This window comes from Apium graveolens, chromosome 3, assembly GCF_009905375.1.
Source record: "Apium graveolens cultivar Ventura chromosome 3, ASM990537v1, whole genome shotgun sequence".
NCBI classification, from domain to species: Eukaryota; Viridiplantae; Streptophyta; class Magnoliopsida; order Apiales; family Apiaceae; genus Apium; species Apium graveolens.
The window spans coordinates 90333237-90477415 of NC_133649.1; the positions used below are offsets into that span (position 1 = coordinate 90333237).

Here is a 144179-nt window from a genome sequence, read left to right on the forward strand (position 1 = left end):
GATGGACAACACATTGACTGGTCCAAATAAATCCATGTGCAACAGTTGTAAAGGTTCTTCAATTGTTGAATCAAGCTTCATCTGAATGATGCTTTAATCTGATTTCCTTTCTGACAGGCATCACACAATCCATCCTTGGTAAACTCCACTTGAGAAATACCTCTAACTAATTCTTTCTTCACTAGCTCATTCATGGTCTTGAAGTTTAGATGGGACAGCTTCTTGTGCCATAGCCAACTTTCATCTTGACTTGCTTTACTGAGAAGACAAGTTACTGATTCTGCATTTGATGAGTTAAAATCAGCTAGGTACTCATTTCCTCTTCTCAGTCCAGTGAGAACCACTTTGTTGCTCTTTTTGTTTATCACAACACATGTTTTTGAATTGAAAGTAACTGAGTTGCCCTTATCACAAAGCTGGCTAATACTCAACAAATTGTGCTTGAGTCCATTCACGAAGGCAACCTCTTCAATGATGAAATTATCCTTTGAAATCAAGCCATATCCCACAATATAACCCTTGTTGTCATCTCCAAAAGTAATACTTGGACCAGCTATTTCCTTGAACTCAGTGAGCAGGGTAGAATCTCCAATCATGTGCCTTGAGCACCCACTGTCTAGATACCAAAGATTCTTTCTGTTTCCCTGCACACATCAAAACCAAATCAAGTTAATTTTGGTACCCAAGTTTCCTTGGCTCCTGCCTTATTAGCTTTCTTCTTTGGTTTTTTAGGTTTGATCTCATTTGACTTGGGAATTTCTGATTCATCCTTAGTCATCTGAGTTGGACCTTTGAAACCAGTCATTAAAACAGAATTGTCATGCACATTTTGATTAATAGGAAAAGGCATGCTATTTGCAAACATGTTATTCCAGTAAGGCATGCTAAATGGCATTTGAGGCATACTGAATGTAGCATAATAAGGATTAGGTGTAAATGGCATATTAGAAAATTGTGCATTCATATTCTGAGCAGACATAGCATGCATAGGCATGGCAGGCATGGCAATCATGTTGGGAAAAGAAGAGGGTGCAGACATGGAAAGCAAATTTGCAATTAACATACCAATGATTAACACTGCCACACTTAACACAGATTTTTATGGGTGCATATTTGTCAGTTGTGTAGTTGTTATGTTTGTTAATTCCTACTTTCCCATTTCTATTATTTTTCTTTTTAGCTTTTGTTTTAACCTCAATCTTTTCTAATCTATCATTCAATTGCTTGATGGACAGATGACCAACATTAACTTTCTTTTCCTTCCTGATTTGACTTGATTCTCCTGAAATAATGTTCTTAGAAACTGAGCCATATTTCTCATTTAACTTGGCTAGCTTAGCTTTGCTCACAGGTTTACTCACAACCAACGGATGTGGCTCTTTGTCACTCGACGGATAATCCTTTTGATTATCCGACGGATAATTTCATCATCCGTCGAGTCCACATATGTCAACAATCCTTCAACCAAATTGGATTCCAGCTTCTCCTTACTCTTCTTCCAGGTTGCATCATAAAAGGACTCAATACCTTGAACTTTAGTGATTTGAACATGGACATCTCTGGATGATTTCCATGCCTTAATCACTTCATGTTCTCGTTTAAGCTACTTCTTTAAAATTTCTTCTTTCTTCAAGGACTCAGTTAATTCATCCTTAGAAATCTTACACTTAATTCTCAATTTTTCAAATTTAATAAACTGAGACTTTAGCACATTATTCTTCTCACTTTAAAACAAATTGTTTTCTTTAATTTTAGCATTTTTCTTAGTGAGAGACTTAAGTGTAACACGTAAGTGATATAATTCTGTGGACATGTCATTGATTGCATCATTACACTCAGCTTTAGATAAATGTGCTAGGTTAGTGGTGATTACCTGATTACTTAAAGAACTTGTTTCAGTTTCATCAGACTTGGCCATCAGGGCTAGGTTGACATAGCTTGTTTCTTCATCTTCATCCAATCCATCAACTGCCCAGTCATTTTCTTGTGTAATGAAAGCCCTTTCCTTTTGCTTGAGCAACTCAAAATATTTATGTTTATAATCAACAGGCTCAAACTTCTTCTTTCTAGAATCTGACTTTCTACACTCATTGGCAAAATGCCCTGCGAAGCCACATTTGAAACATTTGGATTTATCCACCATGTTTCTACTTGGCTTGGCTGCTCCAAAATTCTTTTTAAACTTGAGCTTGGCAAATATTCTGGATTGGAATGCTAAATGCTCATCAATATCATCCATATCATCTTGACTCAACTGATCTTCATTTTCAGCTATCAACCCTTTACCCTTGCTTTTATAGACCTTTAATGTAGACTCAACAGCTTCTACCTTCATCTCTTTCTCTTTCTCTAACTCAGCAACTAGTGCTATGGACCCTCCTTTCTTCTTTCCTTTCTACATCCTCTCATCTTGCTCAATTTCAAGCTGATAAGTTTTTAGGATGCCATACAGTCTCTCCAAGGTGAACTCCTTGTAATCCTGAGAATTTCTCAATGAAACTTTCATTGGCTTCCACTCTTTTGGAAGAGATCTAAGGAACTTGAGGTTAAAGTCTTTTGTTTGATAGACTCTTCCATGCAACTTCAGAGCATTTAGTAGCTTTTGAAATCTACTAAAAATATCAGTGAGAGACTCACTTTTTTCACAGTGGAAATGCTCATATTGCTGAATCAGTAGCTGCATTTTGTTCTCCCTTACTTGCTCAGTACCATCACAAATAATCTGGATTGTGTCCCAAACCTCTTTGGTTGTTTTACAGTTAAAGATTTTATCAAACATATCATCATCAACTCCATTAAACAAAATGTTCATGGCCTTCTTATCTTTCTAGACTTGCTCAATATCAGGATCTGGCCATTCATGCCTAGGTTTGGGAACAGATGGTTCATTGCCAGTTGCAGCTCTCATTGGTACATGAGGACCTCTCTCTATGCAATCCACATAGGCCTCATCTTGGGAAAGAAGATGTAGGTGCATTTTCACCTTCCAGTGGTGATAATTATCTTTGTCCAGAAATGGAATTTTGACTCCAAAATCCTTCTTGTTCATCTTGCTGTTTGTTGTGATTTTTACACTCTTTGTACTTCAAGAGCTTGCTCTGATAACAATTGTTATTCCCTAACAATACAACAAGAATTACAGAAGGGGGGTTGAATGTAATTTTGGCTACTTTTTCAAGATTTTAAAAAACTGTTCTACCTGAATATATATAAGTGTTTAATTTGCAGAGTGCGGAATGAAAGAGTTATATAAATTAAAACACAAAGTAATAAAAATACAAGCTTTTAAAACTTTCTGGTGGATTTGAATGTATCCACTAGATATATATATATACATATATATATATATATGTATATCAGTTTGAGAACTCTGTGTAGCTTAGAATGGCTCACAGCTACTTTACAAGTAGAACAAACAAACTACAGAGAAATTCTTGACAAGTACAGCTTTTTCTATCTCTCTTTAAAATGTGTTTGCTTAGTTGAATATTCTACTAGCTACACTTGGTTTATATATCACCAAGTTTACATGACAATAGGACAAGATAATAAAATAAAACATATCTAGTCTAACTCCATGTTGCTTCACTACTCTATTCCAGCATCTTTGAATATCTTCACAATTGCATGGAAATGGTAATGCTTCTTTGTTCTCAAATTCCCGCTTAACAGGCTACCACATTCCTTTTCCAAACACCCAACGCATGTGACTGTGTTGTCACTGTCAATAGATATTTGAATTTGATCATCCGTCGGGTACATGTTTGTCATCCTTCGGGTAGCTTTGTTGATCATGCGTCGGGTAGCTTTGTTGATCATCCGTCGGGTAGCTATTTGTCACTTGACTCCATTTCACTTATACAGAATTACAAGATATCTCATATTTACAATTAATCTACCTATTCTGCATATCCACTAGTAGTCAACATGACTCATATACTCCTACAGAATCTACACAAAGTTGTTTGCAGAAATGTGCTACAATTCTTATTATTACATAAGCTACTCACTCGATGGATGTTAATCTGTCATCCGTCGGGACTGTAAGGTTTATCCGTCAGGACTATATTGGATCATCCGTCGAGTGCTACAAAATTTACTAAGTTAAATCTACTAAGGTGATTTATTTAACTTATCATCAAGTTCACAACATATTCCTAACAGATTGTTATGAACATTAATGATGGTGGTCTGGACAGATGTCTTCAGGTGCCTCTTTCAAATATTAAAACCTTAAGAGCATCTGAATTGGATGTAATGATTGACAAAATAAATCCAGTTATTCAAGAAGACACCCAACTTCTCCATGAGCTAAAAATGCACAGATAACAGCTTTTACAGAAGCCTATCTATATCCACAAAAAGGGGTAGTCTACATCTATCCAACAACCAAACAAAGCAAACACTTCCTTGTTCCTAAACTCTGTGTCAGATCAAATATGAGGCTGATCATGACTTTGTAGTCTGATCTAAAGTACAAAAAAATCAAGAAGCATGAGAATGTTGAGATGATAAAGATCTTAGACAAATATCTTGTAAATGCTAATACCATGTTGCCAAACACTCAATACAATCTAAGAAATGACAAGGATGATGATGAGCAGAAGGATGATAAACAGAAACCTTCTGGCTCAAATCCAAGTCAATCTTCAAAAGCAACTGGTAGCAAGGACAAGAAGCAGGATGAGAAGAAGGAAGGTGACAAGAAATGAGGAGAAGAAAGAAGCAATAAAAGACATGATAGCTCAGAACCACAACAAACCCTAAAAATCCAAACAACTCAAGCTCAACCTTCAAAGCCAACAAACTCCAACATCAAATCACCTCAAACCTCTAAGCCTAAATTCCTATACAAATAAACTGCTAACACCCTTCTAAAAGTACCAATCACCTCTAGCCAAACATCTCTCAAGAAAATCATAAACCTACCTTCTGCAAAGCCATCACTCAAAGTCAACTACAAGTCTGTTGGGAGGAAACCTAAGAAATCCAAGCATACTGAAAAAGTGCAAATTGCTGAAAGGGCCATCTGGAACTGTTTCAAGCAACGTGATTTTCTACCTTTAAATTTGTGCATCTCAGATGAAGATTATTTTCAACAACTAGTTGAGGAAATAGTTAGAGTCTGGGTTGTAACTCTAAGAGAAGTAAGAATATACTTTGAAGATGGGTCCTTCACTTTTCTTGGCAGCAAATTAATGGACACTCTCTCCCCCAAAGAAATTAAAAGAGTGATAAACTTACTAAAAGACAAGGACACTGCTACAAGAGCATGGAGATCTTTTTTAACTGAATGGTTGATTGCAAGGGAGGAAAGAAAAGAAAGGAATAAAGCTGAATATGAGGAGAAGAAGAGGAAGTATGATGAGGAGATTGAATTGTATATTAAAAAATCAGAAGAACTCAAGGCAAAAGGGATGAGCAGAATTTCCAATGATGGAAGATTTCTAAATGTAAAAGTTGGCTCATTCTCAAAGTTTAGAATTGAGATGTTAGATGGTTATCCAAAGCAAGATAGACTCAAACTGATAGAAGCTTTAATAGGGACACCAATCATATAGGAACTTGAAATTCTTGTATATTTAAAGGACCTCATTAGAGAAGAATCAAAAGTCCCAGTTTTTGTCTTATGTATATAACTCTTTAAACTCAAGAAATCACCTAATGTATAAATGATGTACTTGAGTCAATTTTTATATTAGTCGTATTTTCCGTTGTAGCTTGGGGTTAGTCTTGTTAACAGGCATGAATTTGTGTTAAGCAATCTTCTCACAAATTGGGGGAGATTGTTGTGCAAGACATGCATGTACAATAACAAGACTAAGTCAAATTGACAACCTTAAGTAAGTTGTATGATAATCTATGTTTGCATTATGTATTGTAACATTTAAGTCTGTAACTCTCATGATATCAATAGAGAACTCTGAGTTATCAACAAGTCAAATTGGTCACTAGAGAACTCAGAGATATTGATAAGACAAAGCAAAGACATGAAGATGAGAGATCTCGACAAGCTAAATTCTCTTATAGAGAAATTAGAGACCTCTACAAGTCAAAGTAACTATAGAGTAATGAGAGATCTCGATAAGCCAATATACTTATCGAGATAACAAGTTCTCTATATACCAAACTGGAGATCTCGAGGTAAAACTCAAAGTACAAAGTGCAGACCAGTTCAATATCCAAGATTATCAATCAACAAACAATCCAATTAGTTGGATTGACAAGTCTACAAAAAGCAGGTTGAAGAGTACAAGATGAAAGTTCAAGATTAACTGGCAAAGCAAAGTCACAGGCATGCATGATTAGCAAAGACACACTAAGCCGGAAATAGAAATATTTGAATATCCAAAAATAGGGTTTAGTACATGCTATTGCATGTTGTGTAATATCCGGTGTTTATTGTTCTATAAAGTAAACACTGGTTGCTTTGTTTTTGTTGTAACAAATAGATCTGAAATTTCTTGTAACTCTCATGAGAGAAGCTGAGTTCTTAACATAACAAGAACTCGGAAATTTGTAGCAAAACACATACTTGATTTTAATATAAAATTAAGTGAAGTTTTGAAAGATTGTGTGTTCCTGTGCATGTATTATTATCTTACTTAAATCATACTATCTTTACAAGTTACAATTCTACATCTGTTTTGTTCACCAAGCTTAAGAAAAACAAAAAGCCACTAAAATTATCTAAAACACATTCACCCCCCCTGTGTTGTATTCATTACCTAACACTCCTTTAAAGGTATGTATACCAGTTCTTTCTAGAATAGCATTATAGGTTGAACTAGCTTTCAAAACCACGAAGTTTAGCATATAGGTGTGTTAGGGCGGAAACACGCGCTAAAATTACATGACAGTATACGCGTTCGCAAGTAGTATAAAATATAAATCAGATTCGTACCCACGGAGACTTTTTTTGGTTAACTTAAGATTATGCACCTATGCAACAATGGTATGGCTATCGCTCAATGCTTAGACAATAACAAGTTGAGATGTTTTTAACTAAGGTTAATTAACATGCAATTAACTACGAATAAAAGTGATTGAATTAACTATATGAGACAAAAATGGGATTCTAACTTCAGTAAATACTTCATTCAAAGTCATTGTTCTTAACCTTAGCATACAATGATGATGACAACTAATCAGATAACACGAAACTAGTAAACGCTAACTTTCGTTGTACGAATACCCTACTACCAGACATCCACAAAAGAGATAGAAGCTGAATAGACACCAATTATGTTGAGACCCTATATGTCTATAGAATTTGACAACATAAAGGTTTAATGCACAAGTTATCTATTATAATTACATAGGGCAAGTAAGATGGTTAAAATTACCTACGAATTATGCATAATAAATACATGAACCTATGCTAGCATGGCAAGTTCTAAATCCCTATATTCAATGTCACTTCAATAGAGATTAACAAACTATATTATAAGTTCACGACGCTCATAAGACGAATATGCACAACCAATACTAGGATATCATATAATCACCACATACTTAGGTATCAAAACAATTAACTATAGAAATCCATAAGTAAATCCGTTAGAACCCCATGACAACGATTAGTTCATAACCGAACTCATCATCACCATGGGCTACAATGAAAGCATGGTAAATAAACTAAGTCTTTATAAACTGAATAATAATATCAAAGTACGTTAACTAGAGTATTAGGTTCAACCAACAAAGAAAACAACCATCCAAGATTATAACTTAAGCAAAGAATCACAAGTAAACTAGATCTTCTTCTCCTTCGTTATATTGTGCTATTAGGTCTTCCTCATGTTCTCTCCTTGCTCTTGTATATGAAAAATGTCTTTTTAAGAGTCTTTAAATACCAACCCAATTAGAGCATAAGTCCAGAAAATCAGTCTTCTATTAGAATCAGGATTCTGAAAAAGGACCTAGCGCGGTTGCCCTAAAATTCTGCCAAACCAGCGCGGCCGCTCCCAAGTGTAGCGCGCCCGCCCTGGCCTTCTGGAAAAACTGGAATTTTCTGCTTTTGTGATCTTCTCGTGCTGGTTTTTTTCGCGCAATCGACCAAGGCTCCATCGTAACACTCTTTTAACATAGGAACAATGCAATATATATTCATTCCTTCGAAATATACCCTGAAATGCAAAATACTACAAAAAACACATCAAAAACACAAATAACCTCAGTACAAAACACCAAATCAAGTCTTTATGAAGTGTTCTAAGTAGATATAAATGTCACTTATCACACCTCCAAACTTGAATCAATGCTTGTCCTCAAGCATAAACAGACTCAAAAACAAGAAATAAAAAGGCATGAATGCAACTATCATGAATGCAATTATCTCATCAGAATAACTAAACCAATCAATAAGCAACATCTCAAAGAATGCAATTATTCGCACAAAGTTCAATCAAACCCCAAAAATTAACTCACAGGCCAGAAACGTGTGTGTGTGCAATTGCTTAACAGATATACTCTCGAAACTAGATCAATAATCATAACTCACCTCTCATCAAGACAATCACAAGGTTATAAACAGAATAAACGATAAACACAAAATGACTGACAACACTTCATTTTTTATCAGAGTTATACAAGGATTCATGCTTTTATTGATAACACATAACAAAACACAAATATGCTTATTTGATTGTACAATAAGTGAGGTCCACAAAAGACTTATGCAATAATAACCATGTAGTGAGCGTTAGGTTAGCGAATCCTAGACTACAAAAGCCTTAGGTCACTAGGCACCCTAGAACTTAATAACTCGAGTATTAAAGAGCCCACTCATAATCAATTATGCATAACACACTTTTTTCTTTTTATTATCTTTTTTTCTCTTTTTTATATATTTTTTTCATAATTTCTGAACGAGTGTGTTTCGCTCCATCTCGCTCAAATCTAGATTACTCATATAAATATGAGCCGGCTACTAGCCATTTGACGCCTAGCCACAACTAGCATCGATATCCAATATTTTTCTCCAATTTTAAAAATCCATGTCATTACTTCACTAAGAGAATAGCATAAATTCTATACATATACAAGTGATTAAACCTCGACAAACAAATAAGTCATGATCATGATCTAGCACTCAAGCAACCTATAAGACTTAGTAAAATTTTCTTGTTTCTAGCATGCAAATTAATTCGTTAGGACCTAACATTCTTCTATACGACATCACTACACTCGAATCAATATCACAAATTAATCAGAAAAGTAACCTAATGGATCATGATATAATGTCAATGCAACTATATGCAACATACTAACATGATAACATATACGCAAAACAAAAACAAAAATAAATAACTATATGACAAATATGCAAACTATATAAACTAAACTATCATGAAAATGCATCTATATGGACTCACACACAAATATTCCTTAACTATCACCCCCAAACTTAAAAATTTCAGTGTTCTCAGTGAAGGTAATAACAAGGAATCAAGGCATACCTACTCGGAAGCAGAATGATCATCACCCTCCGCGGGTGGAGTGTAAGGAGGCGGGTACACAGAATCCTCTCCAAAAACTGGCCACTATATGTCAAACCCCGTGGCTCGAAAAGTTGTAGCCAATGCTTGAGTAAAATCATGCGCAAATCTGCTCTGGATGTTATACATCGCATCCATCCGTCTCGTCAAACGCCTATACTGCGTCGAGCCTAAACCAGCACTATCCTTTGCCTCCTGCTGCTGTGAAGAACTAGCCTCACTCATCTGATATCGCCATGCTGCTCTGCGTGCCTCAGTCGAACCACCAGCATACGTCTGATCGACTGGCTGGTCACCCGGCAAATGATCATAGGTGTACCCAAGTCCTTTCTCGTCAGCTTTCCCACCATACCACTCCTGCATGCTCAAGATCATCAAACTGTCGATGGGGGCGCTCGATAACTGAAGTTGCTCATGTACAGGCCAATAAACACCCACCGCAACACAAAGCTTAGTCACAATCGAGGCATAAGGAATAGACCCCGTAGTGCTTTCATGCAAAAATCACAAAATACCTTGATGAATTATAGAACCGAGATCCACATAATCTCTCTGCAAAATCCACTATAACAACTTCGCACGATCCACAGTCACATCATGCATATGAGAAGAAGGCATGATATTCGCACAAATAAAAGCATTCCAAGCACGAGCAAACCTGTTCATGCATGAAGCGGGGAAATTGAGATACTCGTTCGATCCCCTCTTGAACTTCCAATGTGTTTGCGGGTTACACAACATAGCCACAATCATATCCAAATCAAAGTCCTCCCCCGTCTTATTAACCCACTCCTCCTGAGTAGGTTGTCTCTCCGGTTGGTTGAGAACCCTGCGAATAGCCTCCGTGCTGTAGTCCACATTCAACCCACGCACCACTAAATACCCATTCTTATCATCTTTTGCGTTCGCATAGAACTCGCGAATGATACTCATAGGCACAGCCGCAGGTGTTTCACAAAATGAAACCCATTTCATCTCCAAGATCATCTCGAGACCTTACCTGAAGGTAAGAAACCCCTCTCCTTTGCTCTCTGCTTAGTCAACAACCTTGCGTACTCCGCTTCAGCCTCCGGAATAACAAATCGAGGCCTCGTACCCCCAACGCTCGAAGAATCGGTAGTGGCGGGGTAAGTGCTGATGCTCACTTAAGTGCAGGCTCTCTTTGGTGCCATTGGAGTTTATAAAGTGAGATAAGAGAGGTGTGTAGAGAGATTTAGGGTTTGAGAGAATAAGAGTAAGGTGGAGAAGGATGTATATAATTGTATATATATATAGAATTAGAATTAGAAGTGGGATATCATTGTGGGTTTAGTGGGGGTAATGGGATGTTTTGAGGCTATAAATTCGGGTACAAGAAAGGAGGGTAACTTCTGTTGAACTCTTTTTTTGTTTTTGATTTTCTGTTTTTTCTATTTTTTCCGAGTCCAGGGCCTCAGCGCGGCCGCCCCTGCTGGGAGCACGGGCGCGCCGTATATCTGTCGATCCAGTGCGGCCGCCCCGATTCCCAGCGCGGGCACACCGTGCTCATGTTGTTTCAGCGCGGCCGCCCCACTTCTCAACGTGAGAGAGTCGTGCTCCTGGAAAAGTCCCCTATTTTTTATGATTTTTTTATATTTTCTTCTGGTTTTTCTTCCTTCAATCTTCTACTAATGTACAACAAATATGGGTTACCTCCCAAGAAGCGCTTGGTTTACGTCGTTAGCTTGACGTAGAATTCCGAGATCAGGTTGATAATAAAACGGCACTAACCACCTCACGGTTTACCGTATCTCCATAGTAATGCTTCAAACGTTGTCCAATTACCTTGAATGCTTGGCCTGGATCATTCTCAAAAATTTCCACCGCTCCATGTGGAAACACAATTTTAACAACAAACGGGGCTGACCATCTTGACTTCAATTTTCCATGAAAAAGTCGGAGACGAGAGTTGAACAAAAGAACTTGTTACCCCGACATAAATGATATGATCACTAGACCCCTATTGTGCCACCTCTTGACTTTCTCCTTGTACATTTTGTTGTTCTCATATGCTTGAAGTCGGAACTCGTCGAGTTCATTCAATTGAAGCATCCATTTCTTATCAGTTGTAGTCAGATCAAGGTTAAGTTTTTTCAAAGCCTAATATGCCTTGTGCTCTAGCTCCATAGGCAAATGACATCCTTTATCATAAACTAATTAAAACGGTGACATGCCTAGCAGAGTTTTGAATGTTATTCGATAAGCCCAAACAGTTTCATCTAGCTTTAAAGATCAATCCTTTCTCGATGGATATACAACTTTCTCTAAAATTCGCTTGATCTCTCTGTTAGATACCTCAGCTTGACCATTAGTCTGAGGATGGTAGGCTGTAGCAATGTGATGATTCACATTATATCTCTGCATCATAGCGGTGAACTTGCGATTGCATAAATGCGATTCCTCATCACCGATTATGACTCTTGGAGTTCCAAATCTCATGAATATCTACTTGTGAAGAAAATTAAGCACTACCATCACATCATTCATTGGAAAAGCCTTGACTTCGACCTATTTTGACACATAATCGACCGCCAACAAGATATACTAATTATTGCAAGATGAGACAAATGGCCCCATGAAGTCAATTCCCCAAACATCGAAGACCTCAACCTCGAAAAGCACATTAAGAGGCATCTCATCCTTCTTTGATATATTACCAACATGTTGGCAGCGATCACACTTCAAAATAAACTGATGTGCATCCTTAAAAAATTTAGGCCAGAAGAATCCTGCTTGAAGGATACGAGCTGTTGTCTTTTCTCCACCATAGTGGCCTCCATAAACAATCGAATGGCAGTCTTGCAAGATACCCTCCGTCTCGGTGTACGGAAAACATCTCCTAATGATTTGGTCAGCTTGTTGCCGAAACAAAAATGGCTCATCTCACATGTACCAATTCACCTCATGAAGAAACTTCTTCCTTTGAGCATGAGTTAAGTCTGGGGCATAATGTTGCTCACAAGATAGTTCACAATGTCTGCGAACCATGGTTCTTCTTCTTGCACCCCAAATAATTGCTCATTGGAAAAAGACTCGTTTATCAATGTCTTATCATGTGAAGTTGTACTTGGATATTCTAACCGAGAGAGATGATCAGCAACTTGATTCTCAGTACCTTTTTATCCTTGATCTCCATCTTAAACTCTTGTAGTAAAAGAACCCATCTAATCAATCTAGGTTTCGAGTCCTTCTTCGATACGAGATAGCGAATCGCAGCGTGATCGGTGAAAACTGTCACCTTCGTGCCAAGCAAATAAGATCTAAACTTCTCAAAACCGTAGACAATGGCTAAAAGTTCCTTCTCAGTAGTAGTGTAGTTCAGTTGAGCATCATTGAGGGTCATACTAGAATAGTAGACCACATGAAATATATTGTTCTTCCTTTGCCCAAGAACTGCTCCAACTGTATAGTCATCGCATCGCACATCATTTCAAAAGGCTCATTCCAATCAGGTACAGTTATGACAGGTGTCGTGATCAAGCTCTTCTTTAAGCTCTCAAAAGCAGCTAGACACTCATCATCAAACTTGAAAGGGACATCTTTCTCTAATAGATTGCACAATGGTTTAGAGGTTTTAGAGAAATCCTGGATGAACCGCCGATAAGAACCCGCATGACCAAGAAAACTGCGGATCCCCTTAACATAAATTGGTGGAGGAAGGTTTTCAATGACCCCCACATTGGATTTGTCCACCTCAAGACCTTTACTAGAGACCTTGTGCCCAAGAATGATGCCCTGTTGCACAATAAAGTGACATTTCTCCCAGTTGAAAACCAGATTGGTCTCAACACACCTTTTAAGAACTGCATCAAGATTTTATAAGCACTCGTCGAAAGAATCCCCAAACACAGAAAAATCATCCATGAACACCTCCACATTCTGACCAATCATGTCAGAGAAGATGGCCATCATGCATCTCTGAAATGTGGCAGGTGCACCACATAACCCAAAAGAAACTCTTCTGAAGGAAAAAGTACCAAACAGACAAGTGAAGGTAGTCTTCTCCTGATCTTCTGGAGCGATGCAAATCTGATTATAGCCCGAATAGCCATCCAGAAGATAGTAGTATTCATGCCCAGCCAACCTATCAAGCATCTGATCAATAAAAGGAAGAGAGAAGTGATCTTTCCTCATGGATTTGTTTAGCTTCATGTAATCCATGCAAACTCTCCACCCCGTGACTGTTCGAGTAGGAATGAGCTCATTCTTTTCATTAGCAACCACGGTGATGCCTCCTTTCTTCGGCACACACTGAACTGGGCTCACCCAAGAATTATCAGAAATAAGATAGATGATGCCTGCATCTAGCCACTTAAGAATTTCCTTCTTCATGACCTCCTTCATGATAGGATTCGACCTCCTCTATTGCTCAACAGTTGTCTTACTTCCTTCCTCTAACGGAATTTTATACATACAATAAGAAGGGTTGATTCCCTTAATATCTGTTATAGTCCATCCAATTGCCGACTGGAACTCTTTAAGAATTCTCAAGAGCTTTTCCTCATCACTACCTGAAAGGTCAGATGCAATAATAATAGGCAATGTAGATGCATCACCCAAAAACACATACCTCAAGTGTTCAGGCAAAGGTTTAAGCTCGAGTTTAGGAGCTTCCTCAATAGATGGCTTGAGACGCCCCTCGGCATTTTTGAGTTCTGAAATTCCAATAGATTCAGAAGGCATATCCAGCCTTCACTTCTAAGGAGAAGCATTCAGATACTGCAACTGCTCATCACCTTCTTCATCTTCACTATCTGAATTCCCCATCAAGGCTTTCTCTAAGGCATCAGACCTTAGCATATGATCAAGTTCTGAAGTAACCACAGAATCAACCAATTCCACCTTTAAGCACTCCTCTTTATCGGTAGGCAATTTCATGCCATTGAAAACATTAAAGGTCACATCCTGATCTAGTACTCGCATAGTGAGCTCACCCTTCTACACATCAATCAAGGTTCGTCCAGTAGCCAAGAAGGATCTTTCCAAGATTATGGGAATCTTCTTATCCTTCTCGAAATCAAGAATTACAAAGTCAGCAGGAAAGATGAGTTTGTCCACCTTGACCAAGACATCCTCCACAATTCCTCGTGGATATTTAATAGAACGATCGGCCAACTGCAAGTTATATATGTAGGTTTTAGATCAGGTAAACCCAAATTCTTGAAGATAGACAAAGGCATCAGATTGATGCTAGCTCCCAAATCACATAAACACTTGTCGAACGACAAGTTTCCGATGGTACAAGGAATAGTGAAGCTTCCAGGATATTTAAGCTTGGGAGGCAATTTCTGTTACAGCACAACACTACATTCCTCCATAAGAGCAACAGTCTCTAAGTCATCGATCTTCACTTTCCTTGAGAGAATACCTTTCATGAACTTCGCAAAGCTTGGCATTTGTTCAAGAGCTTCAGTGAAAGGTATATTGATATGAAGATTCTTGAACACCTCCAGAAACTTAGCAAATTGTTTATCCAACTTTTGCTTTTGCAGCCTCTTAGGAAAAGAAGGTGGAGTATAGACCTGTTTCTCCCCTATATTACCATCAGGAGGAGTGTGTTCCACAGTTTTCTTCCTTGCTTCCACTTATGCATCCTTCTGTACATCTTCTTCAGACAAAACTTCAGATTCTGGAACTTGAGATTTTTCGGGGCTCGCAACCTTCCCATACCTCAATGTAATTGCCTTGACCTGCTCTTTTGCTTCCCTCTTTCCTGGAACTTCTGTGTCACTAGGAAGTGTACCAGGTTGTCGATTCAACAAGTCATTGGCAATCTGCTCAATTTGATTCTCCAGAGTTTTGATAGAAACCGTTTGGCTCTTGCACATGAGCCTCAACTCCTCCAATTCATATTTTTCAGTAGATTGACTTGTACTTCCATGTGATAGTTGTTGAAGTTAGAGTTGTTATCTTGGTGCATATTATGGTTGTTGAAAACCAGGAGGGTTAAATTGCTTTGATGCATACTACTGATAAGGCTGTTGCACCATATTCTGATTATTGCTCCAGCTAAAGTTAGGATGATTACGGTTATTAGGATGATAAGTGGCTGGAACTGGTTGTTGTGACCTCTGAAAGTTGCTTACAAACTGATCTGATTCACTAGAAATAGCACACTGCTCAGTTTCATGTGCATCTGCACAAAGCTCACAAACACTTGTGATATGATTAACTCCATAATTAACCAAAGAATCCACCTTCATCGTTTAAGCCTTAAGTTGAGCAGCTATAGCAGTAGATGCATCCACCTCTAGAGTTCCTGCTACCTCGCCTTGTGGTAGTCTTTGAGATGGGTTCTGGTATTCATTAGCAGCCATCAGTTCAATTAACTCATAAGCTTCATCATAGCTCTTAGCCCATAAGGCTCCACCTGATGCTGTATCGAGCATGGGTCTAGACTGTGCTCCCAAACCATTATAAAAGCACTTGATAATCATCCATTTAGGCATCCCGTGATGAGGACACTTCCTAAATATCTCCTTATGATGCTCCCAAGCTTCACATAAAGTCTCTCGCGATTGCTGCGCAAATTGAGTAAGAGTGTTCCTGATTGCGTCTGTCTTTGCCATATGGAAGAATTTAGTAAGAAACTTCTGAGTAAGATCTTCCCAAGTCATAATAGAGCCTGGTGGTAGAGAATGCAACCAACACTTAGCTTTATCCCTCAGAGAGAATGGGAAAAGCCTCATCTTAATAGCATCTTCGGAAACATTGTTGAATTTAAAAGTGTCACAGATCTCGATGAAATCTCTAATGTGCATGTTGGGATCTTCCGTTGGAGAACCCCCAAACTGGACTGAGTTCTGCACCGTCCGAATCGTGCTAGCCTTGATTTCAAAAATATTAGCCGCGATGTCTGGTCTGACAATGTTAGACTGAATGTCAGTGATCTTCGGTTTAGAGTAATCCATCAAAGCTTTCAGATCTGCTATTGGTTCTCCTATTGCAACAATCGCTTCTTCTTCAACTTTCTCAACTTTCGAAAAAACTTCTTCAACTACTTCAACTTCTTCCTCCGCTTTATCCAGTATTCTCTTGCGAGATCGAGAATGCGTTAGCATAAACGCTCTCTAGAGTACCTGAAACACAAATAAGAAAATAAGTAAGTAAAATATCCGAGTTAGGGAACTTTAACGACCACTGATGTCAAGCACATAAATTAGATTATGCACTTATGCAACAATGGTATTGCACGTAAAAAACTTGTTAGGGCGGAAATAAGTGTTAAAATTACACGCAAGTATACGCATTCGCAAGTAGTATAAGATATAAATTAGATTCCACGGAGACTCTTTTTGGTTAACTTAAGATTATGCACCTATGCAACAATGGTATTGCTATCGCTCAATGCTAAGACAATAACAAGTTGAGATGTTTTTAACTAAGATTAACTAACATGCAATTAACTATGAATAAAAGTGATTGAATTAACTATATGAGACAAACATGGGATTCTATCTTCATTAAATACTTCATTCAAAGTTATTGTTCTTAACCTTAGCATGCAATGGTGATGACAACTAATCAGATAACACAAAACTAGTAAACGGAAACTTTTGTTTTATGAATACCCTACTACCAAACATCTACAAAAGAGATAGAAGCTTAATAGACACCAATTATGTTGAGACCCTATATGTCTATAGAATTTAACAACATAAAGGTTTAATGCACAAGTTATCTATTGTGATTATATAGGGCAAGTAAGATGGTTAAAATTACCTACGAATCATGCATAATAAATACATAAACCTATGCTAGCATGGCAAGTTCTAAATCCCTATATTCATTGTCGCTTTAATAGAGATTAACAAACTATCTTATAACTTCACGACGCTCATAAGACGAATACGCACAACCAATACAAGGATATCATACAATCACCATATATTTAGGTATCAAAATAATTAACTATAGAAATTCATAAGTAAATCCGTTGGAACCCCATGACAACGATTAGTTCATAACCGAACTCATCGTCATCATGGGTTCCAATGAAAGCATGATAAATTAACTAAGTCTTTATAAACTGACTAATAATAGCAAAGTACGTTAACAAGAGTATTAGGTTCAAATAACAAAGAAAACAAGCATCCAAGATTAAAACTTAAGCAAAGAATCACAAGTAAAAACTAGACCTTCTTCTCCTTCGTCATATTATGCTATTAGGTCTTCTTCCTGTTCTCTCTTTGCTCTCGTATATGAAAAACATCTTTTTAAGAGTCTTTAAATACCAGCCCAATTAGAGCAGAAGTCCAGGAAATCAGTTTTCTATTAGAATCAGGATTCTGAAAAATTGACCTAGCGCGGCTGCCCTGAAATCTGCCAAACCAGCGTGGCCGCTCCCAAGTGTAACGCGGCCGCCCTGCCTTTCTGGAAAAAATGGAATTTTCTGCTTTTGTGATCTTCTCGTGCTGGTTTCCTTCGTGCAATCGACCGAGGCTCCATCCTAACACTCTTTTAACATAATAACAATGCAATATATATTCCTTCCTTCGAAATATACCCTAAAATGTAAAACACTACAAATAAACACATCAAATAACTTGAGTACAAAATACCAATTTGAGCCTTCACGAAGCATTCTAAGTGAATATAAATGTCACTTATCAAGGTGGCCTGCTGAGGTTCTGTCCCCTTGGTAATCGGGAGTATAATGGTACCTTTTTAACATTCGACTTCGTTAAAGCCATGAATCAGCATATCAGTTGGTGTCAGTTGTGCACCCGTGTATCCCATCTGTAGAAACGTTTTGTTGGATAGAATATCTACCAACTATCCATTGTCAATTAATAATTTAATAACTGGGAAGTTGCCTATCACATGTGTTATGACCAACGGATCATGGTGAGGGGTATTTATTTCTTCTAGATCCATGTCTTTGAAGGACAAAAAGATTTATTTTTTAGCTCACTGGGTCACCTCCCCTACAATGTGCATTACTTCTCTTTCATAGGCTTTCCTTGAGTTATTTGATTTTTTGGAAGCGGTTGGCCCTTCGAAAATCATATTTATGACAGAGCCTCTAGGCTGAGGAGCCTTTCCTTGATAGTCTTTATCCCTTCTCTTATCATTATATTCTCTTCTTCCACGGTTTATGTCTCCATCTTTAGTGAACTTGTTGAGCCTTCCACGTCGAGTTAGGAACTCAATTTTCATCCTTCAATTCTAGGAAAAAATTTGTATCATTCTCTGTATCCTTATTAAAGTGATAAAATAAACTTTTGTCTATTTTATCAGGGTCAGTTCAAAGTGGCTTCAGCCATCTCACATCCCTATCTTTCTCAATCTCCAACAATATAAGGCTTCGTGGTGTGTTCAATCGATAATATTCAATAAATTATTGTCCCACCTTCTTGGGAGGCACATCTGTTTTTTTAGACACATGTGGGTGTTTGTCTTTGTTGTCATACTCCTGATTTCCTGTATATTTTTTGCTATTCTCCTCACTTTCCAACTGAGTCACATACTTCTTCATGGACTTATCGGCTTTTATGTACTTCTCTACCCTATCCTGCAACTAAAGCATCCTTTTAGGGGCACGCTTAGCCAATGACATTTTGAAGAGATCATTCATCATTCCTTGTTGCAGAGTTGTCATGGCCACTTTATCATCCAAATTTGGGACCTTCAAGACTTCTTTTGTAAATCGGTTCAAGTATTTCCTCAGGGATTTTTTGTATCCTTACTCTAGATTCATAAGGGATGCTGAGATTTTCTCATGCACCCTCCCGCTGATGAACTGTTAAATAAAATCCTGGCTGAGATTCCTAAAGCGACTGATAGAGTTTGGGGTAGATATATGTACCATCTTTACGCCATGCCTAATAGAGTTTAAGAAAATGCCCTTCACTTAATAGCATCATTTATAGGTTCAAACTTTAATGCATTAGAGAAAGTTATTACATGGTTCACCGGGTCTCCCTTTGCATCATATACTTTAATAGTTGGCATCTTGAATTTCCTTGTGATGTGAGTGTTCATGATATCAGCTATAAAGGTAAAGTGGGATCATCAGGATCTTCAAGGGGTAGCAACTCGTTGGGATCAGCCCTAAATGCTTCTAGAGTCCTCCTTCGAGGTTTGTCCTCCAGATCAATAACTTGAGGGGTAGCTCTCGTCCTTCCATAAATGTTAGCCCTCAGGGTCTGCCTGCCCTTCTTATCCTCCTGATCATTTTTGAGATTTTCCATCTCCGTTTCATGAGCCAAGATCTTTTCTTTTAAAGTCTATGCTTCAAAACTCTCTAATTCTTGCAAGTGTGGACATCTGCTTCCAACGAGCTTCTTATCTCGGTGCCTTCTTCGATGGTGCACATCTTCATCACTAGATTCTTTACTAAACTCGTCGTGGGGACCGGAAATTCACGTCCATCGGGAATAGGTTTCAATCCCCATATATAATTAGGATTATCCCAAGGTTGTGGCCTACATGGTGGGTGCAGCTTAGTTCCCCAACATTGGGGTATATTAGCATCCCGTAAATTGGGTTTCCCGTCCCTGTAAACACTAAGGTTAACATCTCAAATCCTGGTTGGGAGCTAATCGGGGCAGTCAGTGTTTGAGATTGGTGGCTTAGGAGTTGAGATTGTGGATTTGTTCCAGAAGGGGGGTCCTGGATAGAGGAATTTGTTCCTTTAGTTTGAGTCAGTGGATTAGATGTTATTACTGGGATATGTGTTCCATGGGTGGCATAAGTGGAATATGGCGTAATTTCGATGATGGACGAGATAATATGGGTAGTTCCAGCAGGAATCCCTTCAGATCTGCTTTGTGTGCTTACCATGGTTGATGTCTTCTTCCCACAGACGGCGCTAGATATTGCGGAATAAAACTAGAGCGTGTTTATCACGTGTAATAAATAGTTTATTTAATTTTATGATGGAGATATTCTAGCTTTAATGGTTGCACTCGTGATTCATGATTTAGGTCTGCCTTCACGAGATTCCTATGTATATCTAATGCGTAGAGAATCAAGCCAAAACATAGTTCTAGGAAGAAGGGATCAGACCCTTTATATAGGCGTTGGGAGCCTGTGTTTTAGGGTTGGGAAACTTGGTGGGCAAGTCTCTAGATTTGATTAGGCTTTAAAGTCCTAGAAAGTTGAGATTTACTTCCTTAGAGGATTGTATTGCTTGTGGACTACTCTTTCAAGAGATTGAGTTTGATTCAACTTTTCTTTCCTAGCTATAATTTTGGATGAATTATGACCTGCAAATTTAATATTAAATTCATGGTTTGCGGGCCTTATGTCAGCATTGCCTTGCTAGAAGATTGGCCCAAGCCCTTTAACGCAGCTGGGTCTTGATCGGACTATAACTTTGGCCCTTTAGAGCCTAACTAATGCAATATTATTTACCGAGATTTATTAATTGAGACTCATTAAATGAACCACTCTTGATCCATTAAATTTCATATTTAATGTATCTTTCGGGTTATTTTTATCCACATAAGCATGTGTAAATCGACTGAACTCAAGTATCAGATAATGGAGTGCTCCATCACAGTGGTGGGTAAAAAATTAAGATAAATGTGGATTTATTTATAGAAGAAAATTATGTTGGTCTACGAGGGATTATAGAGATGGTGATGGAAGATTTGTCCGAGTAAGATGTAAGAGACTGAATGGGTTATTGCAACCAAGAGAAGTTGAAATTTAAGTTAAAAAAGGGATTTATTTGGGCACAGAGGTTGGGCTTTAAAAACTTTATATTTAAAATGGATGCCAATGTGCTAGATGATGCATGTAATAGGGTTCAAGGGAGATCATATTTTCACACTATTATAGAATATTGTGTTCGAATATTTTAAACACTTTGATCAAGTGTTAATGTCATATATTTGCGAATAGAGTAGCTCATTTATTAGACAGAGTTTCTCATTATGCGTCAGATTCACATGAGTGGGTTCATTATGCTCCTGACTTCATGTATGATGTTATGATTTTTGATAATATTTAAGTAATGGAAGTAACATGATTTCAAAAAAAAAAATCACATTCGGACACACTGTCAGGATTATACATGGACAAACCCCAAATGATACACTGAAACTAAATAGTATATATTATTACGGATGGTAATCGGGTCAGTCAAAATGAGTTTAGAAAAAATTAAACCTGAACCCAATTTTCTTTGCCAAACCCGAACCCGATTTTCCTTGCCAAACACGAATCCAAACTCAGGAAAACCCGAATCACTGCCAAACTAGAACTCGTCGAGTTGTGTTCGGGTTCAGGTTAATGGATGTCTAAAAAATTGCAACTTGATTCCCATAAACTTCAGTGAAGGATTACTAGAATCTGATTCAAGCAAAGGGATCATGGATCTAAATATACTGAAATTGTTGGGTTTGAATTAGAGGATTCAGATAAAGCAATGGATCACACTTCTAAGGATGAAATTGTTAGTGAAACAAGCCAACAATATTGGCCTATAATACACTCGTTTCGAACCCTATTGTTGAAAATATGTTTAACGATAATTAGTTTAATGTTAGACTGTATTGTGATAGTTTGTACAAAGTACAATTATTTGTAGTACTAATATTAGTAATGTAGTATGGTATACATATAATACTACTTCAATTCATAGCTACTTCAAATTACAGGACAATACATGTTTATGTAAAATATTATTTATATATTTACACATGTTTCGGGTCCGGTGGGCTTCAAGTTTAGGTTGGGACAGAATGGGTTTGAATTTTCGGGTCAGGTTCGAAATGATATGACTTAAATCTAAAATGACCTGAAAATAATTCGGGTTTAAGAATCAAACCCAAAATATTCAGATTCAATAAAACTAGATCGAATCGGTACAGATATGGTATCCATCGGTTCAATACAAATTGCCATTTATATATGTTATTTTACCATTTCAAAGACTAGCCATTTCAATCACCACAAATTACTAGGTTATGATTTAGCACTAAATTGATAAATTTATTGCTAACTATTAGGGCTGTTTATAGACTGTTAAACATGTTAAAACCGACTCGGTCCAACCCCGAATTGGGCTGACAAACTGAATCATTCAAAATTGTGGATTAATTGGGTTAGTTTTTATTTGGGCCGATAATAACAGATTGGGTAAGATTTTACCTATTTAAAACCTTAAAAACAACTCAACCCGATTCTATTATTATCTCCTGCCCATTTTGGTATATCGCACCAGTATTCCTTGGTGAGTAGCATTAGCTACATAGACGAGATAGCATAAATTAATTATGATACCATTAACATGTAGTAGAATTCCTATGTCTCGGAGGATTCTTGCGATGAGAGTTGAAATCTTAAAGATCTAGAAATTTTGTTATTAGTTTTTTACTTTTTTAAAAATTACATAATCTAGAAACATCATTAAGTAAATTATATGTACAAAAGAGTGCCTATAAACAGTTCTTACATATTTTGTTGAGACAAAAAAGAATGGGAAAAGATTTCCAGTATAATATAGCAAATTCAATGAAATATTGTTTTGAAAACTATTGCACGTTTATTGATCTGAATATTTACGTGAATATTTACGTGAATAAGTTGAAAAGAATTGTATTATAGACCTAGTGGTAGGTTTCCGTTAAATAGCTTAGCAGACAAGAATCTTTAGAAATCAGAACAACTACATATGATATGGCTGTGGCATGATTTTGTTTTTTAACCACCTGATAAATTCAATCCTAACTCTCCAATCCGTAAGGTTGAGTTTGTTATTTTTTTAAATTAACGGGTTTATATTTTTATAACTTGTACTAAATGAAATGGATAGTTAAAACTGTCAAATCTACCCAACTCACCTCATGTGTAGTCCTACTAACCACAAATAATACCTTTAAAGTGGTATAAAAGAATCTGTTGAACTAAGTATATCTGATTGACAGTCACATTTAACTTTTTTTTAGAATAAATTATAGCATTGTGAGGTATTTTACCTGCATTTTTTATTAGCCGAACTTTCAAATTTATATTATTATAATGATCAACCATTAATTTTAAATTTTAAAAAAAATGACTAAGAATCACTTTTTAAAGAAAAACAACTTTTATATTTTACAAAGTGGCAAATAACCCTTTTTTATCGAAAAGTTAAAGCAGTATATGATTGTAGAAGTTTACTACTACTAATTCAATATTAACCCTTGAAATTAATGACTAACAATGAGAGTTTTTTACTTTTAAAAATTTTAGGCTAAAGGCCCATTTGTTAACCATGGAAGGAAGCTGGTTGAACTCGATGACTCATTGTTTCATCATTAAGATTATTTGTCAATACTCTTTTTAATCTAGATGATACAAAAAGTAGCTGAACGAGTCCAAAATATTTAGGTTGTGTCGTTTAGAAACTTATTGGTAGCCTATGTCATTAACACACTATTTCTTTAAAAAGTAATTACTCCTTGTAACCTATTCATATTCTATATAATATTATATTTTATTATAATTTAAAAATTTATAAAGGTCTTCCGTCAACAAAAATACTACTAATAATAATAATTCACAAGTAAATAATATCAATTTTGCATAAAATTATTATTAGTATCTGCAAAGGGAAACTTCACTTAACTGAATTAAATTCTATTTTTGGACAATGAAGTAAATTAGAATCATAAAAAAATTAGAAAAAAAACAAAATCGTAAAAGAATAATTATTAGAAATTGATAAAAAAATAAGGCTTTGAAGTCGGGAACTTGGATTTTTATATTGAATTTATAGATACATGCATATAGATTAAATACATTTTTTTTCTAATAATTGAATTAGTATATACTTCTAAGTACGTATTATTATGTGAGTAAGAGAATTTTTAATGTGAATGTAGGGGTTATTTTTGTAATTATAGAATATGATGAACTTTACCGTTAAAAATATACCGTGTACTCATATAACTTCCCTAAATATACTTTTCTTGTAATAAATATTAAATAACTTGAAATTTTACCATTCAGAAAATTTTACATTTTGTTTACCAAATGACATCGTTCATTAGTATTAAAATTTTTAGATTTTTTACTCATACAGAATTTGACTGGCTCAAAAAATATTGTTTAGATTTAACAAATGAGCCCTAAACTTGAAAGTTCGTTCTCAGTGATTTTCAAAGTGTTAATCCTCTCAATTTGTCTACATATTTTTATGAGATTATGATAAAGACATGTAAAAATAAATTAAAATATAGATTTTGCCACCGTTATGGATTGAAAACTAGGGTGTATTAATTGTTGTATTAATTACTAAGGTTCGGGAGCTCAAGGCCTTTAATGGCTGCTCTCGTGTTTCATAACTTAACTCTGCCTTTACGAGATGCATATGTATCTCTGTAAATTAGAGAATCAAGCCAAAAAACGTAGTTTTGATTTGAGGGGGTGAGACCCCTTATATAGGTGTAGAACACCTCGAATTAGATTAGCTGTAGGAGACTTGGTGGACAAGTCTCAGAATTATAATGGACTTTGGGGTCCTAAGAAGTAGGAAATTGATTCCTTATTCAATGAGGTCTCTTGGGTCTAATCCACAATGTTTCATACCCTTATTAGGACTTTTTTTAGTAGCTGATTTTTACCACATTTATCAACTATGAAAATAGTAAATATTGTGGGTCATTCGGGCCTTCTTTGTTCCATCAGGCCTGATCTGGTCCATCATGTCTGATCAATGTGTTATCCTTCTTGGTTTGAATGTCATACATCTTCTTAATGGGTCTTGTACGTAGCCTGGACCTTATATCAAAGTCAAGGCTTATTTATCCCTATGAAGCTGATTTACCATTTATTAATTAATTACGAAATTAATTAATATTCAGGATTTTGGACCCTTACAGGCTTTAGTGGTAGCCCAATTCTCGTAATCAAAGCGATATTAATTACGCAATCAGGATTTATCTTATTCTCTCTAGTCACCAAATTTATATTATTTTAAAATTAGAAAATCATGTAATTGGGTGTTTAATTTGCTATTTACAAATTAATTATTGAACTCTAAGTCAAATTCAATTTTATGTCACAGGAAAACCCACATTTACCCGAGGAGTCCGTTGGTGTCAATATTCTATTTCTTTGATGGGCATTAGAATATAAAATAAAATTTTCCGATTCATCTTTTAATATTTTAGATGAACTGGAACTTAATATCAGAATTCTCCTCGAGTGAAAAATTATCACATCTATATTTTATAATATTTTAACGATTTATTATGAATACGAAAACAAGTAATTACCCTAATAATGGACACACTTTATTCACCATTCGACCCGAATATATACTTTTTAGCCAGGAAAAGTATTGGGATATTGTTGGTTATAGGCCCAATAAGGCCCATTGAACGAAAGCCCATTAAGCAGTTGTGCTACTGGGCCGAAGGACCTCCAGGCCCGCGCCGCCGAGGCCCATGGAAGCAGCCCAGGTCGAGGCCTGCTACTCGCGGACCGTTGGACAATACAAGGGACATAAAGCCCCCTTTTCACTCCCTCATTAATGGTTGGTAACGGAAGAACATTCATGGCATGATTGGGTATAAAAACCCTTGTGAAGTAAGATAAAACATACACACTCTCAACATTTTCTGCTCTTGTATTACTACCCTAATTTTACAGCCAGATTCTGATTCTCACACCGGAGGTGAATCGGGGGTCCAAACCCTCGCATTCTCTTCACTTTTAGGTACGGCCGAAGCCTTCTTCAATCCAGTCGAAGCCTGTTCATACCACCGAAAGGATCTGGGCGTAACATTTGGCGCCGTCTGTGGGAAGTACGAGAGTTACAAGTTGAGAACGAGACTATGACAGAAACAATTCATGAACATTCACCGCCGCCTGGGTTCACCGACAAAGGACAACCGTCCACCCTAATCGACGAGGACGGGGTTATTACGCTAACCCCTGAAGAACAGGCCTTACTCCTAAAGATCCGGGCAGAAAAGGCCGCGGAGAAAGGTAAGGCCAAAGTTGATCAAGTTGACAAGGAAGTAGAAGCGCGAGCCAAGAAAAGAGAAGCTGATGCGCTCCGGTTGAAGGCCCTGCAACTGTAGAGGGAGGAAATTGAACTGCAAGAACGAGCCTTGAGGGAAGCAATGCGGGCCGAAGAGACCGGTGGAGCACATAAGGATAGAAGGGAACGTAGGGCGTATGACGAAGAAGATGAGTCTGACTCTGATTCGCATCCCCGAAGGAAGAGGGCAAAGCAACCCTACTCGTCCGATTCAGAGGAGTAGCCCGATGGATCCCGCCTCAGGCTCAATCGCTTAGAGAAGGCCCTGTTCGGTGATAGGAGGCCCGATCGAGAACCTGTTGTAACATAAGAGATTGAACTGTACCGACCCCCTCCGGGCGAAGAGAGACAATTCCCCAAGATGAGCGAGTTCAACGGGAAAGGGGACACCGAGGACCATTGTGAAAAGTATGAACTCCTGATGGTTGGTGATATAATGTTGTGCAAGATGTTTAAGACTTATCTCAAAGGGTCTGCCTCGATGTGGTACAAATCCCTGAAGCCTCGGTCAATCGGGTCTTACGAGCAATTGAAGAGGAAATTTTTAAAGTACTACTCGCACCTGTGCCGAAAGGCGAAGGATACCGAAGCCTTGGTCCACTGTCGGCAGAGGGCGAATGAGGAGCTGGGGGATTATCTCGCCAGATTCAAGGAAGAAGCGGGAATGGTCACCAATCTGGACAAAATCAAAGTTATGGGCTTCCTAACGGCGGGGCTAGACCCCTATAAAGGTAAAAAGCTTCGTTCATCTCTTTACGATTTCCCCACAAAATCCCTAAATGATATATATGTGAGAGGCGAGAATATTCGCCGCAAGATGGAAAGTATTGGGGGATATAAAGACACAAGAAGGGACGACCGATCAAAGCGAGCCGACAGATATGAGGGCTCAAGATCAGGGTCTGACCGGAGGGATAGCATAAAGGAAGGAAGGAAGGAAACAGATCGTGGAGCTGAACGACGTCGAGATAGAGATTCGGCCGTGTTCACTCCTTTGAATGCGCCGATCTCCAAGATTTTCCATGAGATAAAAGGCAAGCCGGGATTTGTTCGCCCCGCCAAGATGAAGGTCCCGAACTACAAGAAGAACCCCGATAAGTACTGTGACTATCACAGGGACAAGAGGCATAACATAGATGAATGCTACCACCTCAAGAAGCTCATTGAGCGCATGATCAAAGACGGCGAGCTTAATCAGTTCGCCCGAGATCTGAGAGATAGATTGGGGCCGAAGGAAAACCCAGAGGAGGAAGTAGAGGCCGATGAGCCAGAACGAAGGGACAGGATAAGGCGCGAAGTAAAAATAATATCTGGGGGGAGCATCCTGGATAAGGATAGCAAGACTGCAAAGAAGAGGTACGCCTGACAGGTGTACAATCTGTATCAGTTCGGGCAAGCAAAGCCCCACATGCCCATGACCTTCAGCACTGAAGACTATGAGGATGTCATTCGCTCGCACGAGGACCCTCTGATCATCAATCCTATCATCGGGAAAAACAAAATATGGAAGGTGATGGTGGATACCGGCAGCTCAGCCAATATACTATTCCACAAAACCTACTGTAAGATGAACTTGGCGGGAGAGCAACTAGAGCCCTGCAACGAAGCCCCCCTCTATGCAATCGGAGGCCATCCAATTCAGTTTGAGGGAACGATTACTCTTCCGGTCCTCCTGGGCAAGTTGCCATATACCGCCGAGAAGCTGGTGAAGTTCTACGTGGTTCGGATTGAAAGCCCGTACAATGCAATATTTGGCAGGCCCTTCTTATCTACTTTCGAAGCAGTGGAGTCCATACCTCACCTCAAACTCAAGTTCCCAACTGAAAAAGGGGTAGGAGATATGAGGGGTGATCAGAAAACTGCCCGAATCATAATGCTCGAAGACCTTGAGAAAGATCAAGAATATGAAGGGTCGGATGGAACCGGAAAGAGGAAGCGGGCAGAATCCGAACCCAGCGGGAGTCGGGAAATATTGAACATTGAGTTGGAAAAATTTGGGGCTGATCTCTCGAGTCCTATCGCCGAACCTGCGGTGGAGACTGAAGAAGTAGAGTTGTACGCAGGCTATTCGGGAAATATGGTACGAATAGGCAAAGACATGGGGCCAGACCTGAAGGCGAAGGTAATAGCTGTCATTCGGCAATACCATGATGTGTTCGCCTGGGGGCCCGAAGATATGCCCGGATTGGATCCCAAGACGGCAACGCACTGCTTGAATGTGCAGCCTGAGGCCAAGCCGGTAAAGCAAAAGAAGAGGACATTTGCAGTCGAACGACAGAAGGTAATAGAGGCCGAAGTGGAAAAACTTTTAGAGGCCAGATTTATCGAGGAGATCGAGTATCCTGACTGGCTAGCCAATGTGGTGGTCGTGAAGAAGTCAAACGGGAAATGGAGGATGTGCGTGGATTACACTAAACTCAACAAAGCATGTCCGAAGGATCACTACCCATTGCCTAACATCGACCAACTAATAGACGCAACCGCAGGATATGAGGTACTTAGTTTTTTGGATGCCTTTTCTGGTTACCATCAAATTGCTATGAATGATAGGGATGTGCCCAAGACAGCGTTCATAACTCCGAAGAGGACTTATGCTTATATTAAAATGCCCTTCGGACTGAAGAACGCTGGAGCCACATTCCAGCGAATGGTGAATAAAGTCTTCAAGGAGCATAATGGAAGGAACATGGAAGCATACGTGGATGATATGATAGTGAAGTCACTGTTCCAAGATCATGCCGAGGACTTAAAGGAATACTTCGAAACTCTCCGAAAGAACAACATGAGGATCAATCCGAACAAATGTACCTTCGGAGTCTCTAGTGGAAAGTTTCTCCGGTACATGGTCAGCGCCCGGGGGATAGAGGCAAACCCGGAGAAGATCAAAGCGGTTATCAATATGGAACCTCCCATATGCATTAGAGATATATAGAAATTGACGGGCCGACTCGCCGCCCTTCGGCGTTTCATTTCCCGGTCAGCCGAGAAAGCACTTCCTTTTTTCGTCGTGCTCAAAGGGTCAAAGAATTTTGAGTGGGGGCCCGAATGCCAAAAGGCGTTCGAAGAAGTAAAGGAATATTTAACAAAGGCACCACTCTTGATGAGGCCCGATCCGAAGGAAACTCTTCAGCTTTATCTAGCTGTGTCTGACAGAACTCTGGGGGCCGTCCTTGTGAAGAATTATGAAGGCAATCAACATCCCGTGTTTTACGTGTCCCATGTTCTCAAGGACGCAGAGACAAGGTACCCCAACGCCGAGAAATTCGTATATGGGTTGGTTATGGCCTCCCGAAAATTGCGACATTATTTTCAAGGTCGGACGGTCCAAGTTGTCACCGATCAACCTCTGAAGAAGATTTTGACCAGGCCCGAAGCCTCCGGGAGAGTCGTAACGTGGTCCATTGAACTCGGGGAATTTGATCTCGAATATGTCCCCCGAACGGCAATTAAGGCCCAGGCTTTGGTCGACTTCGTGGTTGAATGCGCATTCTCGGGTCCGAAGGATCTCTCGCCTGAAGAACAACTAATCCGGATCCCGGGGAAGTGGAAGCTCTTTGTAGACGGGTCGGTCACCGGAAAAAAGTGTAGGGCAGGCTTGATCCTCTCCAGCCCCGAAGGATTTGAAATATGCCAGGCCATAAGGTTCAACTTCCCCTTGACAAACAATGAGGCCGAGTACGAAGCCCTCCTCGCAGGAATGAAGCTTGCCCGAAGCCTCGAGGCGAAGCACCTAAGGGCCTTCAGCGACTCCATGTTGGTTGTGAAACATTTCACAGGGGAGTATGAACAAAGGGATCCCCGAATGAGAGCCTATGCTACTAAGGTACGAGAAGCTTCTTTATCATTTGAAACCTTTGAATTAAGTCAAATTGGCAGAGAAAACAATTCTAGGGCAGACGCACTTTCCAGGCTAGCTTCGGCTGAGACACAGAACTTAACCGGTTCTATTTACCTCACCGAAGCCAAAATGCCTTCGATCAAAAAGAAAGAATGCCTAGAGATTCACCAGGGAAGCGACTGGATGACCCCCCTCAGGAACTTTCTGGAGAAGGGCATTCTGCCACCCAACCGAAAAGATGCCTTGAAGGTTAAATACAGAGTATCAAGCTACACTATCATCAATGGGCGAATATATCGCCGATCAGTAAGTCAACCCCTTCTACACTATTTGAACAGCGAAGAACAGCAACAGGCTTTGGAGGCAGTACACGAAGGAATTTGCGGCGAGCATCTGGCTTGTCGTTCCCTCGCCTTTAAAATTCTCCAGCAGGGATTCTTCTGGCCCACTTTGAAAGCAGACGTCATCGACTATGTAAAGAAATGCGTACAATGCCAGTTGTTCTCCACTGTCCCGAAGCAACCTCCTAAAGAGATGACCTCTATACTAAGCCCAATTTCGTTCGCCGTATGGGCCGTGGATATAGTTGGCATACTTCCTACCAGCTCGAGGCAAGCGAAATACTGCATAATCGCCATTGACTACATGACTGAATGGGTCGAAGCCCGTCCTCTGTCAACCATAACAGAAGAAGCTGCTAAAAAGTTCTTCCTGGAACAGGTCATTCTCCGGTTTAGCATTCCGAAAACCTGCATCTCAGATAATGAAACTCAATTCATTGGAAACAAATTCCGCAAGTTCCTGCACCACTTCGGAATCCAACAAAAATTTAGCTCAGTGGCCCACCCACAAGGAAATGGGGTGATTGAAGCGGCGAACAAGGTGATATTCCGTGGAATTAAGAAGAGGTTGGGCGAGGCTAAAGGAAGATGGGCGGAGGAACTCCCTTGGATCTTATGGGCTTACCGAACCACCCCCCGGACATCAACCGGAGAAACTCCTTTTAGAATAGCTTATGGCACCGAGGCCTTAGTTCCTGTCGAAGTGGGCTTGGAATCATACCGAACCGAGACCTACAATGTGGAAACTAATAGCTTCGGGTTGAAGGCGAACGTAGACTTTCTGGAGGAAGAAAGAGAAGCCGCCCATCAAAGGAACATGAGGTATTTACTGCAAGCGGCACAACACTATGACTCCAATGTGAAGAAAAGGGCCTTCGGAGTAGGAGACCTAGTATTAAGGGAGTTGGTCGCATTTATGCCGACCAAGCAAGGAAAGCTCCAGTCGAACTAGGAAGGGCCTTACAAAGTGACCGAAGTCGTTCGCCCTGGAACCTATAAGCTCGAAACGTTGTCAGGCGAACAAATTAAAAACACTTGGCATGCCAGTCGCCTTCGGAAATTTTATCAGTAAGAAATTTCTTAAAAAGCTTGTATTTCAATTATATGTGAAGAATGTAAGCAGTCTGATTAAATAAAGATGCATTTCCTGTCAAAATTTCTTTATTTATACATGCTGCGGCCGACCGAGTATTATCTGAGGGCGATCCCGAAGAAGATAAACCCTTCGGCTGCCGCCATTGTCTAATTTGTTAACTGAAAAGACACAAGGGGCAATCACCCAAAAATCGAACATCATTACACTATATTGGCAACTTGGAATTGGTAAACACGAATTAAGGGCCTTAAGGGGCAATCCTAGAATAACGCCCTATCATTCGTCTTAACTTAATTATTTATTATTAATGAGGCCCAAGGAATCCCTGTCCCGGGGCGATCAAAGGAAGGACATGGTTCTTCGGCCTAGATAATGAAACAATTAATCCAACCAGGTTTAGGGGCGATCCCGAAGATGACCGCCGATCTAGGGGCGATCATAAAAAGATCAGCGCCCATGTTCCCTCGCCTGAATTAAGAAGGGATTAACAGCCCGAACCAACCTTCGACCTTCAACCTTTGGGGCCGTAAGGGGTAGTGAGGCAGCAAAAAATTAAAATCATTATTAAAATCGTTAAGGCAAATGAATAAGCCGAAGATACGATTCATTTTATTCAATTCGATAAGATCGTTGAGGCGAATGAAGCCAGAGAGGCGATTCATTTTATTATTAAAATCGTTAAGGCAAATGAATAAGCCGAAGATACGCTGCATTTTGTTCAATTTGATAAGATCGTTGAGACGAATGAAGCCAGAGATGCGATTCATTTTATTATTAAAATTATTGAGGCAGAATAAGCTGAAGATACGATTCATTTTATTCAATTTGATAAGAACGTTGAGGTGAATGAAGCCAGAGATGCGATTCATTTTATTATTAAAATTGTTGAGGCAGAATAAGCCGAAGATACGATTTATTTTATTCAATTTGATAAGATCGTTGAGGCGAATGAAGCCAGAGATGCGATTCATTTTATTATTAAAATTATTGAGGCAGAATAAGCCGAAGATATGATTCATTTTTAAGGCGAACAATTAAATACAGTCGGACAATGCTGATGAAAAACAGATGCATTAAAATATAAAACCCCGAAGGCTAGTTAAATTACAAAGAGTACCAACTACAAAGAGTACCAACTACTACCAATTACAAAGAGTACCGATTATAAAAAATAGAAATACAGGAAGACGAACGAAGAATGCCGCTGCAAGAGTTGGGTAAGACCATGGAAACATCAATGGCAAACTTCACAACAAGATCATCTTCAGTCATGTCAAGCACCTCAGTGCTGAAGGTTTAGGCTTGAGGGTCTTCATCCGAGAGCTCTTCGTCTTCGCCGGAGGAGACAGGAGGGACTTCGACTGCTGGACGACCGATAGGATCTTCCAAGCTGTCGTCCAGCAACTGCTTATAGTCTCAGTTCAGGCCATGGGCCTTCTCCAGGACATAATCAGCGCCGAACTGGAAACGGCGCTCCTCAGTCCGGTCCAGCTGCTTATGCTTCTTCCGAAGCTCCTTTCGGGACCTCTTCAGCTGGACATTCCGATGGGAGATCCTCCGGTTCGCCCTCTCCAGCTCGGTCTCCAGCCGGGATCTATCCTTCTTCAGCTCAGCGGCTTCGACCTCGTTCTGGGCTTTCACCCTCACGAGCTCCTCCTCGGCCGCCGCAACCCTCCTCTCCAACTCCTTCACCTCGGCCATGCGAGTCTCCATATCCTTAACCTTGTCCTCCACGGCTGCGGCCCAAGGGGAAGCCTACAAAAAGACGACAAAAACATTACTAAAGGATGCCGAAAAGAAAAAAGTGGAAGAAAAATAAAAGATTAAAAACATACCAAAGACAGGAAGGACAGAAGCTCCGTGCAGGCTTCGATAGCAGAAGCCGAGGCAAAAGTCGGGAGATCGACCGGGAGCTGAAGATCATGGCAGAGGTCCGAAGCCACCTCCTTCATGGACTACCGAGCAGGGTACACCGTATGGTCAGACGTAAGCACGCCCCACCCCGGGAGATAAGAACGCACTATCCCCTCCTTGCTCCGGGTCCTCTTGGAAGGGTTCCCCTCTCCCATGTACTCCAGATCGTCCCCCTCCTCGGCCTCAGAAGCCACTCGAGATTGACGGGGCGACGAAGGCTTCTCGGTCGGGGCCCTTTCACCCGTGCCCTCAGATGGATCGGGCGTAGCCCCCTTGTCGGCAGCCTTCTTCGCCGCCTCTTCGGCCGCCCTTTTCTCGGCCGCCCTGGCCTTCTTTCTCTCGATCAGGGCCTCCCTTGAAGACACTGAAATAAGAAGGGAAAACAAGTCAGTCCAAGCATATATATAGTCGAATGCATAAAAAGAAATAGAAATACAGGCGTGGGGACAACACTAAAAGACCAAGGAAGAAGTTTTGTTACCCCCACCCCACAAGCTGAAGAGCCAATCCTTGTCCCGAAACTCTCTGGGACCCAGCTTCTTCACATTGACGTCCACCAACGCCGTGTAACTATCCTTCTCCTCCAAGGTCAAGCTCGGCATGAGAAGCAGAGCGGGGTTTACATCCCGCCAAACCGACATGGCCGCCAACCCCGGGCCACTCACATAGCACCAATGTTTGTGAGTGGACTTATTGTTCGAATTGGTCGCCGTCCAATCGGGTCGCCCTGCCCGACGGGCGATGGTGTAAAAACCCGCACTCTTCAAATTCCTCCTAAAATCGTAAATGGTACCAGAATAGGCGAGTGCTGGGTGCGATCCCGGTGTGAAGACACCTGTTCTGGAAACAGTTGATGTGGATGAACCCGTTCGGATCCATCTGCCCGAGGGCGATACCCATCTGGAAGAAGAGGTGCTTGATCAGCTTCAACGGCGGCACCCTCAAGCCGCATTTGAAGGCCGCCTCTGAAATCCCTACGGCGCAGCCTCCATATCCATCCGGCACCCCGGGAGTGTCGAAGATCCTCTCGCCTTCCCTCGGCGCATACAGCCAACAAAGTCCTCGGGGAACCGAATAATCATCGTACATCTGAACGACGTGCCCTTTCGTCAGTTCAGATCTATTATTGGTTGCGGGATAGTCGGCAGCCGAACCATATAGGGCCCGTCCCGTCCGCTCGGGGCGAATGGAAGACGTTCCCACCAAGCTGTTGGATAAGGGGTCCCATGAATCCGGGGGGCGTTCTGCTCGGTCCATGTCCCTGTATCAGGAACAGAGAGACATTAGTCCATGTACTCGGATTAGCAGATAAAAGAAAAAATAAACACCCGAGTACACGTCCCAGGACCGAACGAACCAGAACCCCGGAGGCTGTTTCCGAAGGCTGCTTCCGAGCCAAGCCCACCTGAAGGATGTTCTTGCCTACAGAGCCTTACGCAAACATCGCTCCAGACCACCTGTTTAAGCCCTGGGTCGGCTCCCGAAGGGTGTTCTAAAACCAAGAAATCCCGAAGAACGTTCTTGGTCATAAAACACCTCGCATGCCATCTTTACTTTCTGCTCTTGTATTACTACCCTAATTTTACAGCCAGATTCTGATTCTCACACCGGAGGTGAATCGGGGGTCCAAACCCTCGCATTCTCTTCACTTTCAGGTACGGCCGAAGCCTTCTTCAATCCAGCCGAAGCCTGTTCATACCACCGAAAGGATCTGGGCGTAACAGATATATATAGAAGATCCGGTTAAAATCTCACTTTAACCTCTTAAAAATTTTAGAAGTGTTAAATTACTAGGATGAATTTCCCCGTTGGCTGAATTCCTCGTAGGCTGAATTCCTGAACGAAAATTTTAAAAGTGAAAATTATTTACAGTTTGATGCTCTTTTTTTTACCATAATTTCAGTTGATGCTACCCTAGAGAGGTTTTTTTCCCTAAATTTAGCTAGAGAAGTTAATTAGCAATAGAGAAGTTAATTAGCAATATTATGCAGCCGTGCAGTTATGAACTCATGAAATTCGGTCTCAGTAGATTAAGTTATTATATAGATTTCCAAACACGTACAATTGAAATCATATTCACAGCTACACAACCTTGGTGTTTAGGTGTACAAGCTTGCCGAATTATTCCAAATTAACACACAATAAAATTATTTTAATTTTGTGCTTCTTGGTTGCTTTAAAACTTGTTTCTATACCAGTAGACTCCCTTGGTCTCGCCTTCATCTTTCTCCACGTAAATGCACTCTTTCATTTCTCTATACATTGCTTTGAGGATCGGAGTTCCATCATATTGGTAGTACTCTCCAAGTATTGGCTTCATTGCTTCAGTGGCTTCGAGTCCGTGATAATGTGGGATCATGGAGAAAATGTGGTGACAGACATGAGCATTGCAGACATTGTGGAACACCTTGTTCAAGATCCCGTAATCTCTGTCAACTGTGCAAAGAGCTCCTCTCAACCAGTCCCACTCGGTGGAGTCATAGTATGGCAATGAAGGGTGAGTGTGGTTCAATATGGTGATCAACACAAACCATCCGTTAACAACTAGAAGTGGACCTCCGTAAACACAGAACACCCATGCAAATCCTTTGGCCAACACGAGTTTGTATAGTCCGTAAATGACAGCAAGAATAGCAATGTCAGAGACAATGATTTCCTTGCGCTCGCGTTCTGAGTAAAGTGGGCTGTGGGGATCGTAGTGGGAAGTCCACCTTTCGTATTTGTGTCCGGACACATTGAACATCAAGTACAATGGAAAGCCTATGAGAAGTGTGGTAAGCCACACAAGGACTCTGCCAGGTGGGTTGTTAAGCAACTTGTAATAGTTACGAATATTGGACTTGAATCGTGGGACATAAACCTCGTCATTTTCAAGAGATTGGGTATTTGCATGGTGACGACGGTGGCTAATTTTCCAGGAGAAATAAGGAACCAAAAGAGAAGAGTGAACAACAAGGCCAACAAGGTCATTGATCCAGTTGTAATTGCTGAAGGCATCGTGGTCGCACTCGTGACCAACAACCCAAGCACCGGTGAGGACACAACCTTGAACAGCAATGTAAGCGGCCCAAGCCAAGTAATTGAAAGGAGTTGGAAGATATTGGTCTATATAGTTGGTAGCAACATAGTAAAGAGCATAGGCCATGAGGAGATCCTGAATAAGGTAGCGGAAAGACGTAACAAGAGACTTGTGAAAGCAATGAGCAGGAATTGCTTTCTTCAAGTCCCCAATTGTGAATGGAGGTTTCTCATGGGGAGCACGTTTAAGCGCTTCTGCTGCTGTCTTCTTCCCACTCGGGGGATCCGACATTCGTCCACCTGCACCCATATTTTTCGAAAACAAAATGCGAGAGTATAGAGAGTAGCTGTGTATCAAGTGCAAGGAAGGATGATAACAAAGTGAAAGGGGTAGAGAGTATAAATAGCTAGTACAACGCCCGCCACAAAGATAAAATAGGAGTATTACACGTAAAAAGAAGTACATGTGTTACGGTGGATGATAAATTTGAAAAGACGAAACCCTGTCGGTCAGGCAAGGCGGGCGCTAGGATTCCACAAGTTGGAATTATAGTAGTGATGTTTTGTTTGGGAGCACAAGTCAGAAATGGCGTACGACTGTTTCACCAAATAAATCTCAAATTATGAATAATATGGTCGAAGGCGATAGATATGAAGTGGTACAACATGATCTTATGATTGGCAGCTTATTTAATGCAGGATACTGGATTGATTAAGATTTTGTAAAACAAATCATACTTGTCTGATCGTCAATTACTGTGCTGGCATCTGTAATACGATTTTGCCAAATCCAATGCTTGATTTTTTAGAATAATAAAACAAGAAATAATCTGGAGTAGCTCATGAACGAAGACCCATATTGACTTGTGGTAATTTTATTCATCATGTCTCAACTCCGGCAATGTATATGGGAAATGATGCATTGAGTTTTCATTTCAAATATCAAATTTTTAATATCAGCATACATTAAACAATGAATTTGAAATGTTTTTATTGGTGAAATTGATATAAATGTAGGGATCCATCAATATTTATGATTGAAAAATTAATCAAATTTTAACAAATATTTTCTTATGATGTGTCATGCCCATGGACACATGGCAGAAAATTCGTTTTAAATATTATTATTCTGAATGTGGGAAAATATTAGAATACGCAAAATGATTCATTTTGAAATGGTCCCAGTACATTTCCTAATTAGTTATGATATATAATTAAAAAAAATGACACTTAAAAATATCAATTAAAATAGCACACTCATGAACATATTTCCACATTAAAAATATTAACTAAAGTAATATATATTATCACGTGAATTATGTCACATCATTTTAAAAAAATGATATTCAATTTGGGACTTGTATCACTATTAACAAAAAAAATCAAATTATTTTGATCATCCAAATATATATCTTTTGACCAAATTTAAAATTTCAAATAAAATTTGGTTATGACCGGTAACCAAATAAGATAATATTTTGTTGCCAGTTTTGAATTAGTTTCAAAGAAAGATATCTCCGGATGAAATTTATTTTCATGAATTAAACTTAGCTCATCCAGTCTAATACATTTGGCGACGAACTCCGAACTGGACGCGGAAAGTAATTAATGAACAAAGTCTATTCTGTTTTTCTGACAAAACAGGATGTTTACGTCCATTACCAGCAACACATATAAAATTAAATTAGTGCAGTAATAGTATGAACCAAATTTATATAATGTAATACAATACACGTAATGGCATGTAAGTGTCGCATTCATAGTGCGTTAGAGTGTATGAAATAATATGTGACAAAACGGACTGTATAGCTTAATCAGGTAGCTATATTATATGAAATGAGTAACATCTGTCTGTGATCTTATTCCGTCGTTGAACTGCTTCTGATAGTCTGATACGTACAACAGATTAAAACAAAACCGTCGTTTTATTAGGCAAAGGTTGGATGATTATATAGTGTTATATAAACAAGTACACAAAAGAAATGTGTGTCGTCGATGTGGGAGCTACCAATTTTGTAGCCATTGTAACCAAGTTTTTATCTTTGGACGCTTAATAAGATACTTGAATTTTAGGTTGGTATGTCTTTCAAATTTCAAGTTCTCAATTTTTTTTTTTAAAAAAAAGTTTGACTGTATCATCCGTCCGCGAATAGCACAGAAAATTGGTGCCAATGAAGGGAATCATCAGATGGAGGAGATTATCAATCTATCCATACTTCAATTTTTTATTTTAAGGTATTTCTATTTTCAAAAAAAATTTCATGAACAGATGATTAGTAAATAATCGCCGGAGGTGAACTAGGGCCGTAAGCTAATACATGCATCCTGCATATCTTAAATTTATTTTCTAGGAAAAACACAACTAGCTAGTTTTTTGGAGGCATATTAATATATTTCGTTAAATTTTAATGGTAAAAAGTTGAAAATACGCTTGTCCCCTCCACGTTCCTCAGCAGAACCGGTCCTGTATGCATTATTGACCAAAGTTACCTGTTGAGTAGCCGGATAGGAAACGTCCAGCTGCTGTGTCGTCTTTTTTCTTTGATACATCAGCTTTACCAGTCTCACTATGTTTTCTTTACTTTGCTTTATCACAGCATAGAGTTTAAACTGTTGAGGACATCTTATTTAATTATATCATGCCCAGAACATCCAGATCCTCATGTTTCACGTCTTTCACATTGTAAGCAAGGGCGGTCTCTAACATTAAGTAGCTCAGGATGAGTTTATGCACAATTTCAAAACTGGGTTTATAAAGTATTCCAATTCAGATGCGCCAAAACTTTGCTTTAAATTAGACAAAACATTTTGATTAACTTGCAATGGTTTTAATAAACTATACATACATAAAGAACCATAGTCTCCTTAAAATCAAACAAAGTGATATTTCTAATTTGATATACAGCTGGTACATCATCTTCATGGCTAACACAAAGATAAAGAAACCCAAGGGTAATCTAACTTTCCATGTTCCTTTCTAACAAGAAGTTGCATAAAATTGTGAAAATTGGTCCTTAATGTAATTTGAGTCAGATAAACTAATCATCATACTTGGTCTTGTTACTGAACCAATAAACACCTTTATTTTTCTCATCTTCATCAGGTACCACATATAGACATGCTCTGATCTCCCTCCACATGGCCTTGTACCATGGTGTTGGATCATACTGATAATAGTCACCCAATATCGGTTTGATGGCCTCTGTTGCCTCCAGTGAATGATAATGAGGTATAGTGGAAAGCAAATGGTGCACTACATGACTATCTGTTACATGATGAAACACATGGTTTAGGATTCCATAATCCCTGTCGACAGTCGAAAGAGCTCCTCTGAACCAGTCCCATTCGGATGAATCGTAGCGAGGCAACGAAGGGTGAGTGTGTTGAAAGCATGTGACAATTACAAGGAAAGCGTTGTGAACTAGTAAAGGAATCCCATATGCAAGAAGTGTGTGGGAAAGACCTTTGGCGACAGTTAAAAGATACAGAGCATAAAGCATTGCAAGAATACCAGCATTTGAGATCAAGATTTCGATACGCTCACGGGCTGAGTACATGGGACTGTATGGGTAGAAGTGGTTGGCAAATTTGTTGTAACCTCTTCCAGCCATGTTGAACAAAAGATATGAAGGCCAACCTAATGTGACTTTAAAGAGTAGCACTCCAACACGACCCGATGTGCCATAAATTCCCCAGTACCATGAATTAGGATCAGGTTTTAGTTGTGGCACATAGGCCTCCTCACGGTCAAGGTTGGAGGTGTTAGCGTGGTGGCGACGATGGGTGATCTTGAAGGAGTAGTAGGGACAAAGGATGAGGGAATGAGTAAAAAGACCAATAGCGTCGTCAACCCATTGATAGTCGCTAAAGCCATGGTGACCACATTCGTGACCAATGACCCAAAGTCCATACATGACACAACCTTGACAAAAACCATATATAGGCCAGGCAAGATAAGCTAGTTTATAAGGAAGTAGATGAAAGTAATTGGAGGCCACAAAGTACATAAGATAATTGGCGATGAAATCCACAATAAGGTAAGCCAATGAGTGGAGAAGTGATCGTTCAAAACAGTGTGGCGGTATAGCCTTCTTCAAGTCCCTTAATGTAAAATTAGGCTTCTCGTGAGGAGCTCGTGGGAGAACGTTTGATCCCCTCGCCCTCTTCACGCGATGACCGGAATCCTCAGTAGCTGCCATGTTTCCACCCGCACCCATTTTTCAATGATCTGCAAACCAAAGCAATCAAAAACATTAAGACCACGTCTTATAATAATATATGTTACAATAATACATTAGTCATTACAATAATACTCTGATTGCATGTCAAGTTACGGGTTCTCGAGAAATTTATATAATATATTAACGATGCAAAGATGAACTTACCGAAGAAGGGATGAGATAGATAAGTAGCTCTGGAGTTGCAGGATTGATAGTATGGTGGATGTGTGTTGCCTAGTTGAGGTCACCAGGTAGCAGTTGCGTGAAATGAGTTGTGCTCACAGAAGTGAAGTGGTATTTAAGGGAAATGGCAGCCAGCCAAAAATGATTTGATTAAGTGGAAAATCTTTAGGCCCTCAGTTTAATATCAAACAAGCATTGTTGTAGTCTTCATTGGCGGCTAAGTCCATCCAAGACTGCTACCCAGATTGGACCTTAGTAATCTACGTAAACCAAGTACTTGGCCAAATGGGTACTATATGCATTACTTCATTTTTATTATACAAACACGAAATTTACAGTGCATGTCAACTAAAAACTAATTCAGCGACTCATAATTTATCCTTTTTTATGATGTGATACTAATATTACATGAATATATTGCTCACTGGTCTTTTCTGATACTTCATCTGTATCTTGTTATATTTTCTTTTTTATCGGTTAAATAAACATTTTTTTATTAAAAATTAAAAATTACTTTTATATTATTTTAAAAAATAAAAATAATATATAAATTAGATTAGATGTATTTTTTAATTATATGGATTTTTTTTTTGTTTAGTTATAAAATATTAATAACTTCAATCAAATTTTAGTCAATTTAACCGTACAAATATCAAATTTGACAACTTAAAAGATACCGAGGGAAGAGTAATATAAATATATGGAAGAGTGAATCTGATAGAATATATATTTTTGTATATTTTAGATGATTAATGTTCCCATATTAATTTTATTTTGCATTTAATTGGACCTTTATTAATTATTTTGTAATATTTTATTGTAGAAAGCAGGAAATTCTAAATTGTAAAGGATCATAGCTAAATTAGAAGAAAATTCGGATTTGTTGGACTGTTTGTGTGAGACTCATTGTTTGGGCCGTATCTTGAGTACTGTATATCGGATTTGGGCGAATCAACAGCCACGCCAAGATAATGAGACTCTCTTTCATTAGAGAATGGTCTACACTGCAAAATCCACTCGGATCAGTCCAGTAACAGCAAGGAAAAGTCAACTACGAATTTTGACTTTAGAACCCATTCAATTGTGGAAACTCTTGTTTATTCCTAGAAACAATAAAAAAAATACTTTTTATATTAGGTTTATATTATCATAGATGGAGATATACATATAATCATTGTAGTAGCCACTAAAAAGGGAAGAAGACTTTAAGGAGAAGATTGTGTGATTGGGAATTTCAATATAGGGATTTCTCTTCTAAATCTTTACTTTGTATTGTTTTCTCAACTCATGTATGATTTTTATGTACTTATTCATGACTATAATAGGCTAAACCTTCTTTGTTGTAGGGCTTTTTTGAACCCCTAAACCTTATGACAATTTTATGAGTATTAAATTTATATTCTTGAGATGTGTTTGATTATGCTTATATGCTCGTCAAAACTTTTAGAAATGCTTGATTTAACATTGGTATGTGGTCATCCAAATTTGTAATGTGATTGTTGTCTCTAAAAAGTCAATTAATCTTTCTATGTGGTCATGGGATTAATTGTATAAGTGTGTAATTCATATTAACTTTTCTATGTGGCCATGGGGTTATATGAATAGCAAAATTTATTTCTATGTGGTCATGGCAAATTTTCTGTAAGTATTTAGCATATCGATGATAGAGTTCGACACTTGTATGTCATGGGTTTAGTGGTGGCTTTACATGCTTTCCAACATCTCTCTCCACTTGCTTACACACCAAATTTTAATTAAGTTAAATTTATTTTAGTTAAAAACAACTAATCAAACCAAATCATATTCTTAATTTTTACTCAAGATAAAAGTAAATATCAAACACTTGATCCTTTGCGTTAACGATACCCTTACTTATTCTACATTACATTCGACACAAAAGGGTTTAAGTTGAGTCACATCAGAATTGAACCACATTCTCCCATATTCATGTTTTAGCTTGTTTAAAATTTATCAAATTCAAAATCAAAATTTTACGCAGTCAAAAACTCTTTAAAAAAATTCTTTTTCATTAACATATTAACAAACAGTTCACTAGCATACACCGTACTTTACTTAGTATCATAAACATGTCTCACGAACATATATCATAATTAAACTAGTATTAGTAAAAAAAATTATATATAAATTATAAAAGAAAAAACTATGTTCACGAATATACACGAGCTATATTAACAAACTATTTTTAGAGCCTATTAACAAACTTGTTAACCAGCTATATCTTATTAAACTTGTTCACGAATTTTCAAATAAGAATATGTTAGGTTCAAGTAACTTGTGATGTACGTTAAAATTTTTCAACTTGCTTATAAATAAAACTTAACATTGACAATAATCAAATTTGTTTTCAATTTTAAAAATATTTGTATTCGGTATGTTAAGCAAATTGAAAATATAACGGCTAATAATTTAGCTGATTTATCTATTTTTCAATATAATTACACGTCGATTGGGGATTTATCCTGGTAGTTTCCTTTCAAATTAATAAAAAAAAGTTTTAAAGTTGTTACAAGAAAAATAAAAAGTATTCATCACTTTCAAATGGTGCACAATTTTTGGTTCAAAATTTAGAAACATAAAAAAATAAAAAAGTAACCAATTTTTACTAATCTAATATTATATTATTCGTGATCATATCGGCAAACTATGATAGGATGTAAAAATCTCATCTAGGGTTCAATCCTGCTCTAGGTTGAGTCAGACTCAATACAGGAGTCGGGTTTCATCCTAATCCAGGAACAAGCCAATATGGTGAGCCGGACTCAATGCGGGAGCCAAGTTCCATCTCAATCCAAGAACAAGCCAGTAGGGTGAGTTAGGCCCAATGGTGGATCTGAAATCCAACTTAGTTTAAGAACAAGCCAATATAGTGAGTCGGACTCAATGCGGGAGCTGGGTTCCAGCTCAATTCAGGAACAAGCCGGGATCCAACACAATCCAGGAACAAGTTAATAGGGTGAGTCAGGCTCATAAGGGAGCGGTTCAGGCCCAATCCAAGAACGAGTCAGCATCCCAGCTATAGTTAAACAGGTTCACGACATGTTTGATATAATAGATGATATCAGTATATAGCTATCAGAGTTTGTCATCAGCAATTGATATTAAGGTTTGACAAAAGGTGATGTCATCATTATTTATCGTCAGTATTTGCTATTAAGTACTTATCATCAGCATTTGCTCATATCAGTATTAGTCAAGCTGGAAATCAAGAGATATTGAAGAAGATATATTTGCAGAAATATGTCGGTTTAGGACTTTACTTATTGTAATAATCAATAGTTGGATATGTATTAGGATTCCTTCTTCATGTAAATTATATCAACTAAATTGATCATGTAACTGTGCAGTATATAAGCACGGATTAGGTTAACACTTAATGTGTCGTGCATTATTCAATCATACACATAACCTAGCAGTTTTTAAGGATATATTTTTTTATAGTTGGGAACCCACAACCGGCTACCCTTCATGTGCGCACTGGGTAAACCCCACGGGCTCACGCAATAGCCTGCAAACCACCTGAATCAAGGTAAACCGCATTTAAGCGACGGGCTCTGGCTCAGGAGGCATAATCATAAATTTTCCTCATGTGAGATTCGAACCTGTGATCAAAAGGATAATTGTCCCCTCTTCAACTAACTGAGTCAACCATTGCGGGTCTTTCAAGGATATTTATTCATCCTTTGAGAGAGATTGTAATCAGTTTTTATTCATTAATATGAAAATTGTTCTTCATTGTTGAGTTCTTATTTCGAGTTTGATTGTTATAACTGTATTCATCCCCCTCTACAGTTAATTAAAGGCCTAACAATTGGTATCAGAACTTGATGTTGATACACAAACAGTTTAAGATCCAGAAAATAATCAATAATGGCAGACAAAGAAATTCAACAAAAACCACCACCACAACCAGCCACTAGAATCGGCAATTTCGTACACGACACGATAACACGACATGAAAACGACACGAAAATAATTGGTTTGGGTTGACATTTTTGGTACACGAACACGAAAATAAGCGAATGAATTTAGTTTCAATTTTGGTTTTACCCTTAGGTACACGACATGAAATGAAAGTATACGAAATAAATTTATGTATAAATAAACTTATCAAAATTATATGAATACATATATCTTACAATAATATTTTACATATAATTTTTACGGAATTATATATTTAAATTTAAATTTTAAAAGACTTGACTACACTTGAGTTTTTATGACTTATTGACTTAAGATTTGAATAATAAAAAATCAATATTTAAATAATAAAATTATTATTAATTTTAATTTACACGAAACACGCCACGAAACGTACACGAAATGAAGGTATACGAACACGAGAGGGCTTATCATCATAGATGGGATTCCCTGGATTGGGTTGTAGCCCGGCTCATGTTAGCTGGGATGTCCCTAGATTGGGCTGGAGCCCGGCTCTTTCTGCGATCCTGGCTCACCATTCCGGGATGTTCTTGGAATGAGCTGGAACCCGGCTCCGTTATGAACATGACTCACCCTATTGGCTTGTTCATGTTGTAAATCTCACTAACTAATATAGCAACATAGAGGCAAGTGTATAAAAAATTTAGCAAGTCCAGGCCAAGACCACAGTCAACAAAACAAAACATGCATGTAAACAAAATCAGTAACTGAATTAACGAAGAGAAACCCGAAGATGTACCCGAAACCATAGCTTTCAACAGTGACTGAAAAATAATGGTAGTGCACAGATACAGAACGCCAAGAAAAGAAGATCACAACTGAGTCATCAGGCCTTACTCGAAGCCCTGGATGCTCTTGAAGAGAATATTGCCCCTACCTGCTGCGTTTGTGATGCGTGCAATATCTCCACCAGGATAAAACAGCTCGGAGTTTATGTTAACAGCAGCAACAAAACCTCCACCTTGACTAGCACCCCAGTCGCCGGAAAACTAACTAACAGCACTTCGAACTTGTGTTTTTGGGAGAGAAATGCAGAGAGGAAGAAGAGAAAAGAATGTTGTGTGGTGTAAAAAATACATTCACTTTAGCCTCTATTTATAGGAGAGGAAAATTGAAACTGTTCCACACACTTAATGTATGAATTAAACTGCTCCATTAATAAATAAAATCAAAACTGATCAGATTTTGAATTTAAATTATTTGTAACAGCTTTTTCACTTAACACTCACATTATTATCAAATTTAAATTTTAATTCAATATATCAATTACATATCAGATTATATCATAATCACCCTTCGACCCGACCCGGTCCGGTGCGTGGCGTGGTGGGGCGCGCGTGTGTGCGCGCGCGTGAAGCACACAACAAACAATGGACCATCACACACCTTAGTAGTTGTATACTACTCATGTGTGTGATACCATATAAAGCACACAACCCCTTTATTTATTTCAATGTGGGACAAAACATTCTAAAAAATTCCAAACTTTTCCAAACTACTTTCAACTCTCATTTTATATGAATTTCATTAAGAAAATTATTAAAACCATACATGAAAATTTAAGTTCAAATATCATTAAACAATTTTCAATCATTAAATTTTAGGATTAATATCAAGAATATAATTAAATTAAGCTCTAAAATCCTAATTTTCTAACAGTTCATGGATTGGGTTGGATCCCGCTCCACTACCCATGCATTAATAACAAATATAGCCATCAAAATGATTTAATGAATTTTAGTGCTAATGTTCGTCGGCACACGCTAGCTAGACAAGCGCTACAAATAATCAGGCCTCAAGGTTGGGTACTTGGCTTGACAGGGTTTTCATTGTAATGGGCTTTGTTTTACTTGATTTTCTTTTTTAAGTTCTTTATACATGTATGTAGACTGTGGCTGGGGACATGCAGATTGAATAAATGGATGATGAGCCAGGCCTGTGTAGAGGTATTTTACAGCCCAATTTACTTTTCTTTTAGAAAAACTTTGTACCCTTTTGGACTGGGCTATGATGTGCATTTAGTGTGTTTTGGGTCTCTATTGGGCTGCCCAATGAACTTTTGTTGTAATTCACCTCAGACCAGTATTCTGCCTTCTGGAGCTCAATCTCTGATTAGCAAGATTTTAAACTAAAAGTTTGTTCTCTTAAAAATTCTAAAAACATTATATACTGTATATGCATGTATCATGTATGATGTATATAAATTTTTAAAGTTCAAACTTTTACGAAGTTTTGTTCGTTTGTGTGTTCAAAAATTTCGAAATTTGAAATATCAATTTCAAAACACATCTAGACATATAATAATGATATAACTTCGATCTACATCCGGTGAAATATACTTTCTTACCATATTTGTATGTGACAATAATAATTGATTATTAATGAATGTCGATCAAAATTTAAGTGATTCAAGATTATAAATTATTTATTTAAAAATGAAGATAGTAATGCAGCAAAAGTGATAAACTTGGCGGCGTTATCTTAACAATCCCAAGATAGTACAGTCCAGCATACAAAAGGAAAACGGTAAGTTAGAAAGATGACACGTAGTGCAACACGCGTCAACACCACAACAACTTTGCCACACGTATTTCTTTTTCATTTGATACGTGTCACAAAGCAACAGCTCTTGATATCTCTATATAATCCCTGCCTTCTAACAACTTCATTTCTCACATCTCAAATAATACCAGAATACACGAAATCATCACTGCTTACAGAAACGAAGGTCTAAAAAGTCAAAAGGAGAAGGATGCAGAGTGCAAAGAACGCAGCAGCATCGGCCAAGGAGACAGCAGCCAACGTGGCTGCCTCTGCCAAATCTGGAATGGAAAAGACCAAGGCCACTGTCCAAGAAAAGGTTTTATATTTTTAACTTTTTTGATTTGGAGAATAGTCATTTATTGAGTTTTAATCGAATGCGCACTTTGCTTTTTGTACAGGGTGAGAGAATGACAGCACATGATCCAATTGAGAAGGACATGGCTACACAGAAGAAGGAAGAGAGGATACACCAAGCTGAGTGGAACAAGCAGGAAGCTAAGGAGCTTAATGCTGCAAACAAACAAGCCACTGCTGCCACTGGAACTGGAACTGGTACGCATTCGTATTCGACTACAGGCGTAACAGGACAGCCCACTGGAACTCATCAGATGTCTGCTTTGCCCGGACACGGAACAGGGCATCCTACTGGTCAGGTGGTTGAGGGTGTGGTTGGTTCTCATCCTATTGGAACCAACACCACTGCTGGCCACAATACTCGTGTTGGTGGCGGTGCCACTGATTATGGTACCGGAGGCGCTTACCGTTAATCTCATCATCTCAGTCAACGAGAAGAGTTACTTGTTTGTTGTTGGGTCCTTTTTTTACTTTGATGTCCAGGAGTTTGTCAGCATTGTGTTTGTTTGTGTCAATTTTTTTTTAGTGTTGTATGTTTGCTGGGAGATGCTTTACTTGCACCTTTTTATGATTTGCAAGTTAAAGCGGTGTTGTTGTACCTCAGATGTATTTGAATAAAATGTGTGTTATTTCGTGGACAATACTGCCCTAATACTACTTCGTCTATTTCTTTACCTTTATGATTTCGGCCTATTGAGAATCTCGGAAAAAGATCAAGCTCCTTCTGTTGATACTGTTGTTTAAAGTTGTTCTCAAGTGTTTCTTCCACTTCATGTGAAAGTAGAATAGTTTTAACTGGGACATTAATAGCGTACACAATTCCAGATCATTATATTCAAATTTGTCATTTCGCTTGTTCAGACGTATATTTAGGTAGTTATTAAACAAGGTGAAGGTAAAATATATAGTCAGTCTGTGTTGCCAATGCTTGGACAAGTAAAGACCATATTTTAACTTTGTATTTTGATATTATTTTAGCTTTATTTTTTTTTCAACCCAACTCTATTGTATTAAATGTTACAACAAATTTGATGTCATATCAAACTTTTGGAATTTTTGGGCAATATTATCTTTGAAATTTTTAGATTTTTTGTTAATAACAATATTATCTTTGTTTTCGATACCTAAAATAAAATTATTTTTTTTAACTAATTTTATTATTTTTATAATGTATTTTATATCTCTAGACAGTGTTAAAACACCCCGACTCGGACCTAGGGGGTAATTTATGCGTTTTTCAAAAAATCGGGTTAAAATCGGGATTAGATGGGTTACGCAGTCAAAAATCGGTTCTAAACGGTCTAGACGGAAAATAATTAAAAAATATTATTTTTTTATATTTTTATAATTTTAATTTATTAATTTCATAATTTCAAACAATATCATGTCAATTTCTAATATAAATAATTGGTAAGAAATAATACCTCCGTCCCTCACATGCTTTACACGCATTTTAAGGCAACTATAAAATATATTTCTGTAATTTATTTTTAAAATTTTCTTTTTTAGTATTAAAATTTGAACAACATATTTTTGTTTAAAAGAAAAAAAATTAAGAAAAGAATATGCAACTACATTTGATAACAGCATTAAAGTGTGTGCTGAGCCTCATCCCCTAATGTAAAAAATCGAGGGGGCGGGGGAGTAATAAGTAATCTAATATATTTATTTTCTCATTTAAAATATAAAAATAATATTTAAAAGTGTAAACTAGAATATAATTAATATTGTGAACTCAATAATTAGTCATAACGCATGTCAAATGTGTAGATATTGTTTAATAATATTCTATTTTTTTTCAAACAAATATTTGACATATTAATCATTATATAATTATATAATTATATAATTATAAAAATTAAAAATAATATTTATATTTTTCCGATTAATGTTCTCATTAATCTCCGACTTGCCGATTAATCTCTCGAAGGTACCCTCACCGTCCTGGCGCGCCTAGCGATTTCTAGAACACCGAATAAAATACCCTATATAGTACAAGAATAATGTAAGATTCAGTGGATTTGGGTTGAAGATAAATATGAAAATAGTGTAACTTCTATATCATTTTGGTATAAATTTTACGCCAAAATAGTATACGGTATTGGAAGTATTGTTAAAATATTGGCCGAATTTCCAAATTCACAAAACAACTGAAATTCCCTTCCTGTCTGTCTTTAAAAAACATGTTTGTCGTCAAATTTGTACTAACTACTCTTAATTTACTAGGGATAATTTGGATAATTCACTAATATTTACCCGATAAATTATTTATTAATTAACTAGGTGAAAAAACCGCGCTTCGCGCGGTTGTTAATAATATGTTGCAATACATTTTTGGCAAATTAAAAAAAAATTTGTATGTATTAATTTATAGGTAGTGTCGTATCAAAATAAAATACATATACACATTTTATATGATTAACATTATTAAAGAACACTTAACCAAAAACTTATAGTACAAGAGGGGAAGGAAAACATAATTACATTAATGCTATAAGGCTACATCGGTTTTATAGTCAGAAACATAGTACCCTTTTTTATAATTAAAAATATGTAAATCTGTATCAATTTGGTACGGGAAAATAAATGAATAGAAGCAATTTTAGTTGACTCGCTTGCTATAATTGGAAATTGAAAGCTTGAAAAATATTTTTTCTTTAAAAATAGATAAAATGTCAAATAAAGACTTTTACACTATTGAGGCAATTACATATCAACATCCTTCATCTAAGTATATAAATAATGGTTGATCTTCCATCTTCAAATCCACTGCGGCTGTCGACGTTTATTGTTATATATAGAATTCCTGATATGAGCGTGACAATCCTACCCCTAGCTTGGTCCTGAAACTGTACGCATGCAAAAAAATAAAACAGACTCGATTATAAACACCGGGAATAAAGATTGACAAAGAAATAAACTAATTTATTGGTTGTCCGCAACTTACTTTTAAATATAAATACTTCTATATAAGTGTAACTAATTCACGGTCTAAAGATTAAAATAAAGCTACTTTGATATGATATTATAAGGTATAGATATGAAATTATGCAAACCTGATTATATGTGAGAAACATGCCAGGCAAAATGTGTCATCTTCTTGTTTTGCTTATATATTGGTGAGTGAAAGTATTCTGGAAAGAGTTAGGAGCTGCAGAAAACAAACCAACAACCCTTTTAAATTTCTGAATATCATTATTAGTGTGCCTGTTCATCAATTGTGAGGTTCTCCATGAAGCAATACCAGGATTTCAGGTATTGGAAGGCAGGGAAGATTCCAAATCAAAATGTCTTCTACAATGTAAAGTCATATACCACCAAAATCAGCAAAACATGTTAGGGTTAAACCCAATAGGTAGTATGGTCTTGGTGATAGAAAACATAATTGAATTGGGTAATAATTGTATGGGTAGACAATTATTATCATAATTGAGTTGGGTAATAATTATATGTGTTGACAATTATTATTATAATGGGAATGGGTAATAATTGTATGGGTAGATATTTATTATTATAATCAGATTAGGTATGTCTTGTTGGCTAAGTTTGTGATGGCTATATATACATAGTCATGTTATTGTTTTGATGTATGTTTGAGTATTGTTTTACTTAGGTATCGCTTGAGTGAATACCGTTTGGTGAGATTGATTGTATTATTGATAATTGTTTTGATTAATAATACAAGTTGGGACGTGGATTTTTCCGCGTCATATATTGAGTGTGTGTTTTGCATTGTTTGTTTGGTTCTATACTTGTGTGTGTTCCCCCTAACAATTGGTATCAGAGCCAAGGTTCATGATGGAGAAGGTTGGGGGATTTGAAATTGAATTGTTTAATGGAAGAAATAATTTTACCTTGTGGCAAAGTACGGTAAAAGATCTGTTAATTCAACGAGGGTTATATGCGACTCTCGGAGGGAAGAAGCCTACTGAAGTTGATGATACAAAGTGGGGAGACATGAAGTTACGTGCGGCATCAACGATCCGGTTGGCCCTTGCACCGGAAATCAAGTATGATGTTCTTGAAGAGGACAATCCCAAGAATTTGTGGGAGAAGTTAACGAAGACTTATCACTCAAAGTCTTTGGCCAACAAGCTGTTTCTCAAGAAAGATTTGTTTGGGCTCAAGATGGAAGAAGACGGAGATTTAAGAGATCATCTGAATCGTTTTAATGGCTTAATCAACCAGTTAAATAATTTGGATGAAAAATTAAAGGATGAGGACAAAGCTGTTCTACTACTAGTGTCTCTACCGAAGAAGTATAATACTGTGATGACTTCTTTATTGGTTGGGAAAACGAAGTTAGATTTGGATGAGACTATTGTTGTTCTTCTGGAGGCCGAAAGATTGATGAAACAAGAATCGAGCGACACATCTGATGGAAGTGCATTTATGGTACGTTCGCGTGATACGGAAAAGAAGTATGCTAAGAAACATAACCCTAATATCAGGTGTTTTTATTGTGAGGAATTGGGTCATATACAATTTATGTGTCCAAAGGCAAGAGAAGACTTGAGAGAGTTGAAGAAAAATCGAGGGGGTAGTGTTTCGCTTGTAGAAGCTGATGAAGATGTTCTTTTGGTTCAAGAAGAGAAGGGATCAAAAGAAGAATGGGTGCTTGACTCGGGATATTCTTATCATATATGTGGTAGGAGGGAGTGGTTCTCGTCCTATAAAAAGTGTGAGGAAAAGATTATAACTTTACCGAACGGTAAAACGGTAAAGGTTGCTGGCATTGGTGAGGTAACAATGAAACGTCACAACGGTCGTGTTCAGAAGTTAACTCAAGTAAGATACATACTGGAGTTAAATCGAAATCTGATTTCGTTGGGTAAATTAGTTGATTTGGGATATACTGTTATGATGAAGAACAGTATGTTGAAAGTCACTAAAGGAGATTTAGAGATACTCAAAGGTCGAAAAGATAAGAGAAATCTTTTTGTACTAGAAGGAGGGGTTATTGTTCGAGGGGAGGTATTGGGCGATCGACGTCGATGGACTTGATGGTGACCGTTAATTCGGTTGTGCATGAAATCATATTGGGTTGAAGGGGAGGATTGTTGGGGTTAAACCCAATAGGTAGTATGGTCTTGGTGATAGAAAACATAATTGAATTGGGTAATAATTGTATGGGTAGACAATTATTATCATAATTGAGTTGGGTAATAATTGTATGTGTTGTCAATTATCATTATAATGGGAATGGGTAATAATTGTATAGGTAGACAATTATTATTGTAATCAGATTATGTATGTCTTGTTGGCTAAGTTTGTGAAGGCTATATATACATAGTCATGTTATTGTTTTGATGTATGCTTGAGTATTGTTTGACTTAAGTATCGCTTGAGTGAATACCGTTTGGTGAGATTGATTGTATTATTGATAATTATTTTGATTAATAATACAAGTTGGGACGTGGGTTTTTCCGCGTCATATATTGAGTAGTGTGTTTTGCATTGTTTGTTTGGTTCTATTCTTGTGTGTGTTCCCCCTAACAAAACACACTGTAAAGCCCTCACTCACTCATATAACCAAGAACCTAATTAATGCAAACTGTCGACGAATCAGTTCTCAATGCAGCACTTGCATGCATTTTTAAACTCGAACCTGCAAATTTTCTTTTTAAGAAATACTAATAATCTGAAAGGCCAATCACATTTGCATGCAATTTATAATAATCTTTAGATAGTTGGGGAGAAATGTGAAGGGTCTCTGTCATAATTAGAAAGGCGGTACAATATTGCCAATTTTAAACCATAATATCATATTCAACTCGATAGACAATTCGGTACAGGCACCTCCAAAATCATGAAGCAGACACAATGGAAGAAAGACATATTCTCTGAGTTGTTATAATAGGCATTCAAGTTTTGCCACTATCATGATATTAAAAGCAAAGTAAGGAACATCTAAAATTATACGTGATACCGTATATTTAACAGAAAATATACCAGAAATGAGGAAAAAAAAAGGAGATGACTTGTAAAATGGTGGATTATCTTTTTAGTTTCATACTATCAGCAGCGTGGTTTCTTGATTTCCGTCAATTGCACTTACTTATGTATTTAAAGATTATGTATTTCTTCAACTATACCCATCCTATATGAGTGGTGGAAATAATGACCATTGAAGTGTACATAGCGTCATCTTGCTACATATCTCTACAAATTCTTAATTGTAATAGTGAAAGTCCGGATCTTAAATATTTTGTACTGGTTATAGAAAATTTTAAGTATATCATTATGAAATTTTACAAAAAACATAAAATAGAGTAAGAGTTGTAGAAACAGCCACATTACCACCCCTGGATCTTAGCTTCAGATTTGCTTTATGCGATAAACTCTAGTTTAACATAGTGGCCTATCCAAGTATAAATTAATGATGCATTTGGCTATAAGTTTAAATGGGAAGGCGTACATGCCCTTGCTGAACTTTAACAATTACCTCTACTACTTGTCTCAGTCACCCTCTACAGCAGTGCAGGTTAGTTCAACGGCCATTAGGCATCAATCACGAGGCTGCACCCTGTTTCAGAGTCTGATTAATCAATTTGAAAGCTCTATATACACAAAGACAACAAAGAATCAGCCATGCAACACCGAGTTCGTCATGTCAACAACTAATATTGGAAAAGTTAGATGGATAGTCTATATTAAATTACTATATCTATTGAAGAGGATCGCAATGCAAATTTAAAGAGCCATGATCACCCAAAAAAAATTAAAGCAAACCTTGGCAAACTCTATAATGAATCATACGTAGCCACTGACCAAGAACGCACACCACCTTAATTTAGTTACTACCCAGACACAGTTGGTGCACAAACATATCGAAAAAAAGAAGTAATCCTACAACACAAATATAAGTTACAAAACCTTAATTTCGCATTTGAAAAATAAGGATATGCGCGTTCTGGAAATAATTTACAATTTCTGAGAAGTCCTAAAAGATATACAAGGATTTGAAGATAAAAAACCTACAAATCAAATCTGAAAATTAAAACTAATACAGCTAGGCAATTATGATAACTGCACACAACTCTCGGTTGTAGTTTTTAAAAAAAACACTTTCTTTTTAATTTTATAAAAACACTTACTTTGGAGCACCTCAATGAGGTTGAAATCACAGAATAGGTAATCGACACTCCAAGCTACTAAAAATTCGTATAAAAATTCTCTATTGTGCATGTATATTAGGGTGTGTTGGCATTATACATATTTTATATACCTTTGGCGCTTGATTAATTTTACCACTCATGGTACGCTTGGATGTGCTTGCGGGTGATGGTACCCTTGGTAGCTTGGTCCTTAGTTCTGGAAGTAAATATATTCAGTATGATATGATAGATTTAAAATTTATAGATGGATATTCAAGTCCCAAAACGCACCTTAAAATACCTGATTGAGCCTGGGAAGCTCTTGGAGCTGCTCGCTTGGCCGGCGTGTGGTGCATTGGCAAAGAAGATTCAACCCTGAATTCTAAAACAGTTTCAACATCGATGAATATGCATGTTCTATGCATAAGAAGACCAAGTTAATTTGCAGGTAGGAGATGCATAGTTTCTTAAGCTTCAATTTTTTATTAGTTTCTAATAATGTCTGAACAAATTGTTGACTGTAAAGTTTAGAACACATACCTGAAACTGCCATAGTCAGCACCTTTGTGAGTGCAAACAATGTGCTCTAAGTTTTGCAGAACAGCCCATTCTTAAAAAGTAATTAAGGATTAACATGGAACGGTCTTTCCCGTGGTATCAGTTGTATCCCACCATCTCAGTACTCAGCACCAAAAAAATTAACCCGGACATAGTAGCATTTCTATTACCATCCCAACCTCGGTATCATAGTTGTACCACATATATAAGATAAAATAATGGTATCGAGTAAAAATAAACCTTAGTGAACAAAAATTTTTCTGCCAGCATGAATTCTCTCTGCCTTAAATTCAACTGAAAATTGATACATACTATAACACGATATATTGAACATGAATCAGAAATTGAGTAAAAACAAACCTGATTGGGCAAAAAATATGCGGCTGGTGAATTCTCCCTCTTCACCCGGCATAGCTTTTGTAGCTACACGAGCATACATAATTAGATATATTGACATGAGGGAAAGTTTAAACTGATTGAGTTAGGAGATGGAAAGTCAAAAGTTGGTGGCTGATTGGATCAGAGAGATGAAAAGGCCTAATATAGATAAGATTTTTAATTAAAAATTTGGCCAAAGTACAAGAAACCTTGAAAATGAGAGAAATTAGGTTAGAGGAAGGTGAGACCGGCCACGTCATCCACACGGGATTTTATTTTATATAGATATATAGATTATCTGAAAATTCAAACCAATTCATATATATTAATTAATTATTTAAAAAATAGGTTGGAACAAGCTGCAGGATTTGGTTTTCCAGATTCCGGTCGGGTACCAAGTCCGGTCAATTTTCCGGCAGCCTCATACGAGATCAAAACAACTCGGTTCACTTGGTTTATCAATTTCTTTTCATTCCAATTTATGTCATGAGTACTCGATTAATATCAAACAACAACACACAATCATGGTATTTCTCCAATTGAAATCGAAAAAAATCAAATCAAATTGAGCAAGAATCTAATGGCCACAACCAAAACTTGAACAAACCTACAACAAAGATACGAGGGAGCTATAACACTCATCAATAGACAAATCACCCACTTCTACAATTTGTTCAATCAGCTTATAAGCCTCCTTAATCAAATAATCATATTAGGTGAACAACAAGATGACTTCATTCTATCCAAAATACACACACAACATAAACACGACCCCAATCTCTCCCATCTTCCTCTTCGATCAATAACCACCATCTTCCCTCCATCGAAACTCCCCAAATCTCCGGTTAACATAAACACACAAACCCCCAAATTTCTGATTATATGTACCTGTGCTTTATACTTTCTACTCTCCTGATTCATCTTCCTCTTTCTCTAATCTCTCATCCTCAACCCTCTTAATCTCTCATCTTACAATCAAATATAAACACACAATTATAAGCACATCACACTTTACTCTCACCTCTTTAATTAAAAATCAAACCTAGCAAAAACCCAACAGTTTCTCATCAAAACCCACCAAAAATTTAATCTTTTTTATCAAAATATCCACACCAAATGGCAAAAATCAGAACTCTTGCCGGAACATCTCATGTGCAACCGAACAGACGGCCGAAAATGACGGTGTAATCAACCAATGAATAAGAAGTTAAGGGAGATTCAACATCTCATCTTCAAGGTCGTCACTCAAAGACATCACAAATAAAAGAGAAAAAAAGATACATTTTTTTTCTTTTTTTTTTGTCGGTGAGATATGAAATCTTGAATATGGATTGTACCGACATACAAAAGAGGAAAAAGGAGTTTTTTCACACAATAAAGTTTATCATCTAACCGAAGGTCATGCATGATGGCCTCGGAAACTTAGACAATAACGCCTTAAGTACTGAAGAGAAAACACCCAAAAAATAAAATAAAATAAAATACGATTACTTATCTGAAATCTTTGCTCCAGTAGACTGTTCGTTGAGCAACCTTTTGATTTTCGTAACTCGTTCATCTACCTTCCTACTGAAATACCCACCTGAAGTATATGCTCGAACAAACTACTTATACATTAAGTCAAATCCTCGACTTTCGAATCTAGTCCAGCAAACATCCTATCCAAAGATCACACCTGAATAAAATAATAAAATAATTTAATCACTAAATTATTTTCGGTCAGAGATATAGATTCAATTAATACCGAAATTCAATTTAATAATATAATTATATGATGGATAGAAATATTAACATTTATGTAAAATCTAAACAAAGGGAAATTTCTTCAGTTAGACACAAAAAGTCAAAATAATTGACACTCAATATCCTCTAATAGGGCCAAATATTTTGCCACTAAAATATCACCCAAAACAAAAGGAGACAAAGACAAATATTAAAATAATAAAAGAGAATATTATATAAGATTATAAAATAAATATACGTATAATACATTAAAATCTAACCAAATAAAACTTTAGTCAGACACAAACAAACCCAATAAATTGGCACACAATTTCCTCTAAAAGGTCAAGACAACCCAAATAAATTAACACATTATTTCCTCTAAAAGACCACAACAACCCAAATAAATTGGCACATTATTTACTCTAAAAGGCCAAAATAAAAGGTAAACATGAAAAGCCTTCAATCAAGGCACTAATCGAGGACACTCATTAAAATTATCTATCAAATTAAATAATTGATTGATTAACTATCAAATCAATTTAATTAATAATTAATTAACAATTGACTATCTTGCCCCGTCTTCCTCCACCTCCTTCCTTTTCTCCACCCAACTACTCACCAGCTTTCATGGTAGCAACTAGGGGTGTAATAAGTCGAGCCGAGCCGAATATTGTCAGGCTCGGCTCGAGCTCGATCAATATAGTTCGGGCTCGAGCTCGAGCTCGAGCTCGACCGAGCCTTTAAGTTCAAGTTCGAAGCTCGACTCGTAAAATATTCGGTAGGCTCGAGCTCGGCTCGAATTAATTCACTAAATATTAACAAAAATTTGAAATATGATCGGTTCGATTCGAGTTCGGCTCGATAAAAATAAATAATATATATAAAATATTAAATAGATACAAAAATACAAAATGTTGGGCGCTTTTGTTAAAGATACATTTTCTTATTCTAAAAGGAAATAGAGAAATTAGTAAAGGTATATTCTATTTAATTCCATGTTAATTTACTTAAATATCCCTCCAATTTAAACTTTTAAATTAAGTTAAAATAGCAAAGTTAACGAACTTAACAGCAAACACATTTTCGAAACGCGAAAAGAAATTTCAGCCATCATTCCATAAATTTGAAAATACTAACCACGCTCTTGTAATTTACTCTATTAAAAGGATGTACATTCGGCTTCTAAGCTGTGTTACACAAATAGTTATGGACCAGGTTCTTATAGTTTGCAACAACCTGCTAACTACCCATGCATAATAATCTTCAAAAAAAACTCTTTACTGTGAATGCAATTTTCAGTTTACAGCTCCAACGAGATTATTACCTGTGCTCTTTCTAGTCGAACACAAAACATGTAAGCATCAACTCTAAGGCAAGATCCAACAATCATTTTACAATTAATTTTGCATTATATTTCAATAATATCATCATCTTGCTGGTTTAGAGTCCCATTTCCCACTACAGGACCATTTGCCCTTTCTCCCCTTGTCTCAGCTTCAGATCCAGGTACATGGTTGTTCACACCGTACAGGGAACTCCTCCATCTTTGCTCTACATCCACAAATTGACCATGTGGTGATCTCTGCTCTGCACCTATTTGAAAGCCATAGACAAATAAAAATTAAATTCCAGAGCATGGAACTCTATGTAAAGCATTAAACATTCACTGACTTGTTGCATTAAATTTCACAAGTAGAACTAGAGCTTGTTAGCACAGACGTCAATTAAAATAAAGAATACTGTAGAGGTATAAAGAAACTTTGTCAACTTGTACCACTTCCACCATTGGCTGCATCTCCAAGTTTTGAAATTACATCCATTAGTGCTTGCTCATGCTCCTGCATTATTAATGACAATTACATCTTCAATTTCTGAATACTGGGTACAGCATGAAATTGCTTCAAATGTTTTTTATCAAAATAAATAAATTATTTGCTTTAGATATTCAATCACAACCTTCAGCATTTTCTTTGCCTTCTCAATTTCAAGCAGACTGGGATGAGTTGTAGTAAACATCTTTTGGACCTGCGCTTACACTGGAAGTATTAGATACCTCAAGAAAATTGATAGGCTACCAGTGTTCTTAATTTCACTAATCATTCAGAAGTTACCTCCTTTATTAGAGTGTCCGTATGAAGTATTTCAATTTCATCCGAAGCCTTCTTCACAACACCATTTTCTGAAAGTGGAAATTCTTTCTCGTTTTGATCCCTCATGGCCCCCTTTCCTCTTCCTATATTGGGATAAATTCCGTGAATGTCATTGTTATCTCCAGGTCCTTGTATACCAACACCACTTTGATGTGATAATCCTGCATCCTCATCCACCCATCTAATGTCTTCAGGAGGAATCTACCAACATTATGCATAAAGAAAGAGTCACAGTTAATACTTCAACGCTGGGAAGTACCGTCAACGACATAACTCTAACAATGAAAGATAACAATAATAATATCAAGAAATTAAAAGATCAAACTAGAAGAATCGCTTCCCGTCAATGACATATGCTAACAATAATAATGATTAGCAAATTATGAATAAGAAAGATCCAACTAGGAGAATCTGGAGTAAGTGTTAATAGATACAATATTCCATCTTTCTGTTAATAGATAAATGCAAAGGAAATATTCAACCAACACTCAAGGTACATTATTCATGAGAGGTGGCAAAGAAGACTCAAGGACAATAAAGCCTGTACCCACTACCTGGTATACTATAAGAGAGGACCTACATATGGATAAAGGGAAGACAAAGATTTCTTAATAAACTGGGCAAAAAATGAGAGATAAAAAACATGATAAACATGCATACAAGTTATGCATGACTATTTTCATTTTGTCGATCATCAGATAGTGATGTTCAGCCAAAAACAAGTGGTTATGTATCAAAGGGCATATCAACCTGAATGCAAGCTACCCCAAAACAAATGGTGATAACAAGCTGCAATGCAGGATAAAATAGAAGAGGAAGTGAAAGGATACTAGAATGATGACAAAGCTAAAGAACAATAGCACTAACTTTCAGTCAACATACTTATATTGAGCAAACACAGCTAGGAAAGCTCTGCATTAGTTTAGAGTGTAAAGGGACTTGTCCATGAAGATGATCCTACATGCTCAAAGCCATAGGGGATGTAATACACGCAAGAAAATAGACACATACACTAATAAAAGAAGAGTGCAACTTACCTCTTTGAGATCAACCCATTCCCAAGCCTCTTTTCGGGTATTTCTATCATAGACCAGAGCATGCCGACCCTGGAATAGTAGGCCAGAATGGTGAGAAGGAAAACAAGATGCAAGATAAACACCTAAAACAGATCATAAATTGATGGGTACTAGGGAGCAAAGAATAAAGGTGTCATTCTATTTTATTTTTTAACCCCCCCCCCCCACCCCCGTTTCTTCCATTACATTCCCTTCCCTCCCAAAAAAACATACGGGAAACAGAGAACTTATATATAAATTGTGGCTGCCCTCCCAAAAAACATACGGGAAACAGAGAAACCATATAAATTATGGCTGCAATTTTGCCTACACATTTATTGATCCCAAAAGACAAGGAGATACGAATCTCCGTTTTCAAATCACAAACTTACCTCTTCGGGGCGGTAATCTGTAATGACGGCCTCATAAAAGTTGTTGTCTTCAGGCCATCTGGTCATCACTTTCCTTCCAATTAGTGGATCACGTCTCACTACCTCAGCATTAGTATTCATTGAAAAGAGGGATGGAGTTGCATTCCCATTGGAAACACCCCTTGGAGTTGGACCTGTAGATGCGTAACGTGCCGAGAGAGCAGGCACTTGTGGTCCCTGATAAGTAACAAAAACAAACAGATGTCATTTTATAGTAATCCAATTTCAGTCCTCTCACCAATATAAGACACAAGTAACATACAGGTCTAGACTTTTGTCCTCCAGCATCAAAGGAAGGTGCCCATTTTGAAGATGCAGGTAACGGCTGTGCTGGTAGATTGTGTGAACCCTGCACTGGTCTGCTAAATGCAAGGGATCCCGACTGAGATGTCTTTTGCTTCTTCCAAGATGCTGAAACTGTTGGACTGGGTAGCAAATCATGCATAGGTTGGGACACATTAAACATGCCTGTTTGGGACTCATCAGCCTTTCTCCACTCTCGTATTGTACAAATGATATCGTCAGTATTAACTGTTGAGAGTAGCTCCCTGTGCTCATCATCCGAAACCCTTAATTCTTTCCTAAGTTCTGTTATTAAACCTTCTTTTTCCTGAGTAAACATACAATGAAACATTTTTATAAGCATGCGAAATAAAAAACATGCAAAGGAAAAAGGTTTTACCCATGAAATGGCATCAGACTGCGCTTTGAAGGCCCGAAGTACTGAACAGTATGCTTCTTGCTCAAGCTGGTGGATTTGGGATTCCATGTCAAATTGCATCCTAGGATATGAGGCTGGAGTTGGTACAAACCTTCTCGTTCCACTATAATGACCCCCTACGGAAACTCTATCAAAATGTGATGGTTGGATTTCATCATCAGTACCTGCAGCATCATAAGTACTTTGTGATGTAATTATGTAACATTCGATTGATATTTTCCAATTGCTAGGATGTATTTTCCAATTGGTAGGATGTAAGTGTTTTTTTTTTTGTAAATTACTAGGACGTAGGTTACACAAAAAAAAAGATAGCAGATTATTATATTTTTATAAACGGCAAAAGTATAGTTTTAGGCTATTCTGTACCAGTCACATTCTTCCTACTTATTACCTAGAATATCAACATATGCATTAAGATTCTAGATCGTTTTTTTAATCGGATGTGATCTAAATCTATGGAGAGGAAGATGTCAACATTTGACTCACTTCAACCTATAAATTTCTTGTTTTTCAAGTAGCTTAACATAGCTTATTTGGTTTTAATATTTTCCTATATCACTTAATTCCTACTTCATTTAAATTTTCGAGTATCAATATGTAATATTAATTGGTCACAATTACTTATAGATTAGCCTTAAAGCAATACCATAATAACGACTGTGCTAATATTTCATTGTAGTATTTGTTGTTAAAAATGTTTAATACAAAAACAAAAACAGAAATTTAGAAAGGCATCAACATCTGAGTTCATTCAAGAAGCATATTACAATTATATAAAAAAAAAGTGTACAAAGGTAACTGACTTCTTCAGACTAAAAACAAAAACAAGGAAACCATTAAATCAATTAATTTGATAACTTTTTTACTTTCTGCTTATCCCCCAATTGTTTGATGTAGGACAAGGTAAAGGAACCTATCTCTACAAAATCAATGAAGCTTATTTATCAAATTTTTATAAATTATGACTCATAATATTGTAATATGTTTAATAAAGGAGATTCTGTTCACACCGATTTCCTCTTACCTCAAAAAGGAAATCCAATTTTTTTCAATTTTAAGAAAAAATGTTTGTACTACAAAAAAGAAACTTATCCTAATTAGTACCTACAACCTAATACTTATCTACTGTCTACATCCTAGAATTTTCATAGTTAGCTAATACAAGTATAAAATTTATAAGTAGACTCATATCCAAATAGTGACATTCAAACCAATTCAACATTTTCTAGCCCCGCATCATTCTCTCTGATGAATACTTGACCTCGAATTTTCAGGTGTAAGAAAATATCTAAATGGCTTGAAATAGGTTTTCACAAATAACAAAGGACAGGCAAGATAGTGCGCTCTCGGATACTTAATGGAATGAATTTGCAAAGCCATTGTTAGAGAATAATCATATGGTTAACTTCAGTAAAAGGTTTTAGAAAAAGAAAGTCAATATTAAATGTTGAAAATCTCCACAAGTATTTACATTTTACACAGGTAATATTTTTTAGAGTTGACATTCAATTTCTCTTTAAGAAAATATTAAGGTTTTTTTTGGTCAAATTGATACATAAACCATCAAATAGCTTCGCTTGATTCATCTTCAATTTCTCACACTCATCATATAATTTCACATTCCATCCTCAATATTTTATATTATATATATATGTGTGTGTGCGCGCGCGATCTCATGTGTGTATTAGTGGCACCTCAATTGTCCAAGACCATGAGACCACTGTGAAAAATATTGTTTAACATTAATTCATGTAAAATTATTTGAACCTTAAAGTAATATGGGTGATGTGGAGCACGAAACCAATAATTTAATTGTTAAATTATTTTATGTGCATCGCTAACAAAAAGTTAGTTGTAATTCTTTTATTAGTAAAAGTATATTAATATTAGATAATTGTTCCCTTTATTATATATATTAGAAGCTAATTATTAGGTAGTGATTTTCAATTAATATATGTTTCCTTTGTTTTAGCATCATACTTGTTCACCAAGCACTAAAATATCTGCACAATTGTAATCATGGTTGTTGATAAGAGTTGACTAATTTTATTGATTGAAGTTTTAAAATATATCTGCGGATATATAGTGTTTCGTGCTTATTCTCTGTGGGGATAGGCCATGCCCACCCTTGGTGAGTCAATATATGCTTATGTCTGTGAACTAATGCCACTAAAATACACGCCACCCTTGCTCAACCTGAAGCAAGTGCAACAATATTAATTTTTCTTGTTTCCCACATTTAATCTTAATGCAACGTTGTATTGTTCATTTGTTCTCCTCTTTAATCCTTAAAAGGTGTCTTAGAAATTTCACCATATCGGCATTTTCTAGTTCCGCCACTCTATGTGATTCATTCCACGAATTAAGTTTATCCTAAAACATATTGTTTATGGGGTTGCAATTCAAAGCCTTTAAGTTATCATAAACTGAACTTGTAGACTTAGATGCTTCGCTGTACCAATGTACTACCATGGTTTCTTCCGTACCTTTCTTACAAGAAATCCCTAATTTCTTAGGATTAATCATATCCCTCGATATATAATATATATACAACACTAATTGATTCCATCATTAGTGTTCATCAACATTTCATCCTTGGTTCTCATCTCAATTGAAGAGGAGTAGAATATATCCACAATTTTATAATTTCACAAAAGAATCCTAACTCAAATTACACACTCCCGGATGAAAATAACACTAACAAATCGACAGCAAAACAAAAAAAACAGCGAAAATAGCAGTAACATAATATAAATTCATAACCCGAAAACCGAAGAGAGGGAAATGTAAAGAAGTCAACAATAGACGAAAAAGTAAACAGCCGTATGAGTGTAAATGACATAGTGAACTAACCGCTGCTGTTGTGGAGGTCATATTCCATAGACAAATGGCAGGGCCACCTGTAATTTGTATAATTCAGAGGAGATATGGGAGGGTTGTTATAGTAAACCCTAGCCTAGAATTGATGAGAGCTGTGTCTATAACTCAAGAGGGCTTTTTATAATTCAAGCAGATAAGAATGGGGGAGATTCCTCGTACTGTAATTTGATTTGTGTGATCTCTTTCTAAACCAGGCTTTCCAAGGTGGTCTTTTTTCTGATACGCCTGTAGTTGTCTGTATAAATTTCCGAACGTTGTGTATGTATTTTAGGTATGTAGCAAATTCGTTAATTTAGTAATGAAATTTCATGTACTGATATATCTTTTTCTAAGATTTTATGATGTATAAAATATAATAAATATTTCTTCACAGATACTTTACAGAATAAGATTTTAATGAATGGTCCGAAAATATTGGTCCAAAATGTCAATTTTTAGCGTCAAATATAATTATATTCATTATTGTCACATCATCAAATAATTAATAATATAATATAAAAAAATTCATTTTAAATTAAAATGAATGAGTTGGATAAAATATAAGTAAATATGAATTTTTTTTCTTATAAAATAGAACTAGCATGAAACATAAAAACTATTTTAACACCAAAATTATTTTTTAACACTAAATTATAATATTAATTATAATTATTTTATATCTGGTATTTGAACTTGCTCGTATAGCTATTGAATAGTGCAAGTGAGTTATTTAGGCTACTAATTCGGGATTGCTAATCGGTAATCTAATTTAGTCTGATTTCCCATTTCTATAACCCCGTCTAATCATACATAAAATATTACTTTTTGATACTATAATATTTATATTACGCTTTTTTCTAAGTTAGTAAAATGGGCATCTTTGATATCAATTATTAGAGAATTTTCCAAAAAGATGATGCTAAAATGAGGTGAAAGAGTGAGAATGAAAATAATAAATTTGATCATATAGCAAAGTTGACATAAGATATTTGTATCATTGATCCAAAACTTAAAATTTGCGGCAAATTATTTCAAAATCCCATTCAGTAATGATTCAAATTTGATGTATGTATTCAAATTTTGATTAACACTATTTACTAATCCAAATTTGATTTAATATATAAGGCTTTATTATACTTTTAACCCCAATGTTTCATGAAATATATACATAAATCTTTAAAATTTAAAAGCGTACCTTTTGAATATTAAAATATAACATATGTACGTGTTAGCCCTATTTCCGGTAAAATTAATAAAAATTTAAATATCGGCGGATGAATGACAGAGATTATCTTAGATAAAATGTTAAAGTATATAAAATTTAAAAAGTTTGTATTAATGTGTATAAACTTTAAAAGTTCTGTGTTAAGGTGTATAAATATTAAAATTTCAAGGATAAAAACAAACAAATTTATCAACTCTCATTTTGATTATTGAACTCTATATGTTTGAATATGCACTCTTTTATCACCTTACCCAGATATATAAGATAGCCTCATTAAACTACTTCATATTCAACTTTGATATTAATCATGTTTTGATCCTTCTTCCAACTTAACGCGTTCTTAATACTTATGGCCGGTCATTTCTGATGACACAATTGCATTGACATTTTAGATTATTTAGCAGATTTTGATTTTGTGCGCTATTGACATTTTAGGTTGTTTATCAAATTTGTCATAATATTCTGTAACAAAATAAACAACTTTGCTAAAATAATTAATTTTAAATTATTGTTTGAAGATAATGTTTGAATTTTGTTGCCTTTGTCTAGGTTCATTGTTGAGGAAAATATTAACTTTTGACATAATAATTTAGGCCAGTAAATTTAATGAATTAATAGCGGATTATGTTTGAGTAAATTTTTTAATAATTAAGGTGTAACAACTTGAATATTTTTGTGTTTTTTTCCGTAGATAACCCGCAACTGCAAATCACGTGAATCAAAGTAAATACTTTTGGGTTCACGTAATAGCCTGCAAATCACGTGAATCCAATGTAAACCGCAAATAAGCGACAGACTCTGACTCATGACTCACGAGACATAATCATAAATTCTCTATCCGTGAGATTCGAATATGTGTACGAAAATTAAAATTTCAATGACAAACATAAATTAATTATGTTGAGTAACAGTATTAAACTTAAGAAAATTACTAGTTTACATCTGATATAAAAATTCGGACTATTTTAAATGGAAATAGTGTTAGTGATGTAAATGGGTTAGATCAGGAGGTTTGTTTTAAAATTTTAAGGATTCACGTGTATATTTCATAAAATTTCGAGGGTTAAATAAGTATAATAAAGCTAAAATATAATAATTCTTTTTTGTATATTTTAATTTATTCGATTTAAAATTGATTTATAACTATTTAATTACTTAATAAAAATAACATGTAACTGACATTTAATAAAAAATAGTTTTTCGTTAATTAAATATGCAATTTTAATGTTTTTTACCAATGTTAGAAAATTTTAGTTTTTAATTAAATGAATTAGTTAAATATAATATATATAGTTAACCGTAAATAAAAATTAAATTTAAGATTAGATAGTTTAATATAATTTTGCAAAAAAAAGATAGTTCAATACAATATTTAAATATTATAATATATGAATAGTAGTAATTTGAATCAAAAGATGGGAACATTGCTCAAATTTGTTAAAATTTTTAAATTTAAATCATAGTTTAGATGGGTTGTTGGTCTAAATTTAAATTTTAGATTAAAATTGCTTCTTCGAGATGCTTTTATAGATCAAGCTGTTTAAGGTGATAGCTTTTGCTGAGAGAAATTAGAAATGTTTGGAACTACATTTGAACCTAGCATGGTGGAATGTTGTCTCTTTTTTTTTTTAAATTAAATCAACTTTTTCATTATGTTCCTCCCATACGATAGAAGCAATGAAAGGGGAATATCCCTTTCAGTAAAACTATAACATGAGAAAAATATATATACTCCTCATCATAATTATTTCGCGTTCTACTATTGGATTGACAGTCGAGCGTTTTTAATTTTAAACTACACAATAACATCCGGTGATTACAAGCTGTTACCAATTGAGTTTAGAGTGAGTTAAAATGTCCATATTACAACAATTATTTCAGGGAGGAACTTCCTATAACTTCAATTTTGGTAGAGTTTGGTCGAGTGAGTTAAAACGTATATAATAATTGCTAAGAGTAATTTCAACAAGAATCTAATTTTTTCTTCAAAAATAATATAAATAAATAAAAACTGTTATGTGTAAATTGTTATGGATTGTAGAGAAATTATAAAATCATGTTTTATGATTTATATATCTGTGTGCCTTCCCTCTTTAGGGTTATCAGATATAGAAAAACGATCCCTAATCAATTTGGTATCAGAGCTAGAAAATAGGCCGAGACGATGAACAGTAAATCACTGTAGCAAATAGTAGAAAAGTTCAAAATTTCGGAATGAATAGTAATCAATAAATAGTAACCGATGAATAGTGAAAATTAAATAGTAATATGAATAGTAAAAAACGAAATATCAATATTAAAAATTAAATGAGGCCTCCAGCAAAAAGACTAAGAGATAATAATAAATGTTATGAGTCTAAAATAATAGCAAATCTATTAATTTATTTTATAGTAGAAAATAAAGAAACAAAACAAATGTGTAAGAAAAATCTATATAGACAGTTAATATATTTATATAACTAAAATAAATAAATATTCGATTTATGGAAGATTATAAGTTAGAAAATATTAAAATGATAGCAGATAAAAACTTTACTTTCAATAAAGATATAAATCAACATATTGAAAGTTGTAAAATAAGTATGCAAATAATAAATGAAAAATTAGATATTATAGCTAGGTTAAGAACAATGTTGAAAGAGAGAGACGAAAAAATTAGAAGACTGGAAGAAGAAAATCTTTTAATAAAACGAGAAAAATTTATTAAAGAAATAAATTTAGAAATTCAAATAAAAGACTTAAAAGAAGTATTAGCTGAACAATATAAATTAATAAATGATTTAAGGCAAAAAATTAAAAAATGAATTGGATAGATCCAAATGCAATAACTAGAAATAATAAAAAATTAAAGAATTAATAAAAAATCAAGAAAAACTAGAAATAGCATTAGATAAATTGCAAGAAAGAAAAAATGAAATTAAATGGACAAGAGAAAATAGGGATGAAATAATAAGATGTTATCAACAACTTGGAAATATGATAATAACATTTAGAAATAATAAACTAAAAATATAAGGACTTAAAAGAATAATTTTATCAAGTAATATAACTGGATAATAATACAGTTTGAAAAAATCAAGTGAAAAACAAGATGTATATTATCAAATGGATGAATACGAAGAAAGAACATCACAAACTCTAAGTTTTAAACCGGATATATATAATCAAATCCAAAGTGAAACAGAAGAACTAACAATAAAAAAGATATTCAAAATATCATATTTTGAAAGAAATAAAGAAATTAGATATATAGCTCAAAAATATGAAAATGTAATAGACATAGATACCATAAATGGAAAAGCAAAAATAAATTTAATAACAGATGGTTTGATAAAAAGAGAACTATCTAAATTAAAACAAAAATAAGCAAATAAACTAAAAAATATTTATTTTGGAGCAATAGAATTTACAATAAAAGCATATTTTCATAAAAATATTGATACTCCTATACAGATATGTACTAGACGATAGAATAATAGGAAATATACATGATTCATTAATAGCAGTAGTAAAAAGAAACTTAATATATCAGACATTAAAATTTATAATACAACCTGATTTTAGCATATCATTAAGAGATGAAAATAAAGAAAGATCTTTAACATTATATTATAAATTAGATAGAATAAAAATACATAAGGGAAGTAAAGTAATTAGTATAGAAACTAAAATAGTATATGCTATGACTGGAAACCATCATGTAAAGAAACAAACGGAATTAGGAATAATAGTACCAAAATTATATAATGATATATTAGAAAAAATTGAACATAAAGAAGAATCTCAAATAACAATTCCAGAAGAATTTACAATAGACTTTAGCAATAGACAAATAATTCCAACACAAAGAATTAAACCAATATTGGAAGGATCTAGATTAAGTTTTAGAAGAGAACAAAACCCTATAAAATTAGTTAGATCAATGAGTATGACCAGTAGAAAATTAAATTTAATAAAATTACCGTGTTATGAATCAGATAAATTAAGAATAAAAACAATAATATTTAATGGAATATTTGCCAAAGAAGTCATAACAGAAATAAATACTGGAGCAACAAAAAGTCAAATACATATAACTGAAGTTGACTCAAACAAATGTGAGGAAATAGAACCTCAAATAATAACTGAACCAAATAGTTCGAGAGAAACAATAATAACAAAAGGTATAAAATTAAGATTAAAAATTTTAGACTTAGAATATAATATAAGTCTAGGAGTGATAAAAAATGACGTTAGTTATCAACTATTATTAGGAATGGATTTCTTAAATGAAATAAAATATAATATAACGAATGAAGGAATAGAAATAAATGATCAGAATAAATTAAGATTTATAGACAGAATATGAACCCTGAAAAGGAGGTAAACGAGAAGAAAGATGAAATAGAAACTATTAATAAGATAATAAAAGAAACATTAATTATGTCTCAAGAAAAGGAACTACAATACTTAATAGAAAAAGAAAAACTAGAGGAATAATTAAAAGAATTAGAGAAAATAAAAGGTAAGAAAAGAAAAACATGGATAGTTGAAGGAGAATGGAGAAAACGAGTTTATAAATATGAATAGTACTGAAAACCAAATAAAAGATATTTGGAACGAAATATTTATAAAAGAAAGTTTAAACGCTATATTAAAAAAGATGGAAGAAAATCAAGAAATCAATAGAAAAATAATTAAGGAAGAAATAACAGCGTTATGGAATATGTCAGAAATCCCAATCTTTAAACAAATATTAGATAAGTTAACCATTATACAAAATAGTTTAGAACAAAATAAAGAAAAGAAAATAATTAAAGACGAAACAGAAGAACCAGAAATAGTACCTATAACAGTAATAGGAAGAACTAAAGAACCTATATTAATGGATATAAGCAAATCGAAACCGAAAATGACTATAGGGGTTAAAAGAGCAATAAATGGTTTAGCAGAACTTCATAAATCAGGAAAATTCTAGAAAAATGTCTATAACAGAACATAGTGCTATAACATTTCTTAAAAAACATGGAAAAGAGTTAATGGAAAAAGAAAGACAAAAATATCAACCTATAAAACAAGAAATAAGAAAACATGAATTAGAAGAATTAAGAAAAGAAAATGCTAAATTAAAAACTAAATCCAATATAGAATGGTTAAATAAATATAAATTTTATAAAAAAAAATATAAACCCAAAAGAAAGAATTAAAAGAAACAAAGTTAAAAGTAATAAATGTATTAAAAGAAATAGATAATTTAAAAAATGAGATTAATCAATTAAAAATAGAATTAAAAGGAAAGGAAATTATTAAGTCTGACGATAGTAATCCAGAAACGAACAAAGAACAAGATGAGAGCAGTAATACAAGTGAATCAGATAGTAATCTAGGAGAAGAATGATTAAATTACTTAGAGGAATCAGATAATGAGGAAAAGGAAATGATAATAAAAGAAAATAAAGAAATATTAGAAGCCCTTGGAAAAACCGTAAATGCAATCATAACAAATGAAGAAAAAAGCGATGAAAGTGATGTAGAAGAAAGAGAAACTTCGCATAAACAAACAAATTATGAAACCGAATCAGATAATATAATGGATGAAGAAGCATACCCAGAAGAACAAATAGAAGATCATATAATAAATAATATTAAAATGCCAGGAAATATACCTATAGGACAACAAAATGAAGTACAAGATTTCATAGGATCAATAAACCAAAGAATAAATATAAATGGATATTTTCTAGATTTAGATAATGTCTACGACGATCAAGAAATAAGTAGAAAAATAAAAGATTGAAATTTAGGGATGTATATAGCTTTAATGAATTCAAAAAATATAGAAGATCTGGATTATGTTTTTGAACTAATATCAAAAACAATTGTAGGAAAAACAACATTTTGGTTAGAAAATATTATTTATGAATTAAAAGGACAAGTAAGAACGTATGCTAGAAGCTGGAAAGATACGTTAAACGCATTTGATATATTATTAAAAAGAGAATTTCTAGGAGAAAGATGGTTTGTAGCTCAAGAAAATATAACAGTAGAAAGAAAATTAGAGATAACAATGTATCTAAATAATATGAAATGCTGTAGGATTAGTAAATTACCAGAATATACTATAAGTTTTACTAAATTCTTTTATGAAGCTAAGTTTTTACCTAATGAAAGCTTAGTATATCAACAACTGTATTATGATCATTTACCTTCACCTTATAATACCGAAATAACTAAAGAATATAATAATCTAGAACCTAAGAAAAATACATTAGGAGAAAGAATTAGATTATTAAGAGCATATTTAACTCGAAAATGTGAGGAATATATAATTCAACAGAGAATTAAAAAGGATAAAAAACAAGGATTAAGAGAAATCTGTAATTTCACAGAGAAAAAATTAATATTTGGATGTGATAATCAAAATTATAAAACTAGAAAGAAATATAGGAAATATAGAAAAACAGATTATAATGAATATTATAAAAAACAAAATAAAACCTATAGACCTTATAAACCATTTAATCGAAGATTTAAAAGAAGAAAATTTAAAAAATATAGAAATACTCCTGAAAATAGAAAGAGATTTAGATATAAGAGAAAGTTTAGAAAAAGAAATAAAACAAAAATAGCAGATTGTAAATGTTGGAACTGTAATGAAAAAGGACATTATGCAAATAAGTGTCCTAAATTACAACAAAAAGGAGTAAAATACATAGATACTACCAAATTAATAATGAAATTAGAATATATAAGAGAAGATAATAATAACTGGTATGATGAAGAAGTATTTTATATAAGTGAGACAGAACCAGAGGAAATAAATTATATAAATGAAAATGATAGTGATGATGAAAGTTTAATTACTGAATAAAATAGAATGGTAGCAATATATATTGAAGCACAGGTAGAATATAAACCTACTAAATATATAAAATAAAAGATATTTATAGATAGTGGAGCAGATATCTGTTTAACTAAAGAAGAAGTATTTACTCAACACAAATGGAAACGTACTAAAAATAGAATAATTGTAACAAGATTCAATAACCATAAAAAAGAAATAGATATAATTGCAGAAATTGTAAGATTTATATTAGGAAAAACAAGGTTTAGGTTACCTATAATATACCAGGAAAATAATATGAAACAACAGATGTTACTAGGAAATAACTTTTTAAATTCTTTTAAAACTCAAATAATAAAACAAGACATGCTAAGTTTGTTAACACCTTGCGAAAAATGGATAGTATTAAAAAGAATAGTACCTGTAAAGTCAATAGAAATAAGTAATATTAAAGCAGAAAGAAAAACTAATTTAGAACTATTAAAACAGAAATATTTAAAAGCCTTAGAAATAAATTTTGGAGAACATCCAATGAAGTTATGGGAAAAAGAAAAAATATACGCTGAAATAAAACTAATAAATTCTAATGATATAATTAGAAATAGACCGATAAGATATAGTCCAACAGATCAAAAGGAGTTAGGAGTTCAAATAAAAGAATTATTAAACTTAGGACTAATAAAAGAAAGTAAAAGTCCGAATAGTAGCCCAGCATTTTTAGTAAGAAATCATAATGAAGTAAAAAGAGGAAAAGCTAGAATGGTAATAGATTATCGAGAACTAAATAAAAAGACTATATTTGATGGATATTTCCTACCATATAAAAGAAATTTAATAAACCAAACAAGTAATAAAAAATGGTTTAGTAAATTTGATTGTAAAAGCGGATATTGGCAAATAAAATTAACTAAAGAATCTAGATGTTTAACAGCATTTTGTGTACCATAAGAACATTATGAATGGATAGTACTACCATTTGGATTAAGAACAGCCCCACAAATATTCCAAAGAAGAATGGATAACATATTTAGAGAAATGAATGATTTTATTCTAGTATATATTGATGATATATTAATATTTAGTGATAATTAACAGATCATTCGAAACATCTAGATATATTTATTCAGACTATTAGAAAACATGGAATACTATTATCGGAAAAGAAATCAGAAATATTTAAACATAAAATAAAGTATTTAGGATATATTATAGATTCTGAAGGAATTCAACTACAAGAACATATTTCAACAAAAATAAGGAATTTTAAAGAAACTTTAGAAAATAAAAAAGAAGTACAACAATTCTTAGGAATAGTAAATTACGCTTCAGATTATATAAAAGACTTACCAAAATTAAGGAAACCACTACAAGACTTAATAAAGAAAAATAAAACTTTTGAATGGAAAGAAGATCATACAAATGCAATAAGAATACTAAAAACAAAGGTAGAAAATTTACCTAAACTACTATTACCCAAAGATAGTGATCAATTAGAATTATTTACAGATGCTAGTGATATAGGATGGGGAGCAGTATTAGTAGCTTTTGAAAAAGATGATATTGATAAAGAAAACCCTTTAATATGTGGATATGCAGCTGGAACTTGGAAACCCAATGAAAAGAATTATCATATTAATGAAAAGGAATTATTAGCGGTAAAATTAGGAATTAAAAGATTTCATTATGATTTACTACCTGTAAAATTTGTTGTAAGAACAGATACTAGTCAAGTAAGATCATTTATATTCAATAAAATTGACCCTTTACCAGAATTAAATAAAAGAAGAAATTGGCAAGCATTTTTTAGTTGTTATGATTTTATTATTAAAAATATATCAGGTACTAAAAATATTCTTGTAGATTTTCTTAGTAGAGAACATGGACAGGGATAACAAGAATATTCAACCGATAGAAATGATACTAGAAGAAATCAAGAGGAAGAATGAACAAATTGCAATCTTGACCCAAGAAGTTAATAACCTCATAAAAAATCTTGAAGGAGCTATAAAACTTATCAAAAATATTACACCCCAAACTTTTGTATCAAGACTAGCTACAACTCCTACAATATCAACCCTTACCCAAACAGAAATATCCAAACCAGAACAACCAAAACTTCAAGTTTCTATATCAGACATAATTAAATATCCAAAAGAATATATAGAAGCCTTTGAAAATATAACAAAATTTTACGACTACAAGTCCAATAATACCATCCTCAGAACTGGAAAGTTTAGTAAATATCCAAGGTATATCTGCAAAGAAGACTCTGATCCTAAAGTGGTAGAAAGCTTATTAATGTTGGGATTTATTGATAAAATCATGGTTGATGAAACATTAAGAAGCATATCAAAACTTCCACCACTAATAGTTGAAAGCGTTAGTGCAATGATGCATCATATGGACCAGGAAAAATATATGGAGTACAGGTATTTGATGCTTGTACCGACTTTGTAGGAAAACCAATAATAATATGCCAGATATTCAAGTATGGTAGAAATACTACTATAGAAGGCGATAATACTAGTCTCAAGTCTCCTATGCCATGCACAATAGAAGGATTTCAAGAATGGATGTCAAATAAAAGAGCAATTGGATTATCAGTTCTAAAATCCAAACTTGAAGATCTTATAAAAGGAAAGAAGGCATGTGTATTAGGAACAAGTATGAAGGGAAATGTAGAAGAAATACTAACATTATATTATAATAATGATGTGTTGAAAACAGATACAAGTGACTTAGCAAGTATGCATAATAGGATAACTGGTGGAAATTACAATCATGCCCCGCAAACCAAGGAGTTTTTCAAGGCAATTATTACAGGACAAAGAAAGAAGTCTGTAGTAGTTTTAAAACCCTTAGTAAAGGAAGAATCATGTTCTAATCCTTTCGAGTAAGATTGTAATAATTCCTGTTATTTCAAAATGTAATACTAAAGTAATTTTATGGCCCAAACAAAGTTTGGTGACCATAACATATTAGAAAATGATTCTACGGCCCAATGAAAATTGGTGACTGTAATATATATTTTTATGGCCCAATGAAAATTGGTGACTGTAATATATGTTTCTACGACCCAATAAAATGAAAATTGGTGACTGTAATATATGTTTCTACGACCCAATAAAAATTGGTGATTGTAATATATTAGCAAATAGAAACAGACAAAATTATGGAATCCTAGATAAAAGAAAAAAGACATAAGGTGTCAAAAAGAGTGGAAGAAATAAAGTCGACGGAAGAAAAACTTGCAAAAGAAGACAGAAGAAAAAGAAGACGGAAGAAAAATTGCAAAAGAAGACAGAAGAAAAAGTTGAAAAAGTTGAAAAAGAAGACATAAAGAAAAAAGAAGACAGAAGAAAAAGAAGACGGAAGAAAAATTGCAAAAGAAGACAGAAGAAAAAGTTGAAAAAGAAGACATAAAGAAAAAAGAAGACAGAAGAAAAAGAAGACGGAAGAAAAGATTGCAAAAGAAGACAAAAGACGGAAGAAAAACTTGCAAAAGTTGAAAGAAAAAGAATATTATGTCGGAAAAGTATATCATTTAATAGAAATCTCTCCTTCTATAAAAGAGGAGAATTGTAACAAAAGAATCATCAGTATTTTTATGAGTTTAAAAAATCCATCACTTGCTTAAGTTGTTTTCTCTCTGAGTTTTCATATACAAAATTCTTTTCTATATACATTAATGGCAAGTTAAAAACCTTACCTCTGCAATATATAACAAGATAACATACAGTTTATATATATATATTTAAGCTGAAATTCATATAGATCAAGTACCTAATAAACATCAACTATTATAATAATTATAAAGATGAAGAAACAAGGAACGGTAGATAGTCCGTTGAGACGCCAGGAGTTGCAGAGCCCAAGATGACGGGGAAGTCGAAATAGGGCATATCATTCACCAGGGACTCCGGTGAGCTGTTCTTGATTCATCAACTTTATAATTATTATAATAGTAGATATTTATTAGGTACTTATAAAGAAAAGGAGAACTGGATCACGCATATGAGAACCATTTTTTATATTATTAAATAAAAAGAGGAGAGAAAATATACTTCTCATGTTTGAGGAAAGATTTGAAGATATTAAGTTTTTAGAGACTATTTTAGTTTTGAATTTTTCAAAATATGATTAAAGATAGTTTATAAAGAGGGTGTTGGAGTTGTTCAAAATTATGAGTTACAAAATTTGTTTGTAAGATGTAGAATTGTAGTAATATTTTAATTGGAAGTTAGATAACTTATAAACCATTTTCGATAATACATGGGGACACGGAGAGAATACTCCAAAATAAGAGGGAGCTAATTCAGTATTCACCGAAACTAACCAGAGTACATGTGCGCAGACCAAAATCATTGACAATCTCAATTTTAAAATCATCAGTACAGTGACAACATGTTTAGTTTTATCGAGCCTTAACTCAGCATCCAATATTAGTTTTCAACATGTCACACGGAATTACCGAAGTTGGAACGTTACATTATTGCACAAGTCAATTTACCGATAAGAATTTTAAACACAAATTAAATATTTATCATATACTCTTCAGGTAGAAGTTAACGGGAACATTTTTATATGCAGTTGGGGCCAGAGGAGGAATCAAGATAGTTAACCAAGTCTCAAGAATCTTAGAACTTGCACTGTGAAGACCAAAGTGTAGTCGGAAAAGGGGATTAATTTAGTTCATCCCAGTTAGAATATTAATTTCTTGTTGACATCCAAAATTTACCATCGATTTATTTTAATCCCGGCTCTTTCAGCGCCCCTTTTCTTTGTCAAACTCAGTTGTATAGTGGCAGTAGTAGCAAGTTTCCTCTTTTCTTTACATTGTCAAGGAGAGGGAGGGGGCAGTCGGGCAGACATGGATTAAAGCAAAACAAGAAAGCAAGAGCTGCATTGAATATTTATCTGAGATATAACGAATAATTACAATCCAGTTCTTGTAAGACTAGTATAAAACTAGAGAGATGAAATGTAAAACAGGTCTAAATCTAGAGAGAAAGAGAAAAGCATTAGAGTGTATTGATTGTGTTTTACAGATTACAAGTTGTTACTCAAAAATGAAAAAGAACTATGCTTATATACATTTCTACTCTAATTGACAGTTAGTGAAAAGTTTGTTATAACTAATCGTTGACTTCTAGCTAAGTTGACTACTCATCTTGAATAAGTTACATATACAGAATATATCAAGTAATGTGTCCAATATGTCTAACACCCCCCTCAAGTTGGAGGTTGGAGAAGACAAACCCAACTTGCCAAGAAGAGTACGATGCTGTATGCCAGTTAAAGGTTTAGTTAACACATCTGCCAATTGAAACTTTGTAGGGACGTAAGATAGAGAAATGAGTCCAGAAAGAAGCTTTTCCCGAACAAAGTGACAGTCTAAGTCATTGTGCTTAGTACGCTCATGATAAACAGGGTTCTTGGCGATGTAAATGGCTGCTTGACTATCAGATTTAACTGGAACAGGTCTGACATCAGGAACTTCAAGTTCGTGTAAGAGACGAGTTAACCAAGAAAGTTCCGCAGTAAGTCGTCTTAAGGAACGATATTCAGCCTCAGCAGAGGATAAAGAAACAGTATGTTGTTTCTTTGATTTCCAGGAGATCAGATTACCACCAAGCAGAATGACATAGCCTCTAACAGATTTTCTAGTATTTGGACATGAAGCCCAATCTGCATCACAGTAAGCCTCGAGAGTAAAGGAAGAGGTCTTGTTAAAAAACAATCCTTGAGTAGGATTAGCACTGATATATCGCAGAACGTGAAGAACCGCATCCCAGTGAGGTTGTTTAGGGGCTGACATAAATTGACTCAAGTGCTGGACACAAAAGGAAAGATCAGGTCTTGTATTAGTGAGAAAATTTAATTTACCTACAAGTTGCCTGTATAGTGAGGGATCATCAAAGGCATCCCCTTGATCAGGTTGAAGTTTGATATTAAGATCCAAGGGAGTGACCACAGGAAATGTTGTAGAACAATGAAATTCAGCAAGCAAGTCTATAGTGTATTTCTTCTGAGAAACCACCATCCCATCAGGAATTTCAGTAAATTCTAAACCCAGAAAATAGTGTAGTTTGCCTAAATCTTTGATTTTGAACACAGAGTCCAAATAAGCTTTAATGTCCGAGATCTCAGAAGAATCATTACCAACCACCAAAATATCGTCTACATACACAGCAAGATAGACAACCATAGAGCCATTTTTCTTATAAAATAGAGAACTATCATTTTGAGAAGAAGTGTAGCCTCTGGAAAGTAGAGTAGTACAGAGTTTAGTATGCCATTCCCTAGAGGCCTATTTGAGGCCATAAAGGGATTTTATCAGTTTACATACTAGATTGGGATCAGAAAGATGTAAGCCAAGAGGAGGTTTCATGTAAATTTCTTCATGTAATTCACCATGTAAAAATGCGTTATTTACGTCAAGATGAGTCATAGACCAACCCTTTTTTACAGCAGTAGCAACTAAACTTCGAATAGTAGTCATCTTGACCACAGGGGAAAAAGTTTCTTTGTAGTCAATACCCTCTCTCTGTGTGAATCCTTTCACTACCAATCTGGCTTTATATCGTTCTATACTATCATCTGAAAGTTGTTTGACCTTGAATACCCATTTACAGGAGATGGGTTTCTTTCCTGGAGGTAATGAAACAAGTTCCCAGGTGTTATTTGATTCTAAAGCTGAGAATTCAGCTGCGATGGCCTTTTGCCACTCAGGATATTGAATAGCAATAGCATATGAGGCTGGTTCAGCAAGAGGGAGCTCAGGAGGAATTGGAACCACAGAATGACAAAAAGATTGTGAATGAATTGGTGCAGGATGAACGGTGCATTCAAAAACTAGTGTGCAGAAATAAGAAGAAGAAATACAATGTACAGAAGAATATGGATGCACGTAGTCATGTAGATAAGGCGGGAGTTTTTGGGTTCTGGTAGATTTTCTAAGTATAGGATCAGAATGACGCGAAGTGGAATCAGAAGTAATTGAATTGTCAGAAGTATTGTCTGGTGGATTTGTATGAGAGTGAGGAGTTTGAGAACCTGAAGAAATGGCAATGTCATGTAATTGTGAAGAAGCTGGTGAATCTATATCCTCTACTGGTAAAGGACAGAAATGTGAATCAGTGGATTTAATATAAGGAAACACATCCTCATGAAAAACAGCATCTCTAGATATGCAAATTGAATGGTTTGTTAGATTTAGAAACTTATAGGCTTTCTTTCCAAAAGGGTAACCCAAAAAAATGCAAGGAATAGCTCTAGGAGAGAATTTATCTCTGTTTGGTTTAGTGGTGGAAACATAGGCTAAACATCCAAAAGGCTTAAGATGGTCATAAGAAGGTGCAGATCCAAATAACAGATCATAAGGAGAAACTCCATTGAGTAATTTTGAGGGAAATCTGTTTATTAAGTATGTAGAGGTAAGTACACAATCCTCCCAAAATTTATGTGGCAAATTAGAGTGGAAGAGTAAGGCTCTGGAGGTTTCAAGAAGGTGTTTGTGTTTTCGTTCCACTACACCATTTTGTGGTGGTGTATGTGGACAAGAAGTTTGATGAATGATACCCTTGGTCAGGAAATAGTTTGTGGCATTAGTACTAGATCCTAATTCCAAAGCATTGTCTGTTCTCACAATTTGAACAGTGCTGTGGAATTGAGTCTCAACAAAAGCAATGAACTGTGTAAGGTAAGTAAAAGCAGTGCTTTTACAACTTAACAAGTGGGTCCAGGTTGATCTAGTGAAATCATCAACAATTGTAATAAAATATCTGCATTTGTTATAAGTGTGAACAGAATAAGGACCCCAAAGATCCACACGAAGAAGCTGAAATTTACTAGTAGTTTGAATTTGACTATGTGGAAAAGGGAGTCTGTGTTGTCTGGCTTTAGCACAAATTTCACAGCAAGACAACTGTTTAAAACTGGTGGCATCAATATTACATATTGATTTGAGTTTAGACATAGGTAAATGCCCCAGCCTGGCATGCCAAATTACAGCAGAAGTATTTTTATTACAACTGAAAGAAGAAATAGAATTCAAAGAAACCGTAGAAGCTTGTGATGGTGAAAATGGATAGGAGAAGATATAGAGGCCCCTCTGAGAATCACCAAGGGCCAGTGGCTTCTTCAGAGAATGGCCCTGCAGATAGCAAGTAGTGGGAGTAAAGTGAGCATTACAATTAAGCTGTTGTGTTAATTTGCTTATGGAAAGCAAATTATATTTGAAATGCGGAACATATAACACATTAGTCAAAGTGATGTCATTGTTGAGGAAAACAGTACCACTATGAGAAATGCTAATTAGCTGATCATTTGGTAAAGAAATTTGTAACGGTTGTGGTAAAAGTTTCAATGAAGAGAACAATGATTTAATATAGCACATGTGGTCACTTGCACCACTGTCTAAAATCCAACTGGCATGATGAGAATCAGTAAAGCATGCAAATGAAGGAAGGATAGACATATTACCAGCAAAGTGTGCAGAAGAGTGAATTGTATCTGAAGCTTGACTCTGAGCAGATTTTAGTAAGTTCACAAGTTGAGAATAGATTTCAGGAGTAAGACCTTTAGATGAACGGTTGATCTGAGATGATGAAGCAGCCTGTGTTCCATTGTTGGAGTTTATAGCAGTATTTTCTATTTGATCAGACAATTCAGCTTGAGCAACAATTTTCTTTGGTTTGTTGAATTTAAAATCAGCTGGAAAACCATGTAGTTTGTAGCACTTTTCAATTAGATGTCCTGGTTTCTTGCAGTAGTTGCAGTGAAGTTTTCTTGTATCATTTCCAGGTTTCTTAGAGAAACTATTATAAGGAGCAGTATTTCCAAACTGACCAGAAGGATAGGATCTTGAAGAGTTAATATTCAGAGATGCAAAGTCTGTCATAAAGTGACTGGTAGAATGAATTTCCCTTTGAGTTTCTTCCTGTAATAACAGACTGTAAACCTGTCCAACAGAAGGAAGAGGGGATTTCATAAGGATGGAACCTCTCATAACATTGAAAGAATCATTTAAACCCATTAAGAACTGAATAACTCTCTGATCTTGTTGAAACTTAGAGATTTTCTGTGAAGCACCACATGTACATCCACATTGGCAAACTGGTATTAAACACAAAGAGTCTATGTCATCCCACAGTACTTTGAGCTTGGTAAAGTAATCAGCCACACTGGAATTGCCTTGAGAAATATCTGTTAATTCCTTGTGCAATCCAAACAATTGTGCTCCATTAGACACACCATATCTCTCTTCCAATTCCATCCAGATTTCACGAGCAGAACTTGAATAAATGACACTTCGTCCAATAGACTTGGACAAGGATCCAAGGATCCAGCTGATGACCATATCGTTACAACGAGACCAGCTTTTAAACATAGGAGACTCAGAATTAGGTTTAGGAATAGAACCATGAATGAAACCGATTTTGTTTCTGGCAGAAAGTGCAATGGTCATAGAACGTTTCCAACTACTAAATCCAGTCCCGTCAAATTGATCACTAACGAGTTTCATGCCAGGATTGTCAGAAGATTGAAGATGTAACGGATTGTCCTGGTTAAATTATGGATTTGTATTATCATTTCCAGCACTACTGGTATTAGAAGATTCAGCCATGACAGATCGATGATCGAAACAAAAAATCAATCGATGAAAACAAGCTAATCGATGTTACAAGATTGTGATTATATTTATGAAGAAGATGAATCAAACATAACAAGTATGAACACTGTAAGTATTTGTGTATCTATATTTCATATGTCAAGGATTAACGATGCGGAAGCAGTGATTGTATCGAAACTGAATTAAGAAGCAAGAATCAAGGCAAATCGAGAACTAGATCGAGATTTACAAATAAACGAAAGAGATATTGTAAATGAATAAAAGAGATTGAGATATATTCAACGAAGGAGATTTGTAAAAGAACGATCGCACCTAGTTTATGAATGACGATCGATCAGAAATTGCCGGAGAACTCATCGTCGGAGTCATCGAAAAGATGTAATTCACCGGAAACTTCATCGTTGCAATTGAAGATCTGCTCTGATACCATGTAAGACTAGTATAAAACTAGAGAGATGAAATGTAAAACAGGTCTAGATCTAGAGAGAAAGAGAAAAGCGTTAGAGTGTATTGATTGTGTTTTACAGATTACAAGTTGTTACTCAAAAATGAAAAAGAACTATGCTTATATACATTTCTACTCTAATTGACAGTTAGTGAAAAGTTTGTTATAACTGATCGTTGACTTCTAGCTAAGTTGACTACTCTTCTTGAATAAGTTACATATACAAAATATATTAAGTAATGTGTCCAATATGTCTAATAGTTCTTAATAGTTCTTGTCTAGTTGAGTTCTTTAAAACAATTCTCAACTTCTTTCTAACTAGTGAAACCAAGTTTTTGGTCAGAACTAGTAAAATTAAGTTGAATGGACCTAGATTACTGAATTTTGATCAATCAAAACAACTTATTAAAGTTTGCAGATTACGAATTTGTGTCCGGTCCAGAACTTTATCTCAGATTACAGAGCTCCGGCAATTAATGTTTTAAGTTATTATAACCTGAGGCATGAGGGCTCGCAAAAAACTTAATGCCATAAAACACAGCAATCTCAATAGCAACTGAAGAAAAAAAAAAGGAATATTTAAGTATAAATTCATGTCTAAACTACAGAGGGTAAGTAGAGAGATTTCTAAAAGCATGAAGTCCACAATTCTATTAAATGTAAGCTTACACAAATAGCACCTCTCAACATGCACAAGACAAATCAACTCCAATTAACATTACAGGCCAATAGTACTACTAAACATCAAGAACCTCACACACTTCTAGCCATCATCTCTTGAAACATCCTGTATGATTCTTGTTTCTCCAACAAAAACTTCTCGTGGCAGTTAGCAATGAACATATCAGCAAGCTTGTCAATCTCATTCATATCTTCAGTTTTAGACTCCTCCTGAACCTTTCGTTCAAGCCAATGGAGGTACCCGGAAAGCTGTGATTCCTCAATGTCGCTGCATCCGGGCGATATAATAGAATTCCATGTGTTATCATGATAAATATGACTAATAGGTGAGGGCACCGGTAACACGTGAGAGGAACACCAATTGTAGTGTAGTCTAAAGGAACCAAAAAAAAGTTTGTTTTTGTTTTTTTGCCTCCTAGTAGGTTGTATAAAGTTTAGGAGCTGGATTTCCTTAATAAGATCAATGAGGATGGATTTGGCCTTGGTGAGAGCACGAGCGATGCGACACAAATGTGACAAAATGTATGTGTGAACAATACTTTTGAGTTTCATGGTGCTTAAGGCCGTAGGGGAAGAAGAAGATGGAGATTTGACACAGAAAACATGCAGGGAGTGGGGAGAGTTTAGATGAGAGGGACCAGCCATTTTTGTGGTAGGGGATAATATGAACAGTTCCTGTAACTTGATTTATAAAGGGAGACGTTTACAAACCAAACCAACACTACATGTTAGGTAATTAAATAAAGTGGAAACAACTTTGCATATATATTAAAATTGAACTTGTAATTGCCATTGTTTTGACACTAAGGCAGAAGCTTGTGCATGATCTCATATGGTACTTGTTTAGTTTAAAGGACCACTAGAAATGGTAAACGCAATAGGCCTTGGTTATATCACAATTTAATATTAAACTTAAGTATTGCTTAAGAAAGACTTCACAAAAATTGTAATTCATTTCCAAGGAATATTTTATTTGTATAAGGGCCACTGCATTTGCAATTGCATGAACTATAGCAAAATCGAAGAATAACACATGCATAAATTATGTTGATCTTATTTATGATTAATAGCAAAACCAGGCATAATAAATATCTCATAAAAATATGTTCATAATTCTGACAATTACTAATCTGAACCCCCTCACTCGAAAGCCCATTTATGGGTCGAAGAGTGGAACACCGGCACCCATCTTTGGGGTATCAATTGCCTTTAGTGTCCATATTAAATTTTGAGAATGTTGGGGGTGGCTGGGAATCGAACCTTAGTCCTCCCGCCAGCCTAAGCTCTCATACCATGTTGAGTAACCAGCTCATCTAAAACCTTAAGGTATTAGAGGAAGGCCCCAATAGGAACATATATTTAACAGGTATATGGATCTGCGAAGTGAATTAAGTATAGGATAATATTGATTTCCTTAAAGTTTAATGGAAGTGTGACTATATATAAACTTGGGTAAATAAAAAAAAAACAATAGAGAAGGGTGGCATAAACAATAGACAAATGTGAATGAGGTCCATAACACAAAAAGACAGAAGAAGATTGTGAGAGAAACAGCACAGGATGGGGGAATGGTTGCCTTAGTAGGTAACTGGTGCCCAAGTCTCGCGGTGTATCTGGGATCTCAGTCTGAGCCACTCGACGAGGTAAACAGGCCTTATTTTTCGCCGAAACTACAACTCCAATGATATTTATTTACTTAACAAACAGTCATTATTATAATCACTCAGTGACTCACTCAGATGCTCAACTATTGCCTCACTTCACCTACGGAAAGGCATTAAGGCAATATGTAAATGGCATCACTCAGATGCATGCTAGACGTTTCCATAAGTATATTTTCAACCGGCTTCCATGAATTTCAGGTGATCTTGTATACTTATTGTCTTCTTCTACTTGTAATCATATGATAATCAAGAAGTCATCGTTGCACGAAAATACGACTAACTCACAACACAATATTTAACAATTTAGCCACGGACAAACTTAATGCAAGACACTGAAGTTGGTTTGTTATCTGTAGTATAAGAAGTTGTCAGCAAACGCCGTATCACCTAATCCACATCCTAACTGACACAAGCTTCGTTTGAGGAAAATAAAGATTCTCCCTTGTAATTGATGATCATAAGCCGCCTATTCTGTCTTATTACTCTTTGCCCCCCCCCTGTTTTTCTTAATGTTAATCTTTCATTGATAAATATTATGTTTCCCTCTTCCGTAGCCGGGGGCGGGGGAGCCAACATGGTCTAATCAACATAAGGATCTGACAGAAAACACAAGGTAAAGATTCTGAACTAGTGGTTTTACCTGACACTATCAAGAGTGGGGATGGGAAAATCAGAAGCGAATTCTAAGTAAAGGGAAAGATAAAAGTTAAATACCATTCAAACTTTATTTAGTTTCTGAAAAAAAAACCTTTCTTTAGTATTCTCTTCATTTAGTTGTCACCATCACAGAAAGTTCCATGTGGGTATCTAAGCTTCCAGGGTTCAAAAAAAAATTTAAATTCCAAACACTTGGTAAAACAGATACTGCAGACTGCAGTACACTATACCTTACTGGTAGCGTATTAGATATCGCAACAGGCAGTATGGTCTAGCAAAACGAAACGGATGCTTAAAGTGCCGGAAAGTATGAGAATCAGGTTCTTTTGTTATTACATTTGCCATTTCTAAGTAGATATGATATGAAGTTAAAATAATTTACATTTACCAGTTACCAAATTATCATTATGTGCAAAATTACAAGTTTCGTCTTACTTCTCTTTCACACTAACACACATACAAAAACATAAACATTACTATGATTAGCTGAACTATAAAACCAAGTTTATTATACATTTATAACATAGTATTCGGAACTATAACTATGGCCTTACTCTCCTCCTTATCAAGACAAAACTAGACAAAACCAAACCAAACATACCTAGTACTGGGAAGAGTAAGATGTATACAAATCATGTCCCTATTCCAAAGAGTAGGGAGTTTGTTTTCGTCAAGCCCCGACTTAGTACATGACAAAAATAGTCCGTGATAAACGTAAACAATAAAAAAAAATGATAAATACTAATACAAAAGTAACAGTAAGAAAAGTGCACGAGATAAACCTGAACTCACGTGGTACGTACCTCCAACGACGCCTCTCGTTCTTCTGATCAAGAAAGAATCTTGTAAACAAGAAAGAGTGGGCCTAAATTTACTACAACTCTACAGTATAATGGATGACAAAATGCTCACCAAACAGAAGTTACAAAACCATGGGAATAAAGTCGCTTACCATGGATGACAATTGACATGAGTAAAACACTCATGACGAAACAGATCACACCTTTTCCTTCAAATAGCTGTCAGGATACACTGAATCATCGGTCTTTTGCAATAGAAAGATGCAGCTTACATATTAGCAAATTAATGTGTGAGAGGCTTAAACTTTACTTACCTACTCAATTGTTGCATTTGGTAATGTTACTGGGAACAGAAAGTCTGAAAATCATTGAAAACTTCAATGACTTCACTGGGTAATCATATGAACATAGAAGTCATAAATAAATCCTAGCATGACATAATCCAAAACCACAAAGTTGATTTGATGTTATGCATTCATGAGTTGAAGTGTTCAATAGAATGAATATAATTAGATATCAGGCTCTAAAAATTTATATCGCGTGAAGCGAATGAACTTGGCAGAAATAAACTCCAGTATAGGTCATAATTAATAAATGAGGACTCCAAATTATAACTATTTGATCTAGAACTAAGGGGGTGTATTCAATTGAGATTTTGAAGGATTTTTATAGATTTTAGAAATCATGGGGTATTCAATTTGGATTTTAAATAATCCTTTAAAATCTGAAGATATTCAATATGGATTGGAAAAAGTCGTTTAAAATCTGTATTCAATTTAGATTTTAAAAAGTCAATCAAAATTTGGTGGTATTCAGTTTGGATTTTAAAAAATCCATCAAAATCTGATGGTATTCAAAAGTCAATGGATTTTCTTTTATTTAAAAAAGTTGTGGATTTTGATGGATTTGCTAGTACATTTTTAATATCTTGAAATCTCTTCAAAATACATGAGATTTTGATGGATTTCCAAAAAACTCTTCAAAATCTGCAAGACTCTACAAGATTTTGGACCAACTCCATCAAAATCCATGAAGAATTAAAATCAACGAAAATCTTTTAAAATCCATGAATTATTAAAAATCCTTCAAAATCTCAATTGAATACACCCGTAAAAGTGTTTGTTAGCATATTTGGTGTATAGACTTACAAATATTGGGCATAGTTAATGTGCTCAAGTGAGTTCAACCAGACAGCACATATAGCCTGAAATCTACACATTATAACTCAAATCGTGCCGTGCACTGCCATCTGGTATATATCCAAGAACATGATAACCTCTTGAAGGCATTATAATTTACATGGTGCATGCTCGATTATTTACATCGATACTCTTGCTTCTTTCTGACTACGGGAAGCCTGACAAATACTTTAAAGTTCTGACCAATGAAGGCCTATTTTGTCGAACTCTGAATTTATAACAGATGTGGAGGCATATATTCTTATCATCATGATCTGCAGAGGTAAAAGGAGTGACCGAAAATGTATAACCTTACAATTTAAGATCAAAATGAGCGCTCCTAAAGTTGTACTACTGCTAATGTTACTGCATTTGTAAGGTTTAATGATTTATGTGATACAACTCCTAGCAACATATATTGTCTAATTAAAATAAAATCTTGTGTCTTACTCTTATACTTATGAACGAAGGTTGATGGCAGATGCAACTTTAGTTAATAGACACTTCAAATCAGAGTCAAGTTCTATAGAGACCATTTTTTTTTAATACCATTGAGACCTGTAATTAAAATATTGCATAAAAATATTACAAAATGTATTATTTTACGAATAATGTTCTACAAAGATCATTATTTTATTCAAAATCTTGAACATCATACATGTACTACATGAAGAACATTACAAAATATTTTATTTTACGAAACATGTTTAGTTTGCAGAACATTTGTTCAAATTGAAGAACATATACATTATATTTATTAAACTTAAATGATATTCAACAATTTTAATGAATTAGTGATACTCGTAGAACATATTTCACAAAATAATATATTTCATAATATTTTGATCAAGGAACGTAGATGCTTTCCGAGGTCTCCGATAAAAATGTGGTCTCCATATAACTTTTCTCCTTTCAATTTATTATGGTGCATTCCTTTTGTCTCAAAACTAAAGTAGGTTCTGTTTTCTCCATGGCTCAATTGCGTATGAATAAAGCTTTTTGACACCATTGGACAGTCACCCTTATAAAATTCTCAAAGCAAAACAGATCCATAGACTCAAAAATCTTGCAGGCCCTACATGGGAAGCTTTAACCATTAAGTGTTAACAAATTTAGTCTGGACTCTGATCCATTTATATTATCAGACGACCATAACATAGTTGAACCCAGTAGTCACTTTCCTATAATATAAGTGATCCAGGTTGCATTAAACTTAAGCCTGTAAGCTTAAAATCCTGGGAAACTGAAATTGATACATTACTAAATTATACATTCTCGCGGACCATATAACTTGACACCGCCTTGAAACAGAAAAGTAATGCTGATATTTCAGAATGTAGGTCAATTTAACATACATATCAGAAATTTATCCAAAGTAAGTGGCCATCTATAAACTGAAAAGACTTTTTTCCTCTTTCAACTAAAAAAAGGCATTTACTTTGTAGTTATGTAATCACAGAACCTTACTAAGCTCTATCTGGTGTTTTCTGCAGTTATAATAGAATTGATGATTTTCCTTATAGTAAACTTGTTCAATAGAAAAGTTGTTATGCAAAGAATAGGGTAGACTCTCCAGAAGGCAAATATATATTTAATATTCTCCGGAACTAATGATGCAATGTGAAATCGCAATTTGGATCATCAAATTTATATACTCAAACTTTGGAGGTTGCAAAAGCAACATACTAATCATGATATGGACTTAGCAGGAACCATAACTGATGCTAACTTTACTACATTTTACAAAAGTTTGCAACACATATTCTGCTTGTCTTTCCTGCAGAAACGTAAGAGAAACATGACAACCAAATTACCCTGAACCATAGATTAAAATCAAGATGTAAATATTTTAATCCTGTTTGCTAAATATGGAAACAATATACACCTTTAAGCCATTGTCATTTGCTTATTTACATACTCAGTTATCATTCTACAAGTACCTTAACTTGTGCTGCGGCCTGCAACTAAAAGAGGCGCTAGAATGGCAACTAAATTAGACATCTAAAAGCGACTTTTAAGCAATTGGAGGGATAAACATATTTTGCCATATTTTTTCGACGTTCTTAGACATTTTCTTTCATTAGATTCAACACGCTGCACTTGGTAATGAAGAACAAGGTATACATCTACGTATGTCCAACCAACAGAAAACAAACAAGTGCTTTGCCTTAGCACCTTGCAATCTTTGTAGATTATCGTAAAGATTAAGTGATGAAGCATATATTTAGCTTGGTTACTTGTACTTTACTATGGCCAGAGTTTCCTCATTTCTACACCTGTAAAACAATATAATAGACAGACGCAAGAACAACTAAAAATATTTTACGAGAACTATACTATCCGGATTGAATTTAATTAAATGAAATTCAAAACTCCGAACAGATTTTAAACAAACATAACTATTGGGGCCATTAATGCACTCATTCACGATCATTGTCCTAAGGTTTTCTTGTTGCAAGTTATGTGTAGCGTAGAAATTACTTATTGCTTTTTTATGAACTTTAATTTGAAATAAAAATAGTGGTTGATAGGACATAATACAATTGGGCAGAAAGAACCAGGACACTCAAAATCGAAGGTATCAACTCTTGATTGGGAGCCTGTAAAAGGCTAAAAAGGTGATTTAGGGATTACATCTTTTACTCACCTACACATCTATACACATACTATAACTGCTGGGTGCGGGACTGCTCCTCCGACATCACATCGGATCCTTCACTGTGGTTGCGATGTAGCTGTCGTGGGTTTTCTATAAAATAATACCAGAAGGGGGGCTTGAGTTTCGCGGCGCCTCCAGTGTGAGAGTAAGAACTCGTTTTGGGGAAGATGAAGATAAATAAGAATGTAAGGTGGCTATGTGTGTATATGAGTGTGTAAAAGGGTGATTAACTCCAAAACCTTTCATCTTTAAGCTATAAAATTTATAGCCCAAGGATAGGGTTTAGGGGTTGGTACCTTCGAATCGTAGTCGTTGGTTATGGGAGCGGAGGACACCTGACTGGGGTGAATGCCTTACACGTGCTAGGATGAGAGTGGCTGAGAAATGTCATAAGGATCTCCTGGCACGTGCCCTGATCATTCTCATGATTGATCAATGACAACTGTCTCTATCATGCGTTTGGGCATGTGACTCATGTGCTGGGGTTTCCAGGGATTGGGCCGCCGTGAATCGCTAGTCTGAACTAGTGGGTCAGGAGTCCTGACCCAGTCCTTTTAGGAGCCATATGTACTATCACATACCACCTAAATATTTAGTAATTCTTATTTTGCCATTCCTCTCCAAAACACTTTCACATTCTCATGTCGGAGGCGCCGCAGGGTTCCGACTCTGCTCCGGTATTTTTGCAGGAGCCCTACTAACAACTAAACTGTTACATTCTTGCATTACAGAGCTCGAGTCTGTATCAGTGAAGGAGAGGGCCACAGAAAAGAATTGGAGTTATCATTGGCGTTAGAAGGAGGCGAACCTCCGTTCTGTGGTGATATTGTTTATATCCATTCTTCTTTGTCCATGAGTTTGGAATCTTACATTCTAGTAAGATTATCCTCATTTTCTTAAATCTACTTTTTCGGTATGTTAAATATGTTGATTAATCAAGTATATCTAGTTTAAAATTTTAGATCTACGTTCGACTTGAAGTACGTTGATACTTTTGAAAATTTGTTAATTGATTATGATAACGAAAATGACTATGAGGAATTCAAAAAGTAAAGGTGCTGCTCCCGGCCCAACCCCGAACAGAGAACGCTTGTCGACAAAATAGAGGGTGGGCACTGTTAGGGATTCGAGCATATAAACACAACGAAAAATAAAAATTTCGAATCCCTACCTCAGGATCTATGTATAATGAATGAATGATTATGGAGAATATGATTATGTACCTTAATAAAGCTTTCCTTCTGAATATGATGAACGTTATAATCTTGATGAACTACAGCAACCCTCCTTGAGAAGATCTGCTTTCCAAAGGTATCCACACGAACGTCCGATCGTCCAACGATCACCGGAGCCGGTACTAGCCGATTGGTTGCCTCTTCGTCTCTCTCTCTCTCTCTCTCTAGCCTCTCTAGGATGTAGAGCTGGTAGGGTTTTTCTCTAAAACGTGGTGCAACTTCTAACCCTAAAATTATACATCTTAATGTATATGTAGGGGAGAGAGGATTAGGGCCTAACCTTAAACCTAATGGGCTTCTAAAAAGACCCATTTTGTTTTAGGTTTATATTATTATTAAATTCGAATTCTAATGTATTTATAATTAATTAAGTCCCACTTAATTAATTTAATAATTAAATTCGAATAAATAATAATAAAATATCTAAATTCATAATTTAAATAATACTCCATCTAAACGTTCTTTGTGTGTGACCCTTTAGGTTATTATTACGTTGGCAATAATTTCATTTTTCAATAATAAAATTATAAACAATGAGTGACATCTAGTAATACATCATTGCTCCCAAGTAATAATAATTATTGCTGATTCAATTAAACCTTTCGTGAATAATGTACAATGTAATATAATCCCTTTAGCCTCATATTATAGATCAAACTCGAGGCATGCATTGTGCCATCCTCTGCAAACGTTTAATCCTACTTTCCTTGATCAATGAGTAAACTATTAAACAAATCAGTATTTGAGCACGACCATGCATTTTATAGTCTTACTCAATCAAGAGGTCAATAATATCACTCCTTTAAAATAGGAGGGCTAAATCCCATCTAGATCATTCATATTTCTCATATGATTAATAATATACCCAATGTCTACTTTTATGATTACCCGGTCAAGGATAACTTTCAATAGTATTAAAGTATATTAATTCTCGTATAGAAATATAACGATTTCAGGTCTAAGGACCAATACATCATTATCACTGTGAGATTAACTTATGACACATTAAACATGTAGTATCCCACAACGGGTCAATCCAGCACCATGTATTTAATACACATGCCTGTGTTTTGATTTTAGTATCACCATATTAATGATTAATGAGATGCGATCATCAGTCAACAAACACATTAGTCTCAACGCATTTATTATCGTCCCTTAATAATAATACTTGACTAGGGTCTTTTAGGAATATTAATATTATTCTCATAATCTCATTTCTAAGTCACGTACTTAGAGATATAGATTTACATATTATATTCCAAGGACATTTATTAATCTAACATATTATCGCAGAAAATAAAGATAAATAAATTACTAAAGAATAATCCATAGAATCATAACTAATAATCCAAATGTTTCATAATATAAACATAATAGTGTTGTCTCTAGGGCACAAACACTAACAATCTCCCACTTGCACTAGAGCCAATCACCCATATATCCAATACCCATGGAACTAGTATGACCTTCGTGCTTTTGCTGCGACAAAGCCTTAGTCAGTGGGTTTGCAACATTTTCATCAGTATGCACTTTACATATATGTATATCTCCTCTTTCATTAATCTCTCGAAGAAGGTGATAAGTATATGCTTTGCCCGAGAATGGGACCTTGGTTCTTTAGCCTGCACAATGGCTCCATTATTATCACAGTAAAGATCAATTGGATCTGTGATCGATGAAACCACACCAAGTCCCGTTATGAATTTCTGTATCCAAATAGCCTATTTGGCTGCTTCACTGGCAGCAATATACTCAGATTCCATTGTAGAATCAGCTACTGTCTCTTGCTTTAAACTCTTCCAGCTTACAGCACCTCCATTAAGGCAAAACACAAAACCCGACTGAGACACTGAATCGTCTCTGTCTGTCTGGAAGTTAGCGTCAGTGTAACCCTTTACAGAATATTCTGGAGAGCTGTCCAGTGAACCACAACAGGATTAGACTGGTATTGCTCGTCATGCTCAAGGCATACGAAACACATCAGGAAGAGTACATATCTCGCTACATAAGATTCAATTGCCAAGCAATGGAATTTGCTCATCGGTCCTTATCATTAATGATTTAGGGCAGCTGCTTTTGAGATCAAATCCCTATGAGAACATTAAGAATATCCTCGTTTGCCTCTTGCATCCCAAAACGATGTAATACCTTATCAATGTATGTACTCTGACTTAGGCCGATTAATTTTCTTGATCTATCTCTATAGATCTTGATCCCTAATATATAAGTAGCATCGCCTAAGTCCTTCATGGAGAAACTATTTCCCAACCAAGTCTTAACAGTCTGTAGAGAAGGCATGTCATTCCCTATTAGTAATATGTCATCTACATATAGTACTAGGAATTCCACTTGGCTTCCATTAACCTTCTTGTAAACACATGGTTCATCTTCATTTTGAATAAAGCCAAAATCTTTGACTGTTTCCGTTATTTCCTAAACAATACACCAAGAATTACAGACGGGGGGGGGGGTTGAATGTAATTCTAGCTACTTTTTGAGATTTTAAAATTGTTCTAACTTAATATAAATAACAATATTTGATTTACAATAGTGCGTAATGAAAGAGTAATAGAAATAGAATCAATAAGTAATAAAACACAAGCTTTAAAACTTTCTGGAGGATTTGAAAGTATCCACAAGATATATATATATATATATATATATATCAGGTTGGGAACTCTATAAAGCTTTGAATAGCTCACAGCTGCTTTACAAGTTGAACAAATAAAACTACAGAGAAATTCTTACAGAATACAGCTTGATATGTTTCTCTGAAAATATGCTTGCTTAGTTGATTTGTTCTACCTTTTACACTTGGTTTATATATCACCAAGTTTACATGATATTAAGACAAGATAATAAAACAAAACTATGTCTAGTCTAACTCCATGCTACTTCATTACTCTATCCCAGCATCTTGAATATCTTCACATTTGTATGGAAATGGTAATGCTTCTTTGTTCTCAAAATCCTGCTTAACAGGATGCCACATTCCTTTTGCAAACACCTAACGCATGTGACTGTGTTGTCACTATCAACAACTATTTTGAATATGATCATCCATCGGGAGTAAGTTGAACATCCGTCGGAAATATGTTGATCATCCGCCGGGTGCCTTGTAGATCATCCGTCAGGAGTCTATCTGTCACTTGACTCTATTTCACTTATACAGAATTACAAGACATCTCATATTTACAATTAGCCAACCTATTATGCATATCTATCTAGTAGTCAACATGACTTAGAGAATCCTACATAATGTACTAGATTAAAACATGTTGTTTGCAGAATTGTGCTACAGTTCTTATTTGTTACATAAGCTACACTCTCGATGGATGTCAAATTGTCATCCGTCGAGACTATAAAGTTCATCCGTCGGGACTATATAAGAACATCCATCGAGAGCTACAAAATTCATAAAGTTATATCTATTAAGGTGTTTTGTTTAACTTGTCATCAAGTTCACAACATATTCCTAACAATCTCCCCCAATTTATGTCTACTGAAATTGTAGCCATAAGTTAAGAGAAACTTGATGATAACAAAACAACCCAAAAGTACAGATTAAAATATAGTAGATAAAACTGATAAGTGCTACAAATTTATTGAAAATTGAACAAAGCAAAGTTTTCAAAGAGTTCTCACAATTATTATCAAAGTGCTCCTCTAGACTGGGCAGATGATTCTATTTCCTTGATTGTCTCGATTTCTTCCCAAGTTTCCTGTTATTTTCTTCTATTTGATTCTGGAGTTGTCTGTGGAATTCAAGTTCATCAGCTTCAGATAGATCCAGCTTTTCTAGTATTTCCAATAGAGTCTCATTGCTAGAGATACTCAATTGGTCATCCAGTATGAAGAATCTTCTAACTCCCTTATCATTCATGAATTCCATCAGCCAATAAGGCCTCAAATGCACTCTACTTCCTGTGAAGGGAATTGTTAGAGTTCTTGGAAGTGCATTCTTGGCTTTATCACTCCTTAGATCTTCTATCTTTTTTAGGACCAATTTCCTTGCAGTTACATTGAAACCAAAGTTTTTCTTGAAGGATGAGAAGATCTTTATCAGTACAGAACAACTTTCTAGAAGAATCCTGTGAAGTGGCCATGTAATTTCTCTCCCTCCCTTGTACTTAAACACCAGTCTTTCAGGAAGATGTCTATGATCATCAATCCATCTTACTTCTTCCAATTCATCCAAGTAGAGGTTTATATCTGAAAACTCCTTGATGTCACAGATATATAAAAGATCTCCCTTGTTGACTGTAGTTTGAGATTTGGTTAGAGTCTTGGTTCTGAGAGTCACAGGCTTGACCTTCTTGATTGCTTTAGTCTTTATTTTCTTTGGCTTGTTGAAGATAGGTAAGTTGAGTTGAGGAATTGACAAACTTTCCCAGTCTATTGGCTCATCCTTGGGAATTATAGGCTCACCATGAAAATTCTTTGTTGGATCCACCTTGAATTCCTCATGTACCACTGAGGGCTTGGATGTTTGAGTTAAAGTTATATACTGTTTGGGAATGTAGTCTTCCAGTTCCTCAGCACTGAAGTCCAATTTTCTCTTGATTATTTGCTTGTATCTTGGTTTCTTTGTCTGTTGAGGTTCATTCTGCACTTTTTGATCCCGAGTTTCAGTTTCCACAGTTGGTTTTTCAGAGATTTCAGTTACAGCTTTCACAACTTGAAGCTTGGCTACTATAGCAGCTTGCTCTTTCTTTTGTTTGAGCTTCTTAGCATCTAAAGCAGCTTGCCTCTTTTCTTGCTTAATTCTTACTTTTTCTTCCCTTTTTGCTGCTGCAAACTGAGGGTGTCCAGTCACCACACAAATCTCTTTTCCATTCCTATAAATTTTGGAAATTCTCTTCTTTTGTACTGAATCAGATGGATCTTTGAAAAATGCTATGGACCTTGCCAACAACTTCTTTTCATCTGGTTTTTGAGTCTCAAACATGAGATCCAAGGGATTCTTGTCTGATGACTTTGGATAGTTCTTTTTAGGCTTCAAAATCAGATTGGCTTTTGGAGATTTGATGCATGAAGTTTGGTCTTTTTCCAAGCTACATAGACTCATTTCATTCACTGAGATTTGCTTGACTTGAGAGTAGTGAAGAAAAATCTTGTCTGGTTTCTTTATCTAGACCAAATTTCTTCTGAATTTCTTCATCAATTTGCTTCCATTTATCATCCAACTGCTGCTACATCAATCTTTTTCAACTTATCATTTGATTCCAGCTTTGCTGCTACTAGATTGATTAGATCAATGCTATCCATAGCTGGTGGCTTAGTGAAACCAATTGCTGGCACAATTACTTTACTGAATTGGATGTTGAGCACTTTCTCCCCCTCACTTGTTGAGTCCCCTTGACTAACTGGGATGAGTGAGTCTTTCTCTCCCTTTTTGTTAGCCTCAAGTTGATGAGAAGTAGGGAGTTATGCAGCCACCAACTGTTGAAGCAAGCTGGTTTGAGCCTCCTGATTTTCAAGAAGTTTGGCCACTGACTTCTCCACATTTGTCAGCCTAGAGTCCATGGCTTCAACCTTCCTGTTCAAATCAACTTCTTTTCTCAATTTCTGTGTTATCTCAGTCATAGTGGTTCCAGGAAGTCTAGCATCCAACCTTGCTATAAAATCTTGTTTGACTTTTGAAACTTCTTGCTTAATTTAATCCACACTTTGACTGTGTTGGAGAGCCTTAACTTTTGTGCAGCTGTAGAGCTTCCAGATGTGCTGTGAGTAACCTTTTTATGCTGGCAATTGTGGATGCTTGAATGGTTGTTTGGGTGTCATGAATAATCTTGAACAAGGTGGATTGGAGATGTAAATATGAATATTCTTTAGTTAGCATCCAGGAAGGAATATCTGCATCTCCCCCTATGCTCATGATATCATCCCGATCATCCTCACCATCATCTCCAAAAGATTCTTCAGCCAATTCAAACTCACTACCAGTTAGTGGATGGCATAGAAGTGATGGTATCATTTGCCCTTTTCATTAAGGCAGTTGTATGCACCAGGTTTAGCATCCTCTCAGCATCCTCATTGCCTTGTCCAACTAGAGTTTGATAAGCTGGAACAAGATGAGTAAATGTCTCAGCATCCAAAAAGATAAAATCTATAACAGCTTGATATTCTTGCTGAAATAGTCTCTCTTTTTCTGCTTCAATGACATCCATTGACTCACTAGCAATGGTTTCCACCCTTATAACTCATGTACCTGCATTTCTCTCATTTTCTCTCTTTTGTTGCATCAAGGGCTCCTCTTGGCTCACCACCCTCACACCCTCACCTTCACCTACTAAGGTGGAACTCCTTTCACTCTCTTTTGCCAGGCTGGAAGAAATAGCCTGCATTTGTTCACTCCTTTCCTCTTCTTTTTCCTGAGAGCAACTCAGCCTCTCACTCAATTCACTCCCTTCCCTCATTCCTAAGAGTGATTGTACAACTACTAACTCATCTACACTTATAACAATTGTTAAAATTTCAGTGTGTGTAGTGAGTACCAACGGATGAGGAACATCCATCGGGGTAGTAGTTAGGCTAGCCGAAGGATGACTACTGTTAGGCACATCCGTCGGGAGACAATCACTAACTGACGGATGAACAATATCCACTGGAATAGAAGAAATGAATGAGTTTGGAGTGGATACTATTGTAGACTCTGTGCAGATTGATGAAAATTTGGGCACATATGTCTCAATAGTTCTTGAAAGAATTGGCAAGTGAGCCAATAAATCATCCAAAAGATGACGCTCACTTGCACTAGATTTTGGCTTCCCCAACAGAGTTAAAGAAGGGGAATTAGGAATTGATGTGTTGATCATATCCACATCCAGAGAATTTGTGGGAGAGTTTGGTGTTTGTGGTGCTTCTATGATTAAGGATTTTGGCTGTGACTCCACATTTATTGGAGCCACATCAAACTGAATTTGTGATGGTGCATGTACCGAGTCTTTGACTGCAGTAGGCACTGTGTGTGCACCCTGTGTATCCCCAGTTGGTTTGGATTTTTTCTTTATGGCATTTGTTTGGGGTGAGCTAGTGTCCCTTACCCTCTTGGCCCGTGCTCTTGGCTGAGAGCTTTGTTCAATAGCTACATCCTTTTGGGAGGATGCAACTAGCAATGAACTTAAGTCCTTTTTAAGCACTGCAGTTTGTTGGGAAACTGCAGTGTGGCTAGGCTGGGAAACACTCACCTCTCCAACCTTATCCTTAGGGCTTCTTTGATGTTCACCCTGTCCCTCACCTAACTCACTCACCTTTACACTCCCCTCTTGGTGTTTGGTAGATTTTGCAACTGGTTTCTTTTGAGGGAAACCGGAGGGGGTTTTCTTTGATTTGGTTTTTGAAATTTTTGTTTTGGTGACTTGGGTAAGCATCTGTTTGGTCATTGACACATATTCCATGGCCATACTCAAAGGCTAAGAAATTTGAGAGGTTGGAATAGTAGGGACAGTGGTGCTTACCTCACTTACCTGAGGGCCCTCCATGATTGAAAAATAAACCAAGGGCACCTCCTTATGGTGATAAGCTCTATTCAAGTCTACAGTTACCCTTCTTTCTTGAACCACCAATCTAATTTATTGGTTGGATTCTTAATTACAAGATCTTCACAGATATGATTAGCAATAATCATAAGGAATCTAGCATAATAGATATGTTTAGATCTCTTATTAACCTCTCCTAACTTATATCCTAACTCAAACATACCAGCATCACTGAAATTGAAGTACTTATCAGTAGGAAGCATGTAAAGCATGTTAAGCATAGTAGTATTGACAGAATCAAAGTTACATATCTTACCAGAAAACACTTTGGTAACTACATCACACAAGAAACTCCACTCTTTCCTAATACCCAGCCTCCTAATCTCACTTAATTTAGTAGTAGAAAGTGCATAGCCCATGGAGTTAAGCAAATTAACTATATCAACATCTGTGTGTGGATTAGTAGTGGTGTTATCTGGAATCTTAAAGCATGCTTTGATAATGTCACAGTTAATGTAGTGTTCCTTACCTTTGATGGAGAGCGTGATGGTTTTGTCACTATCCTGATAAACAGCAGTTGTCCACATCTCCTCCATAACTTCGCAGTAGAATGTAGGGTAATTCCAGCATGGCATAATAAACCTTGCATCCCTTCAAAAAATCCATCATTTTGTGATAATCTTTAGATGCTGGAATCCTTTTGTTCACAAGTGCCACAAAATTGTTCTTCTTATAGATAAATCCTGACTGAGACATGATTTTGACTACTGGTGCCATTGTTAGAGTAAGATAAGTTGCAGAAATAGAGAGGGTTTTTCTTTGAAGAAGAAGAGAGTAGTTAATTGCCGTAGAGAAAGATAAAAGAAAGGAATGAAAATGAATTTAGCTTTTATACTATCTCAGACTGAAACTGTCAACAGTAATAGAGTAAAATAAAGTAACCAATCAAAATTGTCTAAAATAGTCGTTTAAAATAAAGTAAATTGTCAAAATTCTGTCAATTATCCATCGTGATATACTTACAGACTGTAAGTATATCCGATGGATCATGTTCAGTACTTTTAACGGCTAAGATGTAGATAATTCGATGGATGAGGATAAAACAGTTATCCGTCGGGTATAAAATAATCCATAAAAGTAATTGATTTTTATTAAGATATTCTATTTCGACAGATGATCAAACTCGATAGATAATGAGCCTCTGTCGAGATGTAAATTTTGACTTAGCCATTCATCACATGTTTCCTAATGAAGTGGTACTTGATGTCTATATGCTTTGTTCTTGAATGTTGTACTGGATTTTCAGTGATGGCAATTGCACTTGTGTTATCACAGAAAATAGGAATTCTGTCCACTTGTAGACCATAGTCCAACAGTTGGTTTTTCATCCATATAATCCATGCACAACAACTACCAGCAGTAATATATTCAGCTTCAGCTATAGAAGTAGACTCTGAATTTTGCTTTTTACTGAACCAGGAATACAAGCTTATTTCCTAGAAATTGACAGGTTCCTATTGTAATTTTTTTTATCTATTTTACAACCTGCATAATCTGCATCTGAATAACCAGTTAAATCAAAATCAGAATCTCTAGGGTACCAAATGCCAAGTTTTGGTGTTCCCTTGAGATATCTGAAAATTCTCTTAATAGCTACTAAGTGAGATTCTCTAGGATTAGCCTGAAATCTAGCACAAAGATAAGTAACAAACATTATATCTGTCCTACTAGCTGTTAAGTACAAAAGTGAGCCAATCATGCCTCTATAGCTCGAAATATCCATAGACTTTTCAGTAGTGTTTAATTCAAGCTTAGTTGCAGTGGACATGGAAGTTTTTGCAGATGTGCAATCCATTAGATCAAACTTCTTTAAAAGATCATAAATATATTTGGTTTGACTAATGAATATTCCATCACTAACTTGCTTAACTTGTAAACCAAGAAAATAAGTTAGTTCTCCCATCATGCTCATTGCATACTTACTTTGCATCAATTTGGCAAATTTTTTGCAAAGTTTCTCATCTGTAGAGCCAAATATAATATCATCTACATAAATTTGAACAAGTATACTAGAGCCATTAATATTTCTAAAGAATAGAGTTTTGTCAACAGTACCTCTTGTGAAATGATTTTCTAAGAGAAACTTTGACAAAGTATCATACCAGGCTCTAGGTGCTTGCTTCAATCCATAAAGTGCTTTCAAAAGATAGTAGACATATTCTAGAAAATTTGGATCTTCAAAACCAGGAGGCTGACTGACATAGACTTCCTCCTCTAAATCTCCATTCAGAAAGGCACTTTTGACATCCATTTGATAGACTTTGAAATTGGCATGTGCTGCATAGGCTAAGAAAATTCTGATAACTTCAAGTCTTGAAACAGGAGCAAAAGTTTCATCAAAATCTATTCCTTCTTGTTGACAGTAGCCCTTAGCAACCAATCTAGCTTTGTTCCTGACAACTATGCCATTTTCATCCATCTTGTTTCTGAATACCCACTTGGTGTCAATTGGATTTTTTCCTTTGGGTTTTGGTACCAGCTTCCATACTTTGTTCCTTTCAAATTGGTTTAGCTCTTCCTGCATAGCTAAGACCCAATCAGGATCCAACAAAGCTTCTTCTACTTTCTTTGGTTCTTCCTTAGAAAGAAAGCTGCTATATAGACATTCTTCTTGAGTTGCTTTCCTTATTTAAACTCTAGAGGATACATCACCAATAATGAGCTCAAAAGGGTGATCTCTAGTCCATTTTCTCTATTGTGGAAGATTAGCTCTAGATGAAGAGACCTCATTGTTATCTTGATGTTTGATCGAGTTTTGATTATAAGAAACTCCACATGAGTTTATGGATCTTTGACTTAAAGATGGGGTTCTTTCAGTAAGTGATTTGTTTTGACTTTCAGCTTCTCTTATTGTTCCGACGGATGATGCACTTTGTATCTCGACGGATGGAGCTGATTGTCTACCGACGGATGAGCATTATGTAACTCGACGGATGTTGAGTTATGTGCTTCATTAGATGTAGAATTTTCTGTATTGTCCTTAAGCCACTATTTCTTGATCACTGTCATCATCACTGTCATCACTAACCATTCTCAACATTATCGAATTTGAGGCTTTCATGGAAATCTCCATCTTGTAATCCTTCAATCTTTATATCATCAAACACAACATGTATAGATTCCATAACAATGTTGGTTCTCATATTGTAGACTCTATATGCTTTTCCCATAGCATATCCAATAAAAATTCCTTCATCTGCTTTGGCATCAAACTTTTCATGTTGATCAGTTTGATTCCTTAAGATATAGCATTTATAGCCAAAGACATGTAAGAAATTTAGAGTTGGCTTCCTATTCTTGAACAATTAATAGGGTGTCATGCATTTTTCTTGATTAACCAAAGAAACATTATGAGTGTAGCATGCAGTATTCACAGCTTCAGCCCAAAAGTATGTTGGTAACTTTGATTCTTCTAGCATTGTTCTTGCAGCTTCAATAAGAGATCTATTTTTTCTTTCCACCACCCCATTTTGTTGTGAAGTTCTAGCTGCAGAAAACTCATGCATAATCCTATTTTCTTCACAAAATGATCTCATCACAGAATTCTTGAACTCAGTTCCATTGTCACTCCTGATTCTTTTTACTTTGAAGTCAGGATGATTGTTGACTTGCCTTATGTGATTGATGATGATTTCACTAGCTTCATTTTTGGACTTTAGAAAATATGTCCAAGAGAACTTTGAGAAATCATCTACAATTACTAGGCAATATCTTTTCCTTGAGATGGACAACACATTGACTGGTCCAAATAAATCCATGTGCAACAGTTGTAAAGGTTCTTCAATTGTTGAATCAACCTTCATCTGAATGATGCTTTAATCTGCTTTCCTTTCTGACAGGCATCACACAATCCATCCTTGGTAAACTCCACTTGAGAAATACCTCTAACTAATTCTTTCTTCACTAGCTCATTCATGGTCTTGAAGTTTAGATGGGACAACTTCTTGTGCCATAGCCAACTTTAATCTTGACTTGCTTGACTGAGAAGACAAGTTACTGATTCTGCATTTGATGAGTTAAAATCAGCTAGGTACACATTTCCTCTTCTCACTCCAGTGAGAACCACTTTGTTGCTCTTTTTGTTTATCATAACACATGCTTCTGAATTGAAAGTAACTGAGTTGCCCTTATCACAAAGCTGGCTGATACTCAACAAATTGTGCTTGAGTCCATCCACTAAGGCAACCTCTTCAATGATGAAATTATCCTTTGAAATCAAGCCATATCCCATAATATAACCCTTGCTGTCATCTCCAAAAGTAATACTTGGGCCAACTCTTTCCTTGAACTCAGTGAGCATGGTAGAATCTCCAGTCATGTGCCTTGAGCAACCACTGTCTAGATACCAAAGATTCTTTCTATTTCCCTGCACACATCAAAACCAAATCAAGTTAATTTTGGTATCCAAGTTTCCTTGGGTCCTGCCTTGTTAGTCCTTTTTCTTTGGTTTCTTAGGTTTGATCTCATTTGACTTGGGGATCTCAGATTCATCCTTAGTCATTTGAGTTGGACCTATGAAACCAGTCATTGAAACAGAATTATCATGCACATTTTGGTTTATATGAAAATGCATGCTCTTTTCAAACATGTTATTCCAGTAAGGCATGCTAAATGGCATTTGTGGCATACTAAATGCAGCATAATAAGGATTAGGTGTAAATGGCATATTACCAAATTGTGCATTCATATTTTGAGCAGGCATAGCATTCATAAGCATTGCAGACATGGCAATCATGTTGGAAAAAGAAGAAGGTGCAGTCATGGGAGTAGGCATATCAATCTTGCAATTAACAGACAAGTGATTAACACTACCACACTTAACACAGATTTTTCTTGGTGCATATTTATCAGGTGTATAGTTGTTATGTTTGTTAATCCCCACCTTCTCATTTCTATTATTTTTCCTTTTAGCTTATGTTTTAACCTCAATCTTTTCCAGTCTGTCATTCAATTGCTTGATAGACGTATGACCAACATTAACTTTCTTTTCTTTTCTAACTTGACTTGATTCTCCTGGAATTTTTTTTAGAAACTGATCCATATTTCTCATTCAATTTAACTAACTTAGCTTTGCTAACTAGTTTACTCACAGCCAACAAGTGTGGCTCCTTGTCTCTCGACGGATAATCCTTTTGATTATCCAACAGATGATTTTCATCATCCGTCGAGTCCACATCTATTAAGAGTCCTTCAACCAGATTGGAATCAAGCTTTTTTTTGCTCTTTTTCAAGGATGCATCATTAAAGGATTCCATACCTTGAAGTTTAGTAATTTGAGCATGAACATCTATATATGATTTCCATGCTTTAATTACTTCATGTTCTCATTCAAGTTGTTTCCTTAAAATCTCTTCTTTTTTCAAGGACTCAGTTAATTCATCCTTAGCAATTTTACACTCAATTATTAATTTTTCAAATTCAATGAATTGAGATTCTAGCACATTATTCCTCTCACTTAAAAATAAATTGTTTTCTTTAATTTTGGCATTTTCTTTAGTGTGGGACTTAAGTGTAACACACAGGTGATATAATTCAGTAGACATGTCATTTATTGCATCATTACACTCAGCTTTATATTATATGCTAGGTTAGTGGTGATTACCTTATTGCTTGATGAACTGGTCTCTGTTTCATCTGATTTGGCCATTAGGGCTAGATTGACATAGTTGATTTTTTCATCTTCATCTAATCCATCTACAACCCAATCATTCTTCCTGAGTTATGAAAGCCCTTTCCTTTTTCTTGAGCAACTCAAAGTATTTCTGCTTATAATCAACAGGCTTAAACTTCTTTTTACTGGAATCAGACTTTCTACACTCACTAGAAAAATGACCTGCCAAACCATATTGGAAACACTTGAATTTTGACTTATCAACCATGTTTCTGTTTGGTTTGGCTGCTCCAAAATTCTTCTTGAATTTGAGCTTGGCAAACCTCCTGGATAAGAATGCTAGATGCTCATCAATATCATCCATGTAATCCTGACTCAACTGTTCTTCAGTTTTCAGCTACCAGCCCTTTAACTTTGCTTTCACAGACCTTTGATGTAGACTCAACAACTTCCACCTTTATTTCTTTCCCCTTCTCTAACTCAGCAACTAGTGCTATGGATCCTCCTTTCTTACTTCCTTTCCCCATCCTTTCATCTTGCTCTATTTCAAGCTCATAGGTTTTCAGGATTCCATATAGTCTCTCCAAGGTGAACTCCTTGTAATCCTGTGAATTTCTCAATGAGACGGTCATTGGCTTCCACTCTTTTGGGAGAGATCTAAGGAACTTGAGGTTAGAGTCTTTTGTTTGATAGACTCTTCCATGCAGCTTCAGAGCATTTAGTAGCTTTTGAAATCTACTAAATATGTCAGTGAGAGACTCACTTTCTTCACAGTGGAAATGCTCATATTGCTGAATCAGGAGCTGCATCTTATTTTCTCTTACTTGCTCAATACCATCACAAATAATCTGTATTGTGTCCCAAACCTCTTTGGCTATTTTACAGTTAATGATGTTGTCAAACATATCACCATCAACACCATTAAACAGTATGTTCATGACCTTCTTATCTTTCCTAACTTGTTAGGATCAGACCATTCATGCCTAAGTTTTGGAACTGATGGTTCATTCCCTGTAGCAGCTCTCATAGGGACATGAGGACCTCTTTCAATGCAATCCACATAAGCTTCATCTTGAGAAAGAAGATGTAGGTGCATCTTCACCTTCCAGTGGTGATAGTTGTCTTTGTCTAGAAATGGAATTTTAACTCCAATATCCTTTTTGTTCATCTTGTTGATTGTTGTGATATTTAAACTCTTTGTACTTCAAGAGCTTGCTCTGATACCAATTGTTATTCTCTAAACAATACAACAAGAATTACAGAAGGGGGTTAAATGTAATTCTAGCTACTTTTTGAGATTTTAAAATTGTTCTAACTTAATATATATAGCAGTGTTTGATTTGTAATAGTGCGGAATAAAATGGTAATAGAAATCAAATCACTAAGTAATAAAACACAAGCTTTAAAACTTTCTGGTGGATTTGAAAGTATCCACCAGATATATATATATATATGTATATATATATATATATATCAGATTGAGAACTCTGTAAAGTTTTGAATAGCTCACAACTCCTTTACAAATTGAACAACAAAACTACAGAGAAATTCTTACAGAATACAGCTTGATATGTTTCTCTGAAAATAAGCTTGCTTAGTTGATTTGTTCTACTTGCTACACTTGGTTTATATATCATCAAGTTTACATGATATTAAGACAAGATAATAAAACAAAACTATGTCTAGTCTAACTCCATGCTACTTCATTACTCTATCCCAGCATCTTTGAATATCTTCACATTTGCAAGGAAATGGTAATGCTTCTTTGTTCTCAAAATCTTGCTTAACAGGCTGCCACATTCCTTTTACAAACACCCAACGCATGTGACTGTGTTGTCACTATCAACAGCTATTTTGAATATGATCATCCATCGGGAGTAAGTTGACATCCGTCGGGAATATGTTGATCATCCGTCGGGAGCCTTATAGATCATCCGTCGGGAGTCTATCTGTCACTTGACTCTATTTCACTTATATAGAATTACAAGATATCTCATATTTACAATTAACCAACCTATTCTATGTTGGATTTTAAACGCAGCGGGGGCATGGCAAAACACTTTTACACATATAAAATCCAAATAAAAGCATACAGATCATGAATAAAAATTCGAGGGATCGAATCTAACCTTTAAAAATAATTCGGAGACAACGATCAGAGATCCTTAGCAGTTGCTCCTCAAGTGTGAAGCACTCCACCGGTATCCACCAAGAAAACGATGTTAAGGAGGAGGAAGAAGGTGGAGAGAATTGAGTTTTCCAAACTTTTTGGGTTTTGTGTGGGTTAGAATAAAATAGGGTCTATAATAGTGTATTTATAGGCAAAATTTTCAGCTGAAATTTTCCCATAAATAATATTATTATTATCCCACTTATTATTCTCATTAATAATTAAAACACCTTTTAATTATTAATCCTTTTTCTAAACACTTTAGAAATAATTCTCTCTCTTGATTTAATTTCCAAAAATTAAATCCTTAATTAATAATATTAAGAACTTTTCTTAATTAATTTATAATCAATTAAATCTCATTTAATCAATTATTAAATTTGCCAATTAATTATTTATTTCATAAATAAATAATTATTAGCCATTATTAATTAATTCCTCCACCATTAAATCATTCTCTTTTTATGGTGTGACCCTGTAGGTTCAATATTAAGCCGGTAGTAGAAATAAATAATAATAAAACTATTTTATCATTATTTATATAAATTCTCTAATTTATTAAATATGATTAATTAATTAATCACATTTATTCTACATCGTGAGGGATACTTCTCAGCATATCGCGACTATCCGGATAATATGAATTCACTGCTTAGAATACCAAGAACCTATTCAGTGAATAGTTACCGTACAATAAACTCCTTCTACCCTACAATGTCCCGATTAAATACAAGGCATGGATCTCGTGTCAAGCCTATCTAATTCAATCACTTGCTTACCATTTACTATGCGTAGTTCTATGCAAATTAGAAACTCCTTTCTAATTTCATTCACTCTGGCCAGAGATTCCTGAACTAGCATAAGTGGATCAGCCTTGAACATTCGCTTCCTTCACTGGAAGGGGTAGATCCTTTATTGATCATACACTATCTTCGTGTACAAATTCCTATACCTAGAAGAGCCCTAATAATTGTCCCTGGAGACTAAGAACTAAACCAAAGCATAGTTCAGTGTACACAAGATGACTATGATGACCTCAAGTCTAAGGATACTTGTACAACTATCACTATGTGAATAACTGCTGACACGTGAGTGAACTCCATCAGTTGTTCAGCTGTGCGAGTCATGTTCAGTGAACTTATTCTATAATAAGCACCTACATACTAGCTATAGTGTCACCACATAAATGTCTATGAGAACAGACATCCTTCATAATGAAGCAAGCATAGCATGTACCGATCTTTACGGATTATTAATTACCAGTTAGTAATCCTATGACCAGGAACTATTTAAGTTTAGAGTTATCATCTTTTTAGGTCTCACTGTTATGATCTCATTATAATCCATAAAAAGCTTTACTCTAAACTATGGTATATCTTATTTAAACACTTAAATAGATAAAGTCCGTAATAAAAACAAAACAAGTCTTTTATTAATATCAATGAAATCAAAACAGATTACATAAAAGTTATTCCTAAATCCTTATACATGATTGGACTTAGGACATATTCCTTCCAATCTCCCACTTGTACTAAAGCCAATCACTCTGGTATCTAATACCCATCTTGTCTTTATGACGATCAAAGTGACTTTCATAAAGTAGCTTTGTGAGTGGGTCTGCTATGTTGTTATGTGTGTCAACTCTAATTCAATACAATACAAGAAATGTTACCGCGCTCCCACTAACCCTTTTGTAGACGCATGGTTCATCTACGTTTTTTGATAAAATCAAACTCTTTGATTGTCTCATCAAAACGAATGTTCCATCTTTTGAGAAGCTTGCTTTAAACCACATATGGTTTGCAGCAGCTTACACACTAGGTTTTCATTTCCCTTGGAAAGAAAACCATCTGGCTATTTGCCAGATCACATAGTCGTAGTAAGCAGCATTCGCAAGCAAAATACGAACTGATTTTAACAGGGCTACAGGTAAAAGGTTTCATCAAAGTCAATCCATTGCCTTTGTTTGAATCCTTTTGCCAAAAGCTTGGCCTTAAAGGTCTCCACCTGGCCATCTGCTATAATCTATCTTTTGTATACCGTATACATAGATTCCATTCTGGATTTCATGGCACTATGCCATTTCTCTGAGTCAACACTACTCATAGCCTCATTATAGGTCACAGGGTCGTCATCATTAATGATCGACAACTCATTATCATTCTCAATGACAAGGCCATATTACCTCTCAGGTTGGCGAGACACTCTCCCTGACCTATGAATGGGCTGTTCCATAAAAGGTTGTTCAGTCAGAACAGGTGTTTCCTCTTGATCCGTAGTAGTTTGTGCTTCTTGAACTTCATCAAGTTCAATTTTGCTCCCACTGTTTCCTTCAAGGATAAACTCCTTTTCCAAGAAGGTAGCATGTCTGGAGACAAACACCCGATGATCGGTGTAAAAGTAATACCCTAAAGTCTCTTTAGGATATCCCACAAAACTACATCTTATGGATCGATATTCCAGCTTATCTGGGTCAACTTTCTTAACATAAGCTGGACATCCCCAAATCTTAACGTGTTTAAGACTCGGTTTCCTTTCTTTCCATATCTCATACGAAGTTTGAGGAACAGATTTTGGAAGGCACCTTATTCATTAAATATGCTGAGGTTTCCAATGTATAACCCCATAGGAATACTGGAAGATTTCCATAGCTCATCATGGACCGAACTATGTCTAACAAAGTTCGATTTCTCCCTTCAGATACTAATCTGGAGGAGTCCACTGAGAGACTATACCATTTACTTTGAGATAATCTAGAAACACTCCATTAAAGTATTCACCACTTCGATCTGATCGAAGAGTTATAATACTATGTTTGGTTGTTTCTCCACTTCATACTTATATTCTTTGAACTTTTCAAAGGCCTCAGACTTGTGTTTCATCAAACACATATCCGAATCCAGATCTCCATGGCTTGCGTAGATATTGGTCCACATACAACTGTGTGTACCATTCCTAGCAAATCTGCAGCCCTCTCTCCATGTCCACTAAATGGAGACTGCAGTGCCACTATAAAGTGAGATTTTCATCATCCCTTTTCTTTTATTAGTTTGTTCAATCTGAAGTAAATTATGTCACATATATACAGACCATTATTTAAAGTACCACGTCAATAAAGAATATTATCTCTAAGAATAGAACATTCATTATTCTCAATAATAAATGAAAAATCCAGCCAAGTCTAACATGGGAATAATATTCCTCACAATCGAGGGAACAAAATAACAATTATTTCAAACAATAGTCTTGCCCGTAGGCCTATGTAAATGAAACGATTTTACATCTACAGGAGCAACTCTTGCTCCATTTCCATCAGTAGAATCACCTCCTCTTCCTCAAGAGTCCTACTTCTCCTTGGTCCCTGCAACAAATTGCAGATATAAGAACCACGGGCGATATCTAATACCCAAGTAGAAATGACATATTCACTTCTATCATGAACATACCTGAATTAGAAGCGGTAGTCTCACTACCCTTCTTCTTCTTCAATTCTGCAAGGTAAACCTTGCAGTTCCTCTTCCAGTACCCCACCTTGTTACAGTGAAAGCAAACAACTTTGCTCTTGGGGTCTTCAGCTTTTGGTGGAACCGGCATTTTCTCACCTACTTTCTTCTTCTTGGAAGAGTTCCTCTTCCTTTTCTTAGGATTGGAAACTTCACCAATTAGAAGAACAGAACTCTTCTTAGGGGGAAAATTCGATTCCGCAGTCCTCAACATGTTGTGGAGTTCAGGCAGGCTGACATCCAACTTATTCATGTGAAAGTTCACAACAAACTGCGAGAACGAACTCGGAAGCGATTGCAAGACCAAGTCTTGGCTCAGCTCACCATCCATGGCAAAACCAAGTTGTCCAAGACGTTCAATCAAATTGATCATCTAAAGTACATGGTCATTCACAGATGATCCCTCAGACATCCTACAACCGAACAACTCCTTCGATATCTCATATCGAGCTGTCCTCCCCGCCACATCATACAACTCTTGTAGATGCATGAGGATAGTGTGAGCATCCATATGCTCATGTTGCTTCTGTAGCTCAATGTTCATGGAAGCTAGCATGATGCATTGAGCAACATTTGCATCATCTATCCACTTACGATACGCAACATGTTCATCATTATGTGCATCACTAGCAGGTTCAGTAGGCTTAGGTGAGTCAATCATGTATTCCAGCTTCTCAATCCTGAGAACAATTCTCAAGTTTCGAAGCCAGTCAGCATAATTAGGACCAGTCAATTTGTGAGCATCCAGTATGCTCCTTAGTGATAGTGCAGAAGACATAATATATATTATAAATCTGTAAATGATAAACACATAACAACACTTAGCAAATATTCGATTTCATTTTAAAACACTATATGAATCGGGTCTTTATTCATAAGTGGCTCCCACTAGTTTTCCTAATTTATTCAACCCCCTACGTGAAAAATTAAGCATTCATAATGCTAGTGGGAATAGGGATCCTACATTCCATTACACGACCCCGGCTGTAGCACGAACCGCCATATAATGTTCAATAGGCAGACAACTCTTGTCAATTACATCTCATGTTATTCCCTAATCAAACTTTAGCCTCTTGAATAATTGAGTCTCGGCTGTAGCACGACAAACTCAATATTCTAAGTCAAGTCTAACCCAACATTCCGTACAGTTGAATCAGTCCCCAAAGGCCCACGGCTGTAGCACGTACCGACCTTTAGATTCTTATTCAATGTACACATTTCTATGTAATAGACAAGTATTTCTTATTTCGAAATCAAAGCCCTCGGCTGTAGCACGAACCGACAATGATTCAAAAATAAGAACTACTTTTCTATCATGTTGGAAGGCTATGACCGACACAAGCCCGTTGTGTCATTGGCCAATTACTACTTGATATTATTTAATTTTAGAGGGATTATATTACGTTACAATCATAATCATATTATAAAGAAATTCTTCCTTTTAAATTAAATATTTCAAATCAATAATCAATAATCAGATGATTCCCAGATCGGGTGGAGCATTGTCAAGAGGCGTCACTTAATAACCCTTTCTTACAGATAGAAATCTGTTGTTGACAGAATCATCCTTTCTCTCATATCGAAAATTCATATTCAATTACGTGTTTCACAAACACAAAAATCTCATGATTGTATTCATAATATTGTAATTAAGGTTATGAAACAATTTCACTATACTAGGTTGTCTAACAAACGCCTTATGTTCATTTAAGTTCACCTAAATCTATCATCGCATGATAAACTAAGCATATATCACATATATCAACATGAATAAACATCAAGGTAGGCATGTTATATCATCTAGCACATTAGTCTAAGCATTATACATCTCTATGTATCACATGAAGCATTTAAAAGCAATTAAAAACAGTCAAAAACAGCTTTAAAACACTTCATGAAAATATAAACAGTTCAAAACTTTTATATAAACTAAAATTGATCACTTCATTAGATCCGTCTCGGAAAAATGAATCCAACGGTATATTGCACGCCCAAAACGGAGTTACGAAACTCCCAGAAAATCAATTTTAATATAAACAGTCGGGCTGTAACGCATTACAGGAACGCGTTACAAGCCCTGTAACGCATTCCGGTGATGCGTTACAGCCCTTTTAAGCCATTAAAAGGTGTAACGCATTCCGTGAATGCTGCCACAGGTGTGTAACGCATTCCCGGAATGCGTGACACCCCTATTTTTTTTGTTTTCTTGCAGCCGCCGCCGCCTTTTCTCGAATTCCGTGCAAGTCAGACCTGACAGCCTGTTCTTTCTTTCTCTGTGCCAACAGCAGAGTAACAGACAAGCAGCAGTACAAACAAATATACTTACTAATTCATATTTATATATATATATATATGATTATTTAATTACGAATTTAATTGTAAGAACTTCAAAAATTCATAATAAAAAATCTATACATCCTAAAATTATGAAAAAAATATCCAGACGATCTACAACACTTGTAGAACCCATATCAACATTCAAAATTATTCTGAGAAACGATTTCTCATCAGACAAAATTAATCCATGATATAACTTGTAAAAATCATAATTAATTCATACAAGCACATAAAATTCTGAAATTTTTACCACAGATCTATATGCATACAACCTACGCTCTGATACCATTGTTGGATTTTAAACGCAGCGGGAGCATGGCAAAACACTTTTACACATATAAAATCCAAATAAAAGTATACAGATCATGAATAAAAATTCGAGGGATCGAATCTAACCTTTAAAAATAATTCGGAGACAACGATCAGAGATCCTTAGCAGTTGCTCCTCAAGTGTGAAGCACTCCACCGGTATCCACCAAGAAAACGATGTTAAGGAGGAGGAAGGAGGTGGAGAGAATTGGGTTTTCCAAACTTTTTGGGTTTTGTGTGGGTTAGAATAAAATAGGGTCTATAATAGTGTATTTATAGGCAAAATTTTCAGCTGAAATTTTCCCATAAATATTATTATTATTATTATTATCCCATTTATTATTCTCATTAATAATTAAAACACCTTTTAATTATTAATCCTTTTTCTAAACACTTTAGAAATAATTCTCTCTCTTGATTTAATTTCCAAAAATTAAATTCTTAATTAATAATATTAAGAACTTTTCTTAATTAATTTATAATCAATTAAATCTTATTTAATCAATTATTAAATTTGCCAATTAATTATTTATTTCATAAATAAATAATTATTAGCCATTATTAATTAATTCCTCCACCATTAAATCATTCTCTTTTTATGGTGTGACCCTGTAGGTTCAATATTAAGCCGGTAGTAGAAATAAATAATAATAAAACTATTTTATCATTATTTATATAAATTCTCTAATTTATTAAATATGATTAATTAATTAATCACATTTATTCTACACCGTGAGGGATACTTCTCAGCATATTGCGACTATCCGGATAATATGAATTCACTGCTTAGAATACCAAGAACCTATTCAGTGAATAGTTACCGTACAATAAACTCCTTCTACCCTATAATGTCCCGATTAAATACAAGACATGGATCTCGTGTCAAGCCTATCTAATTCAATCACTTGCTTACCATTTACTATGCGTAGTTCTATGCAAATTAGAAACTCCTTTCTAATTTCATTCACTCTGGCCAGAGATTCCTGAACTAGCATAAGTGGATCAGCTTTGAACATTCGCTTCCTTCACTGGAAGGGGTAGATCCTTTATTGATCATACACTATCTTTGTGTACAAATTCCTATACCCAGAAGAGCCCTAATAATTGTCCCTGGAGACTAAGAACTAAACCAAAGCATAGTTCAGTGTACACAAGATGGCTATGATGACCTCAAATCTAAGAATACTTGTACAACTATCACTATGTGAACAACTGCTGACACGTGAGTGAACTCCATCAGTTGTTCAGCTGTGCGAGTCATGTTCAGTGAACTTATTCTATAATAAGCACCTATATACTAGCTATAGTGTCACCACACAAATATCTATGAGAACAGACATCCTTCATAATGAAGCAAGCATAGTATGTACCGATCTTTGCGGATTATTAATTACCAGTTAGTAATCCTATGACCAGGAACTATTTAAGTTTAGAGTTATCATCTTTTTAGGTCTCACTATTATGATCTCATCATAATCCATAAAAAGCTTTACTCTAAACTATGGTATATCTTATTTAAACACTTAAATAGATAAAGCCCGTAATAAAAACAAAACAAGTCTTTTATTAATATCAATGAAATCAAAACAGATTACATAAAAGTTATTCCTAAATCCTTATACATGATTGGACTTAGGACATATTCCTTTCATTCTACATATCTATCTAGTAGTCAACATGACTTAGAGAATCCTACAGAATCTACTAGATTAAAACATGTTGTTTGTAGAATTGTGCTACAGTTCTTATTTGTTACATAAGCTACACTCTCGATGGATGTCAAATTATCATCCGTCGGGACTATAAAGTTCATCCATCAGGACTATATATGAATATATGTCGAGAGCTACAAAATTCACTAAGTTAAATCTACTAAGGTATTTTATTTAACTTATCATCAAGTTCATAACATATTCCTAACAGTTTCATCAAAATGACGGTACCATCTCCTTGAGGCTGCTTCAATCCATAAATAGATCGAAGCAACTTACAGACCATCTTAGCAAACTTGGGATCGATAAAAACCCTCAGGTTGTATCATGTATACATCCTCTTCAAGGCTCCCATTTAAGAAAGTGGTTTTGACATCCATTTGCCAAATCTCATAGTCATAGTAAGCAGATATTGCTAGCAAAATCGTGATGGACTTGACCATAGCAACTGGTGAAAAGGTTTCATCATAGTATATACCATGAATTTATTTGAAACCTTTTGCCACTAGTCGCCCTTTATAGGTCTATACTTTACCATCACATCATCATCTTGAGTCAAGAGAAATCCATAATATCTCTCTGGCTCATGACGAGCCCTACTAGATCTATGAACAACCTGTGTTTCGGGAGCAGGAACATCTTGATGTACTTCCAACCCACTTTCCAACTCTGGTTCAATGTTATTTTGTCCAAATCAATCTTTATCGAGATCTATAGTCCTCCCACTGATTTTCTTGGAAAGTAATTCTCTTTCAAGAAATACAGCGGTTTGAGCAACAGACACTTTGTTCTCGGTAGGATTATAGAAATTATACCCTTTAGTTTCTTCAGGATATCCCACAAAATAACATTTATTCGATTTTGGTCCCAGCTTGTCAGTCACTAAGCGTTTCACAAACGCTTCACATCCCCATACTTTCATAAAAGACATGTTGTGACGTTTCTCAGTCCGTATCTTATATGGAGTCTTTTGAACCGATTTAGTTGGAACTCGGTTTAGTGTATATGCAGCCTTTTCTAGAGGATAACCCCAGAAACTTATTGGAAGATCTGCTAGACTCATCATCATTCGCACCATGTCCAACAAGGTACGATTTTTCCTCCCAGAAACTACATTCCATTGAGGCATTCCAGGAGGAATAAGTTGTGATACGATACCACACTCCTTCAAGAAACCTTTAAACTCGAGGCTTAAGTATTCTCCTCCACGATCTGATCATAGAACTTTTATACTTTCCCATGTTTGCTTTTCCACTTCAGCCTTATATTCTTTGAACTTTTCAAAAGAATCGGATTTATTCTTCAAAAGATACAAATATCCATATCTACTGAAATCGTCAGTAAATGTAATGAAGTAGTAAAAGCCACCTCTTGCCACCGTACGCATTGGACCACATACATTACTATGTATAAGTCCTAATCATTCGGTGGCCCTTTCACCTTGTCCGGTAAAATGAGCTTTAGCCATTTTTCCAATTGGACAAGATTTGCATTCTTCGTATGATTCAAAATCAAACTTATCCAAGTAACCATCTTTATGTAATTTGGAAATGCGTTTCTCATTTATGTGACCTAAACGACAATGTCAAAGATATGTTTGATTTGAGTCTTTCATCTTAATACGTTATTATCATTATTTATATTATAGACATGAGTATCTAAGTCAAGAACATGCAAACTATTAAATAAACGTGCAACCCCATAGGTAACATTATTGAATGAAAAAGAACAATTATTGTTCTGAATCAAAAATGAAAAACCTTTCTTGTCCAAACTGTTAGTGTTTGTGCCCTAAAAACAACACTATGATGTTTTAGTTTAAGACATTAGGATTATTAATGTTTATGTTCTATCGATTATTTCCTTTATAATTTATTAATTCTTAATTTACTGCGATATAAATGTTAGATTAATAAATGTCCTTGGAAAATGATATGCAATTCTATATCTCTAAGTACGTGACTTAGAAATGAGATTTTGAGAATAGTATCAATATTCCTAAAGGTCCCTAGTCGAGTATTATTATTAAAGGATAAAAATAATTTATTAAGACTGGTGTTTTTGTTGAATGATGATCACATCTCATTGATCATAGGTATGATGATACTAAAGTCAAAAACACAGACAGATGTATATGTACACGGTGCTGGACAGACCCAATGTGAGATTCTACATGTCTGTTGTGTCATAAGTAATTCTCACAGTGATAGTGATATAATGGTCCTTAGACCTCAAGTCATTATATTTCTATATGAGAATTAATATACAATTGATTTCATTAAAAGTTATCCTTGTCCGGGTAATGATAAAAGTGGACATTGGGTTTATTATGAATCGTATGAGAAATATGAATGATCTATATGGGATTTAACCCTCCTATTTTAGGAGTGATATTATTGGCCTCTTGTGTGAGCTAGACTTGAAATGCGTGGCCACGCTCAAATATTGATTTGATATGATAGTCTACTCATTGATCAAGGAAACTTGGATTAAACTATGATGAGGATGACACATTACATGCCTCTAGTTTAATCTATAATATTTGGTTAAAGGGATTATATTACATTGTAAATTATTTACGAAAGGTTTAATCGATCACCGATTCAATTATTATTACTTGGGTAGCAATGATGTATTACTAGATGCCGCTCATTGTTTACGATTTTAAATTAGATTTAAAATTCGCTGCCAACAGTAATAATAACCTATATGGTCACACACTAAGAATGCTTGAAGGATTATTTAATTTAAGTTGGATTTAAATTATATTAAACTAATTCGAATTATTTATAATATTAATTAAGTATGACTTAATTAATTAGATAAATATTGATATTCGAATTTACTAATATTAATTATGAAATTTATTTGTTAAATAATTAAGTGAGACTTAATTATAATACAAATAGGAATTTTGAATTAATAATAACTCCTAATTAGTTAAGAGTTATAATTCATTTTTCTATTCTCTATATAATATCTATTGTGTGGCTGATTTTGTATGCAAGACTTTTACTAACACCCTAGCCACCAAGAGAGAAGATGGAGAGAGCAAGAGGAAATGAGTTTGTGCTAGTACACATCCAATCCTTGAGTTCAGGCATTCGTGTGGATACCTATAGAGCGTAGATCGCGAGAGCGGGACGCGTGGTGATTGAACAAGTTTTGGATCTCCATTAGTCAACCAATTGGTAAAGCTTCTTAAGGTAAACAATCTGATCTATGAATTAAATATATGTTTTTCGCATGGATCCTGTGGCGGGTTTCGAAAATTATGATTATTTACGTTTTTTAATTACTGTTTTCGTTGCGTTTATGTGCTCGAAACCCATCATTGGCATCAGAGCTACTTGCGAAAAGTGTTTAATTCATTTATGTGTTTACTGGTTTTATGATGATAACATGTATACAATATTCCATGACTGTTATGTATGCGATTTTATATGTTTTACATGTTGTTATGTTTATATATGCGTATGTATATATATGTTTTGAATATATGATATTCATGAGAGTGTTATAATCATATGATGATTATATAATATGTATATATACTGATATATATATATATATATGTTTTCTGTTTATTCTTATTATATGAATCATATTTGAAATGATTCCGAATCGGATGCAGCGGATTTGCTGAAATCTGTGTCTGGTGTCCGATTTTGGCGAACAAATATATTATTTCATATGGAATCAAGTGTCTGAACGTAACTGATAGCAAATCTATCATCGACTGATCTGTAAGGCATTTGACATCGTTTAGGCTCTGTAATATGCGATTTAATGTTATCAGATTTAATTTCGAATTTTCCGATTTTTTTAATATTTGGTTTTTATGATTAGATCATGATGGGTATGATATATTAAGATCAGATTATGTGTTTTAACATGTTATTTTGTGTTAATTGAGCATGGTGGATGGTTATGGCTTGTGACCTTAGGTTAATGGTTTTGGTTTTTCAAATTCGGCTTGCATGTCGTTTAATCTTGTAATTATTAAATCTCGAATGTAACTCGAGTTCTTCTTGTAAGTTCATTAGATTAGTTTTAATATTTCATTCTTGTAATGTACATGAAGACATGAAGATTTGAGGATCAAGGGTAATCCCACACGGAGGCCATCCAAGGAAGCAATACAAGAAAGAAGACATGTAATAGTTAGCCTGTATTTATTTTCCACCTTAGATTGACCTAGATCTTTGTCATTAGCTTGATAAAGATCACATAAGATGAAGCCATAACCAACCACATTTATTTATTGCACTTTACATATATATGCGCATATGATGAATGTATGTGTAAAGTAGTTTATAAAGATGCATGCTTAATTAGATTAAGGATATATGTATTAGATACGACACCCATGCCATGCTTGCTAAACAAGATAAAATCTGTAACGATTCAAGATTTTAAAATGAACAAATGATTATGAGATTCTCAGTGTTTATGAAACACGGAATAAAATACAAATTTTCTTTATTTCTGATATGGGGCGATTTTGTCAAAAGCGAGTTCATTGAACTTGTAAGGTTGTGGGTTTTAAGCGAGACCGTTGTGACTCCCTCACTACCTGGAAATCAAACCATTGACGAATATTGATTTGAAGTATTTTATTCAAGGAAAAATTGGGAATCTCTTTATGATGGGATCATGATCGTTTTAAAATTAACAAAACCCTAAAGTTAATATTAAGTTGATCAGATGCCTTCCAATGAGTCCAATGCGTTAACCCCTAGATCGACCAGGAGTGGGTTCGCCAAAGCGAAGTACTCCTATTTATCGTGGGAGATGTGTTGAAGTATATTGATACTTTTTGACTATTGGGTTTGACTTAACTAAGTTATCACAATAGGATTGTGAACTTAGAGGCATAGAGTTTGGCGAGATTTATTAGATAAATATGAAAAGATGTTGTTCCACCAAGCTATCCAAGAATTATATTGTTGATATAATTGACAAATATTGTCCACCTAAATAATAATGTTTTAGGAGAAAAACCAAAGCTGACCTAACGCATGGTGAAATATGGATCTTGGCTCACTAGAAAGGATATAGAAGATGTTCTTTCCGAATTAATAGTTAGGGCTATTGATTTGATAAAAAAATAGTGGGAGATATATATTATGAATATATATATGAATAATCGCTTGAACATAATTTAATGATCATCTATAGACTAAGTCATTTTATGCACTTTAATATTGTAGATATCAAATGACAAATAACACAAATAACTTCTCTATGTAATAGTCCCTGAGAAGGACAAGATGACATGAAACAATTTCCTTAATTGACACGAGAACTTGAGGATTGTCCTTAGGTTCAAGGATGTCACTCAAACCCCTCCCTTATTTCTTCTAGCTGAGAATGAAACATGTGCTGAACAAAATGCTTAGCAGAAGCAAATTGATTATGCAACTGATGTTTCATGTCTCATGCTTGTAATTATGAGTGTTGAGCTTTAGTGTGGCGCCCTCCAAACCTGGGTCAGAAGTTTGGGGTCCAAAACATATACACAATATATAAACCTATATAAGAAATATTATTTGCAATGACCTTGCTTTACATAACCACGGATCGCAATAGGTTAAAGTATGAAAATAAGCCACAACCTTAACTTTTATTACAACGTACCAAATCTCAACTAATTTAACTTACAACTGATAATAAAATTATTCTTACAATCTTACTATCTCACTACCGCAATAAGCTCCAGCTAGCTCAATCCAACTCAATCTGGAATCCTAGCTCGTACATTGAACTGGGAAACCTCGCTATCAACCGTATCCTTCTTAACTGTAGAATACATAAAAAGATTCGCAAGAGTGAGCTAACTAGCTCAGCAAGTCACAATGACAATAATTGGGGTTGATCAATGATCAAACGAGATGATTCAGAGGAATCAAGTTTATTGCTAGACAATCATTAGAATTGGATATTCATTTTAAGTTTTAAAACCAAGGTTAGGCTGCTGATCAGTCATGCACTAATCCCGAGCAAAGCACACAACACTGCTCTAATTACTGGATCCAAGGCACACATTGGCCTAACTTGACCATTGATATGGTCTGACCACGAATCTGGTCCACATAAAAAAACTATCCAATTCTAAAGCAGTTCAATATGATAAACAATATAATTCGATAAAACAAGATCATAATCAATGATGATCAAACACTTAAATAAAAACGTAAGGAAACTCATGGATATCACAAGGGTATATCAGGGTATGTATGAGAAACGGTTTTCAGCCTGTAAAATGATAAGGTTTTAGACAAATAATGATTTTTTCAAGGTATAGTTCTTTGATGTTATAAAGAATGGCTGGAGTATAAAAGTTTCTGTATTTTCATACAATTTTGTTCTAGTGTTTGGTGTTTGGTAGTTAAACATTTGGGGAGTAGTATCATATTTGTGTGATTTGGTATCTGATGATCAACAAATGATGGTTTACAAAGAATAAGGCTTACGGCTCAAGATCAAGAAAAATCAGGGTTCAAGGGTAAATAGTTTAAAACACTTACAATATAAAACAAGAGTTATTTTGACTAATAGCGACATGTTATGAAACAGTTCGAAAATATTTGCGATATATCTTGAAGAAAAGTTCAGAAGTACTTGCCTTACAGGGCTTTACAACTATTACTGATCGACTCTGAGCCGACTCTGCCGCTCAGGCTCTAACGTCCAACCACTAAACCACATTAGATTTGACTTCGACACTCAGGTTTTTCTGTTGAAACTCTACTGAGCTCGTTGACTGACTACTAGGTCATCTTTTAGTCCAACGTTCACTTTCGGTTTCCCGACTAGAACCTACAGGGGCGAAATACTCTATGTTAGACACTTAGTTATGCTTGACATATCCTCGCTAACCACCTACCCATACGATAGCATATTCCGACTTGTAATCATACATATTATAATAAGACAAACAATAATTAGGGTTCACATTCTCGAAATCGGTTCAGTGTTCATTTTTAGAAAATACGTATACTCGTCATTTTATGAAATTAGGGTTACTGAGTTTTGGACAGAACATTCACCGTAATATACAATCAAGTTCGTATAACGTATAAGTATATATATTCACTCGACGTCCCGATAATTATCGGATACACTCCCGTATTTCCGTAGTTTGATTTCCCGGAAATCGGACAACATCTCTTTTATTTATCGAACTACCCGTCGAAACAATTCGACGTCACAATGAATAGACAATCCAACAATTAATCCAATAACCACAAATTCCCAATCACTGATTCAATCCAAATATTAATCATTAACTATTCTTCACACTTTTATGTTTTTATTCGTATTTTACATTTTTAATTCGTAGGACTCAGAAATGATTCATCACCGCCAACCGTCCGCTCGTGAAAGTCATCGCGGGCCGCGGCAAAATTCCGCGGGTACCCGATTAATTCCCCGGGTTTGCAACACGAAACTTTGCCGATTAATTCAATTAAATTCTCGCATGACATAGATAACATCACGAATATTGACTCAAATAATTCCTACAATTAAAAGGAATTAAATCAAAATTTATAACATCCAACCCAACTGCACAAGAGGCCCAACACTGTCAGGCCCAAAATAACAGGGCCGGAAGTTCAGCCTTGCAAAACAACAAGAGAAGACAGAAGCAGAATTACGGCGCAACACGGCCACCGCCGCACACCCACAACACACACTAATACACGCACACACACGTACACATACATACACACAACCGTATATATATATATATATGCATGCTTATAATCTGAAAGCAGGGAAGAATCGAAGGAATCACCGGCAAAATCCGATCGGAACTCACCGGAAAACCAGAACCCGAGGAAGGAAATTGGGGGAATAGAGAGAAAAGAAAGAAGGATAGGGAAGAGAAGAAACAGAGAGGAGAGATGGAGAGATTTTGAGAATGAAAACGAGAGAGAGACGAGGTAGCCGAGAGATTAGACTCGAAGGAAAAAGAAAATGGATGCTTTAATCTCTTAATTTCTGCTGCTATGCCACGTATCTATAATTCCTGACACGTGTTAGAAAATAAACACGTAACCCTTGGGATAATTACGCAGATTCTGAAGCCCGAAGTTTGAAATTAACAAACCGAGCTACTCTAAAAATAAATTTAGAAAATTACGAAAATATTTTTAAAATGTTAAAAATATCCCGAAGTTTATAAAAACATAAATTTCGTAATTTTAAAATAATTTCTGAAATGCAAATTATACCCGCTTTTAACAAATAAACGAATCAACGCGCGGATGAAATAAATCCCAAAAATTTCCAAAATAATTTTAAATTTCTCGAAATATTCCAAACTTAAATAAATATGAGTTTCATAATTTTTGAAGAATTCTGGAATTAAATACAGATTTTACAGTTAAATGTAATCAAAAAATAAAAAAGGGTTAAATAATTGATACAATATTGATATCTAAATTTTGTAAAATCCCAAAAATAATTATTGAAATTATAGAATCATAAAACTAATTTTAGAGACAATCCAAATATTTACGGATTTAAAACTGTAATAAAATCACCTTTAAAAATAAAACTGAACAATATAACTAAATTTTTCACTACACATTCCAATCCTTTACACCAGTAAATCACAGACAAATAGTATATATCAACACACTGCTTCCAAAACCAAGAAACATATTTTATTTAATTAATACTTCCATAATTACATATTTAAATAATTCAAAAATACACGAGTCGTTATATCCTTCCCCCCTTAAAAAGATTCTGTCCTCAGAATCTGGTCTAACTAAATAAGTGAGGATATTCGTCAAGCATATCTAACTCTAGTTTCAAAGTAGACTCTTCTACTCGAGGATTTCAAACGTATTCACTATAGATATACATTCATTTCCAAGGACTCGCCTTTAACGATCAAAAATTTGGATCGATCACTATATGTAAAACAAACTTGGAGGAGAGCCCAGTGGCTCCTTATCAATCACTTAATTCGAATCAGATACTTATCGCTTTAATATTGACACGCAGAACACATTATATGTACATACTGGTATGATGGTAACATTAATTCAAAAACAACTTTATCTATATTTATCACTATCTCGAATGGTTTACTAAATTTAGGACTTAAATTGTCTCTTTTACTCAAACTTATCCGATCTCTTTAAGGACGACACTTTTACTAACACTACTGGTCCTATTTCTATATCCATACTCTCCTTCGATATAATTCCACTTCTTTCTTTGTCTACTCTGAGCTGCTTCAATCAATATCGTTACGCCCTTGGTGTGCGGGATTAACTTAAAATTTGACAACTTCCTTTCTCCCACTTTATCTTAATAAAGTGGGGACCTATACTTACGTCCAAATCAGGCTTGGTAAAATGGCATTTTAAAGCTGACATCGATATTAAATGACCATTCCAGTGTTTCCTTAAAACTCAACCTCTCAACATATATTATACTTCCTGAATCACTTCCTTACTTTGACTATCCATTTACGGATGATAGGTGGTGCTTATTTTCAACTTTAGCTTCCAAACATTTAAACATCTCCTATTCGTTTCTATCCGTTAAGGTTGAAAAGTAATCTCATATATTCACTTATTATCACCTTTAGGTAATTGAACTTCATATTCTACTCTTTCCAATTCCTTTATTAACTCCTCAGGGGTCTTAATTACATCCAATCCTTTCTTTCTACACAAGGCATCGGTTACCATTCGGCTTTGTTTAGGTAGTTGTTAGTGGATTAATCAGAATCTTTTGTTAACCTCGGTCAAAATTTCATACTTGAAGACTCAACGTATAGTTGCTTTCCTTTTACTCTTTGGAGGAAAATCCTTGGGCATTCCATGTGGACTTTCTTATTTTTGAGTAGTTGAGGATGTTATCAATAAATACAGTTTGCTTATCTGAGTACTCTTTATACACCATGTTCCTTAATTCCTTATAATCAACTGATACATTTGTTATTTCACATAATATCACTGGAGCTTGTAATGTTCATAACTTATTTTAATCGCAATCTCTAATATGTTCTCAGTTCAGATCTTAAGTTAATTCCCGAGACATAACACTCTTCTTGAATTAGGTCTCGTAAGTAATCAATTCTTTATAGGGGTCACTTATTCTTATTCGTTGTTTTATTGAACTCCCACTAATCGGTACATAATCTCATAATTTCATTCCTTTTTCTCCCTTAACATCACTGGTACACTTCACAATTCGCTTCTTGTAAAACCACTTCCTGGGTCTGCCTTATCTACTAGGCCTCCAATACTTTGCTTTAATCTTTTGACATGTCCACATTTCCTAATCCATTTTGAAATTTCCTTCTTATACCTGATTATCACTATTTTTCTTTAAATTTCCATATATCTTGGCATTTCTTCAATAAATTAAATACTTTATATTGTGAATTCCCCGTGGGATCTCATTTCTTAATCCCACTACTTATAGCATCCAAGTGCTGGAAGAAAACCTGGGGATATCGTGATCGTTCTCCTGGACGCATAAATTTCCTCTTACTAACTGCTAACATCGTGATCCATTATCTTCTCTTGATTTCTCCTTATCCTTCCCTGAACAACTTCGACTGAAAGGTCATACTATCCATCCTTGCTCCTTTTGGATTATAAACTCTGACTTCCAATTCCAACTTCTAAAATTCCATAAATAATTCTTCTGGTGCAGTCTCTGTGTTTGTTCTCTTCTTTTTCCTGATCGCTTGCCACTACATTTGCTTTTCCTCGTGAATACATACTTCAAACTCTTATGGTCCGTATATATCTTACATCTTTCTCCATACATATCATGTTTCCCAATCTTACAAAGAAAATATTATTACTGCTAGTCCCAATTATGAGTAGGATACTTCTGCTCATAAGGTTTTGGTTGTTTGGATGCATATACAATAACTTTATTGTGCTGCATCAACACACATCCTATTCCCTTATGAGAAGCATCACTATAAACTACATAATCTCCTTGATACTTTCAAAGTGATAAAGCAGGTGACGTAACCATTCTTTCATTTGACTCCGCAAAACTTTCTTCACCCTTCTCCATTTCATATAAACTTCTTGCTTTTCCTGGTTAGCTTCGCCAAAGGTATTGCAACTTTCAAGAAATGCTGCATAAATTTTCAATAATAACCGGTCCAGGGTAAAACTTCTTACTTTTGTTGGTGCTTTTGGCCTTTCTTTATTCATAGTAACTTTAATTTCTACTTGATCTCCTTTGGTCTCCTTTTCACTAATTATTTATTCTTTCTACCATCAAAACTTTCACATTGTAAACTTTAAATACAACTTCTTTCTTCTCCGACTCCCCAATTGTCATTAAATGCTTCGCATGGTCCTCCGTTAACTTTAAGTAACACAATTACAACTCATCCATATATTCCTTAAAGATTCTGTCCATCAAGTTTAAATATTATTGGTATATTGGTTAATTCAAATGACATCACTAGAACTTTATAGCAGCAGTACTTAATTCTGAAAATTATCCTTGATATGTGTATAGGTTCAATCTCCAATTGGTAACGCCCAAATCTTAAATCAATTTTAGGAAATACTTTGCTTCTTCTGTTTGATCAAACAAATCAGTAGTTCGAGGTAACAGATATTCACTCTTGATAGTAAACTTGTTGAGCTTTCTTTAGTCGACGCATAATCTCATACTTCCATTTTCTTATTAACAATTAGTACCGGTGCACCTCATGGGATACACCGGGTCTAATCGCTTCTTTTTCTAACATCTCTTGCATCTGCTTTGCTAACTTCCTCATTTTAACTGGTGCCATTTTGTGTAAGGCCTTGGTCACTGGCTTCGTCTCAAGTGCTAAGTCAATCGCGAGCTTCATTTCTCTATCGAGAGGAAATGTTAATAACTGATCTGGAAACATATCTTGAAATTCCTTAACTGCTATAAAATCTTCAAATTTTGTTTGCTTCTGACTTTTATTTATCTCATAATCACCATAATGCTCACATCTTGATCACCGTAATCATCGTTAACAAATTCTTTACCCTCCTTTTTCCTTTATACCTCATCATATTCTCATTTAACGTCTTCAAGACTATCTCTTCATCATGACGGTTCGTCTGGGCATCATGCTTAAATAGTTGATCCATTCCTTAGAATAATGTCAAATCCTCTTATCTCAAATGATATCAATTCTTCACAACTTATTGCCAGAAATCTTGTAACACCCCCAGATCCGGGGTCGGGGATCCGGGTTGTCACGGTCTTTCTTTCCACAATATCACTTCACTTAATTAATAATAAATAACCTCATACTGTGACCCCACACTAACACACACCACAACCCGTTATAGTCTCAGAGATGAAATTGAAATAAGTACAAGTCTTTGAATCCACAATTTAAAATTATTACAACCCAAAACGATTACTTGATAATTTACAATTAATTGCCATTATCTGCCACAAGTTATAATTATACATAATTTGATTCTCAAAAATAGTATGCCTGATCTACCAATAGATCTACCTCTGCAGCTATAGCAGCCACAACATCATCGGGAAGACGCGGGACGCTTCCCACGCGCTTGCGCTGGGTCTGCTGGAGTCTGGCCATCTTTCCTAACTGTTGTTGTGTGATGAAGAAATAAAGCAAGAGTGAGCCTTACAGCTCGCAAGATAATATATAGTGATAACAATAATATAAGTATCTAAATGGATACTTACTAGAATCTTTTATCGTGTGTAAGATAATTACTAGTATATACTTACTAGTATATGAGCCTTCTCATAGTACTCATGAAAGTCTTGGTCAAAAGAAATGAACCAAGTTTGATATCTTAATGCGATGAAGTCGCAAAATATTCAGTATATATACATATATACTTTTCAAAATATTGGAAGTCCTCTTCCATGCATAATATACACAAAATCCCAGTGTATAACTGTATAAAAATATCGTTGCAAGGTGATCTCATATATCTAACCTTGTCTCAACGTTTTTCTGAAAATCTTTGTCATTCATAAGACAATTATTAATTAGATATAAGTTTAAAAGATGAGGTTACCAAATACCCCAATATACTTATATCTTTCCCAATACTACTTGAACTACCACCATTCAAGTTATAATCAGTTTCAAAAGTTCATCCCACTGATGAGACCACAAGATAAGACTTGAATAGATTCAATCTTTAAAAGATTATTGAATGAAAAAGTTATGAGATGCTTTATTTAGTCCCGGTATATATATATCCTCATATATATACCCCTTTAAACATTTCCTGGAACCTCTGTTATGTAAAGTATGAACAGAGTTTGAAACATCCAATGAATTTTGGAAAGGAAAAGAATTTTGGCATAAACCCGATATCTCGCTGATCAGGCAAAGATACCAATAAGTAACCTTTTCTACTAGTAGATGGACGAATTCCCCACTGGTCATCACCCTGGTCATAATTAAGACCTATGCTGGACTGCCACTCAGCCACCTATGCATTTGATGGACTCCCACTGAGCCACTTACACAATAATAGACCGTACCTCGGCCTGTCGCTTATGCCGACTCAATGAGAGGGGCTTACTTCCCGAACTTTGGGCAAGTAATCAATTCATTTACCAAATCTGCAACCTTGTTGCGAATATAAAATACACCACAGAGCCGGATTTCCCAGGTTTTGAGCGGGTATTTAAATCCCCTTTAAAAAGGAAGATCTTAAATATAAAAATGAGTTTTGGGATCCGCTCTGACTTTTAAAAACCATTTTGAAGACTCGAAAACACTTTAAAGAGTGTTTGGAGTAAGGCTGATTTAATGAAGTAAATCAGTCCCCAGAATATTAGAAAATATCTGAATATTATTAATTAAATAATATTCCCATAAAGAATAATCTTTATAAAAATAATTGAAGTAGAAGTATTAAAATTTATACTTGAAACGAGTATTAAATAACCAAAGATATACTTATATGAAAGTATTATCTTTATTTGAATAATCGAAAATAAGTTTGATTATTGACATCTTATTCTTTAATAAAATAAAGAATATATCTCAGCAAATAATCGGAGTCATAGATCCTCAAATGAATATTCAAATAATATTCAATAAATAAAATAAGCTGAGTCATAATACCTCGAATGAATATTATAAATAATATTCATTAAATAAAATAAAGGAGTCATAAGTCCTCGAATAATATTCGAAATAATATTCAATAATAAAATAAAGTTTAAAGTTATCGAATAAACCTTATTCGATTAATAGTTTGGAAAACTATAACCATATATATATATAAATATATATATATATATATATATCCATATCCATATATACAAGATTACTCGGGATCCTCGACTCCCGGTTTTAGAAAATATTTTCACCTTTGGGTCCCTATACTAAGGGTATATGCAAGATACCGCTATCCTCTAGCATAGGTATTATCAACTGAACCAACAGATATATATTTCAAGAATATGAAATAGGCATGCATATATACCATATCACATGCTACAATATATCGCAAGAATTTGCTAAATAACCAACATGCATCTATCGCAAGATAATGCATATACAAGTGTATTCATCACAACAACAGTATAACGGGTAGAAAACTTGCCTGAGCGACTTGGGTTACGAATGGCTCGGGACGAGTCTGGTAACCTATAAACAACAAGTAAGTTGGAATTAAACCAAAGTCACTTGTAAATCTATACTTTAACTAACTTAGACTCTAACGCTTGTTTTGCGCTCACTGATTCGCTTAAGTCACTCGGGTACCCTCGGCTCCACCATTTTTAATAATTTAACCTTTACGAGTTTTAAAGCGATTCCTTCGCGAATGACTTACCAACTGCCTAACACACTTACCATAAATGTTTCATACATTAATTCACCCTTTTTGGTCTTTAACCTACATTCCAAAGTAAGGCGAGGGAAAAAGTTTCGTCCGCGAAACGCCGTTACTTGAAACGGTCGTTTCTCCTAAACCGTAAATCGGAATCGGACGAACTACATATCAAAACGAAGCTCGTAACATGAGCTATCTAAACATGGCAGTGGTCACAATCTAGCAGGGGGTTCTCGGGTCCTAATGCTATGCACAAAAACAGTCCAAAGAAAATCGGACGTTACGACGGCTATGTTTACGTGATTTCCAAATTTTAACCCATTCACAAACAACCCAAATCAACCTCAAATCCAACATACAACCATCCTCCATCCTTATCACATCATAACAACCCCAACCAATTCAATTTAACCATTCATACTTATGCTTAAACTTTACTTTAATCATTCTTAAGTTCTTTTAAATCAAAACCACAATAATTACCATTCCATTTCACTACCATACCAAATCTCAAACTCTAAATCATAACAACAAGCTACAATAACATCCTACTCATCAAAATCACCTTATAATATATATGAACCTAGGGTTTGGAAATGGTATACCTTCCTTGAAGTGGTGGGTGGAGCTAGGAAGCCTTAAGAAGCTTGGAGAAGTTTTAAGAAAGCTTGGATCTTCAAGAAAACAAGACAAACTTCAAGTTAAAAATCTTGAAAACACTATTCATTGTCTTCTTCATTGATTAAATGAAGAAGTTAGAGAAAGAATTAATGGCTTAAACTCATGATATAGCCATAACTAAGCATGAAGATGATTAGGGAATTTTCTTACCAATTTAGGAAGCTTTGATCTTTGATTTTGAAAAATCTATGCTTTGAAAATGCTAAAAAGCCGTGAGCAAGATGAACTCATGCCTTGGTTGTTTTGAGTTTTTGATGGAAATGATTTTTACTTGGCTTGGTTGACTTGATTTGTATTTGATTTAGCAAATTACTACCTTGCCCTTGAATTTGTGTGGTTCTTATTCAACCACACCTCCTTCCTTCCCATGTCATGCTTACCTCATCCTCATGATGTCATCCTTCCTTCCTTGTCTTCTTTCTATTGGTTGGATGACATCATTCCCATTAATCCCTTTGATTAACTTCCTAATCGTTGCCTAATGACCGCTGATCTGTTATACGGTTCGCTTAACTTTCGCTTTCATTTATCGTTTGAAGGATCATACCCGGGATCTTATTACTTAGGTCCCCTTAACCTTTCTCAATACATTGTATTCCTTTTATGATCCTCTCTTATAATCCTTTAATTTAAATCCTTTTTATCCTGTTACCTTATACTCAATTCTCTCCGTATATTGTGGATTTCCGGGAAAAATCAAAGTGTTCGGAATTGGATTCTGACGATCTTTACATACACTTATATACCACCTAGAGTACTAATAATATCCCATAAGATCAATAACAGAACCCATACATAGCGTGGCATGAACAGTTTTCTCATTCAGCAAAAACACTATTCATAAGGGTTTCAAAAATTTCCAAAAATTGGGGTTATTACAGTCTCCCCTCCTTAAAAGGATTCCGTCCCGGAATCAAATTGAAAATAAATAGGGATACTCTCTTAGCATTGCACTTTCTAACTCTCGAGTCAATTTTCCCACATTGTGGTTCTACCACCAAACTCTGCCTAGTTTGATAATCCTTCTCCTAAGCACTTGTTCCTTTTCACTCTATAACCCTTCCTGGTTGCTCCATATAGGTTACGTCGGGTTGCATATCTATGCACTCATATGCCTCTATTTATCTGGCATCTGAATTACACTTCCTTAACATTGATACGTGAAACACGTTACGACCTGCTACATGTTCTGGGTTAGGGCTAGCTCATATGCTAACTTCCCAAACGTCTTAATATATCCAAGGGTCCAACAAATTATAGACTTAGCTTTCCTTTCTTTCCGAACCTCATCAATCCTTTCCAAGGGATACCTATAACATTACTAGGTCCCCTATTTCATACTCTTTATCCTTTCGTGTCAAATCAACATACTTATCATGACCATCTTGGGCTACTACCAGACGTCCTCTGATTAGATCTATCATATCCTTGGTCCTTTGGACTACTGCGGGTCCGAGCATCTTGCGCTCTACAACTTCATCCTAACATAAGGGAGATCGATATTGTCTTCCCTCAAGGATCTCATAAGGCGATACCTCAATACTGACATATGATCTATTATCGTAAGAAAACTCAACCGCGTTAAATGATCATTCCAAATTCTTTCAAGTCTATTGCACAGACTCTCATTATAGCTTTTAGCATTAGAACTTTTGCTTCTCAATACCCACTCTTTTCGAGTTCGTAATCGCTACTACCTTCCGTTCCTAATATTATACTGGTTATACTTTTGCTCGTTAGCGTTCTATAACCTTTTAATAACCACATAAACCTTAGTATCACGAACGTGTTCCCATTCCGCATACTACCACCACTTTATTACTCCTTTTTCAGTTGTTTCTATTTTTCGGAATTTGATCAATCAAATAGAAGTAAAGGAATTTGTTGAGAGATCACTATGATCACGAACACTTGTCCTATTGCATAGTTAGTACAGAAGGTGGCCAGCCTTTAGTACTTGACAAGCAATTAAACAATAGATGGTATCCTATTAGGCTTCTATCACACAGATAGATAGTCATTCGGCAATACCTCCCCTTTCTGGAAGGGTTGTTCTTCTCAGATTACATGAAATGAAAAGAAGAGAAAAGAACGAACTGAAGAGAATTGTATATTCATAAAAAATTTTATTGCCATAAAATATCTGGCTTGGAATCTACCTCTGAACTATAGAGGTTTGTCATAGAAGAACAAAACATATATGTATTTATATCAACATCAAGTATTATAGCATCACATTTCACGTGCCTAAATATTTTCGCTATCCCGTCCATCATTCTATGGACCCATGCTCTTCCTCGAGCTTATACACAATTACCTTTGAAACTCCCTCGACATCGAAAATCGAATCTGGGATCTCATTCTAGACATCATCGTTACTTGAATTCTATGCTTGCACCGCAACCTTCCTCGTATAATAATACGACTCTCTATTGATAAGAAAGAATAATAATTCACTAGGTAGATACTCTACTTAATTAGTCTATCAATGATAACTTATACATTACCACGACCCGATTAGTGGTGCTCAATCTCAACATCCATTCCAATACAACTCTCATGGTTGTAATCAGCTCATTACTCGCAGAATCATTGCTGCCTTACTATGGTCCACCACTGACCTACTGTCATCATTCACTTTCCATGAAATCTTAATATCTAACCATACGGAGTCCATATATGTCGTATCTAATTCTTCTAAGGAGTTAACATAATCACCATTCTTGATTCATGGAGTACACTCCTGATTCTGACATACATACATGACATGAAGCAGATAAAATTGCAGAAGAGTTTCGCTCAAAGCAACGATAGCTGGTTAATACCATTCTAAATCATATGCCTTAAATAGAAGACTTACTCAAAGGTTCGTCTAGTCCTTTTTGAAACATGGTCCTGGCTTATTCTCAAGATAGTATCTTCTAAGATAGATAGCCCGTTCATGGCGATTACACGAATTATACCTTTACCAACTACTATTACGGTTGGGTATTGCACAGTCATCAGAAGGAATGTCAATCATCCAAACCATAATTCAACCTTCATATTTTTAACCATCAGCACTGTTTTCTTTTGGCACACGCGCCTATAATTATCCACTTACCTTTAGAGTGTCGGCCACCTCTTTGGCCTTTCCTGATAGTAAAATTTCCTTACAGTCAATGTCATTTTAACCACCTCCAAATAAATTTTCTACCATATTTCCGATCACTGCTTGAGTGAAGATGTTTCCCTTAAAATCTGATGAGTAAAAAAAAATATCACCATTTTTCCGTAAGTTATTGCCTTAGTCTTTAGAGGTTAATCACTGTCACGACTGACTCTCAATCATACTTAGAACATCTTTTATCTTAAGTCCTAATTGCCCTGAACAATTTCGACCATTACTGGTTCGATCCATCCTTTCTCGTGGTTTAACACGTGCCCCACTTGGCATCATTATAATTACGTCATATTTCTTTATCAACATTTTTATTCCTGAGAATTTTGAATATTACCTTTCTCCTTGGAAACCTCTAAGGTTATCCTTCAATCGTTCCTCCTGTATTCCCTAAATACAGGGCATATCAAAATACCATTTACTATTACTAGAACCATTGTCTATATATCTCTGAAAATTTCTCCACTAATTCTTAAAGGTTATTGTTACCTTAACCCTTTCCAAATCATACTGTCAAAACTCATACCATCCCTATTAAGGGTGAAATGCAAACCTTTATGCATTCCCCTAGGATTCATTTTAAGTTACCGATGTTCTAGCCTTAATTCCACCTTTAAAAGGTACCTGCATCCATCCATGGATAAATCAAGTCATATATCCTTGACAGATTATCTTATTCATCATTCCCACCTCGATAGTCGATACCTAATTTCATAATAGCATCCTTATTCAAATTGAGGTCAATCCATATGGCCTCCAAAAGATAACAATGGTCATCCGCTTATCTTGCCTAATTTGGTAACGATAACAAGGATGTTCTGGAAGATATTGGTCGTGTTCAACGTGAACTTCTTCTTAATAATTCCTTATTTACTTTTGTTGTTTCTCAACAGTCACCTCAATGTTGGGATATCTCTCATATCTGGCGTCTCCCTTTCTGGGTATCAAGCCACCGATCTTACACTTCACATTCTTGAAGGTTACTTCCTTCATCCAATTTTCCTAATTTCTTACTTCCTTGTCTCCTCAGTCTATCCGCGTCTCATATTTAACCTTCGAACTATCTCAAGTTTTCCTCAAATCCTCCCAACTTACAGGGGATAAAATATATGTATCTCTTATTCCTTCAACCATCAATTTAACTCATGGTGAATCACCCTCATCCTGACGAAGGCATACTTTTCTATTTCTATTGCTACGAGTCTTTAGGGTTTCCTCATACCCAACTCCCTTATCATTCCTCAAACTCTAATGCCTTTATATTCCTTTCCACTTCAATTCCTTTTTATTTTCCTTTCTCTTATCATTAATTCATGAACCAACACAACATAAGCATTGATTCCAAACATTCCGTCATTCTGGATTCGTGTCTTCAGAACGAATCTTGACAACTTTTACAACTTAAATTCACAATTCATCATACTCGTCTGCCTTTGTTCTGGCTCTAAAGCTTTTACTCTATCTCTATAACCTTGGGAAGTACTTTCCTGAAAACAATTGACTGAACTTAAATCAGTTTATTATAATCTCTTGCTCCGTGCCTTCCTTGGTCTTTCACCAGCGGGTGGCCTCTCTCTTAGGAGGGTAAGTGATAAAAATAGTCTTTTGTGATTCGTCAATCATTTAGAATCTCAAATGATTCCTCTATTTCCTTTAGCCAGGCTCTTGCCTCGACTGGGTCAACCTGTTCCTTGGAACTCTGAGAGCTTAGCGACTTAAAGGTCATGAAAGAATTTCCTACCGCATTGTTTCCTCAAGGTGGTGGTTGGGGATAATAGTCTAAGTTCTTTTTAGACAGGTCCATGAATTTCCGTATAGGAGTACCGTCTCGGGTCTCCTTATCTCGCTCGACTTTCTGTTTCCTTAGTATGAAATGTTTCATCCTACTCCCCATAATTGGGGTCATCTTTTAATTTAAAATCCTCATTTTCCATTCCATTATGTCATGGGTTCCTTCTATCTTGATGGCGACCTCCCTGACTATCACGTTCAGGGTTTGCTCTAAATCTTATTCCTCAAACTATGGCTCTCATCTAAGTTCTCATCCTTAAGCTCTTGAACTTTCGGAACCCAAATTCTATAGGAATACCTCATTATTCCCTTATCATCTTTCTCGGTATTAATCTCATATTTATTTGTTGGCTCTCTGCCTTCATTCATAACTTTTTCTGGCACAATATGATCTTTTCCAATAATTCGGGCTGTATTGCAATCTCAAACAGCTTTTCGGTACCGGCTCCGGTTACCTTCACTACTATTTCCATTTTCTCAAAATCTCTTATAAACTCTCCAAAAGACATTATCATCTTGAGTCTCTCCTTTTTACTAAGGGCATCAGCCACCATATTGGCTTACCCCGAATGATAAAGAATCTGCCAATCATAATTCTTGATTAGCTCTAACCGCCTCCTCTGGCGTATGTTGAGCACTTTCTACGTAAGAATGTACTAGAGCACTTATGGCTTAGGTAATTCTCGCACTTCTCTCCATACAAGTAGTGCCTCCAATCTTTAGGGTAAAACTATTGCCACGAGCCTAAGCTCATGGGCGGTGATATCAAATTTCATATTACCTTAATTGTCTTGACGCAGACGCGATTATCTTGCTGTGCTAAGAAGCACCCTAATTCCTTATGCGAAGCGTCACTTACAAATCACAAAATCTCCTTTTTCCTTCCGGCAATGCCAGCATAGGGGCCATCACCAACCTCTGCTTCAGTTCTTGAAAGCTGTTCTCGCATTTCTCTGTCCATTCGAACTTCTCAGTCTTACGAGTAAGCCGCGTTAAAGGGGCTACTATCTTTACAACTTGAACGAACCTCCGGTAGTGACCGGCCAATCCTACCTCTGGTAGTCGACCAAACCATGGTCATCAATTCATCAGTGGTCCTTTATCCAATCCTATCAGGATCCTCCATGGGATCCTCCTCAACAACTATCCCTTCTAGGACAACATCCTCAACCGCTACATCCTCAATATCAACATCATCCGGTCCTGCATTAGGACACTCTATCGGATCCACAATCTGATTTCCAATACCTAATAAAACATCATCGCGTTGTTGCTCCTCAACCTCAGGGTTCGGAGTTCCGCTACCATATACGATAACGAACTACGCTCCTATCACGATATTTATAAGGGTTCCCATAAGGGTTTTAACTGTCAGTACTACGTTAGGTAGCCCGACTATGAACTTGGCAAGAGTTCTTATTATCTTAGTGAATCTTATTATCTTAACGTCCCATCATCTCTGAGGTTTATAACGCTTAGCTCTGATACCATTTCTGTAACACCCCCAGATCCGGGGTCGGGGATCCGGGTTGTCACGGTCTTTCTTTCCACAATATCACTTCACTTAATTAATAATAAATAACCTCATACTGTGACCCCACACTAACACACACCACAACCCGTTATAGTCTCAGAGATGAAATTGAAATAAGTACAAGTCTTTGAATCCACAATTTAAAATTATTACAACCCAAAACGATTACTTGATAATTTACAATTAATTGCCATTATCTGCCACAAGTTATAATTATACATAATTTGATTCTCAAAAATAGTATGCCTGATCTACCAATAGATCTACCTCTGCAGCTATAGCAGCCACAACATCATCGGGAAGACGCGGGACGCTTCCCACGCGCTTGCGCTGGGTCTGCTGGAGTCTGGCCATCTTTCCTAACTGTTGTTGTGTGATGAAGAAATAAAGCAAGAGTGAGCCTTACAGCTCGCAAGATAATATATAGTGATAACAATAATATAAGTATCTAAATGGATACTTACTAGAATCTTTTATCGTGTGTAAGATAATTACTAGTATATACTTACTAGTATATGAGCCTTCTCATAGTACTCATGAAAGTCTTGGTCAAAAGAAATGAACCAAGTTTGATATCTTAATGCGATGAAGTCGCAAAATATTCAGTATATATACATATATACTTTTCAAAATATTGGAAGTCCTCTTCCATGCATAATATACACAAAATCCCAGTGTATAACTGTATAAAAATATCGTTGCAAGGTGATCTCATATATCTAACCTTGTCTCAACGTTTTTCTGAAAATCTTTGTCATTCATAAGACAATTATTAATTAGATATAAGTTTAAAAGATGAGGTTACCAAATACCCCAATATACTTATATCTTTCCCAATACTACTTGAACTACCACCATTCAAGTTATAATCAGTTTCAAAAGTTCATCCCACTGATGAGACCACAAGATAAGACTTGAATAGATTCAATCTTTAAAAGATTATTGAATGAAAAAGTTATGAGATGCTTTATTTAGTCCCGGTATATATATATCCTCATATATATACCCCTTTAAACATTTCCTGGAACCTCTGTTATGTAAAGTATGAACAGAGTTTGAAACATCCAATGAATTTTGGAAAGGAAAAGAATTTTGGCATAAACCCGATATCTCGCTGATCAGGCAAAGATACCAATAAGTAACCTTTTCTACTAGTAGATGGACGAATTCCCCACTGGTCATCACCCTGGTCATAATTAAGACCTATGCTGGACTGCCACTCAGCCACCTATGCATTTGATGGACTCCCACTGAGCCACTTACACAATAATAGACCGTACCTCGGCCTGTCGCTTATGCCGACTCAATGAGAGGGGCTTACTTCCCGAACTTTGGGCAAGTAATCAATTCATTTACCAAATCTGCAACCTTGTTGCGAATATAAAATACACCACAGAGCCGGATTTCCCAGGTTTTGAGCGGGTATTTAAATCCCCTTTAAAAAGGAAGATCTTAAATATAAAAATGAGTTTTGGGATCCGCTCTGACTTTTAAAAACCATTTTGAAGACTCGAAAACACTTTAAAGAGTGTTTGGAGTAAGGCTGATTTAATGAAGTAAATCAGTCCCCAGAATATTAGAAAATATCTGAATATTATTAATTAAATAATATTCCCATAAAGAATAATCTTTATAAAAATAATTGAAGTAGAAGTATTAAAATTTATACTTGAAACGAGTATTAAATAACCAAAGATATACTTATATGAAAGTATTATCTTTATTTGAATAATCGAAAATAAGTTTGATTATTGACATCTTATTCTTTAATAAAATAAAGAATATATCTCAGCAAATAATCGGAGTCATAGATCCTCAAATGAATATTCAAATAATATTCAATAAATAAAATAAGCTGAGTCATAATACCTCGAATGAATATTATAAATAATATTCATTAAATAAAATAAAGGAGTCATAAGTCCTCGAATAATATTCGAAATAATATTCAATAATAAAATAAAGTTTAAAGTTATCGAATAAACCTTATTCGATTAATAGTTTGGAAAACTATAACCATATATATATATATAAATATATATATATATATATATCCATATCCATATATACAAGATTACTCGGGATCCTCGACTCCCGGTTTTAGAAAATATTTTCACCTTTGGGTCCCTATACTAAGGGTATATGCAAGATACCGCTATCCTCTAGCATAGGTATTATCAACTGAACCAACAGATATATATTTCAAGAATATGAAATAGGCATGCATATATACCATATCACATGCTACAATATATCGCAAGAATTTGCTAAATAACCAACATGCATCTATCGCAAGATAATGCATATACAAGTGTATTCATCACAACAACAGTATAACGGGTAGAAAACTTGCCTGAGCGACTTGGGTTACGAATGGCTCGGGACGAGTCTGGTAACCTATAAACAACAAGTAAGTTGGAATTAAACCAAAGTCACTTGTAAATCTATACTTTAACTAACTTAGACTCTAACGCTTGTTTTGCGCTCACTGATTCGCTTAAGTCACTCGGGTACCCTCGGCTCCACCATTTTTAATAATTTAACCTTTACGAGTTTTAAAGCGATTCCTTCGCGAATGACTTACCAACTGCCTAACACACTTACCATAAATGTTTCATACATTAATTCACCCTTTTTGGTCTTTAACCTACATTCCAAAGTAAGGCGAGGGAAAAAGTTTCGTCCGCGAAACGCCGTTACTTGAAACGGTCGTTTCTCCTAAACCGTAAATCGGAATCGGACGAACTACATATCAAAACGAAGCTCGTAACATGAGCTATCTAAACATGGCAGTGGTCACAATCTAGCAGGGGGTTCTCGGGTCCTAATGCTATGCACAAAAACAGTCCAAAGAAAATCGGACGTTACGACGGCTATGTTTACGTGATTTCCAAATTTTAACCCATTCACAAACAACCCAAATCAACCTCAAATCCAACATACAACCATCCTCCATCCTTATCACATCATAACAACCCCAACCAATTCAATTTAACCATTCATACTTATGCTTAAACTTTACTTTAATCATTCTTAAGTTCTTTTAAATCAAAACCACAATAATTACCATTCCATTTCACTACCATACCAAATCTCAAACTCTAAATCATAACAACAAGCTACAATAACATCCTACTCATCAAAATCACCTTATAATATATATGAACCTAGGGTTTGGAAATGGTATACCTTCCTTGAAGTGGTGGGTGGAGCTAGGAAGCCTTAAGAAGCTTGGAGAAGTTTTAAGAAAGCTTGGATCTTCAAGAAAACAAGACAAACTTCAAGTTAAAAATCTTGAAAACACTATTCATTGTCTTCTTCATTGATTAAATGAAGAAGTTAGAGAAAGAATTAATGGCTTAAACTCATGATATAGCCATAACTAAGCATGAAGATGATTAGGGAATTTTCTTACCAATTTAGGAAGCTTTGATCTTTGATTTTGAAAAATCTATGCTTTGAAAATGCTAAAAAGCCGTGAGCAAGATGAACTCATGCCTTGGTTGTTTTGAGTTTTTGATGGAAATGATTTTTACTTGGCTTGGTTGACTTGATTTGTATTTGATTTAGCAAATTACTACCTTGCCCTTGAATTTGTGTGGTTCTTATTCAACCACACCTCCTTCCTTCCCATGTCATGCTTACCTCATCCTCATGATGTCATCCTTCCTTCCTTGTCTTCTTTCTATTGGTTGGATGACATCATTCCCATTAATCCCTTTGATTAACTTCCTAATCGTTGCCTAATGACCGCTGATCTGTTATACGGTTCGCTTAACTTTCGCTTTCATTTATCGTTTGAAGGATCATACCCGGGATCTTATTACTTAGGTCCCCTTAACCTTTCTCAATACATTGTATTCCTTTTATGATCCTCTCTTATAATCCTTTAATTTAAATCCTTTTTATCCTGTTACCTTATACTCAATTCTCTCCGTATATTGTGGATTTCCGGGAAAAATCAAAGTGTTCGGAATTGGATTCTGACGATCTTTACATACACTTATATACCACCTAGAGTACTAATAATATCCCATAAGATCAATAACAGAACCCATACATAGCGTGGCATGAACAGTTTTCTCATTCAGCAAAAACACTATTCATAAGGGTTTCAAAAATTTCCAAAAATTGGGGTTATTACAAATCTCAATTCCACCATTGGTACTCACTTATTTAACAAATACGCGTTCTTGAATTTGCTAGTCCTTTAGTCATAATATTATTAATTCAACGAGGTAAATCATCTTATCAACAATACCTTGGGGAATAAACAATCAAATTGCTTCCACATCTTTCAATAATTTAACGCATAATGTAACACCCCCAAATCCGGGGTCGGGGATCCGGGTTGTCACGAGTTCCATTTCCCTTAATAACACCCAATCTTAATAAATAATCAACTATTCTGTACTGTGACCCCACCATAAACACACACACCACAAGTTATAGTCTCAGAGATGAATATCCAAAAATAATCATAAGTCGTTTTATTCCACAATTATATGCCAATACACCTTAAACGGGGTTCTGAATAAATTTACATTTCTTTGCCATTATTACAATTCATAAATATACATAAATCTGGTTCATCAATAGTTGAAAACCTAGCCTATTGGTAGCTCCTACCTCACCTACGGCGGCATCAACGCTTCCAGAAAACTGCGGAATATTTTCTAACCGCTTGCGAATTGGAAGCTTGGTCCTGTTCATCTTGTCTAGCTGATGTTGTGTGATGAAGAAGAAAGCAGGGTGAGCAACAAGCCCACCAAAATAATATGTATAATGATTTACAATATATGAGCATTCTCATAGTACTCATGAAAGTCTTGGTCAAGAAGAAATAAACCAAGTTGATATCTTAACGCGACCAAGTCACAAAATATTCAGTATATATACATATATACTTTTCACAATCTTTGAAATCCTCTGACATGTATAATATACACAGAGTTCCAGTTTATAACTGTATAAAAATATTGTTGCAAGGTGATCTCATATATCCAACCTTGTCTCAACGTTTTTCTGAAAATCTTTGTCATGCATAAGATAATCATTAACTAGATATAAGTTTAAAAGATGAAGTTACAAGATACTCCAATATACTTATATCTTTTCCGAATACTACTTGAACTACCACCGTTCAAGTTATAATTAGTTTCAAACGTTCATCACACTGATGAGACTACAAGATAAGACTGGAATAGATTCAATCTTTGAAATATCATTAAATAATATGAAGTTATGATATACTTCAGTAAGTCCCGATATATATATCCACATATATATCTCTTTATACATTTCCTGAAAACCTTTGTCATGTAAAGTATGAACCGAGTTTGTAACATCCAATAAATTTTTGGAAAGGAAAAGAATTGTGGCATAAACCCGGTATCTTGCTGATCAGGCAAAGATACCAATAAGTAACCTTTTCTACTAGTAGATGGATGAATTCCCCACTGGTCATCACCCTGGTCACAATAGGACCTTATGCTGGACTGCCACTCAGCCACTTACGCATTTGATGGACTCCCACTGAGCCACTTACACTTTCATGGACGCCCACTGAGCCCATGTTGCTTATGCCGACTCGATAGATGGACTTACTTCCCGAATGTTGGGTAAGTAATCAATTCATTTACCAAAACAGCAACCTTGTTGCGAATATAAAATATACCACAGAGCCGGATCCCTCCGGTTTTGAGCGAGTATTTAAATCCCCTTTAAAAGGAAGATCTTAAATATAAAAAAAATGAGTTTTGGGATCCGCTCTAACTTTTAAAAATCATTTTAAAGACTCGAAAACACTTTAAAGAGTGTTTGGAGTAATGCTGATTTAATAAAGTAAATCAGTCCCAATATATTAGAAAATATCTGAATATTATTATTTAAATAACATTCCCATAAAGAATAATCTTTATAAAAATAATTGAAGTAGAAGTTGTAAAACTTATACTTGAAATGAATAGTAAATAACCAAAGATATACTTATACGAAAGTAATATCTTTATTTGAATAATCAAAAGTAAGTTTGATTATCGACATATTATTCTTTAATAAAATAAAGAATATTATTCAGTAAATAATCGGAGTCATAGGTCCTCAAATGAATATTCAAATAATATTCATTAAATAATATAAACTGAGTCATAAGTCCTCGAATGAATATTCAAGTAATATTAATTAAATAATATAAACTTATCGAATAAACCTTATTCGATTAATAGTTTTGAAAACTATATATATATATATATATATCATATACTCGGGAACATCTACTCCCGGTTTTAGAAAAGGGTTCACCTTTGGGTCCCCTATACTCAGGGTATACGCAACTACTGCTTATCTCTAGCATAGGTATTATGCAACTAATAAGCATTTGAACCAACAGATATATAAATCGAGAATACGAAACAGGCATGCATATATACCATATCACATGCTACAATATATCGCAAGAATTTGCTAATAACAAATATGCATTTATCACAAGATCATGCATATGCACATATACATCACAACAACAGTTATACGGGTAGAAAACTTTCCTGAGCGACTGGGGGTTATAAATGGCTTGGGATGAGTCTGGTAACCTATAAACAACATATAAGTTGGAATTAAACCAAAGTCACTTGTAAATCTATACTTTAACCAAATTAGACTCTTACGCTCGCTTTGCGCTTACTGATTCTCTTAAGTCGCTCGAGTACCCTCGGCTCCACCATTTTTAATAAATTAACCGTTACAAATTTTAAGGCGATTCTTTCGCGAGTACTCTACCAACTTCCTAATCCACTTTACATAATTGTTTCATACCCCAATTTGTCATTTAAGGTCTTTAACCTATGTTTCAAAGTAAGGCGAGGGGTAATGGTTCGTTCGCGAAATGTCGTTACTTAAAACGGCCGTTTCTCCTAAACCGTACATCGGAATTAAACGAACCACATATCAAAACGAAGCTCGTAACATGAACTATCTAATCATGGCAATGTTCAAAACCTAGAAGGGAGTTCTCGGGTCCTAATGTTATGAACAAGAGCAGTCTAAAGTAAATCGGACA

At 35.4% G+C, this 144179-nt stretch overlaps 6 protein-coding genes, 1 long non-coding RNA gene and 1 other non-coding gene across 9 annotated transcripts; 3 read left to right on the forward strand and 5 right to left on the reverse strand.

Annotated features, from left to right (window-relative positions):
• Positions 1 to 15965: 15965 nt before the first annotated feature.
• On the forward strand, positions 15966 to 16072 carry LOC141715833 (small nucleolar RNA R71). The gene has a single exon (XR_012572581.1). It is a non-coding gene; the product is annotated as a small nucleolar RNA R71 (small nucleolar RNA).
• Positions 16073 to 26860: 10788 nt separating this feature from the next.
• On the forward strand, positions 26861 to 27865 carry LOC141714430 (uncharacterized). The gene has a single exon (XM_074517950.1). It carries the CDS (start codon positions 26861 to 26863, stop codon positions 27863 to 27865), a length of 1005 nt encoding a protein of 334 aa, XP_074374051.1.
• A 7838-nt stretch (positions 27866 to 35703) lies between these two features.
• On the reverse strand, positions 35704 to 37093 carry LOC141712584 (delta(12) fatty acid desaturase FAD2-like). The gene has a single exon (XM_074515573.1). The coding sequence runs from the start codon at positions 37014 to 37016 to the stop codon at positions 35865 to 35867; it is 1152 nt and encodes a 383-aa protein (XP_074371674.1). The 5' UTR covers positions 37017 to 37093; the 3' UTR covers positions 35704 to 35864.
• A 2475-nt stretch (positions 37094 to 39568) lies between these two features.
• On the reverse strand, positions 39569 to 41253 carry LOC141712585 (delta(12)-fatty-acid desaturase FAD2-like). Its single transcript, XM_074515574.1, has 2 exons — positions 41092 to 41253; positions 39569 to 40934 (listed from the first exon to the last, which is right to left on the reverse strand). Exon 2 carries the CDS (start codon positions 40921 to 40923, stop codon positions 39745 to 39747), a length of 1179 nt encoding a protein of 392 aa, XP_074371675.1. The 5' UTR covers positions 40924 to 40934; positions 41092 to 41253; the 3' UTR covers positions 39569 to 39744.
• Positions 41254 to 47734: 6481 nt separating this feature from the next.
• LOC141712586 (11 kDa late embryogenesis abundant protein) lies at positions 47735 to 48608 on the forward strand. Its single transcript, XM_074515575.1, has 2 exons — positions 47735 to 47929; positions 48012 to 48608. The coding sequence occupies exons 1-2, from the start codon at positions 47822 to 47824 to the stop codon at positions 48378 to 48380; spliced, it is 477 nt and encodes a 158-aa protein (XP_074371676.1). The 5' UTR covers positions 47735 to 47821; the 3' UTR covers positions 48381 to 48608.
• A 2104-nt stretch (positions 48609 to 50712) lies between these two features.
• LOC141710815 (uncharacterized) lies at positions 50713 to 57282 on the reverse strand. 2 transcript variants are annotated; one of them, XR_012571070.1, is made up of 6 exons: positions 55605 to 57282; positions 55366 to 55446; positions 55196 to 55281; positions 54413 to 54493; positions 51024 to 51118; positions 50713 to 50816 (listed from the first exon to the last, which is right to left on the reverse strand). It is a non-coding gene; the product is annotated as an uncharacterized LOC141710815 (long non-coding RNA). The 2 variants fall into 2 exon arrangements; XR_012571069.1 differs by having other exon boundaries at positions 55356 to 55446.
• A 1700-nt stretch (positions 57283 to 58982) lies between these two features.
• Positions 58983 to 65224, reverse strand: LOC141712587 (protein EMSY-LIKE 3-like). Its single transcript, XM_074515576.1, has 9 exons — positions 64936 to 65224; positions 62044 to 62246; positions 61624 to 61971; positions 61323 to 61538; positions 60913 to 60981; positions 59837 to 60076; positions 59682 to 59750; positions 59500 to 59563; positions 58983 to 59318 (listed from the first exon to the last, which is right to left on the reverse strand). The coding sequence occupies exons 1-9, from the start codon at positions 64961 to 64963 to the stop codon at positions 59134 to 59136; spliced, it is 1422 nt and encodes a 473-aa protein (XP_074371677.1). The 5' UTR covers positions 64964 to 65224; the 3' UTR covers positions 58983 to 59133.
• An 18441-nt stretch (positions 65225 to 83665) lies between these two features.
• On the reverse strand, positions 83666 to 84528 carry LOC141710816 (uncharacterized). The gene has a single exon (XM_074513341.1). It carries the CDS (start codon positions 84392 to 84394, stop codon positions 83822 to 83824), a length of 573 nt encoding a protein of 190 aa, XP_074369442.1. The 5' UTR covers positions 84395 to 84528; the 3' UTR covers positions 83666 to 83821.
• Between the last annotated feature and the right edge of the window lie 59651 nt (positions 84529 to 144179).

What these genes read in the sequence shown, in the direction of transcription:
- LOC141710816 (XM_074513341.1), bottom strand. Translation starts at nt 84,394, where the DNA reads ATGGCTGGTCCCTCTCATCTAAACTCTCCCCACTCCCTGCATGTTTTC.
- LOC141712584 (XM_074515573.1), bottom strand. Translation starts at nt 37,016, where the DNA reads ATGGGTGCAGGTGGACGAATGTCGGATCCCCCGAGTGGGAAGAAGACA.
- LOC141712587 (XM_074515576.1), bottom strand. Translation starts at nt 64,963, where the DNA reads ATGGAATATGACCTCCACAACAGCAGCG. An exon ending in CAGATTACCGCCCCGAAGAG is followed by an intron (nt 60,982 to 61,322) that starts GTAAGTTTGTGA and finishes CTACTATTCCAG; the next exon opens with GGTCGGCATGCTCTGGTCTA. An exon ending in TGCAGCCAATGGTGGAAGTG is followed by an intron (nt 59,319 to 59,499) that starts GTACAAGTTGAC and finishes GCTTTCAAATAG; the next exon opens with GTGCAGAGCAGAGATCACCA.
- LOC141714430 (XM_074517950.1), top strand. Translation starts at nt 26,861, where the DNA reads ATGAGCGAGTTCAACGGGAAAGGGGACACCGAGGACCATTGTGAAAAG.
- LOC141712585 (XM_074515574.1), bottom strand. Translation starts at nt 40,923, where the DNA reads ATGGGTGCGGGTGGAAACATGGCAGCTACTGAGGATTCCGGTCATCGC.
- LOC141712586 (XM_074515575.1), top strand. Translation starts at nt 47,822, where the DNA reads ATGCAGAGTGCAAAGAACGCAGCAGCATCGGCCAAGGAGACAGCAGCC. An exon ending in AGGCCACTGTCCAAGAAAAG is followed by an intron (nt 47,930 to 48,011) that starts GTTTTATATTTT and finishes CTTTTTGTACAG; the next exon opens with GGTGAGAGAATGACAGCACA.